The 144,179-nt window shown below is 39.5% G+C and overlaps 2 pseudogenes; both read left to right on the plus strand.

Moving 5' to 3' along the window:
* Positions 1 to 13,943: 13,943 nt before the first annotated feature.
* On the plus strand, positions 13,944 to 32,311 carry LOC139155348 (mucolipin-3-like; annotated as a pseudogene).
* A 38,872-nt stretch (positions 32,312 to 71,183) lies between these two features.
* Positions 71,184 to 109,493, plus strand: LOC139155351 (mucolipin-3-like; annotated as a pseudogene).
* The last annotated feature ends 34,686 nt before the right edge of the window (positions 109,494 to 144,179 follow it).

Consider the following 144,179-nt stretch of genomic DNA (forward strand, 5'->3'; position numbering starts at 1 on the left):
CTGGCTAGGGAATTCTGGGAATTGAAGTTTATTTACTTTGAAGTTGCCATGGTTAAGAAAGTCAGGAATTTGAAATATTAGTTTAATAATAATAATAATAATAATAATAATAATAATAATATATTAGATTTGTATGCCGCCCCTCTCCGAAGACTCGAGGTGGCTTACCTAATAAGCTACAGTGTTAGCTGATTTAGAATGCCATGATCCTTCCTTCCTTCCTTCCTTCCTTCCTTCCTTCCTTCCTTCCTTCCTTCCTTCCTTCCTTCCTTCCTTCCGCAAAGGAAGGACATATAGGCTCTACTTTAGGTAGCAAATAGGCTCTACTTTAGGTAGCAAAATGACTTAGGATGGTCCTGATCAAGGTGAACCAACTATTTTGTTTCAGCTTCTTATACACTGCTCAAAAATAAATAAATAAAGAGAACACTTAAATAACAGAATATAACTCCAAGTAAATCAAACTTCTGTGAGATCAAACTGTCCACTTAGGAAGCAACAGTGATTTACAATCAATTTCAAATGCTGTTGTGCAAATGGAATAGTTGTGCAAATGAAATATTCAATGAGAATATTTCATTCATTCAGATCTAGGATGTGTTATTTGAGCGTTCCCTTTATTTATTTATTTTTTGAGCAGTTTATATGCCCTAGGGCAGTGTTTCCCAACCTTGACAACTTGAAGACAGCTGGACTTCAACTCCCAGAATTCCTTCCTTCCTTCTGGGAGTTGAAGTCCAAATATCTTCAAGGTGCCAAGGTTGGGAAACACTGCCCTAAGGTCCCATTGACAAAAAGCCAACAATGCTGCAAAAATACTACCAGCGAGTCTCAGGGTTCATTCAGCTGTTTGACACTGTTTTACGCTTAGCCCTCCCCCTCTTGCAGAACGGAGCCAAAAGCATAGAGCGAACTACAGGTTCCAGCATGCTTTTGCCTTTAGCATGCCGATGAACGGTCGGTGTGTAAGAGCGAACTGTGCTTACTTGCTTTTGTTGGATCCTGAATCCATGTAAGATTCGGATCACTGGTTGTTAAGTGCGAAATGAATGTACCGATGTTGCTTTCCAGTAATCATTTCCCTCTGTTCTGTTGCCAGCCCTCGATATAGGATATAGGATAAAAAACTTTTAAAGTTTTTTGGTGTTTTTTTTTTAAAAAATTATAATTTATAATAAAAAGAATTATAAAAAAACTTTATAATAGGTTTTTTAATAATTATTTTTTGGGGGGTGAAATCTCTTCAGATACATGGCTGTCTTTTTCCTTTAAACCGATCTAATCACTTTAATAACTTAAATACACCTTGGCTCTATTTTGGCTTCACCTGCAGTGATACATTCAAAGATAGTACAGTACAGTAGATCTTTCTCAGTGCTAAAACAAGATTTCATTAGACTCACAAATTGCTATGCAACATAGTACAGCCACAAGAGATCACTGATAAATGATCAATCAAGATTGGCAAATTCTCTTTATAATTTCTTAACACTGCAACATGCAGCCTCTGTATAACATCAGTAAATTTTAGGATACTTTTCTTACCGCATTTAGTAGCCATACTTAAAATTCATAGCCCTTATTAACAAGATGATTTGTGATGCTAATGAAGCTGTTTTCTAAACTCTTTTGTAATGTTTGAGCTGTTATAAAAATTGCTTTTCTGTTCATTTAGCACTTCAAATAATCTAGGCTAAATTACACATTGTCAGAAATTGATGCTGGGAATTGAGAAATTAAAGTGCCAAGATACAAGAGTCCTTTTGGAGAATGCTGATTTATTTTATTGATTGATTGATCAAATTTATGTAGCCAGGAAGTAACTGGGCTGCCTATCATTAATTATCTATCATCTCTGAGAAGGAAATTTCAACAAGGTGTTTTCCACTAATCCCAATTTAGCCAGTTGATATATGCAACTGGGCTCCAAATTACATTCAGATTCAAATGTGTGGAAACAGTTTTTCAGAAATTCTAGTCATAAAATATTTATAATTCTATAGGTAAGAACTAGAATTCTCAATTGGATTTAGAAAAAAATGGAAAAACGACAGTTCACAATATATGGCTTTGATTCACAGGCCTTGCAATAACTATAGTTTTCAAGTGTAAGATTATGTTGAGTTATCTGCTATATAAAATAGACAATGCTATCATTTGAACACCCAGAAGCTATAGCAAATCTAACAGCGCCCCCAGTCTGCACAATTGATTGCACAACAGAGTGGAAGGAGATGGGCAACACATCCAGGGGTGGGCTATTGCCCGGACGGGGAGAGGAGGGACACAGTGGGGTAGTGAAAATGGAGCTCCACCCCAGAGCACCCAATTTGCACTGAAAGATGTTGAAAGAAAATGCAGGGTGTCCTGCAGAAGCAATGCCCATATTGTGGTAGTAAAAATTTTGGTAGCCCTTCACTGAACACATCTATCAATCAATCCTAATCCGAGCAGATGATATGCCCAGTTCTGGGTCAAGTTGTTGATGAGTTATTGGATTTATTTGAAGTGAATCTTTGTACAATTTTTAACTCTGCCAAGATTCAAGATTGAACGTTTATAAGCCCTTTGGCACAGATATTGGTTTGGTTTAATGTGATGATCCAAAGAAAATAATAGTAATTATAATATAATGTGTCTTTCATTATCATTCAATAACCATTGTGAAGTCTAGCTCCAAAGATCTGAAATAAAATAAAATTTATTGGAATTATATGGAACTTTATGTGCACGATGAGTCAAATATTCAATTCCTAAAATGCAATATGAGCAAGTTAAATAGTCCCAAAAGCCATCTATTTTGCCTGAAGAATTCCACTTTTATAATTTGTATTTTTATTTGAGTATGGGAATTATAATCCAGGACAGGACAGGAAAAAGTCAACTCTGTTGGTTGGCCTTATTTACCTTGCATTTCTCTGATCTACCTTTTTGGGATGTTTCATCCATAAAATAGCTCAGAGCCTCAATGGCTCATTGGACATTTCAGGAAGATGAAAGTCCTCAATATTTTTGAACAGGCTTCTACAATGGAGAATTCCCTTCATGTATGATGTGTCTTGGAGTTACAAGTCCAGTGCACATGGAGGTCACTAGATTGGGTACAGCTTCTCTAAAAAAAACCTAGGCTTTATATGACCTTAACTGTTTTATTAAATATGACACGGCGCCTATGCTTTGTTTTTATTGATTTATGTCATGTTCATTAGTTGCTTGAAAGTGTACTCCTTTGTTGTAGATTGTGTAAGTCTACCAACACTGAGCAATACAGCAGAAAACCCATAAATACCAGGGGCAAATTTCAGATGGGCACTAGTAAGGCTAGCCAAACAGGGTTAGCAGCATGTTTAATGATAAGTCACTTTAATCCAGTACAGTGATACCTTGTCTTACAAACTTAATTGGTTCCGGGATGAGGTTCTTAAGGTGAAAAGTTTGTAAGACGAAACAATGTTTCCCATAGGAATCAATGGAAAAGCGATTAATGCGTGCAAGCCCAAAATTCACCCCTTTTGCCAGCCGAAGCGCCTGTTTTTGCACTGCTGGGATTCCACTGAGGCTCCCCTCCATAGGAAACCCCACCTCCGGACCTCTGTGTTTTTGCAATGCTGCAATTTCACTGAGAATCCCCTCGCTGGGAAACCCCATCTCTGGACTTCCATTGCCAGTGAAGTGCCCGCTTTTGCGCTGCTGGGATTCCCCTGCTGGGATTCCTTGCAGCATCACAAAAACACGGAAGTCCTGAGGTGGGGTTTCCCATGGAGGGGAGCCTCAGGTGAATCCCAGCGGTGCAAAAATGGGTGCTTCGCTGGCAACGGAAGTCCAGAGGCGGGGCATCCCAGCGGTGGCGGTGGGTTTGTAAGGTGAAAATAGTTTGTAAGAAGAGGCAAAAAAATCTTAAACCCCGGGTTTGTATCTCGAAAAGTTTGTATGACGAGGCGTTTGTAAGATGAGGTATCACTGTACTCCACACTCAACGTGTAGTCCTCAATGGAACTGCATCTACATGGAGGGACATATACAGTGGGGTACCCCATGGATCTGTTTTAAGGCCAGTACTCTTCAACATATTCATCAATGATGTGGATAAGGGTATAGATTTCATTTTCATTTTCATTTCATTTTATTGGATTTATATGCCGCCCCTCTCCGAAAACTCGGGGCGGCTAACAACAGTCATAAACAATATACAGTAAAAAATCCAATACTAAAAACTAACTTAAGACCCCTTAATATATAAAACCAGCATACGTACTAACATACCATACATACAGTTGCATCAGCCTAGGGGGAGAAGAAGTCTTAATTCCCCCATGACTGGCGGCAGAGGTGGGTTTTGAGTAGCTTACGAAAGGCAAGGAGGGTAGGGGCAGTTCTAATCTCCGGGGGGAGTTGGTTCCAGAGGGCCGGGGCCGCCACAGAGAAGGCTCTTCTCCTGGGTCCCGCCAAGTGGCATTGTTTCGTTGACGGGACCCGGAGAAGACCCACTCTGTGGGACCTAACTGGCCGCTGGGATTCGTGCGGCAGAAGGCGGTTCCTGAGATAATCTGGTCCGGTGCCATGAAGGGCTTTATAGGTCATAACCAACACTTTGAATTGTGACCGGAAACTGATCGGCAACCAATGCAGACTGCGGAGTGTTGGTGTGACATGGGCACATTTGGGAAAGCCCATGATTGCTCTCGCAGCTGCATTCTGCACGATCTGAAGTTTCCGAACACTTTTCAAAGGTAGCCCCATGTAGAGAGCGTTACAGTAGTCTAACCTCGAGGTGATGAGGGCATGAGTGACTGTGAGCAGTGACTCCCGGTCCAAATAGGGTCGCAACTGATGCACCAGGCGAACCTGGGCAAACGCCCCCCTCGCCACAGCTGAAAGATGTTTCTCTAATGTGAGCTGTGGATCGAGGAGGACGCCCAAGTTGCGAACCCTCTCTGAGGGGGTCAATGTTTCTCCCCCCAGGGTGATGGACGGACAGATGGAATTGTCCTTGGGAGGCAAGACCCACAGCCACTCCGTCTTGTCTGGATTGAGTTTGAGTTTGTTGACACCCATCCAGGCCCCAACAGCCTCCAGGCACCGGCACATCACTTCCGCTGCTTCGCTGACTGAGATGAAGAACTCATCAAATTTTCGGACAACACCAAGCTAGCAGGAATAGCCAACACTCCAGAAGATAAGCTTAAGATATAGAAGGATCTTGATAGATTTGAATTTGGACATTATCTAACTCAGTGGTCCCCAATGTTTTTTCCACCAGGGACCAGTTTCACCAAGACAATTTTTCTATGGCCCGGTGGGGGTGGAAAGGGGTGTGGTTGGGGGCGGGATTAAGCATGGGGATGCTGGTCCTCCCCACCGCTCTTTCCCGCCATTGCCCTGTAGCCGGCAGAACCTGCCTCCCAAGCCCTCTTGCCCAGCGGGAGCTAAGCACTGGAGAGAGGGGGTCAGGTTGGCCCTCCTGCCTCCCCCCAGCCAAAAACACAAAAGCGCCCCGCCGCAGAAGCCAAAAGAGGCTTGAGGCTCTCGGTCCTTCCCGCCCCTCTGTCCCGTACATCGTCCTGTGGCCGGCAGAACCTGCCTCCCGAGGCCTCTCTCCCGGCGGGAGGCGAAGCGCTGGCGGGAGGGGGTGGCGGCATGAGGGCCGGTAGCTGCTGACTCCACGGACCGGTGCAACATGCCCCGCGGCCCGGTACTGGTCCGCGGCCCGGTGGTTGGGGACCCCTGATCTAACTAAATGAAATTCAAAGATGAAAAAAGTAAGGTTCTACATTTAGACAAGTAAAATAAAATGCACAGATATAGTATATGTGGTACCTTGTTCAACAGCAGTAACTGTGAGAGGGATCTTGGAGTCCTAGTGGACAATCACTTAAATATGAACCAGCAGAGCGCTACAGTGAGCAAAAAAACCAACATAGTTCTAGGCTGCATAAAGAGAGGGATAGAATCATGATCATACAAAATGTTAATACCACTTTATAATGCCTTGGTAAGGCCACACTTGGAATATTGCATTCAGTTTTGGTCGCCACAATTTTTAAAAAATGTTGAGACTCTAGAAAGAGTGCAAAAAAGAGCAACAAAATGATTAGGGGACTGGAGGCTAAAACATTCAAAGAATGGTTGCTGGAGCTGGGTATGTCTAGTCTGATGAAAAGGACTAGGGGTGACATGATAGCAGTGTTCCAATATCTCAGAGGCTGTCACAAAGGAGAGAGTCAAGCTATTCTCCAAAGCCCTGACAGTAGGACAAGAAGCAATGGGTGGAAACTAATCAAGGAGAGAAGCAACTTAGAACTAAGGAGAAATTTTCTGATACCTAAAACAATCAATGGAACAACCTGCCTCCAGATGTTGTAAATGTTCCAAAACAGGAAGTTTCAAATAAGAGATTTGTTAACTATTTGTCTGAAGCGGTGTAGGCTTTCCTGTCTAAGCAGGAGGTTGGACTAGAAGACCTCCAAGATCCCTTCCAGCTCTATTATTCTATTTTTTCTCTTCACAAATTCCATTTTATAACAAAACATATACGCCTTAAAATATACTGTATCAATAAGATATATATACATTTTCAATATTTCATAAACCAATATCTTATTTTGCACCTTTTTCAACTCTTATTCTTCAGTCTGACCCAACACTCCTCTCTCACAACCTTCATCCCCTTCCTACTTTCTTACTCCTTCCCTCCCCTTTCTCCTTCCCTCCATTCATCCTCTATTAACACTCTATATTTTCTACTTCTTTTCACTCCTCTAACTTCCCCTTCTACTTCCTCTTCCTCCCTCTAATACCGTTCCCTGAGTGTCTCCTATCCTCACCCAATTTATATTTGACAAACTGATATTATGTTCCTTATTTTCATACTAGCGGTGCCACTTCTCAAATTATTATTTTTGTTTCATTGCTATGTTTATAATTTCTACAACCTTGGCATATGTTACATGACTCTAATGTCACCTAATCCCCTAATTTTGTCTCCTGGGCCAACCACCAATTAATTCAATTTTTATTCTTAAAATATTGCTATAGCTTAATTTTTTTAACTATCATTTCTTGTGGAGCTCTATTATTCTATTTTATTCTTTTCTTTTCTTTTCTATTCTATTATTTGTTTGTTTTTGTCAAGTACATATTGGTAGTATACAAAGATATAACAATGTTTATATACATGATACTAATAAGAGAGGAAACAATAGTATAGGGGACAGAAAGCATGCTGGTGCACTTATGCACGCCTTTTACTGATATGTTATCAATCAAGTCAACAGTGGATAGTCTAAGGGTAAAGTTTTGGGGGTTAGATGATGATACTACAGAGTCAGGTAGTGAATTCCATACATTAACTACTCGGTTATGAAAATTATATTTCCTGCAGTCAAGTTTGGTGCAGTTTACTTTAAGTTTGTATCTGTTATGTGCTCATGTGTTGTTGTGTGTGAAGCTGAAGTAGTTGTTGACAGGAAGGACGTTGTAGTAGATGATTTTATGGGCTATACTTAGGTCGCGTTTTAGCTGACATCGATCTAAGCTTTCTAAACCTAGGATTGTAAATCTAGTTGCGTAGGGTATTCTGTTGTGAGTAGAGGAATGTAGGGCTCTTCTAGTAAAGTATTTCTGGACATTTTCTAGAGTGTTTATGTCCAAAATGTGATGCAGGTTCCAGATAGATGAGCTGTATTTAAGGATTGGTCTGACAAAAGTTTTGTATGCTCTGGCTAGTATGAGATTACCGGAGCAGAAGCTATGTAGGATTAGGTTAACAACTCTTGAAGCCTTTTTGGCGATGTCCTTGCAGTGGGCTTTGACACTTAGGCCATTTAATATTTATTTATTTTATTTATTTATTTTGTCCATTTCCTGAGTGGCTCCTATCCTCACTCAGTTTATATTTGACAGACTGATATTATGTTCCTTATTTTCATACTAGCCTTTCATACTAGCCTTGGAATATGAGTATTCCAAGGTCCTTAGCGAGTGAGGGTTTGTCTGCAAGGTCTTGTTTATTCAGCCTGTATTTGGTGATCTATTTGCCAATGTGTAGGACAGAGCATTTGTTGGTTGAGATTTGGTCCGGAGAGAGACAAAGGCAGCTGAGAATCGGGGCGAGGGAACTCAGATGCCGCCTTCTCTCCAAACAACCCGTCAGGCCTGCTGCGGTTTGCGCCCGGGCGGGGCGGCTGACTGGCCTCGGATTTCTCCTTGCCTTTGAGCGAGGAGGAGGAGGAGGAGGCGGCCGACGAGGCGGGCGGCAGAAGCCGGCCTCGGTCACGTGGTGCCGACGCAGAGGAGCAGCTTCTGTCGCCTGCAATTTTCCACCGGCTGCTCATCGCCCGGCTTTTTCTGGATATGCTCCCCAGACGCGGCTTTGTGGTAGCAGAGTCAGGCCGAAGTCGCCGACGTCTTGCGTCGCTTCGCCTTTGCCGCGCGGCTCAGGTGACTCTTCTGCCCGGCGGCGATGTAAGGAAAGCCCGACGCTCACTCCCTCGCTCGCTTCGAGGAACCAGCTTCACCTGCTAGGGCTGATGTAGGAGTTTTTTTAAAAAAGGCCCTCCCCTGCCCGGCTCTAGGAGTTCAAGGGGCGGCCTTTCTTTTGGGAAGGTGAGTCTGGGGTCGGCGGCCGCTTCTGTCCTTCCTTGGGATGGCGGGAGGAAGGGGCTTCCTGAGCACAGAGAGGCGAAAAAAATGGGGCTGCTTCGGATGGGATCCGCCTCTGAATTATGGAACTAGGCCATCGAGAGGGTCTGACCGTGTTTTTAAGGCAGACCCTTCCCGGCGACGAAGCTTGCTTTTTTGTGGTGGCCCCGATAATCTTTTGACGAAGGACCAATAAAGGACGAAGAGGTAAAATTCCAGGACTGAGAGCTGGGGCTGGAAGGAGGAAGAGAGCAACGTATTGAACTGAATTGAATTTTTCTAAGCCTTTCTGCTGAACTAAAAAACCTCTTCTCCCTCTTGATTGGGTGATTTTTTGAGTTTTTTAAAAATAATAAGAAGAATAATTTAATATTTATTTAATATCACGTTTGTTTATTTTTCTCAAAAGAGATGCTTTATTTGGGACAAACTCTTAAGTTTGCATCCTCCCACTTTTGCTGCTATGTGAAGGGAATGATTTTTCTAAAATTGCATGCTGATTGATTTGACTGACTGACTGACTTTTTATGGTTTGGATTTTTTTATTTTTATGTATTTATTTATTATTTAGATTTGTATGCCACCCTTCTCCACAGACTCGATTATAAATTATAATAAGATTATAATTTAAATTAACTGGATTTGGGACGTTATATATTGTTTCATTATGTGTTGTAAGCCACCCTGAGTCTTCGGGGAGGGGTGGCATAAAAGTCCAATTAATAAATAAGAAATAAATAATATGATGCCCAACTCCTGAAGGACTCTGGGCGTAAATGCATATGCCATCTAAACATCCTTTTTTCCTTCAGAAATTATACTTTCACTCCGATAGCAATATGTATAGAAGCTATCGACTGTTAAAAACTAATTTAATTCATCAGTGGAAGCCTATGTTGACTTAATGGAAATATTCATTATTCTAATTAAGGTTAAGTTCTTAGATAGATGGGCATTGCTTTCGATTCCTCCTTAGATAAATGAACATTTAAAAAAGTTTCTTCAATTGGAAGTCTTCTGGATTTGGGGAAGTCTTCTGGAGTCTGCAGAGAGGGGCGGCATACAAATTTAATAAATAATAATAATAAATATTAATAATAATAATCAAATCCCTTCCTTCCCATTCAAATAAATTATATGAAAGTTATATGAATGTGTTGCTGTCGTATGTTTTATTGTGGAGGTAATATTAAATCTATATGCCCTTTCTTTGTACAGTAGATCAGTGATTTTCAACCTTTTTTGAGCCGCAGCACATTTTTTACATTCATGAAACCCTAGGGCACATTGAGTGGGAGGAGGGTGGGGGCTAAAAAAAGTTTGGACAAAAAAATTATCTCTCTCTCTTCCTCCCTTTCACTCTATTTTTCTCCCTCTTTCTCTCTCTTCCTTCCTCCCCCTCTCTGTCCATCCCTCTTTCTTTCTCTCTCCCTTCCTCTCTTTTTTGCTCTTTCTATCTCTCCCTCCTTCCCTGCCTCTCTTTCTCTCTCTCTTGCTTTCTTTCTCTCTCTCTCTTGCTTTCTTTCTCTCTTGCTTTCTTTCTCTCTCTCTTTCTCTCTCTTGCTTTCTCTCTCTGTCTTGCTTTCTTTCTCTCTCTGTCTTGCTTTCTTTCTCTGTTTCTCTCTTGCTTTCTTTCTCTCTCTCTCTCTTTCTCTTGCTTTCTTTCTCTCTCTTGCTTTCTCTCTCTCTGTGTCTTGCTTTCTTTCTCTCTCTCTTGCTGAGCTTCGCGGCACACCTGACCATGTCTCGCGGCACACTAGTGTGCCACGGCACACTGGTTGAAAAACACTGCAGTAGATTTCTTTTTAGGTAAATGGTGTTAAGTTTCTTCAACTGGACAATTTAGAGAGTTCTTAAATTTAAAAAAACTCTGGATGATGCTAAAATATGTTCCTTCCATTCAGATTAAAATTGCTATGGAATTATTGTTGCCTTATGTTACATTATAGAGGTAATGTTAATTTTATATGTCCTTTCTTTGAAATCATTTTAATGAATGACACTATGTTATTGGTTATGCAGATGAATCATGGCTATTTATCATTCCCACAAACATGATGATGCTAAATAACTACAAAGAAAAAAAATCCACATCTTTCTGGAGGCTATTTTTTATTTGAAGGATAGTTGAATAATTTTCAAAATTGTGGAGAAAGTTAAAATACTGTACTTGCATATCTAAGTGAATGAACAAAAGCTTTCTAGAACTTTGTTTTTAACTTCAGCTGAGTGGTGCAAATTAATCATAGCCCCCTTTTCAAATTCATCTGGCTTTTTAATTTTAGCTTGGAACAGTTCAGTTTTTTGAAATGGATTTTAGTTATAGGGTATGATATAATAATCATCAGTGGCTAGTATTGAGACAGTGTCAGAAATTTAGATTCTGCTTCTATGAGACACTCGTATAGTAGTGTTGACAAACCATAGATGGCCAGCTAAATCTACCACTCTAATTTAATTTATAAACATACTCTGAACTTCCTAAACACAAATCTAATAAATACATGAAAAAATATACTAATTGTATTGAATTGAAAAATCTGGCCAACTAAATCAAAATTTCAACAAATCTTGTCTAGTTGAACAGTGGAGTAGGGCGTACTTGTATTTAGCACTTAGAAACACTTGGTCTGTGAAGGATCTCATGTGTAGACTAGCTGAAAAAAAATCCTAGAAGGCAATGGCAAGACCATTTCCATATTGTAGCCAGGGGTGGGCTACTGCCCGGACTGGGAGGGAGGGAGATGCAGTGGGGTAGCAAAAATGGAGCTCCATCCCAGAGCATCCAATTTGCACTGAAAGATGATGAAAGAAAATGCAGGGCGTCCTGCATAAACAACGCCCACAGTGTGGTAGTAAAAAGTTTGATAGCCCTTCACTGATTGTAGCCCTCCACCCCCGCAAAAAACCCCACTTTATGAATCTACCTATGTTGTCATCAGGAATAAAATTCAACTCAAGGATTTGATTACCGGTACATTATTGCCTTCCCGTTCTTTGAAGATTTTTCTGAATTCTGATTATTTTATTTATTTATTTATTTATTTTATTTTATTTATCATACAAATATGGTATTGTATTGTAGTATGTTTAACATAATATAAGTATAAAGTAGAGATAGAAAAGATAAAGAGACATTAGGACAGGAACGGTAGGCACTTATGCACTCTTAGAAAAGGGGAGAAGTCTATTGTAGATAATGTAAGGTTGAAGATTTTGGGATTGGGGGAAGAAACAACAGAGTCCGGTAGTGAATTCCAGGCCACTCTATTGCTGAAATTGTATTTTCTGCAGTCTAGTTTGGAGCGATTTACATTTAGTTTGTATCTATTGCATGCTCCTGCGTTGTTGTTGTTAAAGGTGAAGTAGTTGCCAACGGAGTACATTGTGATGTATGATTTTATGAGCAACAGTTAAATCAGTTCGGAGGCGGCGTATTCCTTTCAAATGATGATACCAAAAATGGACTGTATATTCACTAATTAACTCTATGCATACATTTACTTCCTCTGGCTCTGATTTGGCAATTGAAGTCAATAAAGAGAATGTTTAGCATTATATTTGATAAGTTGACTGCAACATTTATATAAAGAATTTGGTTTTGCATGGGTTTTATTGTATCTTGTGAGATTATGAGCATCTCTATTGGGTTGGCAGTATTACACGATCGATATGACATTAATAATCCTGTGGAATAGACAGTCACCTTGTACAAATATGATAGGTCCCACAAAATAATTTATATATGAAAATATTTTTGTACTGCTTTAAAATGAGCACATTATGTCCCATTTATATGCCAGTGTCAAATGAGATAACAATGAGTTTCCTCCCATTTATCTTAATATATCAACTGTGCGTTGGTGCTTTTTGAAAGAGAAAGAGATAGAAACATAGAAACATAGAAGTCTGACGGCAGAAAAAAACCTCATGGTCCATCTAGTCTGCCCTTATACTATTTTCTGTATTTTATCTTAGGATGGATATATGTTTATCCCAGGCATGTTTAAATTCAGTTACTGTGGATTTATCTACCACGTCTGCTGGAAGTTTGTTCCAAGGATCTACTACTCTTTCAGTAAAATGAGATGAATTGAGGAATCTGCCACATATAATATAGATCCTGGACCAGGGAAGAGGAGGGAAAGATAAGGGAAGTGAGCTACTGCTTTATAGATTAGCTTCTTTGTCCTTCGTATGCACAGGAATCTGTTCCCCAAATATTGCTTCTTTTGTTTTTCATAGCAATACCAGTAATGCAATTATATTTCTTGAGCATCATACAATTCTCAATAATAAATTCTTTGAATTTAGTTAACCTGGTTTTCTGGTATCTTCAGTATTGAAGATGTTGATAATATCTTGTCTTCATTCTCACAGTGGATCTACTTCCTATCTATTGTCTTTCTACCCAGACATGAATGGAAGAAAGCTCCATTTTTCAGATGAGAGACCTGCCTCTGAGCACACTTATTTTGGAATGGACCTACACCTGCTTTTAACATTGTTGTTGTCCTCTACCAACAATTTGTAATACATTAAGGCCAATGTTGCAAATACAGAACTAAAGAATTCACATGCCTTCTGTGGAACTAGAGGGTTATTAGAACTAGAAGGAAGTTTAAGCAGATTCTGTGACATTCGTACTCTTAAGAGCAAACAGAATATATTGTAATTTCTAGGGTTCCTAATACTAAAAAGCCCAGGAAGTTTATGGAACTCCCTCAATGTGCTAAAGTTTCTTAGCTCACAGCATTTCAAGGAATTGGATTTAAAAATTGGTTCTGTGACTTTTCTCTGAAAGTGTAATTTGTATGACGGTAAGACATAGAATGGAGTTCCATATAATACACATGTCTTAAAGAACCCACAGTTATTCATTATTGGACTTCTAGACCATTCAGAAGCCGTGATTCTCAGCCATTTTATGATGGCGCAGAAATCAAGCAAGAGCCAAGGATAAATGTGCACGTAAGAGAGGGGGAGGATGGGAGAAATGTGGAAGATTTTTTTGAGAAATAACTCTTGAAACAATATCCTGTAAAATCTTAACAGGAAAACTGATAAACAAAATAATGTGTTTATGGAAAAAAACCTCCTTATGTTTGGTTCCAAAAAATAGTGCTTTCTATGATAGGAACATGAGAACTGTGGGAGAACTCATTTTTCTTCACTGTTAATATCTTTTTCACTGCTGTGATTAGTTGATGAAATAACATCGATGAGCTATAAGTTGGCATGGAAGGTGCTGTAATACTTGTAGTTTGGAGTTGAAACTCTCATTGTTAAAGGAGACAATCACACCTTGACTTTTAGATATGCTCACAAATACATGCATAGCATTTTTGGTTAATCGTTACAATATTGCTAATGTTTTTTTCTGTTCCAGCAATGGAAAATCCTGAAGTGCTTGTAGGCAGCTGCAGTACTCAGGATGATGAACATTTATACAGTGTAAAACATCATCAATGTGCCAGCTTCTGGAAGATCAGTTAAGAAGAAAACTTAATTTTTTCTTTATGAATCCCTGTGAAAAATTCTGGGCCCGAGGAAGGAAACCGTGGAAGCTGGGCATACAAATTGTGAAAATAGCTATGGTCACTATCCAGGTGAGATACACAGCTGCAGTACAATTATTACTTACACATTTTTAGCTACTGCTATATAAATTCAAGAAATTATAACCAGTTGAGTGACAACCTCTGATTTACTGCTTCTTTAGAGACTTGTGTTTTTAGAACCATCTGTACGGTTGGTATTTGAAACTTTCAGACCTTAATACAGGCAGTCCTCGACTTATAACCATTTGTTTAGTAACTGTCTAAAGTTACAAGGGCTTGGTCATATGATTAGAATTTGGGCGCTTGACAGCCAGCATATACTAATGATGGTTGCAGCATCCTAGAAACATGTGACCTGCATTTGCAATCTTCCCAGTTGGCTTCCAACAAGCAAAGTCAATAGGGAAAGCTGGATTTATTTAGCAACCACATAATTCAATCAATTACTGCAGTGATTCATTTAAAAACCATGCGCCCCCCCCCCCACATATTTAAAAATAAAATCAGGTACAACTCATGTAATAATTGCCTTCCTTAGCAATAGAAATGTTGGTCATAATTGTGATTGTAAATCAAGGACCATCTGTAAGTATTGAAATGACCTGTGTTCTTACACACTGAATATTTTGGAAGAAAATATTTTTGTCAAGTATTTAGTATTGACAAATTTAATAATATTATATGTATCTTCATCATATGTTCTTCATCTGTGTTGCAAAAGAACTCTCATAAGTGTCAGCTAACATAGCTATCTCGTTTAGGAATTATAGAACTTTTAGTCCAAATATTTGATGGATGCTGGATTGGGGTAATGAACAGAATAGGCTATTAGTCAAGTGGAGACAATGAACAATATCAAGATTATAGTTGCAGTTTCATTTCATTATTATATATGTCACTCTTCAGCCTTCTACTAATTAAATGCTCATTGTTCACCAACTATAAGGAAATCTGTGTGTTCAGAATATAGTATGAAAATGTCCAATATGAACTATACTAATATTATATTATGTTTTTATTAGCAAAACAGATCCAAGATCAAAAAGAATAAAATAGTCATGATATTGAACTGGGCTAAATTATAAGTGTAACATAGTTACATAAATATAGGAGGAGTCTTTGACCACTGAATGAAAATAAAAGTTGTAAATCGGAGGGATGGTACCCAGCTCTTTTTTCCTATATGTTCAATTCCTGATTTATTTACCTTTCATACTCTCAGGGTAAAATGAAACTACCTAGAGAATGAGTAGGGAATGGTGGTAGAACTACTGTATTTTCCGGAATATACAGATAAGAGGTGCCTCTTTTCCTCCCTAAAAGAGGCTGAACATTTGGGTGTGACTTATACTTTGAATGTTACTTTTTCAAAGTTTTTTCCCCCAGCCCTAGCAAGGTGCTGACAATCTTCTCTGCTTCCTATGCCCTCCGAAGAAGGTTTTTTCCAGCCCTAAGTCTTTGCAGGCTTGCTTTCATTCCTACCCCCTCTGAAAAAGGCTTTTTCAGCCCTAACCAGAGGATAAAATAATGTGTTCGAGCTGAACTGACTAAGAACACTAACCAGATGCATACCTGATAGGTAGATTCCCCCCCTCTATTTTACTCCCCTGAAACTAAGGTGCGTCTTATACTCCAGTGTGTCTTATACTCTGAAAGATACGGTAGCTACGAATGCTCCATCAATTAAAAAAATTAATGTACTTGTGGTCAGAATGGACTTTTTGAGTATTTTAGCTGAAGAATTCCCTTTCTATTGATATTTTCAGCTTGTAGTTTTTGGTTTAAGCAATCAAATGGTGGTTACATTTAAAGAAGAAAACACGGTATCCTTTAAGCATCTATTCCTGAAAGGCTATATGGACAGCATGGATGACACCTATGCAGTGTACACGCAAACAGAGGTCTATGACCAGATCTCTTTCGCAATAAACCAGGTAATATTTATCTATCTATCCATCCATCCATCCATCCATCCATCCATCCATCCATCCATCCATCCATCTATCTATCGGCTGTATGTTCCAGCATAAGTCTGGAATGACTCAAGCAATTTTAAACAAACTTGGTACACATATGATTTACCCTCTGGAAACAAATACTGTGGGAGTAAGACACCCTAGTACCCCTTAGTGTGTGTGTGTGTTCCAGCATAACTCTGAAACATCTGGGCCATTAATGAGAGCGAGTGCAGCGTCCTAGAGTGGACATTGTCTATGATTCACTTCTGTCACAGCTTCCTCTAGAAAGCCAACCATGACATTTGCCCTCCACTGGGCCAATGGGAAAGCACTTGATATTCCCTTCTCTTGACAGAAGGTGGGCCAAAGTGCCATGATTGTAGAAAGGGTGGGAAAGAGGAGTGCGTTGGAGGGGGGAGGGACAGGGCAGGGGTGATGGGCATGGGGGTAGGGGGAAGAAAGGCCCCTCTCAATGACTCCCTGTTAGAGGCAGACGACGCCCCCTGGTGGATTTTGGGCAAAGTGCCAAGATTGTAGAAAGAGCGGAAAGAAGATCACATGGGAAGGGGAGGGCAGGGGTGATAGGCATGGGAGTAGGGGGCAAAAGACCCTTCTCAATGGCTCCCTGTCAGACAAATGCTTTGAGGTCTATAAATACCCGTGTAGCGCTGGGTTTTCAGCTAGTATTTTATAAAATATTGTACACTGAACCTAAACTAAGCTTGAAAAAGCGAAGTCATTATATGTAAACAGAAATGAATGGAAGGAAAATCATATTGGTTTCCTATACCCTAGAGCTTGCATTGGCTCTAATGAGGCAAGAGATGCAGACCTTTTAATTCCATAGTAACCTCATGAGATAAAGGTAACACAGGCAATTGGCCCATAAAAATGAGGTTTTCTATGACTGAATCCATTTCACCGAGTTTTATTTGAAGCTTAGTCTTTGTAATTCTATTCATGAGATCAATAAATCTGAAAAGCAGTATGTTCCATCACAGACATTCTCTTGCGTCTCCAATTAGTTCAGTTTTAATTATCAGGCAGCTCCATTAACTGGTTGTACCTTGTCGCTTAGTTCTTACAGCTGCGTGCTAATTTGGTTGGAAATCACGCCTACGAAAAGAAAGGATCAGAAGAGACGCCCATGGCAATATGTCAGTACTTCTACAAGAGAGGAATTATCAGCCCTGGAAATGACACTTTCGATATTGACCCAGAAATTGAAACTGTTGATATACTGAACTACTCAAATCAGATAGATTGTTTCTGTGTGTGAGAGAGAAGAATGAGAGTGGGGTGGGCAGAGGTCAGAAAGAAAGACAACTTGAGCAAAGTCATAGTGTTTAAAAGCAAACACATAGTAATTTCCAGTATCATTACAATATAATGGGTAGACACTTCAGATGTTTTATTTGTACGGGAAGAAATTCAACTACTGCAGATAGTCCTCACTTAGCAATTGCTTCATTCAGTAACAGTTCAGAGTTACGACAACAGTGAAAAGGTATATTTAAGACCAATCCCTGAACTTGCAGCTATTGCAACATCCATTGTCACCTTCTCAGCTTGTTTCCAACAAGCAGAATCATTGTGGAAAATGGCAGGAAGTCACAAAAGTCACATGCCATTTTGCTTAACAACCTGTCATGGGATGTTTCACTTTATGACTATCACTTAGTAACTGTGATTAGTAAGTGAGGACTACTTGTACATTAGAGTCTTGTTTAAGTCATGAAACCTGCAGTAGTGGTGCTTCATTTAATTCCTTGCCCCATTTCACTCAAATGATGTCAGCTTCAGTCAGACCTAGTATATTCCATATAGATGTACATTGTTTATATCTATGGAGATTCTCAGTCATCCAGGTTATGGTTGTCCTGAAGGTGCTTTTTCAAGAAGTAACTGGACTTTCTGGTTTTTCTTTGAAGATGTTTTGTTTCTCATCCAATAAGCTTCTTCAACTCTGAGCTGAAGAAGCTTCATGGATGAGAAACAGAACATCTTGAAAGAAAAACCAGAAAGTCCAGGTGCCTCTTGAAAAAGCACCTTTAGGGTGTACGTGGTTTAGTTTCCAAGTGGCCTGATACCCTGCTGATAAAAATGGCTGACTCATAGCCCAGTGTGTTGACTTTATTGTATCTGAAGCAGGTTCTTCATACTGGTAATTATTGAACAGGGTTAAGGGTGCATCTACTTGCAAGATACTGTAGTATAATCAAAATTGAAGCAATTGATGTCCCTCATCCACAAAAGTGTCTTGCCAACTCAACATTGCAAACATCACCAACACTAATTGGTGATTCAGGTTCAGGGTGAACTTTACTATTAGGAAAAGTGAGGCAGTGCCCTCAGACTGTAGACATGTGATAGAAAGCATTAGTAACCTGTTGGATGACATAAATGTTTGCTGTGTGGATTATTTTGCGCTCTTACTTTTGCCCTGAAGTATTGAAGAAAATGTCACCTTACAATGCACTTACAAATCCAGTTAGCTTACCTGCCTGAGCCATTCATGTTTATGTGCTTTAGGCAAATACCGAAATATATTGGCTGACTCTACTGGCCTCTGAAACTTTGTGAATAAATTTGAGTGGACAGTCTTAACTGTTCAACATGAATATTGATTACTGAACATATAGAATTATTGGTAGTGTCTGTTATGAGAATTCAGAAGCATTGTGACTTATTTTTGGAGTTTGGAAATAGTGACATAAATAATAATCTCTTAGCGAACTAATGTAGTAAACATATGTGCACAACATTTCCAAACAATACCAAAAGCTGAATTCTGTAAGGATATCTTAGCTTAAACCTCTTGGGTATGAAAGATATTAAAGGACTGTTGAAAGATTGAGGGTCTTTTCTTGATATATGTATGCAATTACATGAACCAATGTGTAACATATACAAATAATTACAGTACAAGAACTTTCTGAATTACTGTTTCTTCATTTTATTCAGATGGAAGTAATTCATAACTGCATTGAAACATCATTCTACAGTCATAAGTAGAAGGGCCTGTAACCATAGAAATTAGGGTATTAGGGTACTGATCTGTGGATCAAGTATAAAATTTCCTTTTTGGGTTTATTTTTAACAAGCAGATATTTTCAGGGATTCTTTATCAAATAAGAAGTTCAGTAAATATATGCATTAAATTAATGAAAAAACATAGCTGCTTTTTTCTTGCAAGTATGAAGAAAGATTTTACATCTCGTATTATTTAGATAAGACTACTAGTGACCAGATTGGATTTAATTTCCTTATTACTGATTTTCTGTCTTCCTCATCTTATTAAATATTGAGTATTTTCTATATGCCGTAAAGCATCTGTCTTCAAACAGAGTGTCTTTATGTGGAGCCAATACTACCTCTGGAAAATGGGACACTGAGGAAGACTCCTTTCAATTTCACTTTGGACTTCCAGAGGTGAGGAGAAATAAAAGTTGCTGGCATTCTTGAATATTTTTGGTAATGGTGAAATAAAGCTCCGGTCTCTGTTCTAGACTTGTAACTCTGACACTCACGTTCAAACTGAAGGCCATTAATCTCCAGACCATTCGACAACATGAACTCCCAGACTGCTATGATTTCACACTAACAGTAAGTACGGAGGTGGAGTCCTTGGAACTTTCTGAGCTTGGTTGTTTATGTACAGATAAACTAGGAAGCAAGTAAAAAAAATTGAACTGATGAAGACTTGTAATTAGTCATTTTCTGAAGGGCAGGTTTGGGATGGGAGAAATGGGCCTAGATTGTGTCAGCTTCTTCTTAAAGTGGACTATTGCAGTATATACATTAGCAACTTAGAAGTAGAGAATAAAGTGAAATGATAACGCTGAAGCTAATCAAGAGGCAGGCACCAATGATTTATTGCTACCAGAGATTTGCCTGCCCACAGCTGCAAATACCCATTTGGTAAATCAGCTATTCTGTGTGTGTGTGTGTGTGTGTGTGTGTGTGTGTGTGTGTGTCCTACAATTCACATTAATTCTCGCGGTAACTCACCTACTCTTCTTTTAGTTAAGTTCAAAACATAATTCTGTATAGTATTAGCTTTTTGACAATAATATTAACAATAATATTAATACTTTTATTATGCGTGTAACTATATTGTAATTGTACATTTTAAAATTTGTTTCTATTTATTTTTGGTTGACTGTGGCTGGTGGTCAACTTGAATACTCCTCAGATGGAAAAGTGCAATAAAACCCAAATAGTGATAAGAATAGAAATATTTCTGAAACAATATTAAAAAGATGAAGACATTGGGTCATGTTCTCTTGTTAAGTTTTGTTCGAGGATTATTCAGATATAGTCTTCCTTTATTCTATTTCTCCACCTTATTTTTAAACTGCTTAGATTTGGGGGAGAATGGTACACTGACAGAACTAAACTAACTCCAAGCATTTTCTGTTTTCTACAAAATATGCTTTTTATATGCCATCACTACTTCAAAGTTATACTTCAAGCTAACTATAAGACTTTATGGCTTTTTTGAGAAGAATAGTAGATAGATAAATAGATGGATGGATGGAAGGTAGGTAGATAGATAGATATAGATTTTGATTTTATTACCAAGCATTAGGTATAAACTATTCAGATTCTATCTGAACTAACGAGTGTTTAGAAATAAGAATAATAGCATCTTTTCTATCTCCACAATATCTACAGATACTCTTTGATAACAAAGCTCATAGTGGAAGAATTAAAATAAGCCTAGACAATGATATTGCCATCAAGGAATGTAAAGACTGGCATGTTTCTGGATCAAGTAAGCTTAAAAAACATACTTTTGTTATTACTTATTTAGTGCTTATTAGGTTTTATTGAAGGCCTAGTGATGCATGATGTTAAATATAGTATTTGCTATGATCTGTAGTAACTATATTTTTAAAAGTATGTTTGTCAACTGAGCACGCAATTTGAATATGTGTGTTACATCATTTCACCTATAGTCCTTAAAAAAGTCTCTTTCTATATGGTTAATATTTAGATTACTGGCAAAATTCAAAATTTTTCCCTACCAGTTTGGTGGGTGAGGTTTGGTGGGCGTGGCAAGGAAGGATACTGCAAAATCTTCATTCCCACCCCACTCTGGGGCCAGCCAGAGATGGTATTTGCCGGTTCTCCTTATTAGTCAAAATTTCCACTACTGGTTCTCCAGAATCTGTCAGAACCTGCTGAATTTCACTTCTGATTTACAGTATATTAGAAGGGAATTCCCCACAATGGGAAATTTGCCCCAAGTGCAAATAACTATATAACTTGAGGGAGGAGGGGTCCTCTTTAGACTACCAAAAGTGTGAAGCATTCATTCTTTTTGATGGCTTTGAATCCTTTAATTATCCACCTCTCCCTGTATTGAAAAATTAAGTAAGATGGAGGCCTCTTCTCCATTATTAGCACTCTCTCAAGGCAATTTCACGAAGAAAATTTCCCCTCAGAAACAAATGAGTATGTGTTCTATGAGTGTATCAGGTTGACTATTATGCATAGACAGGTAAATCAATCTTTTTTTCCCAGTACAGAAGAATACCCATTATATGATGATCTTTGATGGTTTTGTCATACTGACATGTCTTGCATCACTGATTCTCTGCACACGATCTGTAATTAAAGGAATTTATCTACAAAGGGTAAGCTTATGTTTGTCAGTATCTCTTAATAAATTTAATTGCAGGTTTTAAATAGCAATTTCTCTTTTCTTGCCCTCTCACGTATCCTAGGAATTTGTGACTTTTTCCAACATCACTATAAGAAAGAAGTATCTTTCTCTGATCTAGTGGAATTTGTCAATGGATGGTATATCATGATCATCGTTAGTGACCTTCTTACCATAGTTGGTTCTACATTAAAGATGGAGATACAAGCTAAGGTAAGTGACTTGAATGCTGATTAGATGGCCTGTGTTCCAGTTTTGGAAGTCCCAATTGAAATCTTATTGACCAACCTGAATTTTGTTATTTTTATAGTTCACTTGAGTCTTCAACTGGGGAAAATGGTCACATTGAGAAAACTGCTGCTCCAGAGAAGGCATTTTTCTAGCTGTATATTTTACCTATCCATGGTAATATCATTAGAAATTAGAAATGAGCAGTATCTGTGCATATCATCAAAAGTCTATTAATTTGCTGTGCAATGCATTTGTGCTCTTTGTCCACCAGGAAACAGCCCTGACATTTTTAGCCCATTTCTTTTTAATGGAATAAGGTTTACTCACCTCCCAACAACGGTCTCCTAATCTACGTAGCAGAACTTTATGTCTCCCATCTCAGTGTCAAAAGAAAAGAAAATATGGTATCCCCAAGAGTTAAAATGAATATAAAAGGTCCTTTTTTTATGGGCACCCCCCTAAAATTCCGTTAGTGTAATTTATTGAACATCATCTTAATCTTCATATAGAGTCTGACAAGCTATGACGTCTGCAGTATCCTGTTAGGAACTTCCACCATGCTTGTGTGGCTTGGAGTGATCCGCTACCTCAGCTTCTTTAAGAAATATAATGTAAGGATCTTCTGGAACACTCATGCTCTTGGTATTCTTTTCTGTTATTAACTGGCAATGCTGAATGTCTTTGGAAAGTCTAATGAGCATCTCTGGGTTTTTCTGGGGCCTTGTTTTTCAGCTGCTTATTTTAACTCTCCGTGCAGCATTGCCCGATGTCATTCGATTTTGCTCCTGTGCTATGATCTATCTGGGTTATTGTTTCTGTGGCTGGATTGTGCTGGGCCCATATCATGCTAAGGTACTGTGAGTTGGATGTTTGTCATCTAGTTTTGTATCTGAAGGGTCTTGCGCAAATGTTAACCAAATGAGCACGCTGCCAAGATATCTGAAAGGCCAGTTTATCACTTTAGTTATGTAACTATACATGATCACCAGAATATGGAGTTGTCACGTATAGGTATATATTCTGCATTATCTGAGGCACTGATGCACATTAATAAAATATTGTAATATCCAGAGATTTTCATGGGCTGGTATTGAGTAAAACATGTAACATTTATTTGCAGTTTACTGTATTTGACCAGTATTTTTTAAACAACTTGAGCAAAAAATGGAAATAATTTTCTTTTCTTTTGTCTGTTTGTTCCTGAATATTTGTTCTCTTCTAGTTCCATACCTTGAATATGGTTTCTGAATGTCTTTTCTCTTTGATAAATGGAGATGACATGTTTGCTACTTTTGCAAAAATGCAACAGAAAAGATACCTGGTGTGGCTGTTCAGCCGGATCTACCTCTACTCCTTCATTAGCCTCTTTATCTACATGGTCCTGAGTCTCTTCATTGCCTTAATTACAGACACGTATGAAACAGTGAAGGTACATAAACAACACTATAGGATGTTACGTTTAATTTTTGAAATGTGAATTTCCAAAAGTTCTGAAATAGTTTTCTGAATATCAAATGATTTTGTTCATTTCATTAGTCTCTTGTGCAAACAGAGATATTCTACACCTTTGCAAGAATTCAGCATAACATCATGACATCGTCATACAAATGACACAGAGCTCTGATAAGTTCATATTTACTGCAAGTAAGCAAAAAAGGGCCATTTGCATGATGACATCATGATGCAGTGTCATCATTTATTCAGTCTATGTCAAACTCACAGAGTCATGTTACCGTCATATAATGTATTGCGATGTTTCCCCCCTTTGCGGAACTGGGGTGGACTTGGCCTGCGCATAATGTATCCAAATCACAGGCCATCTGTTCGATTTATTCCATAGCTGAGTGATAAGTTTTTTGTATTTAATTTTTTTTTGTTAGCATGGTTTATCTGGTTCTAAAGAACTCAGCAAGTTCTTTAGAACAACCAAGACTGAAGTTTAAGGCTATAATCTATTGCTTAATTTTCCAACTCTAATCTGAACTACTATGCTTAATTTCCCTTGGGCAAGAGGACATGTACTATGATAACAGTTGTTTTTCCCTTCCCATTGCCTATAATATGAGGGAATCTCTTCAGAAGATAGTTTGGGTGCTCCAACTTCCTAATGTCCTCTGTAGGCCCTAAAGACAAAAAAAATATGAAAAGCCCTCAAGCACTCTTCTTGCAATACTGACATGAGAAGAACCTAGGAGCAAGACAATATTTTAAGTTAATGTTATGTTTATATTTAATTACAAGGATATTTAATTCAACACAATTCCTATGATTTTTGTTGGTTTTGATGCAAAGTTGTGTCTAATTCATCGTGACCCCATGGACAATATTCCTTCAGGCCTTCCTGTCCTCTACCATCCCCTGAAGTCCATTAAATCTCACGCTGTCTGCTTCAGTGACTCCATCCAGCCACCTCATTCTCTATCATCCCCTTATTCCTTTGCCCTCAATCTCTCCCAGCATTAGGTTCTTCTCCAGTGAGTCCTTCCTTCTCATTAGGTGGCTAAAGTATTTGAGTTTTATCTGCAGCATCTGGCCTTTTAAAGGGCAGTCAGGGTTGATATCTAGGACTGACCGATTTAATCCCCTTTCAGTCCAAGGGACTCGCAGAAGTCTTCTCCAGCACCATATTTCAAAGGCCTTGCTCCCTCTCTATTATTTTATTACTGCCTTAACAGCCGTCCGCAACCTTAGGTAGCTAACGTACGATTTGACAAAGCAGATTTGGCTCTGGTTAGCTTTCATATCGGAAGTTGAAAAAAATCTAGTGCTGTGGGAGGTTGAAAGCCCATCCTGGAAGATGGCAGAACCACATCACTTTCTTACCATTCCTGGGCAATAAAACTGAATGGATGTATCCATGTAAATCACAAGGGTCCAGAGAAGATGGCTTTGCTCTTTGATTTCAGAATTTTCCTCTTCTCTCATATGAAAAAGTATAATTTGGCAGCATCATTTGGAAGACATCTGAATATTTCCTCCAAGGCTACTAGAGTCTGCCTGGAATCCTGAGGCTCAAAGTTGTGTTCCCCTGTCATTTCTACCAGGGTTTCAAGACCAATAAAATGCAGATTACAAGTCCACCCTAATCTCCCAATCTCATGTGGAAACTTGGGGGAAGGTGGATGAGAAATAGGGTTCAAGAACCTCACTTTTCTACTCATTTAATGGCTTCTAACTCACCAAGAGAAACCTGACCTTTCCTATTTTTCCTCACCCCTCTTTAAAAATTGTGTTTTTCATAGCCATATAATATCCACTGGAGTTGTACTACATAACAACTTTTTTTTTTTTAGCATTACCAGCGTGAAGGCTTTCCAGAGACAGAACTTCATTCATTCATAGCCCAGTGCAAAGACCTGCCAAACTCTGGAAGATACAGATTAGAAGAGGAGAGTCCTATAAATATTTTCTGTTGTTGTAAAAGGTTGGTGACTAAAGGCCTGGGTGACAGATGCATCATCTGACAGTTTTGTTTCTTCAATATTTAATTAAGTTGACTGCTGTGAGAATAGAAAGCAGGTTAACAGAACATCAGTCTTGAATCTAGTGAAACTGTAGGCACTTTCTCATTAGCCTAGTGACCCTACACTGTTTTGAAAGCTGCTCTGGATTCCCATGATCCCCCAATGTCATAGATAGATAGATAGATAGATAGATAGATAGATAGATAGATAGATAGATGCTGTAGATACCAATTTTTCAGAATTGCAAATGGTTAAAAGTGAAAGCAATTACTGATTTATTTTAAACTTTCTGAGGTTTGAGGAATAAAGATACCAGTGAACCTTTAAAATAATGGTGCATAAAATAACTTTGGTGTCAGTTATACTTTTGTAAAGTGAGCAATTGTGATTATCCCCACTAATTCTTTGGGGGTTTTTTTTTTTATTTTTTGTTGGGGGTTTTTTTTTTCATCTTTTTTTTTTATACAACCAAATGTATTAAACAAATATTATGACATCAAAATGCTCGCTAGCAATTATCAGACTCTGCCTAAGTTCCTTGTATTTCAATATTTTTTTTCTATTTTAGACGTTTTATTAGTTTTTATCACAATTATACAAACTGAAAAAAAAATGGTAGGTAACTTTACATTGTTTCTCATTTTACAAACCCCTCATAATTATATAGGAAACATAAAATAAGTCATAAAAAGAAAGGAAAAAAGCATATATAAAAGTTTCCCCCCAAAACAGTTATATTAATCTCTTTCCCTCCCCTTCGCCCTACCCCCCCAACCTCCCCCCCCCTCGAACTTCCCAGAGTGAAATCAAATTATCAATTCCCTTAAAATCAAAGTCGTACGTACTTAAATTCTATATTATCTATTATCCTCCCTGACTCTACTACCTTCACACCCCAATCCATTTAGGCTCATTATACTAATAAAAATCCTAAACTATTCATATGCTATTTGAAATTTTTTAGAATGATATTTAATTTGAATATAATCAATCCATTTTTTCCAGTCCAATATGTATTTTTCATTCGAGTGATCTTTCATGTAGGCCGATATCTTCGCCATCTCTGCTAAGTTCATGACCTTTATTGTCCATTCTTGAATTGTGGGTAACTCTTCCTTCTTCCAATATTGGGCAATCAAGAGTCTCGCTGCTGTTATTAGATTCAATATCAATTTAATCTCTATACTTGTACAGTCTGTGGTAATACCTAATAAGAACAACTGTGGTGTAAACTTCAATTTTTTCTTAAGAACATTTTGCATAATCCACCATATTTTTATCCAAAATGCTTTTACTTTTACACATGTCCACCACACATGAAAGTAAGTAGCGTCCATACAATCACATCGCCAGCATTTAGGCTGTATATCAGGATACATACTAGCCAACTTCTTAGGATCCAAGTGCCATCTATAAAACAGTTTATAAAAGTTTTCTCTCAAATTTTGAGCTTGTGTGAATTTAACATTTCTTACCCATATTACTTCCCATGTATCTAATGTGATGGTTTCCTCAAAATTCTGTGACCATTTTATCATACAGTCCTTAATTAATTCTGTTTCGGAGTCTTTTTCTATAAGTATATTATATATTCTTTTTATGTGCTTTGGACCTTGGTCCTTAATTTGTTTTATTAATTGTCCTTCCTGTTGTTCCATACCAAGTCTTTGATCCTTTTGCCATCTATCCTTCAACTGAGCATATTGAAACCATGTTTGCACTAATCCTTCTTCTTTTAGATCATTCAAAGATTTTAATTGTAATACTCCATCAGTTAATTTCAATAATTCCTTATATGTTACAACATCATGCCTTTGTTCAAAACTAGTATTCTCTATTGCGTGTCTGGGCACCACCCATATAGGTACTTTATAATCCATTATCCCTTGATATTTTCTCCAGACACGCAACAGAGCATTCCTTAGTACATGGCTCTTGAAAGTCCTGTCCACCTTTTGATTATAAACCAAATAAGCATGCCAGCCATATAACAATTCATACCCTTCTATATTCAATATCATTTCATTAGTTAAGTTTACCCAGTCACTTATAGCTACCAAAACTGTTGCATCATAATACAATTTCAAATTAGGCAATTTTAGGCCACCTCTTTCTCTCGTATCCTGCATTATTTTCATTTTTACCCTTGGTTTTTTCCCTTGCCAAACATATTTATTAATTCCTCTCTGCCATTCCAACAATTTTGACTCATTTTTAAGTATTGGAATCATTTGATACAAAAACAAAAATTTGGGTAAAACATTCATTTTGATTACCGCTATCCTCCCCAACAATGATAATTGCAATTTTTTCCATTTATCCATCTCTATCTGTATCTTGGACCATAAAGTTTCGTAGTTATACTTATATAATTTTCCATTGTCTACTGAAATATAAACCCCCAGGTATTTTACTTTCTTCATGATCTCACACCCTGTTGCCTTTACCAAACCTTCTTTTTGATTCCCTGTCATATTTATTGTTATCATCTTGGTTTTCCCCACATTGACTTTAAAACCAGATACTTTTCCATACTCCTTGATAATTTCCATTAATACCTTAGTAGATTGTAGAGGCTGTGTTAATGTTACCACCACATCATCTGCAAATGCACGCACTCTATAATCATAGTGTTTAACTTTAACCCCCCTTATTTCCTCTACTTTACGTATTTTATTTAACAGCATTTCCAAAGTTAATATAAACAATAGCGGTGATAATGGGCAACCCTGCCTTGTACCTTTACCAATTTGAAAAGATTCTGTTAAATTCCCATTAATTATTATCCGTGCAGTTTGTTCTTTATATATTGCTTTAATAGACTGAGTAAAATATTCTCCCATTTGCATCTTTTGAAGTATCTTTTCCAAAAATTGCCAATTCAATCTATCGAACGCTTTCTCAGCATCTAAAAACATTAGCACCGCCGGAGTCTGAATATCTCTCCTAAGATACTCCAATATATTCACAATTTGTCTAACATTCTCTCTCATCTGTCTACCTTGTATAAAACCTGTTTGATCTTTATGTATTATCTGTTGCATAATTGGCATCAGTCTGTTAGCTAAAATTTTTGTAAAGATTTTATAATCTATATTAAGCAGTGATATAGGTCTATAATTCTTAGGCTGAGTGTGATCTTGATCTTCTTTTGGAATTAATGAAATAAAAGATGTTTTCCATGATGGAGGGATCCCATTTCCTTCTTGTATTTTATTAAATAATTCTTTAAGTGGTTCTACTATCTCATCCTGAAGGCTCTTATAATACACTGCTGTCAAACCATCCGTGCCTGGAGCCTTACCTATTTTTAACTGTTTAATTGCTAATAAAATCTCTTCTTTAGTTATATATAAGTTCAATTTATCTTTTTGTGCTTCGGGGATTTTAAGAATGCACTCCTTGTCTAAATATCTATCTATGTCAGTACCTTGTATTTTGTCTTTTGTGTACAAATCTTTATAAAAATCTATAAAAGCCTTTTTAATCAAATCCTGTTGAGATACCTCTTTACCTTTATATAATACCTTATCTATTGTTCTCATTTTTTGCTTTTTCCTTAACATATATGTTAACCATCTCCCAGGTTTATTTGCATTGCAAAAATTATTATGTTTTGCATATTGCAAATTAGTAGCTACTTGGTCTGAGACCAACATATTAAATTGTGATCTTAATAATGTAATTATTTCTCTAATTTTCTTATCCTCTGGGTTATATATCAGTTCTTGTTCTTTCTTTTTAATTTCTTTTTCCAATTCCTCTTTTTTTTTATTCTGTTTCCGTCTATAAACATTATTCTGGTTAATTAATACCCCCCTCATGAAAGCTTTACTTGCGTCCCAGACCATATCTATCGTTGTTTCCTTTTGCATATTTAAGATAAAAAATTCCTTCATCAGCTTTTTACATTCCGAAACATTCCCCTCATATCTAAATAAATTTTCATTTAATCGCCACGTTCTCCTAGGTTTCTCTCCCGTTTCCAACTCCATCCATACTGGGCTATGGTCTGACAGCGTTCTTGGACAAATCTTTATCTTCTTAACCCTAGAACAAAAATCATTTGTTATTAGTATAAAGTCAATTCTTGAGAATGAGTGATACCTATCCGAAAAAAAAGTAAAATCTTGTTCTTTATCATTCCTTTCTCTCCATAAATCTCTTAATTCTATATCATCCATCATATCAAAAAAAGATTTAGGGAGCTTAGCCTTATTTTGAATATTCTTAGAAGGGCCCTTCTTGTCTATTTTAACATCAATTACTCCATTCCAATCTCCCATCACTATATATGATTTACGATCCAAGTTTATTAATTTTTTATGTAATAACTCATAAAATTTTCCTTGCTGTTGGTTAGGTGCGTATATTCCAACTACCATAAAATTCCTTGTCTCTATTGTTAAGTCAATTATTATATATCTGCCCAGATTATCAGCTTCAATCACTTTAACTTTAAGATCAGGTCTTACATATACAACAATTCCATTCTTTTTTTCCGGAGCCGATGCAATATATGGTGTCCCTAGTTTTGCGTTCTGTAAAAACTTTTGGTCTTCAGATTTTATATGAGTCTCTTGCAAACATATTATATCATTTTTAAATTGTTTCAGATGGTGAAATACTTTTCTTCTTTTTTGCGGTGAATTCAAACCATTAACATTCCATGTCAAAAATTTAATTGCCATCTTTGGCACCCGAAAGCCTCTGGAGCACTGCCTCCAAGTCCGCTGGAGTCGTTTTATATCTGGCTCCTCCCACTGCTTTCGATCCATCCACCACTTGAGCATATGTCATCAGAGGTATCTTGGTCTCTTGCGCTCTACGCCTTACTGCTGCACGTGTTTGCCTCTGGTCTTGTAATTTTAGTTGTTTCTGGGTTTTACCCATAGCTATCCTCTCTTCTGGTGGTTGTATTGAGCCTTCTTGTATAGCCATCGCTCCTTCTTGTGCCTGCTCCTTCGTTGATGCTATTGCTTGTTCCTGACGTGCCTTTAGAATTTTTTCATAAAAGTCTCTTGCTTTCCCCACTGTATTAAGACGATGTCTTTCTCCCTTGTATGTGACTGTTAATCCATATGGGACATCCCATCTATATTGTACTTGCCGCATTTTTAGCTCAGTGACCAGAAAAGAATAGTCCTTCCTTGTTTTTAACATCTGGGGAGGGATTTCTTTTAATACAACAACTTCTTGCCCTAGGACTTGAAGTTTATTTTGAAATGAATGTTGTATAATTCTGTTTCTAATACCTCTTGTAACAAAATATATAACAACATCTCTTGGTAATTTCCTTTGTTTAGCAATCCATGAATTCACACGGTAAATTTTATCAATATTCCAAGCCCAGTCAACATCTTTTTCATCTAGAAATTTCTCCAGGGCGTCTGCAAAAATTTGTCTTAAATCTTCTCCTTCATTTTCTCTCAGACCTCTTATTCTGATAGCCCCTTCCATAGATCTATATTGCATCATTACACATTCAGCATCTGATTTTTCTATCTTCTCTTGTACCTCCTCCATTTTATTTTCCAGCTGTAAATTAACTTGTTCAATTTCTTGTATTTGTAACAGTATCCCTTGGAATGCTAACACAATATCCTCCCTCATCGCCTCATGTTGATGTTGTATTGTTTCTGTCACACCATCTACTTTTTCCTCCCATTTCTCCTCCATTTTCTGAATTTTTTCTTCTAACTCTTCAGATTGTTTTTTAAAACCCATTTGTATTGCCTGGTGCAACTCCTGTATAGTTGTGGCTGGTGGGTCTAGGAATGGTGCTTTGAGCTGTTGTTTAGAAGCCATATCCAAATCAAATTGACTGTCCTTTCTTCTTTATATTCTATCTTAAATACTTTGTCCCCACTCTTTCTTTCCTTCTCTTTTCCCCCTTTCCAGAAGACTAATTGTTAAGTTTACAAGGGAAGTCCATTTAATTTAAGCAGGGAAAGTTTTTGTGCCGGCTCGAATTTGCAATCACTAACAATCACTCTCGCTCAAACTTTCACTTTTCACTTTTCACTTTCATTTCTGCCTAGCACAGCGCCATTTTCACAGCAGGGAGCACAGCAGGGAGCACAGCAGGGAGCACAGCAGGGAGTTTCAATAGAGTAAAAAAAAAAAAAGACGATACTTGCTATTTTCTTTCCTTTTTCCTCGCAATTCACTCTGCCTGCAACGATATATTCTTCCAAAAGCTTTAGTTGTTACAATCTTGCAGGGATGGTCGTGTCGCTTCGGTCTGCTTTGCTTCAGCAGAAACACCTCGGAAGCGGAGCTTTCACCAGGCACAATAGGGAGCTTCCCTCTTACCTCCCCGGAAAATTCTCTGGGGGGTCGAAAGGGGCTCTACCCTTGCCCAGCTGCTCTCTTCACCCTCTTCTCACAGGGGGTGAAGTTTTCAAGCCGCTAGACAGCCGATTTTCGCTGTTCTAGCGACTACACTATCTCGAGGGTTGGCAGTCCCAGAGGAGGCTACCAGCAGCGACAGCGGTGCCACCGGAAGTCTCAATTCTTTGGGGTTTTTTAACAGTACGGTTTCTAACCTTGCACTTCTTATTCAGGGTGACTTATTTTTATTAAAATTATTTTCTTTAGATCAATAGATCTTGTTTGATTTATAAAATGGGACCATTTTGATTTCTTTATTATATTTTTGAGCAGCTGGATAACATCTCTGTACCTTTTTCCCTTCTTTAGGTCTTAATAAAAACATTGGCAAAAATTGCTGAAAGTAGTTGGAGATTCTGGAGCTGGACAACCATCACAGATTCAGTAAGAAATCATCAAAGAGGAAAGAAAGGAATGAAGGGAAAGAGAGACAAAAAAGAAAAAAAAGAAATAGAGGAAGAAAGAAAGAAAGAAAGAGGAGGGGGAAAAGGAAGAAAACAGAGAGAGAGAGAAGAGGAAGGAAGCACCACAAACTGTGGTTCTAGACATCGTTTCAGAAGACACCTTGAAACAACACAGCAATTTAGGGCTGGAAGACATCTAGGAGGTCATCTAGTCCAACCCCCTGCTGCAGCAGGAAAGCTTACACTGTCTGGATTATTTTGGTGCCTCTAACAGAGAGAACAATTGCCAGAAAGAAGAAGGAGTTTACTAGGACAAGGCTGCCATGCAGAGGAAGGCAGAGATAGTCCTTAACTTATGACCACAATTGAGCCCAATTGAGTGTTGTTAAGTGAGTTTCACCACATTTTATTCAATCCATGACATCTCCTGGCTCTAATAGTGATGTGCAAACTAGGGAAGTAAATCTGAAGGCATGTGGAATGTTTTAATGTACAGAAGTCAGAGTTAAATGTGTGGCAGAGCGTGAACTCTGGGTATGTTTTTTCCAAATGCAATAAGTGAGATTGAAAATGTATAGTTTCAGAAGAGGTGTGTGTGTGTGCGTGTACATGCACATACAGTACACATAGTAGATAATGTATATTTTTGTGTGCCTGTATGTAATATGTAAGTCTACATATGGCATATATACATAGGATTAAATAACATAGTTTGCATGCTCAGTAATAGTAAATAGATAGGGAAATTGTATCTCATTGAGGTGAGGAGAGGCCAGACACCCTAACCCTAACTAACCCTTGATGTTAGTGATGTCAAGTTGGCCACCCTGACTCAGTCACATGACCACCCAGCCACCCCACCCCAGTCACATGACCACAAAGCCGCTCCCACCCAGTTATATGACCGACAAGCAACTTCTACAAATTAAGCCACGCCCACAAAATTCTCATCCAAAATTCAAAGCTTCCAAGCACTGTGTGAACACATGAATAGCATGGTCTGAGTGATCAGGGTTTGTTCCTGTTCCTTTTAATACTAAAAGTAGATGAGACCATTAGGTGAGGTCATTTGGCAAATGTAGTATAGCATTATGTGGTCCCTTGTGGGCTCTTTTCTTTCAGCTTAACCTAGAATGAAAGGAACGGAAGGCTTTCTTTGCTGGTGCCCAAATACTAGCTGTCATGGCTGTAGAACCAGGAGCCAGCCCAGAATTCTGCTTTCTAGAAAAATGACTTGGGAGGAAGGCTTCTCCTGGCATGGAGATGATGTGCTCCATTTCAGGAGGGGTGAGCAGAGCCTGGCTTCTTCCCTTTCAGACAAAGTGGCAAGGGGCTTGTGCTCCTCTCCAGCATCTTTGCTCAGCCGGGGAAATTACTGCGTAGGAAAGCAAGCAAAGCTTCCTATCCTTGGCACGGTGTGGCTTGATGGTTTGGTAGTGCTGCAGCCTGCTTTGGACGGCCTATGCAAGGCCAGATCCATTTTGGTGGTCCATCCCAGGTACCTTACGGATACAATGGATTTCTGGTGACAGCCTGGTTTACCAGTGATCTTGTTCTCTTGGCACAATTGCTTCTGAACATTAAATGTGTGTGGGTGGCTCCTTGGTTTGTTTGTAATAATAATAATAATAATAATAATAATAATTATTATTATTATTATTATTATTTAGTAGATTTGTATGCCACCCCTCTCTGAAGACTTGTAAATTTACCTTGTTATTCAAAGTAAATAAATCTGATATGTTTCTGTGGTGTGTGTGTGTGTGTGTGTGTGTGTGTGTGCAAGTATCAGGCAATGGCCAGCTGCCAAATAAATGGCTTTTTGAGAATCAAAACCAAACAAACACACCAGTTCATAATGAGATTTCAAGCTTTATTAAGTACCTGTAGGAGGCAAATTAAATGGAGGAAATATCAAGTCCAAAGATCATTTTTTAGCTGCTGGGAACTCCAGTTCAAGCAACGGAGATATTCTGAGGCCCTGGATAAGCCGTGGTCTGGTCTTGCCATGACCCTGGAATTTGGCTGCCAAACTTTAATTAAAAAGTTGAAATTGGACTTCAACTGCAAAGCTCAGAGCTGAAAGGGCAATTTCATGGCCTTTCAATTGAAATCCAATTGAAATCCAATTTCAACTTTTTAATTAAAGTTTGGCACCCAAATTCCAGGGTCATGGCTTATAACTGTGAGATGGCCATGGAAGTCTGAGAACTCTCCTCATAAGGCAGCACTTCCCTTCCACAAAGGCTGTACTGTTATGCTAGCAATGTTGCAGTCAGGGAAGCAATCCTGATTTTGGTTCATTCCTTTTCACTTTCAAAATGTCCAGCTTTCAATTTGGCTTTTCAATGCCAGATACACATGTTTCTCTATATCAATTTATACATACAGCTGATTTGATTCCAAGCAAACAAAACGATCAACAGTGAAGATCCATTGAAAATAGTCCAAAAGAGTGCAGCGCCTGCCATAACTTAGCTGACATTGGACAAATCTTCTCCAGTAAGATTTTATATTCCTTGTTTTTTTCCCCCCTGGGAAATGTGAGGTGGGTTGAAGTCACCAAGGAAGATAGGTAAAGTAACTTTGGAAGTACATTCATCTTAATTACTGAGATCCCTAACAGAGATATTTGTAATTTAGACCAGTGGTCCCCAACGTTTTTTCCACCAGGGACCAGTTTCAGCAAGACAATTTTTCTATGGCCCGGTGGGGGCGGAAAGGGGTGTGGTTGGGGGCGGGATTAAGCATGGGGGTGCTGGACCTCCCTGCCCCTCTTTCCCACCATCGCCCTGTTGCCGGCAGAACCTGCCTCCCAAGCCCTCTTGCCCAGCGGGAGCTAAGCGCTGGAGGGGGGGTCAGGCTGGCCCTTCTGCCTCCCCCCAGCCAAAAACGCAAAAGCGCCCCGCGGCAGAAGCCAAAAGAGGCTTGAGCCTCTCGGTCCTTCCCGCCCCTCTGTCCCGTCCATCGTCCTGTGGCCGGCAGAACCTGCCTCCCGAGGCCTCTTGCCTGGCGGGAGGCGAAGTGCTGGAGAGAGGGGGCAGCGGCAGGAGGGCCGGCAGCTGCTGACTCCACGGACCGGTGCAACATGCCCCGCGGCCCGGTACTGGTCCGCGGCCCGGTGGTTGGGGACCCCTGATTTAGACCATTTCATTGAATCTTTCTGGATATCCTTTAAAAATTTTGGGTAGTTGTCTTTTTTTATCAAAGTACATTTGGCTGTAAGCCAAATCTCCAGATACTTAACTTTTTAAACTGATTTAAATTTCTATTCTTTCCTCTAATTCCTCTATATGTTTCTTGGACAAGTTTTTAGTTAACATCTTTGTTTTATCCTTGTTGATTTTGAGCCTCGCTACTTTTCCAAATTTTTCCATTTCCCTTAATAATTCCAATCCTGAATTTAATGGTATAATATAGACTAGGTCGTCGGCAAAGGCTTGTGTCTTATAATGTTGATCCTTAATTTTCAAACCTCTAATATCTAGATTTGTTGTCACAAAGTTCAATAAGATTTCAATGTACAAAATATATAGTAGTGGAGAGATTGGACAACCTTGTCTAACTCCTTTTTCAATATTAATTATGTCTTATCTCCATTTATTATTATATTAGCTGTTTGGCCTGAATATATAGTTTCCATCAAATTATTAAATTTATCTCCAAAATGCATCATTTTAATTAATGTCATTAGAAAATTTCGGTTTACATTATCGAAGGTTTTTTGCACATCAATAAAAAGTAATGCCAATTGATTGTCTGATCTTATCTGTACAAATTTCCGCCATCAATACTCTTCCCTCAACATCTTTATCAATTATGCTAGGATTTAAATATTCTTTGACATATATCACAATACCTTTTTTGCTTACCCGTGCCAAGGCACAGAACATTTTCCCTAATTTTGAACATTCCAAGTCTTTGTTTCTTGCCTACAAATACCGTATATACTCGAGTATAAGCCGACCCGAGTATAAGCCGAGGCACCAGTTTTGCCACAAAAAACCTGGGAAAACTTATTGACCCGAGTATAAGCCGAGGTTAGAAAATGCAGTGGCTACTGGTAACTTATAAAAATGGAAACCAATAAAATTACATTAATTGAAACATCAGAAGATTACATGTTTTAGAATATTTATTTTAAAGAAAACCAGTAAACTAGCTCTGTAAATTTAAAACAGGATTCCTTCTCATCATCTCATCATTAATTGGATTTACATTATTGTTCTGTTTTTATATATGCTGTGAGCCACCCTGAGTCCTTGGAGAGGGGCGGCATACAGATCCAGTTAATTAAATAGATAAATGAATGAATGAATGAATGAATGAATAAATAAATAAATAAATAAATCTGTATATCCAAACAGAGCTTCAGCATTAGCTGCTGTGAGGTTATCAGCATAGAAAACCAGATAGGTAGGTAGGTAGGTAGATGATAGATAGACAGACAGACAGACAGACAGACAGACAGACAGACAGACAGACAGACAGACAGACAGACTAGTGAGACAAGCAAAACTTGCACAACACAGACAGCTCTTGTGGTTTTGTATCCTAAATATGCAAGTCCTATTAAGAATCAAACTCATTTTTAAAATATGTAAAATGCTTCCCCTCATACTTGTTAATTGAAACTTGCTCTCAAACCCACTTTATAAAAGGCAACTTTTAAAGATCCACAAACACACTTTAGGAATTCCTGTCTAGCTCTTGCCTTATAATTTCCTATCCAAGCAAGGACATCAACTACCACAAAATACCATTTTTTAAACAGTTTAAATCCTTACAAAGGAGGGGGGGAAGAATCTTACAGCAGGGGGCCTTTTTAATCCAACTAAGGGCAATGCAGGGAGGGGGCATGCACACACACACACACACACACACACGCACGACCTCACCAGCTTCCCATTGCTTTCCCCCCCTCCCGTTTGGAGCAAATGGCTGCCTCCTTTGCTTGAGCCAGGGAGAGGAGACACCAGCCCCACCCCTCCCACAGCTCCTACGGCGTGCGAGAGGGGAAAAAAGCTGGTGCCTCCTCGCTCTTGCTCAAGCAATGGCGCCCTCTTGTGGTGACTTTGTCAATGACCCGAGTATAAGCCGAGGTTGTGTTTTTCAGCCAATTTTTGGGGCTGAAAAACTCAGCTTATACTCGAGTATATACGGTAATACTTGAATTTAGTTTACCCAATTCTAAGAAAACACATTTTCTCTTAATTAAAGAATTCAATCCATTGACATTAACAGACAACATTTTTGTTTCACCTCCTGTAGCCTGCCTATTGGTTATTTGATTTAATGATGGTTTTAGACCTTGTTTCCACTGGAGCTGTGGCCCTGGCTCCTTCACTTTCCTGTCTTACAGGTTTTCCAGGTTCCATAACCTCCCCCTCCCCTGTTCTCAATCCTATTGCTACTTCTTCCAAGTTACGGCTTCCACTTTCTTCTCTATTGAAATCTTCATTTTCCATCAGAATAATCTCATGGAGCTCTTGTGCCTTGTCTATAGAATCGATTTTGTATTTTTTCTCCTTCCAAGTAATGAACATTCCCTCCGGGACTAACTATCTGAAAGGGATATTATTTCTGTTCAATTGTGTTGACAAGAATTGGAACCTGCGCCTCTTCTCTCTTACTCTGAGGGGAATTTGTTTCAGGATCAGAATCTCTTTTCCTTTATATCTCAGTGATTCTACTCTGACAGTATTTAAGATTTCATCTCGTAGCTTTCTTTTTAAGAGTCTGACATGGATCTCTCTTGGGTATTTGAAGCTTCTCGCATAACTTATTCATTCATTCATTCATTCATTTATTAGATTTGTATGTCGCCCCTTTCCGTAGACTCGGGGCGGCTTATACTAATTCTATAAATTTTGTCAATCTCCTTACTCATTTCCTCTTTTGATTTGTCAAGTACAAGACCTAAAATTTCAGCAATCAGGTCAGGGAGGTTCTCGTCTCTAAATTCATCTATGTTTTGTATTCGTAAAAAGAAAGGTGATTTTTCGAGTTTGAGATGAAGAATGGCCTCTTCTAAGTTATGGTTGACAACTACCAATCTGTCTTCAGTTCTTTCCGTTTTCCTTTCAATATCTGCTGTTTTCTTCTTCACCGCTTCTATCTCTTGTTGGTTTCTTGTTAAAGGAGTTTTCATTACTCCAATCTTCTCGTCCATTCTTCCCATGTTGTGCTTCAGTTGACTAATTTCTTCTCTCACTCCGTCATTGCTTTTTGTAATATTGTCTTGCATTTTTAGTATAGTTTCTTGTAGTGTATTTAGAGTAACTTCAAGTTTTTGAGGTGATATTTTCTCTTCTGTTAACGTACTTTCAAGAAATCTTTGTCTTGTCTGAGTCGTCAGTAAGAGAGTTTGGTTTTTTGTTCCTTTGTTTTGGGTAAATGTTCTAGAAGCCATTTTCTTTTAGTAATTTAATTTAATAATTAGAAGTTTAAATTATAGTCTTTAAATTACTATAAATATACACACCATTTCTAGTGCTTTAGTCTTTTTATCATTCAATATATCCGAATGTTACGAGGAAGAAGGGGAAATGATCAAACACAATTTAATTAGTTTAGGAGTTTGAGTTTTAAGCAAGTCATGGAGGAAGGATAGAGATTCTATTTAAGTAAGACAAATTCTACCTTTCAAAAAGTAAATCTGTTCTATCTTTTCTTTTTTGGGGGGGGAGTGGTGGTGGTAGAACCGGATAGAGTTATGCACAGGGTTTCATCTAAGTCCACCAATAAATATAATTTCAGAATTTTAATCCAGTAAGAGAAAAAAGAACTGACCAGACCAAATCTTCAGTTGAAATCCTAAGTCACCAGTCAATGTCCTATGGCCTAAATCCAAAAATCCAAGGTCTAAGATCCAAAATTCAAAGTCCAAATTCAAAAATCACAGTCCTCCACGGGATCTCTGAGTGAAACAAGAAACTCCACAGCTCTACACAATTACTACTAGTCAAATTTTAGGGCGAGGTCTTGTTTTCAGGGAAACATGGTAGGTTCTCCAGGTAGTGGGAGGCTTTCTAAGGATTCTTGAAGTCATTCTGATATATTCACAGATTCTTCAGGACATTGCTCCTTGGGGTTTTTTGATGATATTTCAAGCCATCTCTTTTTTCGGCTTCTTTGAAACTCTGACTTGGACTTTTGAAGATGTTGAATGCCTATAATTGATGCTTCAAGCCATCCCCGCACATCTAAATCACATGTTTCTGGCCCTTCTTTTTGGACATTACTTAGTGATATGCCTAACCAACCTTTCACATCCTCGGCACATTCCTTCGGCAGGTTGGTTAGGCATTCATTAAGCCATTGGGGCAGGGTGTACCCTGACAGCTTACACGAATCCTCTCTTCTTTTTTTTTGAAGCCAGTTCAGCATATTTAAAATGGATTCCTTAAGGTTTTTTGTTTTAAGTTCATCCACTTAAATTTTCAGCCATTTTTTATTGAGCTGATGTGGCTTTCTTTTTTCTTCAGTTTTTCCATTCCTTAATGGGCAAGAGCCTTTCCTCTGTAGTTCCTCTCTGAAAAAAAACAGAAGGTTAGCTATGAACTGGACCAACAACAAAGTATTCTTAGTTAAAAATAATGGGAACTGCTTTGATGTCAGGAAATTCTCATTCCTAAAGTATATATCTATAGTTGGGCAGTGGGAGTTGAATGAGGCTATCTACAAGATTTATAGATGTAAAATTATAATGAGCTATAATTCTTTTTTTTTCTAAAATAAGGAGAATGTGAGATTTTTCTGAATTTTCTAAGTTAAGGAGAACCTAATACAAAATTCTGGACCAGGAAGTTTATGGTGGCTATCTAAAAATTTCTCACCTCCATTTCAATTCATAATAGTCTCGGCAGAGCTCCTCATTTGTATCCATTTTATCCATTTTTTGGAACGTGATTTTCTCCATTTTCATTTCTTCTTTTTCTCTTGTTAATTTTTCCATTACTGACGTTTTCCTGTAAAATATAAGGACCAGAGAGATATTAGCCCTCTTGCAATGTAGAGGCGGGAGGAGTGGAGGAGCCCGTATCTAGGGTGGCACAAATTCAAAAATCACAGTCCTCCACAGGATCTCTGAGTGAAACAGGAAACTCCACAGCTCTACACAATTACTGCTAGTCAAATTTTAGGGCGAGGTCTTGTTTTCAGGGAAACATGGTAGGTTCTCCAGGTAGTGGGAGGCTTTCTAAGGATTCTTGAAGTCATTCTGATATATTCACAGATTCTTCAGGACATTGCTCCTTGGGGTTTTTTGATGATATTTCAAGCCATCTCTTTTTTCGGCTTCTTTGAAACTCTGACTTGGACTTTTGTAGAGGTTGAATGCCTATAATTGATGCTTCAAGCCATTCCCGCACATCTAAATCACATGTTTCTGGCCCTTCTTCTTGGACATTACTTAGTGATATGCCTAACCAACCTTTCACATCCTCGGCGCATTCCTTCGGCAGGTTGGTTAGGCATTCATTAAGCCATTGGGGCAGGGTGTACCCTGGCAGCTTACACGAATCCTCTCTTCTTCTTTTTTTCAAGCCAGTTCAGCATATTTGAAATGGATTTCTTAAGGTTTTTTGTTTTAAGTTCATCCACTTAAATTTTCAGCCATTTTTTATTGAGCTGATGTGGCTTTCTTTTTTCTTCAGTTTTTTCATTCCTTAATGGGCAAGAGCCTTTCCTCTGTAGTTCCTCTCTGAAAAAAAGCAGAAGGTTAGCTATGAACTGGACCAACAACAAAGTATTCTTAGTTAAAAATAATGGGAACTGCTTTGATGTCCGGAAATTCTCATTCCTAAAGTATATATCTATAGTTGGGCAGTGGGAGTTGAATGAGGCTATCTACTAGATTTATAGATGTAAAATTATAATGAGCTATAATTCCTTTTTTTTTCTAAAATAAGGAGAATGTGAGATTTTTCTGAATTTTCTCAGTTAAGGAGAACCTAATACAAAATTCTGGACCAGGAAGTTTATGGTGGCTATCTAAAAATTTCTCACCTCCATTTCAATTCATAATAGTCTCGGCAGAGCTCCTCATTTTTATCAATTTTATCAATTTTTTGGAATGTGATTTTTTCCATTTCAATTTTCATTTGTTCTTTTTCAATTGTAATTTTTTCCATTACTGCCATTTTCCTGTAAAATATAAGGACCAGAGAGATATTAGCCCTCTTGCAATATAGAGGCGGCAGGAGTGGAGGAGCCCATATTTAGGGTGGCACAGGGCCGGAATATCCCGGTTTTGCTAGAGAGAGGCAGATATGATGGGAGACATGGGGTAGGCTGCTCTCGGGGAACAAGAGCTCGCTGCTTGAAAGCGATCCCTTGTTCCGGCCCCATGAGCTTAGCCCGGGGTACTGGCGACAAGCGAATCTCAGACCCTAGACTCAGGCGGTTGATACTCAGTGCCAGGTCGGTTGTAAATAAAGCTCCCCTCATCCAGGATTTTTCTTTCTTTCTTTCTTTCTTTCCTTTCTTTCTCTCCCTCTTTCTCTCTCCCTCTTTCTTTCTGTCTTCCTTCCTTCTTACCATTCTTTCTCTCTCTCTCCTTCCTTCCTTCCTTCTCCCCTCTGCTCCCTCCCTTCCTCCTTTCGTCTCCTCTTTCCCTCCCGTCTTTTCCCTTCTTTTGAAGTTTGCTCTTTGCTTGCTTTTTCTGTCAAACCTTTGCAAGGATATCTGTCTCAGGCTTCTGGAAATAACCTGCAATTCACGTGAGAATTCACCGTTTCAGTGAGTCTTTGAGGCAAGGGCGCCCCACCCTCTCCTGCAGGAGTTTTTTTTTAAAAAAGAGTCCGGGGACTATTCCACAAAGTGAAAATAAGACTCGGAGAAGTTTGTTTGTTGACTTGAGGTCAAAGCTTGAGAATGTAGAAAGGTGCCGCTTGGAGAATCAAGAGGAGTGCCACTATGAACGGGAAATTTGGAGTGCCTGGAATCGGTTACCAGACACTTTTAGCACAAAATTATGGTTTTTTTCTCAAGGTGACACACCACCCGAGTTATGCTCGGTTTTTTGGCGAATTTTGACACAATAAGCTCAAAAGGTTGCCCATCACTGGTCTACAAGCCTCGACGCAAACGGAAACACTTCCTCAAGTTTTCTTCAAGCTCCTGATAAATTTCAGTTTTTTCTTTGCAAAGTTTCTTATTTTCTTTAAAAAGTTCATTATTTTTATTTGTAATTCTTCTTTTTCATTCTGTAGTTTTGAAATTTCCATTGTGTTCCTGCAAATAATGAAGACCAGAGAGAAATTAGCCCCCAGGGTTTTTTTTAACTTGAATTATCAACCTTTTTATTCAATTTTTATTAAATACACATTAAAAATACCTTATGAAATTATGAATGTCATACAGACAGGGTGAACTTAATAGGATTGTGCAAAGATGAACTATGTGAAGACTTACGAGCCTTTCCTCTGTAGTTTCTGGTGGCTATCTAAAAATTTCTCACCTCCACTGCAATTTGTAATGTTCTCGGCAGAGCTCCTCATTTTTATCAATATTTTCAATTTTTTGGAATGTGGTTTTTTCCATTTCAATTTTCATTTGTTCTTTTTCTATGGTAATTTTTTCTATTACTGCCATTTTCCTGCAAAATATAAGGACCAGAGAGATATTAGCCCTCTTGCAATATAGAGGCGGGAGGAGTGGAGGAGCCCATATCTAGGGTAGCACAGGGCCGGAATATCCCGGTTTTGCTGGGGAGAGGCAGATATGTTGGGAGACATGGGGTAGGCTGCTCTCGGGGAACAAGAGCTCGCTGCTTGAAAGCAATCCCTTGTTCCGGCCCCATGAGTTTAGCTCGGGGTACTGGCGACAAGCAAATCTCGAACCATAGGCTCAGGCTGTTGATATTCAATGCCAGGTCAGTTGTAAATAAAGCTCCCCTCATCCAGGATTTGCTCCTAGATGAGGAGGCTGACCTGACATGTGTTACTGAGATCTGGCTGGGCCCAGAAGGAGGAGTCCATCTCTCTGAAATGTGCCCAGTTGGGCTGCAGGTGTGGCACCAGCCACGACCCCAGGGAAGGTGGGATGAGTGGCTATTATAGCGAAAAAGACCTTCAGCCTACGCAGGCTCGCTGGCCTGAGATTACGGGTTGTGAGTCCCTCTTTGTGAAGTTGAACCTAGGGGTTCAGGTGGGCTTGTTGCTCATGTACCTGCCTCCCAGCTGCGTGTCAACAGCCCTGCCTGTGCTACTCGAGGAGGTAGCTGGGCTGGCAGTGGAGTTCCCCAAGCTTATTGTCTTGGTGGACATTAACCTGTTGCTCGGAGAATCCTCTGGATTGGTGCAGGAGTTTATGGCCACCATGGCAACCATGGACCTGACCGAAGTAATTTAGGGTGCAACTCATTAGGGGGGCATGCTCCTGACATGGTATTCCCCACAGAGCAGTTGAGCAATGATCTGAAATTAAGGGTCTTAAATATTTTGCCTTTGTCATTTCTGCTACGGCTTGATTTCAAGGCTTCAATCCTCCTCTGCAGGGAGATGGAACTGATTAGGTGATTCCTTCCCAGGCGCCTGATGGACCCAGAGGGCTTTCAGAGGATACTTTCATCTGCTGGTCCATTACTCTGGGGGGGAAGAAACCATCATCTTTCAGCTGTGGCAACGGGCATGTTTGCCTGGTGCACCAGTTGCGGCCTTACTTGGACCATGAGTCTCTACTCACAGTCGCTCATGCCTTTATCACCTTGAGATTCAACTACTGCAATGCTCTCTACATGGGGCTAACTTTGAAGAGTGTTTGGAAAATTAAAATTGTGCAAAATGCAGCCGTGCAAACGGTCATGGGCATTCCTAGACATGCCCCTCTTTCTCCAACACTACGTGGATTGCATTGGTTGCTGATTGGTTTCTGGACACAATTAGTGTTGGTAATGACCTATAAAGCCAAACATGGCATCGGTACTTGGCGGTACTTGTGGGACCGCCTTCTGCCGCATCAATCCCAGCAATTGGTGAGGTCCCACAGAGTTGGCCTTCTCCAGGTCCCATCAACTAGACAATGTCGTTTGGTGGTGCGTAGGTGAAGACCTTTTATGTGGGGGCTTCTGAATCAGCTCCCCCTGGAGATTCGCTCTGCCCCCCCTTCATTTATGCCACCAGGCTTGGGGCAGTTAGATCTCAGTCCCCCTGGCCGACCAAATGTTTGTATGGCTGTTGTTTGAATGGGTATGACTGATTTTTAATATAATTGAGGGTTTTAGATTGTCTCTATAGTTTTAACTTAATTGGATTTGCTATTGTATTTGTATTGTATATGTTTTTATATGTTGTAAGCCACCCCGAGTCCTTAGAGAGGGGCGGCATATAAATCCAATAAATAAAATAAATAAAATAAAAATAAACATTTCTCACCTATGCAGTTCTTCTTTCAACTCATTAATTTCTTGGAGGAGCTCTACTTTCTTGATGGCATCTTTTTTAATTTTTGTGCTGAGACTTTCATTTTCTTTTATAATTTTTTGAATCTCGTCTTCTTTCTCTGAAGTAATTTTCCTGTAAAATATCAAGAGCAGAGTGAAGTTAGCCCCCTTAGGTTTTTTTACTCAAATTGTAAAACTTGTTTAAAATTAAAACTAATTGAAATATTGAAGAAACGATGAGAAAGTCAGGGTTGCTATCTAAAATTTTCTCACCTCAACTTTTCTTCAAAGTCTTCACAAATTTCATTTTTTTTCTTGGCAAAGTTTCTTATTTTCCTTAAGAAGTTCATTAATTTTTATTTCTAATTCATTTTTTTCAGTCAGCAGTTTAGAAATGTCCTTTGTCTTCCTGCAAATAATGAAGACCAGAAAGAAATTAGCCCCCAGGGTTTTTTTTAACTTGAATTATCAACCTTTTTATTCAATTTTTATTAAATACACATTAAAAATACCTTATGAAATTATGCATGTCATACAGACAGGGTGAACTTAAGAGGATTGTGCAAAGATTTGATGAACTATGTGAAGACTTACATATATCTCTGCTCCCTCACTCTCTTCAAATCAGCATCAGATCTTTGCGCTTTTGTCTGAACAATCTAGAGAAGCCAAAATAGATCATAAGTCAGGAATATATTTCCGTAGCAGCCCACTTGCTACCCCTCACTACCCAATTAGTCACACTGGGCTTTCCCCCCTCTTTTTATGATATGAACTATGTCTCAGTCATGCACACTCAACAGGTTCCTTATGTACTAGATTGCTTACCTGATGGGAACGCACCTTTATGCTGGGCTAGAAAAAAAAGTAGTCTTAGTTAATTTCTTTAGGAAATGTAAAACACAGTGGTTCAAAACAATTATGAATCATCTAAATTTTATTTCACTGCTATTGGTATTGTATGTGGCCAAGGAAAGTAGCTAATGTAGCAAAGAAGGAACCGACCAAGAATTAGCATCAGCTCTGATAATTGCCATTCTTTTACAGAAATTACAAATAAACTAGTCTGCATAGATGTGTGTATGGATTTCATATATGCAATAGAAATATAAAGCGAACATATATACTACATAAAATATGCTGCACATGCATTATTAACCATGACCAATTGTGAAAAAATCATTTATTTTCATTTTTCTCATAGTAATATTCTAAGGTGAGCTGCAAGTATACATTATATACCTCAGCATGTCTTTGTGCCAGAAGACGATGTCTCGAACTTTCTCCTTCCGGAGACAAAATACCCTATTTTAAAAAAGCAAATTGACAGTGATTAAAGACACTAATTTTTCTATCAACAATTCTAAATGACTTGGGTTGATGTTAAACATTGTTTCCTCTTCAAATCTGGGGTACCAACTATATCTCTGCCATCTAATCTTTGACACATGCCTGGAAATTCACACTACTGAAAAAAATAACATTTTACTATTCTTCCAAAACTGAAGAAACTTCTTGGATTACGGTCTAAAAATTTTCAAAAAAAACCAAGCAAAGAAAAAGGAAAGTCCAGTTTCTTCTCGGTTGGATGAGTTCCTGCTGTTTTCCTAACAAGATTTTTCAGAAGTGGTTTGGTGTTGCCTCCTTTCTAGGGGAAGAAAAGGTGACTGGGTCAGGGTCACCCACTTGGCTTTGTGCCTAAAGTGGGGCAAGGAATGCCGGTCTCTGGGTGCGCAGGGTGACGCCTTAACCACGATACCAAACTGGCTTTCTTGGGTTGCTAATGCAAGCTAACAATGTATTTCAAAGGTCAAAACAAAAACCTAAACGGTCAACTGAGGATAAACAGAAATCACAATTCATATTCTATCTGTCTGTCTATCTGTGTTTCTCCAACTACCTACTGTTCTTTCTATCTATATGTCTGTCTGACTGAATATCTGTATCTATCTATCCCTACCTAGCTACCTAACTATCTGCCTAAAATTTCTATATGTTCCATCACACATTTACTGTGACACCGTATGAACAAATGTTTTCTCTTACCCCCTGGCCAACCAAATGTTTGTATGGCTGTTGTTTGAATGGGTATGACTGATTTTTAATATAATTGAGGGCTTTAGATTGTCTCTATAGTTTTAACTTAATTGGATTTGCTATTGTATTTGTATTGTATATGTTTTTATATGTTGTAAGCCACCCCGAGTCCTTAGAGAGGGGCGGCATATAAATCCAATAAATAAAATAAATAAAATAAAAATAAACATTTCTCACCTATACAGTTCTTCTTTCAATTCATTATTTTCGTGGAGGAGCTCTACTTTCTCGATGGCATATTTTTAAATTTTTGAGCTGAGACTTTCATTTTGTTTTATAATTTTTTCAATCTCCTCTTATTTCTCTGAACTAATTTTCCTGTAAAATATCAAGAGCAGAGTGAAGTTAGCCCCCTTAGGGTTTTTTATTCAAATTGTAAAACTTGTTTAAAATTAAAACTAATTGAAATATTGAAGAAACGACGAGAAAGTCAGGGTTGAGTCCCGTTTTCCAAAGAGAGAAAGAAAGGCAAATGGAGAGGAAGGAGGACAGAGAGTCCCATTTTCAAGAGAGGAGGAAAAAGATAAAGAGAGAAGGCAAATGGAGAGGAAGGAGGATGGATGGATGGATGGATGGATGGATAGATAGGAATTCTTTCCCCTCTCAGCGAGGGAGCTGCAGGAGAGGCGGGGTGGGCATTCTCACTGCAGAGACCGGCGAAGGTGATTTTCAATGTCGGGTGCGCCCGCGAAGGTTTTTTTTACTTTGAATGTTCCGGGCGGACTGGCAGGGGGATGAGGAGTGCGCGCGCCCGCCCACGCGCCCGACATTGAAAATTACCTTCGCCGGTCTCCGCTGTGAGAAGAACGGAGAGAGAACGAGAGAGAGTGAGAGCGACAGGGCAAAATAAAGAGAAAGTGAGAAAGAGAGAGAGAGAGAAAGGGGGGAGAGAAAGAGATAGCAAGAGAGAGAACAAGAGAGAGAAAGTGAGAGAAAGAAAACAAGAGAGAAAGAGTGAGAGAGGGAGAAAGCAAGAGAGAGAGAGAGAGAAAGAAAACAAGAGAGAGAAAGTGAGAAAAAAAGAGAGCAAGAGGGGGAGAGAAAGAGAGAGAGAGAGATGAGAGAGGAAGGAAGAGAGTGAGAGAGAGGAAGAAAGAAAGCAAGAGAGAGACAGACAGAGAAAGCAAGCACGTAAATAATAACAGAGAAAAAAACCCCCAGCCCTCACCTGTTTTTATTAATAGTTATGTTTTTGGTTTTGCTGGTTGTTTTAGTTTTAATAGTAATGGATTTTGGGTTTTTTTAATTATTAATTTCTTTTAATAAAAAAGAAGGGATTTTTTTCTTATTTATTTCTTGTTTGTTTGTTTGTTTGTTTATTTATTTCTATTGCGCCCAGTCCCAAGGGGACTGCCGTTCAGACACTATACTTTTCCGCCCACACCGAAAAAAAATTAGAGGGAACATTGATCACAAGAATGTTATTTTATTCTATCAGGCAAGGTGGATAAGTTCTGTGTCCCATCAGTTTTGGTTTCCACGCAGGGCTTACAGATAGGATTTAGGAAGTGTGCTTTCTGTCTCAAGATTCCTGCTTTATAAACAACCTTCCTATGAAGATTCAAACACCCTTGATCGTTTTTGGTCTCCAGTTATGGGGCTGTGGAAGCCTGCTTGTATTTGTTATGTGGATAAGGATTTTTTTTTTTAACGTGGCCCTATATACAGTAATAGCCATTTAATACTATTTAAATGTCAGGGTCAGAAATGACAGGTCTGTTGAGATGGTTGTTTTGTTCCTTAGTAAATGAATGGCCAGATTAATGGGGAATAAGAGTAAACAATAATTGTAGCACCATCGTGTGAAGATGGTCTACATCACATGGCAGACCTTAAACCTTCTCTATCAGTCGGACCAGATGGTCTATGTGCATACTTCCTAAAAAAGCTCTCTTCTGCCATAGCTGAACCACTAAGCATAATTTTTGAAAAATCCTTCAGAACCAGCACACTTCCTAAACTATGGTTGAAAGCAATGGCCATCCCCATCTTCAAAAAAGGAGACCCCTCTCTTGTAGATAACTACAGACCAATTTCACTATGCTGCATCCCATGCAAAGTTATGGAATCAATGATAAACAAATCAATTACTCTCCATTTAGAAACTAACAATTTTCTCTCTAACAAACAATTTGGTTTCAGAAAAAAACTATCCTGCAACCTGCAGCTCCTCCACTGCAAAAATATATGGACAACTCATCTAGATCAAGGGAAATCTACAGATGCAAATTATATTGACTTCTGCAAAGCCTTTGATTCAGTGGTCCACGACAAACTACTCCTAAAACTCAAATCCTATGGCATCTCAGGATCCCTCCACAGATGGATTACAGCATTCCTGTCAAACAGACAACAAGTGGTCAAAATAGGAAGCACCATATCCACCCCTGTCCCAGTTAAAAGCGGTGTTCCCCAAGGTAGTGTACTGGGACCAACGCTCTTCATTCTCTACATCAATGACCTTTGCGATTACATCACAAGCAACTGTGTCCTCTTCGCCGATGATGTAAAACTCTTCAACACCACCGATAACACAACTACTCTCCAAAAAGACCTTGACGCTGTTTCTGAGTGGTCTAACACATGGCAACTCCAAATCTCAACTAGCAAATGCTCTGTCCTACACATTGGGAAGAAGAATCTAAACTCCAAATACGAACTTAATAATCAAATTATCACAGATAATCCCCACTCGGTTAAAGACCTTGGTATACTAATAACAAAAGATTTAAGTGCCAAAGCCCACTGCAACAATATAGCCAAGAAGGCTTCAAGAGTTGTAAACCTAATCCTACGTAGCTTCTGCTCTAGCAATCTCACACTGCATACTAGAGCTTACAAAACTTTTGCCAGACCCATCCTCAAATACAGCTCATCTGTTTGGAACCCATATCACATCTCAGACATTAACACCCTTGAAAATGTTCAAAGATACTTCACCAGAAGAGCCCTTCACTCCTCCACTCGAAATAGAATACCCTACGAGACTAGACTTTCAATCCTGGGCCTAGAAAGTTTAGAACTAAGACGCCTTAAACAAGATCTAAGTATTGCCCACAAGATCATATGCTGCAACGTCCTGCCTGTCGGCGACTACTTCAGCTTCAACCACAACAACACAAGAGCACACAACAGATCTAAACTTAATATTAACCGCTCCAAACTTGACTGTAAAAAGTATGACTTCAGTAACCGAGTTGTCGAAGCGTGGAACTCATTACCGGACTCCATAGTGTCATCCCCAAACCCCCAACACTTTACCCTTAGATTATCTACGGTTGACCTATCCAGATTCCTAAGAGATCAGTAAGGGGCGAGTACAAGTGCACTAGAGTGCCTTCCGTCCCCTGTCCTATTACTCTCCTATATCTCCTATATCTCTTCTTCTATTCTTTCATTGATATATTCTATTCCTATATATATAGGTATATGTATGTGCATGTATGTATGTATGTGTGTATATGTATATCTACAAGAGAGGGGTCGAATCCCAGTAAAGGAAAGGGTGTGGCTAGCTGATGAGGCCATAACAAGGCCGAAATGGGACCATCCTAGTCTCCCTTAATTTTAAAATTCCAGCTAAAAAAACATTTAACATATATATGTATGTTTATATATATATATATGTATATGTATGTATGTGTATGTTTGTATGTATGTATGTGTATGTGTATGTATGTATATATATATATATATATATATATATATATATATATATATATATATATATATATATGACGGTCTTGGTATATTCGGGTTTCTTCCCGTGTAGGATTTGGAAATTTCTGGCGACGTTTCGATGAGGTCCCACTCATCATCTTCAGGCTGGTGTTTCTGTCCTTGTTCTCAGGCGAAGAGAACAAGGACAGAAACACCAGCCTGAAGATGATTAGTGGGACCTCATCGAAACGTCGCCAGAAATTTCCAAATCCTACACGGGAAGAAACCCGAATATACCAAGACCGTCATACCTGTACCCGTGAAAATCTACGAAAACATATATATATATATATATTCTATTCCTATATTCTATGTATTCTATATATTCTATTCCTATATATTCTATTCCTATATCTTCTTTTCTATTATTTCTTAGATATATTTTACTATGAGTATCTCCTCTATAACCTTCATCATGTATTTTACTATGTGTATATTGATATATACTCAATAAAACCCTCATTGTGTATTGGACTAAATGAATAAATAAAGAAAGAAAGAAAGAATGAATGAATAAAGAAATAAATAAATAAATAAATAAATAGGACAGAAACAAGTTTTCTTTCCAAAGTTTCCCAGGAATGAGATTAGCTTACTTTGAGGTTAGCATTAGCATTCATTTAATTAAAAGACCTTAGGTTTGCTCGGATGTCATTCCTGAAACTGCATATTACAGGACAGACATCCCATCAAAGTAAGTACTAAATTTGATGTAACAGCAGATTTCAGAAAATGGGAGAAACGCACAAGAATGCTCAATGCTCCTAAATAGAAAATAAAAAACCGGATATTGTAGAAACAAGGATTATTGTTTTGATAATAAGGAACTGAAATAACCCACAGATTGGAAAATATGATTGCTTCTATCAAGTCATCCAAACACTTGAGTCACATGGACAACACTGTAGTTTCAGAGATTAATCACCGAGCTATTTTTAGAAAGCAATTTGCAAAACCATGAAGAAAGTTCCTACTTATTCCTACGGGATTGCTCTCACATAGTTAAAATGAATTATTTTCAGAATAACTTAAGTTACACGTAAAAACTTTTACATGAGTCAAGTTAGATAACAAGTTAGAATAAACTTACTAAGTAGCAGATGATTATGGTCTATAATAAAATTTAGTGAATGAAATGAAACAAGAGGAAAATAGGATTTACTCTATGTATTTATAATATTCTTACCATTATAATCTTTTTCTGACTAGATCCTAAACTAGATCCTGAGCCTTTTAGAAATTTCTTAATCAAGTATTGACCAGGTCCTACCTTGCCTACTTCCTAGCTCAAACAATGTTGCAGTGCAGGTGGGGTTGGTACTTACCGCCATTACTGGTATGATGCGTGCGCAGGTCTGCGTCGCCAGTGTGCACGATCGCATGCCCCAGCGAGATTTTGCTTCTGCATATGGAAGGAAGCAAAATCTCATGAAAGGGCATGTGCACACATGCTGGCAACACAGAGCTGCAAGCGCAGCTCCTTTTTTCGCTACCGGTACGCAGTGTGGCCCGTACTGGCTAGCAACCTAAAAAAACAAGTATTGTGGTGCCACAATTAATTGTTATATTCCTCCGCCTCAACTACAGACCAGAGAAAACTTAGCACATGTGCATTAAGAAGGGATTCCTCCTCTTCTTCCTCATCTCTGCTGTGAGGTGCTGGAGGTTCAGAAATCCTGGCTGAACCTCTGCCACTGGCACCGAATCCTTACCAGCCTCCTCACTATCCAACTTGTGTGCCAGCATCACCTCATTGGCATCATCTCGGATGGGATCCGCTACCAGCTGTACAAGCTGCTGGGTGTGTGTGTGTCTCAACATATATCTACTTTTCTGCATTGGAACTTTTTGCTTACGTATTTAACAAAAATAGGTGTACTCCTATCACAAAGCACACCATAGACTGCACCTGGAGTCTCTAAGATATATGATCATGTACATGTGATTTTCAAACATCTGCTACTTTCTCCACAGATATAATGCTCTGCATTTGTGTGCAACTTGTGGTCTCAAAGTAAACCCAGCAATCCTGAAGTCACCATCATGTGCAACAATGTTGGAAGAACGCTCACATCTGAATATTACCTCTGGCTGAAGACCTGCTCTATATTACAGTACTGTGAGGCAGACAGATAGAAAATGAAAAAGAATCGTAAGAGCCCTGTTTGATCAGACTAAAAGCACTTTTATCCCAGGATCATGTTTCCATTATGGCCAGTCAGAAGCCTCTCAATGTATTGTGTAAACAGCACACAGAAGCAACAGGTTCCATCTGCTGATATTCTCCATCAATCCATATTTGCAATCCATACCCATATTTGAAATCCCATTTCTTCTAATCCTGGAGGTTTTATGTGGTCATTACAAAAATAAGTCATTAGTTGATTTCCCTCCTGTATGACTATATTTATCTCTCTTTTGATTGCCTTCTACTCTTATTTATTCAGGATAAAGTTGCCTTTCAAAGTTGCTTTTTCCAAAGATGGTCACATTGAAGCACAAAATAAATTGGCAAAAATCGGCGATTTTTGGCGATTTTCAACCTTTCTTTGCTTCTGCGCATGTGCGGAAGCAAAGAAATAGCTGAAATCTCTCACATGTGAATGTCCTCACCTGAGATTTCGGCAATTTTCACTGATTTCTTTGCTTCTGCGCATGCAGAGAAGCAAATTCTTGCACGGGAGTGTGTGCACCCACATCAGCATCCGGGATTGATACGGTAGGGAAAGAAGGTAAGTGCGGCCCTTCACTGGTCTAATGTCCAGCAGTGGGTTGCTCCCGGTTCAGCCTGGTTGTCTGAACTGGTAGCAGTGGCAGTGGGAGACTCCGCCCACCCACCCAGGATTGTGCACGTACGTGATCATGTGAACTGGTAACAAAACAATTTAGAATCCACCACTGCTAATGTCAACAAAAAACCCCAAAGGTATAAGTACAGACTAGGTGAAACCTGGCTCAAAAACAGGAACTGTGAGAGGGAAAATTGTGCATGGAGCCACAGGTGCACCCGTGTTTCGGCATGCGTGAAAGCAAAAAACCCTCACCAAAACATAGGCACACCTGCGGCCCATGCACAATTTTGCTACCTCCAAAGGTAGAAGAACATACGAGCCGCGGCGGTGAGCGCAATTTAGCATTCTGGCTCATAGCCCACCACTGGACCTAGAGGACATTCCTTTTCTGCCATAGCATCCACCTTGTGGACATTCTTCCTCCATATATCAGGATGGCCCCACACCCTGTTGGCCTTTCATAAAGCCACGAAGGCCTGGTTCTGGGCTCAGGGAACCAGCTTCTTTGTTGTACTAATAATTTGGGTTGGATGTTTTTCAACTGCTTTGTATTTTAATTTTTGCAATGTTTTTATTTTAATTTTGTTCACCATTAAGAGTGATTTGTTGAGCTACACTACTATACAAACTCAATAAATACATGATCATTAAGCTCATGGCTTCTGGTTAATTTCCACATCAGCTAGAAGCCAACATTTTATGTTTTAGAACAACAAAAATATAATTCCACTTTTCCAATCACCTTTTATTTGGCCCAAAGGCAGCTATCTCCATGTCCAGTCAACGAAGCAGCGGAAGTGATGTGCCGGTGTCTGGAGGCTGTTGGGGCCTGGATGGGTGTCAACAGACTCAAACTCAACCCGGATAAGACGGAATGGCTGCGGGTTTTGCCTCCCAAGGACAATTCCATCTGTCCGTCCATTACCCTGGGGGAGGAATTATTGACCCCCTCGGAGAGGGTCCGCAACTTGGGCGTCCTCCTCGATCCACAGCTCACTTTAGAGAAACATCTTTCAGCTGTGGCGAGGGTGGCGTTTGCCCAGGTTCGCCTGGTGCACCAGTTGCGCCCCTATCTGGAACGGGACTCATTGCTCACAGTCACTCATGCCCTCATCACCTCGAGGTTCGACTACTGTAATGCTCTCTACATGGGGCTACCTTTGAAAACTGTTCGGAAACTTCAGATTGTGTAGAATGCAGCTGCGAGAGCAGTCATGGGCTTACCTAGGTATGCCCATGTTTCACCATCACTCTGCAGTCTGCATTGGCTGCCGATCAATTTCCGGTCACAATTCAGAGTGTTGGTTATGACCTTTAAAGCCCTTCATGGCACTGGACCAGAATATCTCCGAGATATTCCGAGGCCCGCCTCCTGCCGCACGAATCCCAGCGACCGATTAGGTTCCACAGAGTGGGCCTTCTCCGGGTCCCGTCAACTAAACAATGTCGGTTGGCGGGCCCCAGGGAAAGAGCCTTCTCTGTGGCAGCCCCGACTCTCTGGAACCAACTCCCCCCAGTGATTAGAACTGCCCCTACTCTCCCTGCCTTCCGTAAACTCCTTAAAACCCACCTTTGCCGTCAGGCATGGGGAAACTAAAACACCTCCCCCAGGCATGTACAATTTATGCATGGTATGTTTGTGTGTGTGTGTGTTAGTATATTGGGACTCTTTTTAAACTTTTTAAATATTTAAATTTATTTGGATTTGTTACGAATTGTTGTGTCTTGTTGTGAGCCGCCCTGAGTCTGCGGAGAGGGGCGGCATACAAATCTAAATAATAAATAATAAATAAAATAAAAATAAATAATAAATATCTTTTTGGTTTTCTTTGTAAAGTGGTATGGACTGATTTGTGCACTCAACTTCCCTCATTCCAGTGTTGAAAAATGACTGACAGATGGTTGTTGTGCTAGAAAACTGACAGTTATCTTAGGCCAGAAAGAGGGGGGAGAAATAGAGTAAGAGCACATTCTTGTAATTAGCTAATGGGGTAAAATATTTAACCTTACACAACTGAACCAGCATGTTGCTAAGTATGCAAGGATGGGGATAGTTAATTAGTTAACAGCAAAGACATGAATGTTGTTTGTTCCAGGAAGGAAGAATGATAAATTAGCACTGAGATTGAACTGCTTTAATGTCCCATGTAGACATTATACTCATTAAAGATTAAAGATTGCAATTTGTTTTGGGGCAAAAAAACCCCCTGAATCATCAAAAGACACAGGTGTAAAATAAATCCCGTCTTAACCCTAAAAGCCAGTTACAACAGCATCAGAATTAAAAAAAAAAAAAAGATGTTTCAGCCTTTAGGGTTCCCTGTTTGTTCCACTGGATAGATGCCACCTGCTCTTGGGCCAAATCTAAAAAGGGTCTAGTGTTAAGTTCTTTTAATTATTGCTTTTTGTTACATTTACATTTTTAAAAAACTTTTTTACTTTGTTTCTAAATGCTGGCAATTTTGTAAGTGGGTTCACTTTAACTGTTGTGTAGAGGTTACTAGGGCGTTCAGTAAATGCCAACACTTAAGTACAGTGGTACCTCTATTTAAGAACGCCTCTACTTAAGAACTTTTCTAGATAAGAACCGGATGTTCAAGATCTTTTTGCCTCTTCTTAAGAACCATTTTCTACTTAAGAATCCGAGCCCGGAAAGGTTTCCCAGGGAATTTGAGAGCGGCACGAAGGCCTGGCCAGTTTCCTGCCATTCCCCCTTTAATCCTGCCATCTCGGGCTTTTCTGGACTGCCAGAGGAGCCTTTCAGTGGCGCTTAAGGAGGCTTTGGCAGTCCAGAGTGAACGAAGCATTTTCCTTTCTCTGGGCGCTTGGAGAGGGAATAAACCTCTGCCAGCGCCCAGAGAAAAGAAATGCTCCCTTCACTCTGGGCAGTGACTGTCCTCCTCCTCTTCTTCCTCCTCCTCCTCCCACCCAAATTCTGAGCTTTTATTTCTTTCCTAATGGGTTTGCACGCATTATTTGCTTTTACATTGATTCCTATGGGAAAAATTGTTCTACTTACAAACTTTTCCACTTAAGAACCTGGTCACGGAACAAATTAAGTTCTTAAATAGAGGTACCACTGTATTATTTTTTTAAGGGAAAACTAAGAATATCTATGGATCAGGCGCAGGTTCCACTTACCTTCGCTACCAGTGCGCATCGTGATGTTGCATGAATGCAGGTGCCACACTCGTACACGCAATTTCACTTCCGGACATGCTCAGAAGGTGGTTTCAAGCCGAAACACAGCTGTGGACCCACTCAGCTGTGCTTCGGATGAAGAAATATAGGTGGGTAATAATGTGCGGGCAGGAGGGGTGGCTTTTTCCACAGTAGAGGAGAAGAAGCCATGCAAACAACAACCAAAAAAATCACTGAAAATTCCAAAAAAAGAGAGATGGTGGAAAGCACAGACCGGCAAAGACAGAATCTGATCTATGACGCCTAAATTACATTACCAGCAGGTTGCTAACGGTTTGGGTGATCTGGTCCGAACCGGGAAGAACCCACCCAGGCGGAACGGGGGGAATGCCATTCCATTGACGGAAATGGAGCGTGTAGGCTCACTTCATTGCTGTTGGATGTGCATGCGCTGTGCATGCGCAATGGCGCGATTGCGGTAAAAATTAATGGGTTTTTTGCTTCCACACATGCAGAAGGAGATTTCTCGCTGCCATGCCTAGAGCAGCAGCTGGGGCCAGCAGCAAAAGCGTCCTGCCCCAGCTCCGGCCATGTGGCCTGCTCTTTGATCTCCCGGGCCACAGGAGAGATGCCTGCAGTGTGGGAGAGCACAGAATAGGCCGTGCGGCCAGAATTGGGGCCACCCACCCTGCTCCCTGTGCCATAGCCCCTGCAGGAGGTGATCCAGGTAAGCGGGGCGAGGGGCCTGGCGAGGGGAGTGAGGGCAAGGGGCATGGCGGAGGGAGCGAGGGTGAGTGGCGCAGCGAGCGAGAGTGAGCAATGCAGCAGGGGAGTGAGGGCAAGTGGTTCAGCAAGGGGAGCATGCATGGAAGCAAAAAATCCCGGAAATCATGCACACGTCTTTGCACAATATTTAGCTTCTGCACATGCACAGAAGCCAAACTGTGCGCCGGGCACGGGTGCATGCCGGGTGCGCTTGCAGTGGTGCGCTCCCAGCGTGTTCCGATAGGACTGTGGTTGGTAGCCTGCCCCGAACCTATAGATGCTACTCTAGTGTCCTATCTTAAAATTACTGTTCCTTCTTATTATATGTAGCTTTCAATATGCTATAAAATGCTGCAGAATTTGCCCAATTCCTCATATTTCTTCCCTCACCTGTGTCTCCAGATATTTCCTCATGAAGATGAAAGTATAATCTACAAATTGCACAAATCCTTTCCATCTTGGAGGTAATAAGCAATCAGAAGGAAATGACTTTTAATACAATCAATTGCATTCGATTAAGGAAAATATAAAGTCATCTTTGAGTCACATTTGACTCCTGATGATTCCAGGAAAATGTCTATATAATGGTCTCATCAGTAATAGAGAAGTGATATGTTCCTGTCTTCTCCAAGATATTTCCCCACCTCCTAGAAAAAACATATAGCCCTGCGATTTTCCAGTGGGCTACCATCCAAATGCGCACCAGGCCCCAAGTCAGCTAAATATTGCCACTTGATTGTCAGTTTATTCAACTCCGTCAGAGCAAGATAATACCTGGGTTCACACATCACACTAAATCAGTGGTTTTCAATATTTGCAACATTAAGCTTGATGGTCTTCAGTTCCCAGAGTATACTGGCTAGGAAATTCTGGGAATTGAAGTTTATTTACTTTGAAGTTGCCATGGTTAAGAAACACTTTTAAGTCAGGAATTTGAAATATTAGTTTAATAATAATAATAATAATAATAATAATAATAATAATAATAATTTATTAGATTTGTATGCCACCCCTCTCCGAAGACTCGAGGTGGCTTACCTAATAAGCTACAGTGTTAGCTGGTTTAGAATGCCATGATCCTTCCTTCCTTCCTTCCTTCCTTCCTTCCTTCCTTCCTTCCTTCCTTCCTTCCTTCCTTCCTTCCTTCCTTCCTTCCTTCCTTCCGCAAAGGAAGGACATATAGGCTCTACTTTAGGTAGCAAATAGGCTCTACTTTAGGTAGCAAAATTACTTAGGATGGTCCTGATCAAGGTGAACCAACTCTTTCCTTTCAGTTTCTTATACACTGCTCAAAAAATAAATAAATAAAGCGAACACTTAAATAACAGAATATAACTCCAAGTAAATCAAACTTCTGTGAGATCAAACTGTCCACTTAGGAAGCAACAGTGATTTACAATCAATTTCAAATGCTGTTGTGCAAATGGAATAGTTGTGCAAATGAAATATTCAATGAGAATATTTCATTCATTCAGATCTAGGATGTGTTATTTGAGCGTTCCCTTTATTTATTTATTTTTTGAGCAGTTTATATGCCCTAGGGCAGTGTTTCCCAACCTTGACAACTTGAAGACAGCTGGACTTCAACTCCCAGAATTCATTCCTTCCTTCTGGGAGTTGAAGTCCAAATATCTTCCAGGTGCCAAGGTTGGGAAACACTGCCCTAGGGTCCCATTGACAAAAAGCCAGCAATGCTGCAAAAATACTACCAGCGAGTCTCAGGGTTCATTCAGCTGTTTGACACTGTTTTACGCTTAGCCCTGCCCCTCTTGCAGAATGGAGCCAAAAGCATAGAGCGAACTACAGGTTCCAGTATGCTTTTGCCTTTAGCATGCCGATGAACGGTCGGTGTGTAAGAGCGAACTATGCTTATTTGCTTTTGTTGGATCCTGAATCCATGTAACATTCGGATCACTGGTTGTTAAGTGCGAAATGAATGTACCGATGTTGCTTTTCAGTAATCATTTCCCTCTGTTCTGTTGCCAGCCCTCGATATAGGATATAGGATAGAAAACTTTTAAAGTTTTTTGGTGTGTTTTTTTAAAAAATTATAATTTATAATAAAAAAACTTTATAATAGGTTTTTTAATAATTATTTTTTGGGGGGTGAAATCTCTTCAGATACATGGCTGTCTTTTTCCTTTAAACCGATCTAATCACTTTAATAACTTAAATACACTTTGGCTCTATTTTGGCTTCCCCTGTAGTGTTATAGTCAAAGATAGTACAGTACAGTAGATCTTTCTCAGTGCTAAAACAAGATTTCATTAGACTCACAAATTGCTATGCCACATAGTACAGCTACAAGAGATCACTGATAAATGATCAATCAAGATTGGCAAATTCTCTTTATAATTTCTTAACACTGCAACATGTAGCCTCTGTATAACATCAGTAAATTTTAGGATACTTTTCTTACCGCATTTAGTAGCCATACTTAAAATTCATAGCCCTTATTAACAAGATGATTTGTGATGCTAATGAAGCTGTTTTCTAAACTCTTTTGTAATGTTTGAGCTGTTATAAAAATTGCTTTTCTGTTCATTTAGCACTTCAAATAATCTAGGCTAAATTACACATTGTCAGAAATTGATGCTGGGAATTGAGAAATTAAAGTGCCAAGATACAAGAGTCCTTTTGGAGAATGCTGATTTATTTTATTGATTGATTGATCAAATTTATGTAGCCAGGAAGTAACTGGGCTGCCTATCATTAATTATCTATCATCTCTGAGAAGGAAATTTCAACAAGGTGTTTTCCACTAATCCCAATTTAGCCAGTTTAGTAATTGATATATGCAACTGGGCTCCAAATTACATTCAGATTCAAATGTGTGGAAACAGTTTTTCAGAAATTCTAGTCATAAAATATTTATAATTGTATTGGTAAGAACTAGAATTCTCAATTGGATTTAGAAAAAAATGGAAAAACGACAGTTCACAATATATGGCTTTGATTCACAGGCCTTGTAATAACTATAGTTTTCAAGTGTAAGATTATGTTGAGTTATCTGCTATATAAAATAGACAATGCTATCATTTGAACACCCAGAAGCTATAGCAAATCTAACAGTGCCCCCAGTCTGCACAATTGATTGCACAACAGAGTGGAAGGAGATGGGCAACACATCCAGGGGTGGGCTATTGCCCGGACGGGGAGAGGACGGACACAGTGGGGTAGTGAAAATGGAGCTCCACCCCAGAGCACCCAATTTGCACTGAAAGATGTTGAAAGAAAATGCAGGGTGTTCTGCAGAAGCCATGCCCATATTGTGGTAGTAAAAAATTTGGTAGCCCTTCACTAAACACATCTATCAATCAATCCTAATCCGAGCAGATGATATGCCCAGTTCTGGGTCAAGTTGTTGATGAGTTATTGGATTTATTTGAAGTGAATCTTTGTACAATTTTTAACTCTGCCAAGATTCAAGATTGAACGTTTATAAGCTCTTTGGCACAGATATTGGTTTGGTTTAATGTGATAATCCAAAGAAAATAATTGTAATTATAATATAATGTGTCTTTCATTATCATTCAATAACCATTGTGAAGTCTAGTTCTAAAGATCTGAAATAAAATAAAATTTCTTGGAATTATATGGAACTTTGTGTGCACGATGAGTCAAATATTCAATTCCTAAAATGCAATATGAGCAAGTTAAATAGTCCCCAAAGCCATCTATTTTGCCTGAAGAATTCCACTTTTATAATTTGTATTTTCATTTGAGTATGGGAATTATAATCCAGGACAGGACAGGAAAAAGTCAACTCTGTTGGTTGGCCTTATTTACCTTGCATTTCTCTGATCTGCCTTTTTGGGATGTTTCATCCATAAAATAGCTCAGAGCCTCAATGGCTCATTGGACATTTCAGGAAGATGAAAGTCCTCAATATTTTTGAACAGGCTTCTACAATGGAGAATTCCCTTCATGTATGATGTGTCTTGGAGTTACAAGTCCAGTGCACATGGAGGCCACCAGATTGGGTACAGCTTCTCTAAAAAAAACCTAGGCTTTATATGACCTTAACTGTTTTATTAAATATGACATGGCGCCTATGCTTTGTTTTTATTGATTTATGTCATGTTCATTAGTTGCTTGAAAGTGTACTCCTTTGTTGTAGATTGTGTAAGTCTACCAACACTGAGCAATACAGCAGAAAACCCATAAATACCAGGGGCAAATTTCAGATGGGCACTAGTAAGGCTAGCCAAACAGGGTTAGCAGCATGTTTAATGACAAGTCACTTTAATCTAGTAGAGTGATACCTTGTCTTACAAACTTAATTGGTTCCGGGATGAGGTTGTTAAGGTGAAAAGTTTGTAAGACGAAACAATGTTTCCCATAGGAATCAATGGAAAAGCGATTAATGCGTGCAAGCCCAAAATTCACCCCTTTTGCCAGCCGAAGCGCCTGTTTTTGCACTGCTGGGATTCCACTGAGGCTCCCCTCCATAGGAAACCCCACCTCCGGACCTCTGTGTTTTTGCAATGCTGCAATTTCACTGAGAATCCCCTCGCTGGGAAACCCCACCTCTGGACTTCCATTGCCAGTGAAGTGCCCGCTTTTGCGCTGCTGGGATTCCCCTGCTGGGATTCCTTGCAGCATCACAAAAACACGGAAGTCCTGAGGTGGGGTTTCCCATGGAGGGGAGCCTCAGGTGAATCCCAGCAGCGCAAAAATGGGTGCTTCTCTGGCAACGGAAGTCCAGAGGCGGGGCATCCCAGCGGTGGCGGTGGGTTTGTAAGGTGAAAATAGTTTGTAAGAAGAGGCAAAAAAATCTTAAACCCCGGGTTTGTATCTCGAAAAGTTTGTATGACGAGGCGTTTCTAAGATGAGGTATCACTGTACTCCACACTCAACGTGTAGTCCTCAATGGAACTGCATCTACATGGAGGGACATATACAGTGGGGTACCCCATGGATCTGTTTTAAGGCCAGTACTCTTCAACATATTCATCAATGATGTGGATAAGGGTATAGATGAAGAACTCATCAAATTTTCGGACAACACCAAGCTAGCAGGAATAGCCAACACTCCAGAAGATAAGCTTAAGATATAGAAGGATCTTGATAGATTTGAATTTGGACATTATCTAACTCAGTGGTCCCCAATGTTTTTTCCACCAGGGACCAGTTTCACCAAGACAATTTTTCTATGGCCCGGTGGGGGTGGAAAGGGGTGTGGTTGGGGGCGGGATTAAGCATGGGGGGTGCTGTTCTCCCCACCGCTCTTTCCCGCCATTGCCCTGTGGCCGGCAGAACCTGCCTCCCAAGCCCTCTTGCCCAGCGGGAGCTAAGCACTGGAGAGAGGGGGTCAGGTTGGCCCTCCTGCCTCCCCCCAGCCAAAAACGCAAAAGCGCCCTGCCGCAGAAGCCAAAAGAGGCTTGAGCCTCTCGGTCCTTCCCGCCCCTCTGTCCCGTACATCGTCCTGTGGCCGGCAGAACCTGCCTCCCGAGGCCTCTCTCCCGGCGGGAGGCGAAGCGCTGGCGGGAGGGGGTGGCGGCATGAGGGCCGGTAGCTGCTGACTCCACGGACCGGTGCAACATGCCCCGCGGCCCGGTACTGGTCCACGGCCCGGTGGTTGGGGACCCCTGATCTAACTAAATGAAATTCAAAGATGAAAAAAGTAAGGTTCTACATTTAGACAAGTAAAATAAAATGCACAGATATAGTATATGTGGTACCTTGTTCAACAGCAGTAACTGTGAGAGGGATCTTGGAGTCCTAGTGGACAATCACTTAAATATGAAACAGCAGAGCGCTACAGTGAGCAAAAAACCCAACATAGTTCTAGGCTGCATAAAGAGAGGGATAGAATCAAGATCATACAAAATGTTAATACCACTTTATAATGCCTTGGCAAGGCCACACTTGGAATATTGCATTCAGTTTTGGTCGCCACAATTTTTTAAAAATGTTGAGACTCTAGAAAGAGTGCAAAAAAGAGCAACAAAATGATTAGGGGACTGGAGGCTAAAACATACAAAGAATGGTTGCTGGAGCTGGGTATGTCTAGTCTGATGAAAAGGACTAGGGGTGACATGATAGCAGTGTTCCAATATCTCAGAGGCTGTCACAAAGGAGAGAGTCAAGCTATTCTCCAAAGCCCTGACAGTAGGACAAGAAGCAATGGGTGGAAACTAATCAAGGAGAGAAGCAACTTAGAACTAAGGAGAAATTTTCTGATACCTAAAACAATCAATGGAACAACCTGCCTCCAGATGTTGTAAATGCTCCAACACTGGAAGTTTCAAATAAGCGATTTGTTAACTATTTGTCTGAAGCGGTGTAGGCTTTCCTGTCTAAGCAGGAAGTTGGACTAGAAGACGTCCAAGATCCCTTCCAGCTCTATTATTCTATTTTTTCTCTTCACAAATTCCATTTTATAACAAAACATATACGCCTTAAAATATACTGTATCAATAAGATATATATACATTTTCAATATTTCATAAACCAATATCTTATTTTGCACCTTTTTCAACTCTTATTCTTCAGTCTGACCCAACACTCCTCTCTCACAACCTTCATCCCCTTCCTACTTTCTTACTCCTTCCCTCCCCTTTCTCCTTCCCTCCATTCATCCTCTATTAACACTCTATATTTTCTACTTCTTTTCACTCCTCTAACTTCCCCTTCTACTTCCTCTTCCTCCCTCTAATACCGTTCCCTGTCTCCTATCCTCACTCAATTTATATTTGACAAACTGATATTATGTTCCTTATTTTCATACTTGCGGTGCCACTTCTCAAATTATTATTTTTGTTTCATTGCTATGTTTATAATTTCTACAACCTTGGCATATGTTACATGACTCTAATGTCACCTAATCCCCTAATTTTGTCTCCTGGGCCAACCACCAATTAATTCAATTTTTATTCTTAAAATATTGCTATAGCTTAATTTTTTTAACTATCATTTCTTGTGGAGCTCTATTATTCTATTTTATTCTTTTCTTTTCTATTCTATTCTATTATTTGTTTGTTTTTGTCAAGTACATATTGGTAGTATACAAAGATATAACAATGTTTATATACATGATACTAATAAGAGAGGAAACAATAGTATAGGGGACAGAAAGCATGCTGGTGCACTTATGCACGCCTTTTACTGATATGTTAGCAATCAAGTCAACAGTGGATAGTCTAAGGGTAAAGTTTTGGGGGTTAGATGATGATACTACAGAGTCAGGTAGTGAATTCCATACATTAACTACTCGGTTATGAAAATTATATTTCCTGCAGTCAAGTTTGGTGCAGTTTACTTTAAGTTTGTATCTGTTATGTGCTCATGTGTTGTTGTGTGTGAAGCTGAAGTAGTTGTTGACAGGAAGGACGTTGTAGTAGATGATTTTATGGGCTATACTTAGGTCGCGTTTTAGCTGACATCGATCTAAGCTTTCTAAACCTAGGATTGTAAATCTAGTTGCGTAGGGGATTCTGTTGTGAGTAGAGGAATGTAGGGCTCTTCTAGTAAAGTATTTCTGGACATTTTCTAGAGTGTTTATGTCCAAAATGTGATGCAGGTTCCAGATAGATGAGCTGTATTTAAGGATTGGTCTGACAAAAGTTTTGTATGCTCTGGCTAGTATGAGATTACCGGAGCAGAAGCTATGTAGGATTAGGTTAACAACTCTTGAAGCCTTTTTGCCGATGTCCTTGCAGTGGGCTTTGACACTTAGGCCATTTAATATTTATTTATTTTATTTATTTATTTTGTCCATTTCCTGAGTGGCTCCTATCCTCACTCAGTTTATATTTGACAGACTGATATTATGTTCCTTATTTTCATACTAGCCTTTCATACTAGCCTTGGAATATGAGTATTCCAAGGTCCTTAGCGAGTGAGGGTTGTCTGCAAGGTCTTGTTTATTCAGCCTGTATTTGGTGATCTATTTGCCAATGTGTAGGACAGAGCATTTGTTGGTTGAGATTTGGTCTGGAGAGAGACAAAGGCAGCTGAGAATCGGGGCGAGGGAACTCAGATGCCGCCTTCTCTCCAAACAACCCGTCAGGCCTGCTGCGGTTTGTGCCCGGGCGGGGCGGCTGACTGGCCTCGGATTTCTCCTTGCCTTTGAGCGAGGAGGAGGAGGAGGAGGCGACCGACGAGGCGGGTGGCAGAAGCCGGCCTCGGTCACGTGGTGCCGGCGCAGAGGAGCAGCTTCTGCCGCCTGCAATTTTCCACCGGCTGCTCATCGCCCGGCTTTTTCTGTGGATGCTCCCCAGACGCGTCTTTGTGGTAGCAGAGTCAGGCCGAAGTCGCCGATGTTTTGCATCGCTTCGCCTTTGCCGCGCGGCTCAGGTGACTCTTCTGCCCGGCGGCGATGTAAGGCAAGCCCGGCGCTCACTCCCTCGCTCGCTTCGAGGAACCAGCTTCACCTGCTAGGGCTGATGTAGGAGTTTTTTAAAAAAAGGCCCTCCCCTGCCCGGCTCTAGGAGTTCAAGGGGCGGCCTTTCTTTTGGGAAGGTGAGTCTGGGGTCGGCGGCCGCTTCTGTCCATCCTTGGGATGGCGGGAGGAAGGGGCTTCATGAGCACAGAGAGAGGCGAAAAAAATGGGGCTGCTTCGGATGGGATCCGCCTCTGAATTATGGAACTAGGCCATCGAGAGGGTCTGACTGTGTTTTTAAGGCAGACCCTTACCGGCGACGAAGCTTGCTTTTTTGTGGTGGCCCCGATAATCTTTCGACGAAGGACCAATAAAGGACGAAGCGGTAAAATTCCAGGACTGATAGCTGTTACTGGAAGGAGGAAGAGAGCAACGTATTGAACTGAATTGAATTTTTCTAAGCCTTTCTGCTGAACTAAAAAACCTCTTCTCCCTCTTGATTGGGTGATTTTTTTGAGTATTTTTAAAATAATAATAAGAATAATTTAATATTTATTTAATATCACGTTTGTTCATTTTTCTCAAAAGGGATGCTTTATTTGGGACAAACTCTTAAGTTTGCATCCTCCCACTTTTGCTGCTATGTGAAGGGAATGATTTTTCTAAAATTGCATGCTGATTGATTGATTTGACTGACTGACTGACTGACTTTTTATGGTTTGGGGTTTATTTATTTATTTATTTATTATTTAGATTTCTATGCCGCCCCTCTCCACAGACTCGATTATATATAATAATAAGATTATAATTTAAATTAACTGGATTTGGGACGTTATATATTGTTTCATTATGTGTTGTAAGCCACCCTGAGTCTTCGGGGAGGGGTGGCATAAAAGTCCAATTAATAAATAAGAAATAAATAATATGATGCCCAACTCCTGAAGGACTCTGGGCGTAAATGCATATGCCATCTAAACATGAAGGTGGCATCCTTTTTTCCTTCAGAAATTATACTTTCACTCCAATAGCAATGTGTATAGAAGTGATCGACTGTTAAAAACTAATTTAATTCATCAGTGGAAGCCTATGTTGACTTAATGGAAATATTCATTATTCTAATTAAGGTTAAGTTCTTAGATAGATGGGCATTGCTTTCGATTCCTCCTTAGATAAATGAACATTTAAAAAAGTTTCTTCAATTGGAAGTCTTCTGGATTTGGGGAAGTCTTCTGGAGTCTGCAGAGAGGGGCGGCATACAAATTTAATAAATAATAATAATAAATATTAATAATAATAATCAAATCCCTTCCTTCCCATTCAAATAAATTATATGAAGGTTATATGAATGTGTTGCTGTCGTATGTTTTATTGTGGAGGTAATATTAAATCTATATGCCCTTTCTTTGTACAGTAGATTTCTTTTTAGGTAAATGGTGTTAAGTTTCTTCAACTGGACAACTTAGAGAGTTCTTAAATTAAAAAAAACTCTGGATGATGCTAAAATATGTTCCTTCCATTCAGATTAAAATTGCTATGGAATTATTGTTGCCTTATGTTACATTATAGAGGTAATGTTAATTTTATATGTCCTTTCTTTGAAATCATTTTAATGAATGACACTATGTTATTGGTTATGCAGATGAATCATGGCTATTTATCATTCCCACAAACATGATGATGCTAAATAACTACAAAGAAAAAAAAATCCACATCTTTCTGGAGGCTATTTTTTATTTGAAGGATAGTTGAATAATTTTCAAAATTGTGGAAAAAGTTAAAATACTGTACTTGCATATCTAAGTGAATGAACAAAAGCTTTCTAGAACTTTGTTTTTAACTTCAGCTGAGTGGTGCAAGTTAATCATAGCCCCTTTTTCAAATTCATCTGGCTTTTTAATTTTAGCTTGGAACACTTCAGTTTTTTGAAATGGATTTTAGTTATAGGGTATGATATAATAATCATCAGTGGCTAGTATTGAGACAGTGTCAGAAATTTAGATTCTGCTTCTATGAGACACTCGTATAGTAGTGTTGGCAAACCATAGATGGCCAGCTAAATCTACCACTCTAATTTAATTTATAAAGCTACTCTGAACTTCCTAAACACAAATCTAATAAATACATGAAAAATATACTAATTGTATTGAATTGAAAAATCTGGCCAACTAAATCAAAATTTCAACAAATCTTGTCTAGTTGAACAGTGGAGTAGGGCGTACTTGTATTTAGCACTTAGAAACACTTGGCCTGTGAAGGATCTCATGTGTAGACTAGCTGGAAAAAAATCCTAGAAGGCAATGGCAAGACCATTTCCATATTGTAGCCAGGGGTCGGCTACTGCCCGGACTCGGAGGGTGGGAGATGCAGTGGGGTAGCAAAAATGGAGCTCCATCCCAGAGCATCCAATTTGCACTGAAAGATGAAAGAAAATGCAGGGCGTCCTGCATAAACAACGCCCACAGTGTGGTAGTAAAAAGTTTGATAGCCCTTCACTGATTGTAGCCCTCCACCCCCGCAAAAAACCCCACTTTATGAATCTACCTATGTTGTCATCAGGAATAAAATTCAACTCAAGGATTTCATTACCGGTACATTATTGCCTTCCCGTTCTTTGAAGATTTTTCTGAATTCTGATTATTTTATTTATTTATTTATTTATTTTATTTTATTTATCATACAAATATAGTACAGTGGAACCCCGACATAAGAGCTGCTCGAGATAAGAGCTACTCGAGATAAGAGCTGGGAGAGGAGAGACATTTTTGTTCGTCTCCCGAGCTCAAATCCGCGATACGAGCCGAGAAGAGCCGGGCTGGCTTACTTTCCTTCCTTCCCGCGCTGATGCAGAGCCACTCGAACAAAGCGTCGCGTGTGACGCTTTGTTCGAGTGGCTCTGCATCAGCGAGGAAAGGAAGGAAAGTAAGCCAGCCCGGCTCTTCTCAGCTCGTATCCCGGCACTTGGTGAGTGGAGAGGCGGTCGCCTCCCCTGCCGCCCCACTCTGGGGATCCTTGGCTTCTGCTGGGGGTGGGGGGATCCCAACGCTGTTTTGAATTTCACATTCCAAGTGGGCTAGCAGGGAGATAGGGAGCGTGCGCAACCGCCCGTGCGCCCCCGACATTGAATATCACCTTCGCCAGCCTCCGCTGAGAGAACACTGCCACGTCTCTCATGCAACCCCCTTGCTGAGAGCCCAGGACGTGGAAGTTCGCCTTTAGCGTTTGGCTTCAGGAGTTAGCTCGCAAACGGCGCGGCTGTTTTAAAAGGTCGCTGCCGGCCTGGGGGGCTTTCCAGAATCCCCCCAACCCCCAACCCCTTCCTTCCCACCCTCCGTCCATTCATTCACCCATTCCTCTCTTGATCGCTTAAAGCCGGTCCCTGGTGCAAAAAGGGTTGGGGACCTCTGTCCTACAGGATTGGGTGACAGAGAAGTTGAACATATGTAAATTTAAAAGTTTAAGAAAGTTTACAAGTTAAGTGAAAGAAACTTCATTATTCATTTATATGTACATGTACATTTCTTCATTAAAAACATGTCTTTCTGCATAATTTAGACTAACTTTGTGAGTTTTTTGAGGGCTGGAACCAATTAAAATTATTTACATTAATTCCTATGGGGAAAAGTCGTTCGAGATAAGAGCTGCTCGACTTAAGAGCCCAGGTCCGGAACGAATTAAACTCGTATCTCGAGGTACCACTGTATTGTATTGTAGTATGTTTAACATAATATAAGTATAAAGTAGAGATAGAAAAGATAAACAGACATTAGGACAGGAACGGTAGGCACTTATGCACTCTTAGAAAAGGGGAGAAGTCTATTGTAGATAATGTAAGGTTGAAGATTTTGGGATTGGGGGAAGAAACAACAGAGTGAATTCCAGGCCACTCTATTGCTGAAATTGCATTTTCTGCAGTCTAGTTTGGAGCGATTTACATTTAGTTTGTATCTATTGCATGCTCTTGCGTTGTTGTTGTTAAAGGTGAAGTAGTTGCCAACGGAGTACATTGTGATGTATGATTTTATGAGCAACAGTTAAATCAGTTCGGAGGCGGCGTATTACTTTCAAATGATGATACCAAAAATGGACTGTATATTCACTAATTAACTCTATGCATACATTTACTTCCTCTGGCTCTGATTTGGCAATTGAAGTCAATAAAGAGAATGTTTAGCATTATATTTGATAAGTTGACTGCAACATTTATATAAATAATTTGGTTTTGCATGGGTTTTACTGTATCTTGTGAGATTATGAGCATCTCTATTGGGTTGGCAGTATTACAGGATCGATATGACATTAATAATCCTGTGGAATAGACAGTCACCTTGTACAAATATGATAGATCCCACAAAATAATTTATATATGAAAATATTTTTGTACTGCTTTAAAATGAGCACAACATTATGTCCCATTTAAATGCCAGTGTCAAATGAGATAACAATGATTTTCCTCCCATTTATCTTAATATATCAACTGTGCGTTGGTGCTTTTTGAAAGAGAAAGAGATGAATTGAGGAATCTGCCACATATAATATAGATCCTGGACCAGGGAACAGGAGGGAAAGATAAGGGAAGTGAGCTACTGCTTTATAGATTAGCTTCTTTGTCCTTCATATGCACAGGAATCTGTTCCCCAAATATTGCTTCTTTTGTTTTTCATAGCAATACCAGTAATGCAATTATATTTCTTGGGCATCATACAACTCTCAATAATAAATTCTTTGAATTTAGTTAACCTGGTTTTCTGGTATCTTCAGTATTGAAGATGTTGATAATATCTTGTCTTCATTCTCACAGTGGATCTACTTCCTATCTATTGTCTTTCTACCCAGACATGAATGGAAGAAAGCTCCATTTTTCAGATGAGAGACCTGCCTCTGAGCACACTTATTTTGGAATGGACCTACACCTGCTTTTAACATTGTTGTTGTCCTCTACCAACAATTTGTAATACATTAAGGCCAGTGTTGCAAATACAGAACTAAAGAATTCACATGCCTTCTGTGGAACTAGAGGGTTATTAGAACTAGAAGGAAGTTTAAGCAGATTCTGTGACATTTGTACTCTTAAGAGCAAACAGAATATATTGTAATTTCTAGGGTTCCTAATACTAAAAAGCCCAGGAAGTTTATGGAACTCCCTCAATGTGCTAAAGTTTCTTAGCTCACAGCATTTCAAGGAATTGGATTTAAAAATTGGTTCTGTGACTTTTCTCTGAAAGTGTAATTTGTATGACGGTAAGACATAGAATGGAGTTCCATATAATACACATGTCTTAAAGAACCCACAGTTATTCATTATTGGACTTCTAGACCATTCAGAAGCCGTGATTCTCAGCCATTTTATGATGGCGCAGAAATCAAGCAAGAGCCAAGGATAAATGCACGTAAGAGAGGGGGAGGATGGGAGAAATGTGGAAGATTTTTTTGAGAAATAACTCTTGAAACAATATCCTGTAAAATCTTAACAGGAAAACTGATAAACAAAATAATGTGTTTATGGAAAAAAACCTCCTTATGTTTGGTTCCAAAAAATAGTGCTTTCTATGATAGGAACATGAGAACTGTGGGAGAACTCATTTTTCTTCACTGTTAATATCTTTTTCACTGCTGTGATTAGTTGATGAAATAACATCGATGAGCTATAAGTTGGCATGGAAGGTGCTGTAATACTTGTAGTTTGGAGTTGAAACTCTCATTGTTAAAGGAGACAATCACACCTTGACTTTTAGATATGCTCACAAATACATGCATAGCATTTTTGGTTAATCGTTACAATATTGCTAATGTTTTTTTCTGTTCCAGCAATGGAAAATCCTGAAGTGCTTGTAGGCAGCTGCAGTACTCAGGATGATGAACATTTATACAGTGTAAAACATCATCAATGTGCCAGCTTCTGGAAGATCAGTTAAGAAGAAAACTTAATTTTTTCTTTATGAATCCCTGTGAAAAATTCTGGGCCCGAGGAAGGAAACCGTGGAAGCTGGGCATACAAATTATGAAAATAGCTATGGTCACTATCCAGGTGAGATACACAGCTGCAGTACAATTATTACTTACACATTTTTAGCTACTGCTATATAAATTCAAGAAATTATAACCAGTTGAGTGACAACCTCTGATTTACTGCTTCTTTAGAGACTTGTGTTTTTAGAACCATCTGTACGGTTGGTATTTGAAACTTTCAGACCTTAATACAGGCAGTCCTCGACTTATAACCATTTGTTTAGTAACTGTCTAAAGTTACAAGGGCTTGGTCATATGATTAGAATTTGGGCGCTTGACAGCCAGCATATACTAATGATGGTTGCAGCATCCTAGAAACATGTGACCTGCATTTGCAATCTTCCCAGTTGGCTTCCAACAAGCAAAGTCAATAGGGAAAGCTGGATTTATTTAGCAACCACATAATTCAATCAATTACTGCAGTGATTCATTTAAAAACCATGCGCCCCCCCCCCCACATATTTAAAAATAAAATCAGGTACAACTCATGTAATAATTGCCTTGCTTAGCAATAGAAATGTTGGTCATAATTGTGATTGTAAATCAAGGACCATCTGTAAGTATTGAAATGACCTGTGTTCTTACACACTGAATATTTTGGAAGAAAATATTTTTGTCAAGTATTTAGTATTGACAAATTTAATAATATTATATGTATCTTCATCATATGTTCTTCATCTGTGTTGCAAAAGAACTCTCATAAGTGTCAGCTAACATAGCTATCTCGTTTAGGAATTATAGAACTTTTAGTCCAAATATTTGATGGATGCTGGATTGGGGTAATGAACAGAATAGGCTATTAGTCAAGTGGAGACAATGAACAATATCAAGATTATAGTTGCAGTTTCATTTCATTATTATATATGTCACTCTTCAGCCTTCTACTAATTAAATGCTCATTGTTCACCAACTATAAGGAAATCTGTGTGTACAGAATATAGTATGAAAATGTCCAATATGAACTATACTAATATTATATTATGTTTTTATTAGCAAAACAGATCCAAGATCAAAAAGAATAAAATAGTCATGATATTGAACTGGGCTAAATTATAAGTGTAACATAGTTACATAAATATAGGAGGAGTCTTTGACCACTGAATGAAAATAAAAGTTGTAAATCGGAGGGATGGTACCCAGCTCTTTTTTCCTATATGTTCAATTCCTGATTTATTTACCTTTCACACTCTCAGGGTAAAATGAAACTACCAAGAGAATGAGTAGGGAATGGTGGTAGAACTACTGTATTTTTCGGAATACTGTATACAGATAAGAGGCACCCTTTTCCTCCCTAAAAGAGGCTGAACATTTGGGTGTGACTTATACTTTGGATGTTACTTTTTCAAAGTTTTTTTCCCCAGCCCTAGCAAGGTGCTGACAATCTTCTCTGCTTCCTATGCCCTCCGAAGAAGGTTTTTTCCAGCCCTAAGTCTTTGCAGGCTTGCTTTCATTCCTACCCCCTCTGAAAAAGGCTTTTTCAGCCCTAACCAGCGGATAAAATAATGTGTTCGAGCTGAACTGACTAAGAACACTAACCAGATGCATACCTGATAGGTAGATTCCCCCCCTCTATTTTACTCCCCCGAAACTAAGGTGCGTCTTATACTCCAGTGTGTAGCTACGAATGCTCCATCAATTAAAAAATTTAATGTACTTGTGGTCAGAATGGACTTTTTGAGTATTTTAGCTGAAGAATTCCCTTTCTATTGATATTTTCAGCTTGTAGTTTTTGGTTTAAGCAATCAAATGGTGGTTACATTTAAAGAAGAAAACACGGTATCCTTTAAGCATCTATTCCTGAAAGGCTATGTGGACAGCATGGATGACACCTATGCAGTGTACACGCAAACAGAGGTCTATGACCAGATCTCTTTTGCAATAAACCAGGTAATAGTTATTTATCTATCTATCTATCTATCTATCTATCTATCTATCTATCTATCTATCTATCTATCTATCTATCTATCTATCTATCTATCGGCTGTATGTTCCAGCATAAGTCTGGAATGACTCAAGCAATTTTAAACAAGCTTGGTACACAGATGATTTACCCTCTGGAAACAAATACTGTGGGAGTAAGACACCCTAGTACCCCTTAGTGTGTGTGTGTGTTCCAGCATAACTCTGAAACATCTGGGCCATTAATGAGAGCGAGTGCAGCGTCCTAGAGTGGACATTGTCTATGATTCACTTCTGTCACAGCTTCCTCTAGAAAGCCAGCCATGACATTTGCCCTCCACTGGGCCAATGGGAAAGCACTTGATATTCCCTTCTCTTGACAGAAGGTGGGCCAAAGTGCCATGATTGTAGAAAGGGTGGGAAAGAGGAGTGCGTTGGAGGGGGGAGGGACAGGGCAGGGGTGATGGGCATGGGAGTAGGGGGAAGAAAGGCCCCTCTCAATGACTCCTTGTTAGAGGCAGATGACGCCCCCTGGTGGATTTGGGGCAAAGTGCCAAGATTGTAGAAAGAGCGGAAAGAAGATCACATGGGAAGGGGAGGGCAGGGGTGATAGGCATGGGAGTAGGGGGCAAAAGACCCTTCTCAATGGCTCCCTGTCAGACAAATGCTTTGAGGTCTATAAATACCCGTGTAGCGCTGGGTTTTCAGCTAGTATTTTATAAAATATTGTACACTGAACCTAAACTAAGCTTGAAAAAGCCAAGTCAGTATATGTAAACAGATATGAATGGAAGGAAAATCACATTGGTTTCCTATACCATAGAGCTTGCATTGGCTCTAATGAGGCAAGAGATGCAGACCTTTTAATTCCATAGTAACCTCATCAGATAAAGGTAACACAGGCAATTGGCCCATAAAAATGAGGTTTTCTATGACTGAATCCATTTCACCGAGTTTTAGTTGAAGCTTAGTCTTTGTAATTCTATTCATGAGATCAATAAATCTGAAAAGCAGTATGTTCCATCGCAGACATTCTCTTGCGTCTCCAATTAGTTCAGTTTTAATTATCGGGCAGCTCCATTAACTGGTTGTACCTTGTCGCTTAGTTCTTACAGCTGCGTGCTAATTCGGTTGGAAATCACGCCTACGAAAAGAAAGGATCAGAAAAGACGCCCATGGCCATATGTCAGTACTTCTACAAGAGAGGAATTATCAGCCCTGGAAATGACACTTTCGATATTGACCCAGAAATTGAAACTGGTGATATACTGAACTACTCAAATCAGATAGATTGTTTCTGTGTGAGAGAGAAGAATGAGAGTGGGGTGGGCGGAGGTCAGAAAGAAAGACAACTTGAGCAAAGTCATAGTGTTTAAAAGCAAACACATAGTAATTTCCAGTATCATTACAATATAATGGGTAGACACTTCAGATGTTTTATTTGTACAGGAAGAAATTCAACTACTGCAGATAGTCCTCACTTAGCAATTGCTTCATTCAGTAACAGTTCAGAGTTACGACAACAGTGAAAAGGTATATTTAAGACCAATCCCTGAACTTGCAGCTATTGCAACATCCATTGTCACCTTCTCAGCTTGTTTCCAACAAGCAGAATCATTGTGGAAAATGGCAGGAAGTCACAAAAGTCACATGCCATTTTGCTTAACAACCTGAGGTGATTTGGTTAATGACTGCAGTGGAACTGTCATGGGATGTTTCACTTTATGACTATATCACTTAGTAACTGTGATTAGTAAGTGAGGACTACTTGTACATTAGAGTCTTGTTTAAGTCACGAAAACTGCAGTAGTGGTGCTTCATTTAATTCCTTGCCCCATTTCACTCAAATGATGTCAGCTTCCGTCAGACCTAATATATTCCATATACAGTAGATGTACATTGTTTATATCTATGGAGATTCTCAGTCATCCAGGTTATGGTTGTCCTGAAGGTGCTTTTTCAAGAAGTAACTGGACTTTCTGGTTTTTCTTTGAAGATGTTTTGCTTCTCATCCAATAAGCTTCTTCAACTCTGAGCTGAAGAAGCTTCATGGATGAGAAACAGAACATCTTGAAAGAAAAACCAGAAAGTCCAGGTGCCTCTTGAAAAAGCACCTTTAGGGTGTACGTGGTTTAGTTTCCAAGTGGCCTGATACCCTGCTGATAAAAATGGCTGACTCATAGCCCAGTGTGTTGACTTTATTGTATCTGAAGCAGGTTCTTCATACTGGTAATTATTGAACAGGGTTAAGGGTGCATCTACTTGCAAGATACTGTAGTATAATCAAAATTGAAGCAATTGATGTCCCTCATCCACAAAAGTGTCTTGCCAACTCAACATTGCAAACATCACCAACACTAATTGGTGATTCAGGTTCATGGTGAACTTTACTATTAGGAAAAGTGAGGCAGTGCCCTCAGACTGTAGACATGTGATAGAAAGCATTAGTAACCTGTTGGATGACATAAATGTTTGCTGTGGGGATTATTTTGCGCTCTTACTTTTGCCCTGAAGTATTGAAGAAAATGTCACCTTACAATGCACTTACAAATCCAGTTAGCTTACCTGCCTGAGCCATTCATGTTTATGTACTTTAGGCAAATACCGAAATATATTGGCTGACTCTACTGGCCTCTGAAACTTTGTGAATAAATTTGAGTGGACAGTCTTAACTGTTCAACATGAACATTGATTACTGAACATATAGAATTATTGGTAGTGTCTGTTATGAGAATTCAGAAGCATTGTGACTTATTTTTGGAGTTTGGAAATAGTGACATAAATAATAATCTCTTAGCGAACTAATATAGTAAACATATGTGCACAACATTTCCAAACAATACCAAAAGCTGAATTCTGTAAGGATATCTTAGCTTAAACCTCTTGGGTATGAAAGATATTAAAGGACTGTTGAAAGATTGAAGGTCTTTTCTTGATATATGTATGCAATTACATGAACCAATGTGTAACATATACAAATAATTACACTACAAGAACTTTCTGAATTACTGTTTCTTCATTTTATTCAGATGGAAGTAATTCATAACTGCATTGAAACATCATTCTACAGTCATAAGTAGAAGGGCCTGTAACCATAGAAATTAGGGTATTAGGGTACTGATCTGTGGATCAAGTATAAAATTTCCTTTTTGGGTTTATTTTTAACAAGCAGATATTTTCAGGGATTCTTTATCAAATAAGAATTCCCATAAGGCAGAAGTTCAGTAAATATATGCATTAAATTAATGAAAAAACATAGCTGCTTTTTTCTTGCAAGTATGAAGAAAGATTTTACATCTCGTATTATTTAGATAAGACTAATAGTGACCAGATTGGATTTAATTTCCTTATTACTGATTGTCTGACTTCCTCATCTTATTAAATATTGAGTATTTTCTATATGCCGTAAAGCATCTGTCTTCCCACAGAGTGTCTTTATGTGGAGCCAATACTACCTCTGGAAAATGGGACACTGAGGAAGACTCCTTTCAATTTTACTTTGGACTTCCAGAGGTGAGGAGAAATAAAAGTTGCTGGCATTCTTGAATATTTTTGGTAATGGTGAAATAAAGCTCCGGTCTCTGTTCTAGACTTGTAACTCTGGCACTCACGTTCAAACTGAAGGCCATTAATCTCCAGACCGTTCGACAACATGAACTCCCAGACTGCTATGATTTCACACTAACAGTAAGTACAGAGGTGGAGTCCTTGGAACTTTCTGAGCTTGGTTGTTTATGTACAGATAAACTAGGAAGCAAGTAAAAAAAATTGAACTGATGAAGACTTGTAATTAGTCATTTTCTGAAGGGCAGGTTTGGGATGGGAGAAATGGGCCTAGATTGTGTTAGCTTTTTCTTAAAGTGGACTACAGTAGTCCCTCACCTATCGCTGGTGTTACGTTCCGGACCTGGCCGTGATAGGTGAAATCCGCGATGGGGAATTTATCGACTGATAGTACTTATTTAAGTATTGATATGGTAATTGTTTGGTAAGTTTTCATTGTTTTAAGTGTTTATAAACCCTTCCCACACAGTATTTATTTTAGATACAGTATTTAAATACAGTATTTACAATTTTAGATATATATTTTTTTAAAAAAACCTGCCGATCGAGTTTGGTTGGCTGTTTAAATCTGCCGATCGCCTTCCTCAGAAACCCGCGATGAAGTGAAGCCACAATAGGTGAAGGCCGGTATAGCGAGGGACTACTGTATTGCAGTATATACATTAGCAACTTAGAAGTAGAGAATAAAGTGAAATGATAACGCTGAAGCTAATCAAGAGGCAGGCACCAATGATTTATTGGTATCAGAGATTTGCCTGCCCACAACTGCAAATACCCATTTGTTAAAACAGCTATTCTTTGTGTGTGTGTGTGTGTGTGTGTGTGTCCTACAATTCACATTAATTCTCGCGGTAACTCACCTACTCTTCTTTTAGTTAAGTTCAAAACATAATTCTGTATAGTATTAGCTTTTTGACAATAATATTAACAATAATATTAATACTTTTATTATGCGTGTAACTATATTGTAATTGTACATTTTAAAATTTGTTTCTATTTATTTTTGGTTGACTGTGGCTGGCGATCAACTTGAATACTCCTCAGATGGAAAAGTGCAATAAAACCCAAATAGTGATAAGAATAGCAATATTTCTGAAACAACATTAAAAAGATGAAGACATTGGGTCATGTTCTCTTGTTAAGTTTTGTTCGAGGATTATTCAGATATAGTCTTCCTTTATTCTATTTCTCCACCTTATTTTTAAACTGCTTAGATTTGGGGGAGAATGGTACACTGACAGAACTAAACTAACTCCAAGCATTTTCTGTTTTCTACAAAATATGCTTTTTATATGCCATCACTGCTTCAAAGTTATACTTCAAGCTAACTATAAGACTTTATGGCTTTTTTGAGAAGAATAGTAGATAGATAAATAGATGGATGGATGGAAGGTAGGTAGATAGATAGATATAGATTTTTATTTTATTACCAAGCATTAGGTATAAACTATTCAGATTCTATCTGAACTAACGAGTGTTTAGAAATAAGAATAATAGCATCTTTTGTATCTCCACAATATCTACAGATACTCTTTGATAACAAAACTCATAGTGGAAGAATTAAAATAAGCCTAGACAATGATATTGCCATCAAGGAATGTAAAGACTGGCATGTTTCTGGATCAAGTAAGCTTAAAAAACATACTTTTGTTATTACTTATTTAGTGCTTATTAGGTTTTATTGAAGGCCTAGTGATGCATGAAGTTAAATATAGTATTTGCTATGATCTGTAGTAACTATATTTTTAAAAGTATGTTTGTCAACTGAGCACGCAATTTGAATATGTGTGTTACATCATTTCACCTATAGTCCTTAAAAAAGTCTCTTTCTATATGGTTAATATTTACATTACTGGCGAAATTCAAAATTTTTCCCTACCAGTTTGGTGGGTGAGGTTTGGTGGGCGTGGCAAGGAAGGATACTGCAAAATCTTCATTCCCACCCCATTCTGGGGCCAGCCAGAGATGGTATTTGGCGGTTCTCCTAACTAGTCAAAATTTCTGCTACTGGTTCTCCAGAATCTGTCAGAACCTGCTGAATTTCACTTCTGATTTACAGTATATTAGAAGGGAATTCCCCACAATGGGAAATTTGCCCCAAGTGCAAATAACTATATAACTTGAGGGAGGAGGGGTCCTCTTTAGACTACCAAAAGTGTGAAGCATTCTCCAATTAGTTCAGTTTTAATTATCGGGCAGCTCCATTAACTGGTTGTACCTTGTCGCTTAGTTCTTACAGCTGCGTGCTAATTCGGTTGGAAATCACGCCTACGAAAAGAAAGGATCAGAAAAGACGCCCATGGCCATATGTCAGTGCTTCTACAAGAGAGGAATTATCAGCCCTGGAAATGACACTTTTCATATTGACCCAGAAATTGAAACTGGTGATATACTGAACTACTCAAATCAGATAGATTGTTTCTGTGTGTGTGAGAGAAGAATGAGAGTGGGGTGGGCGGAGGTCAGAAAGAAAGACAACTTGAGCAAAGTCATAGTGTTTAAAAGCAAACACATAGTAATTTCCAGTATCATTACAATATAATGGGTAGACACTTCAGATGTTTTATTTGTACAGGAAGAAATTCAACTACTGCAGATAGTCCTCACTTAGCAATTTCTTCATTCAGTAACAGTTCAGAGTTACGACAACAGTGAAAAGGTATATTTAAGACCAATCCCTGAACTTGCAGCTATTGCAACATCCATTGTCACCTTCTCAGCTTGTTTCCAACAAGCAGAATCATTGTGGAAAATGGCAGGAAGTCACAAAAGTCACATGCCATTTTGCTTAACAACCTGAGGTGATTTGGTTAATGACTGCAGTGGAACTGTCATGGGATGTTTCACTTTATGACTATATCACTTAGTAACTGTGATTAGTAAGTGAGGACTACTTGTACATTAGAGTCTTGTTTAAGTCATGAAAACTGCAGTAGTGGTGCTTCATTTAATTCCTTGCCCCATTTCACTCAAATAATGTCAGCTTCCGTCAGACCTAATATATTCCATATACAGTAGATGTACATTGTTTATATCTATGGAGATTCTCAGTCATCCAGGTTATGGTTGTCCTGAAGGTGCTTTTTCAAGAAGTAACTGGACTTTCTGGTTTTTCTTTGAAGATGTTTTGCTTCTCATCCAATAAGCTTCTTCAACTCTGAGCTGAAGAAGCTTCATGGATGAGAAACAGAACATCTTGAAAGAAAAACCAGAAAGTCCAGGTGCCTCTTGAAAAAGCACCTTTAGGGTGTACGTGGTTTAGTTTCCAAGTGGCCTGATACCCTGCTGATAAAAATGGCTGACTCATAGCCCAGTGTGTTGACTTTATTGTATCTGAAGCAGGTTGTTCATACTGGTAATTATTGAACAGAGTTAAGGGTGCATCTACTTGGAAGATACTATAGTATAATCAAAATTGAAGCAATTGATGTCCCTCATCCACAAAAGTGTCTTGCCAACTCAACATTGCAAACATCACCAACACTAATTGGTGATTCAGGTTCATGGTGAACTTTACTATTAGGAAAAGTGAGGCAGTGCCCTCAGACTGTAGACATGTGATAGAAAGCATTAGTAACCTGTTGGATGACATAAATGTTTGCTGTGTGGATTATTTTGCGCTCTTACTTTTGCCCTGAAGTATTGAAGAAAATGTCACCTTACAATGCACTTACAAATCCAGTTAGCTTACCTGCCTGAGCCATTCATGTTTATGTGCTTTAGGCAAATACCGAAATATATTGGCTGACTCTACTGGCCTCTGAAACTTTGTGAATAAATTTGAGTGGACAGTCTTAACTGTTCAACATGAACATTGATTACTGAACATATAGAATTATTGGTAGTGTCTGTTATGAGAATTCAGAAGCATTGTGACTTATTTTTGAAGTTTGGAAATAGTGACATAAATAATAATCTCTTAGCGAACTAATATAGTAAACATATGTGCACAACATTTCCAAACAATACCAAAAGCTGAATTCTGTAAGGATATCTTAGCTTAAACCTCTTGGGTATGAAAGATATTAAAGGACTGTTGAAAAATTGAGGGTCTTTTCTTGATATATGTATGCAATTACATGAACCAATGTGTAACATATACAAATAATTACACTACAAGAACTTTCTGAATTACTGTTTCTTCATTTTATTCAGATGGAAGTAATTCATAACTGCATTGAAACATCATTCTACAGTCATAAGTAGAAGGGCCTGTAACCATAGAAATTAGGGTATTAGGGTACTGATCTGTGGATCAAGTATAAAATTTCCTTTTTGGGTTTATTTTTAACAAGCAGATATTTTCAGGGATTCTTTATCAAATAAGAATTCCCATAAGGCAGAAGTTCAGTAAATATATGCATTAAATTAATGAAAAAACAGCTGCTTTTTTCTTGCAAGTATGAAGAAAGATTTTACATCTCGCATTATTTAGATAAGACTACTAGTGACCAGATTGGATTTAATTTCCTTATTACTGATTGTCTGACTTCCTCATCTTATTAAATATTGAGTATTTTCTATATGCCGTAAAGCATCTGTCTTCCCACAGAGTGTCTTTATGTGGAGCCAATACTACCTCTGGAAAATGGGACACTGAGGAAGACTCCTTTCAATTTTACTTTGGACTTCCAGAGGTGAGGAGAAATAAAAGTTGCTGGCATTCTTGAATATTTTTGGTAATGGTGAAATAAAGCTCCGGTCTCTGTTCTAGACTTGTAACTCTGGCACTCACGTTCAAACTGAAGGCCATTAATCTCCAGACCGTTCGACAACATGAACTCCCAGACTGCTATGATTTCACACTAACAGTAAGTACAGAGGTGGAGTCCTTGGAACTTTCTGAGCTTGGTTGTTTATGTACAGATAAACTAGGAAGCAAGTAAAAAAAATTGAACTGATGAAGACTTGTAATTAGTCATTTTCTGAAGGGCAGGTTTGGGATGGGAGAAATGGGCCTAGATTGTGTTAGCTTTTTCTTAAAGTGGACTACAGTAGTCCCTCACCTATCGCTGGTGTTACGTTCCAGACCTGGCCGTGATAGGTGAAATCCGTGATGGGGAATTTATCGACTGATAGTACTTATTTAAGTATTGATATGGTAATTGTTTGGTAAGTTTTCATTGTTTTAAGTGTTTATAAACCCTTCCCACACAGTATTTATTTTAGATACAGTATTTAAATACAGTATTTACAATTTTAGATATATATATTTTTTAAAAAACCTGCCGATCGAGTTTGGTTGGCTGTTTAAATCTGCCGATCGCCTTCCTCAGAAACCCGCGATGAAGTGAAGCCACAATAGGTGAAGGCCGGTATAGCGAGGGACTACTGTATTGCAGTATATACATTAGCAACTTAGAAGTAGAGAATAAAGTGAAATGATAACGCTGAAGCTAATCAAGAGGCAGGCACCAATGATTTATTGGTATCAGAGATTTGCCTGCCCACAACTGCAAATACCCATTTGGTAAATCAGCTATTCTTTGTGTGTGTGTGTGTGTGTGTGTGTGTGTGTGTGTGTGTCCTACAATTCACATTAATTCTCGCGGTAACTCACCTACTCTTCTTTTAGTTAAGTTCAAAACATAATTCTGTATAGTATTAGCTTTTTGACAATAATATTAACAATAATATTAATACTTTTATTATGCGTGTAACTATATTGTAATTGTACATTTTAAAATTTGTTTCTATTTATTTTTGGTTGACTGTGGCTGGCGATCAACTTGAATACTCCTCAGATGGAAAAGTGCAATAAAACCCAAATAGTGATAAGAATAGCAATATTTCTGAAACAACATTAAAAAGATGAAGACATTGGGTCATGTTCTCTTGTTAAGTTTTGTTCGAGGATTATTCAGATATAGTCTTCCTTTATTCTATTTCTCCACCTTATTTTTAAACTGCTTAAATTTGGGGGAGAATGGTACACTGACAGAACTAAACTAACTCCAAGCATTTTCTGTTTTCTACAAAATATGCTTTTTATATGCCATCACTGCTTCAAAGTTATACTTCAAGCTAACTATAAGACTTTATGGCTTTTTTGAGAAGAATAGTAGATAGATAAATAGATGGATGGATGGAAGGTAGGTAGATAGATAGATATAGATTTTTATTTTATTACCAAGCATTAGGTATAAACTATTCAGATTCTATCTGAACTAACGAGTGTTTAGAAATAAGAATAATAGCATCTTTTGTATCTCCACAATATCTACAGATACTCTTTGATAACAAAACTCATAGTGGAAGAATTAAAATAAGCCTAGACAATGATATTGCCATCAAGGAATGTAAAGACTGGCATGTTTCTGGATCAAGTAAGCTTAAAAAACATACTTTTGTTATTACTTATTTAGTGCTTATTAGGTTTTATTGAAGGCCTAGTGATGCATGAAGTTAAATATAGTATTTGCTATGATCTGTAGTAACTATATTTTTAAAAGTATGTTTGTCAACTGAGCACGCAATTTGAATATGTGTGTTACATCATTTCACCTATAGTCCTTAAAAAAGTCTCTTTCTATATGGTTAATATTTACATTACTGGCGAAATTCAAAATTTTTCCCTACCAGTTTGGTGGGTGAGGTTTGGTGGGCGTGGCAAGGAAGGATACTGCAAAATCTTCATTCCCACCCCATTCTGGGGCCAGCCAGAGATGGTATTTGGCGGTTCTCCTAACTAGTCAAAATTTCTGCTACTGGTTCTCCAGAATCTGTCAGAACCTGCTGAATTTCACTTCTGATTTACAGTATATTAGAAGGGAATTCCCCACAATGGGAAATTTGCCCCAAGTGCAAATAACTATATAACTTGAGGGAGGAGGGGTCCTCTTTAGACTACCAAAAGTGTGAAGCATTCTCCAATTAGTTCAGTTTTAATTATCGGGCAGCTCCATTAACTGGTTGTACCTTGTCGCTTAGTTCTTACAGCTGCGTGCTAATTCGGTTGGAAATCACGCCTACGAAAAGAAAGGATCAGAAAAGACGCCCATGGCCATATGTCAGTACTTCTACAAGAGAGGAATTATCAGCCCTGGAAATGACACTTTCGATATTGACCCAGAAATTGAAACTGGTGATATACTGAACTACTCAAATCAGATAGATTGTTTCTGTGTGAGAGAGAAGAATGAGAGTGGGGTGGGCGGAGGTCAGAAAGAAAGACAACTTGAGCAAAGTCATAGTGTTTAAAAGCAAACACATAGTAATTTCCAGTATCATTACAATATAATGGGTAGACACTTCAGATGTTTTATTTGTACAGGAAGAAATTCAACTACTGCAGATAGTCCTCACTTAGCAATTGCTTCATTCAGTAACAGTTCAGAGTTACGACAACAGTGAAAAGGTATATTTAAGACCAATCCCTGAACTTGCAGCTATTGCAACATCCATTGTCACCTTCTCAGCTTGTTTCCAACAAGCAGAATCATTGTGGAAAATGGCAGGAAGTCACAAAAGTCACATGCCATTTTGCTTAACAACCTGAGGTGATTTGGTTAATGACTGCAGTGGAACTGTCATGGGATGTTTCACTTTATGACTATATCACTTAGTAACTGTGATTAGTAAGTGAGGACTACTTGTACATTAGAGTCTTGTTTAAGTCACGAAAACTGCAGTAGTGGTGCTTCATTTAATTCCTTGCCCCATTTCACTCAAATGATGTCAGCTTCCGTCAGACCTAATATATTCCATATACAGTAGATGTACATTGTTTATATCTATGGAGATTCTCAGTCATCCAGGTTATGGTTGTCCTGAAGGTGCTTTTTCAAGAAGTAACTGGACTTTCTGGTTTTTCTTTGAAGATGTTTTGCTTCTCATCCAATAAGCTTCTTCAACTCTGAGCTGAAGAAGCTTCATGGATGAGAAACAGAACATCTTGAAAGAAAAACCAGAAAGTCCAGGTGCCTCTTGAAAAAGCACCTTTAGGGTGTACGTGGTTTAGTTTCCAAGTGGCCTGATACCCTGCTGATAAAAATGGCTGACTCATAGCCCAGTGTGTTGACTTTATTGTATCTGAAGCAGGTTCTTCATACTGGTAATTATTGAACAGGGTTAAGGGTGCATCTACTTGCAAGATACTGTAGTATAATCAAAATTGAAGCAATTGATGTCCCTCATCCACAAAAGTGTCTTGCCAACTCAACATTGCAAACATCACCAACACTAATTGGTGATTCAGGTTCATGGTGAACTTTACTATTAGGAAAAGTGAGGCAGTGCCCTCAGACTGTAGACATGTGATAGAAAGCATTAGTAACCTGTTGGATGACATAAATGTTTGCTGTGGGGATTATTTTGCGCTCTTACTTTTGCCCTGAAGTATTGAAGAAAATGTCACCTTACAATGCACTTACAAATCCAGTTAGCTTACCTGCCTGAGCCATTCATGTTTATGTACTTTAGGCAAATACCGAAATATATTGGCTGACTCTACTGGCCTCTGAAACTTTGTGAATAAATTTGAGTGGACAGTCTTAACTGTTCAACATGAACATTGATTACTGAACATATAGAATTATTGGTAGTGTCTGTTATGAGAATTCAGAAGCATTGTGACTTATTTTTGGAGTTTGGAAATAGTGACATAAATAATAATCTCTTAGCGAACTAATATAGTAAACATATGTGCACAACATTTCCAAACAATACCAAAAGCTGAATTCTGTAAGGATATCTTAGCTTAAACCTCTTGGGTATGAAAGATATTAAAGGACTGTTGAAAGATTGAAGGTCTTTTCTTGATATATGTATGCAATTACATGAACCAATGTGTAACATATACAAATAATTACACTACAAGAACTTTCTGAATTACTGTTTCTTCATTTTATTCAGATGGAAGTAATTCATAACTGCATTGAAACATCATTCTACAGTCATAAGTAGAAGGGCCTGTAACCATAGAAATTAGGGTATTAGGGTACTGATCTGTGGATCAAGTATAAAATTTCCTTTTTGGGTTTATTTTTAACAAGCAGATATTTTCAGGGATTCTTTATCAAATAAGAATTCCCATAAGGCAGAAGTTCAGTAAATATATGCATTAAATTAATGAAAAAACATAGCTGCTTTTTTCTTGCAAGTATGAAGAAAGATTTTACATCTCGTATTATTTAGATAAGACTAATAGTGACCAGATTGGATTTAATTTCCTTATTACTGATTGTCTGACTTCCTCATCTTATTAAATATTGAGTATTTTCTATATGCCGTAAAGCATCTGTCTTCCCACAGAGTGTCTTTATGTGGAGCCAATACTACCTCTGGAAAATGGGACACTGAGGAAGACTCCTTTCAATTTTACTTTGGACTTCCAGAGGTGAGGAGAAATAAAAGTTGCTGGCATTCTTGAATATTTTTGGTAATGGTGAAATAAAGCTCCGGTCTCTGTTCTAGACTTGTAACTCTGGCACTCACGTTCAAACTGAAGGCCATTAATCTCCAGACCGTTCGACAACATGAACTCCCAGACTGCTATGATTTCACACTAACAGTAAGTACAGAGGTGGAGTCCTTGGAACTTTCTGAGCTTGGTTGTTTATGTACAGATAAACTAGGAAGCAAGTAAAAAAAATTGAACTGATGAAGACTTGTAATTAGTCATTTTCTGAAGGGCAGGTTTGGGATGGGAGAAATGGGCCTAGATTGTGTTAGCTTTTTCTTAAAGTGGACTACAGTAGTCCCTCACCTATCGCTGGTGTTACGTTCCGGACCTGGCCGTGATAGGTGAAATCCGCGATGGGGAATTTATCGACTGATAGTACTTATTTAAGTATTGATATGGTAATTGTTTGGTAAGTTTTCATTGTTTTAAGTGTTTATAAACCCTTCCCACACAGTATTTATTTTAGATACAGTATTTAAATACAGTATTTACAATTTTAGATATATATTTTTTTAAAAAAACCTGCCGATCGAGTTTGGTTGGCTGTTTAAATCTGCCGATCGCCTTCCTCAGAAACCCGCGATGAAGTGAAGCCACAATAGGTGAAGGCCGGTATAGCGAGGGACTACTGTATTGCAGTATATACATTAGCAACTTAGAAGTAGAGAATAAAGTGAAATGATAACGCTGAAGCTAATCAAGAGGCAGGCACCAATGATTTATTGGTATCAGAGATTTGCCTGCCCACAACTGCAAATACCCATTTGTTAAAACAGCTATTCTTTGTGTGTGTGTGTGTGTGTGTGTGTGTCCTACAATTCACATTAATTCTCGCGGTAACTCACCTACTCTTCTTTTAGTTAAGTTCAAAACATAATTCTGTATAGTATTAGCTTTTTGACAATAATATTAACAATAATATTAATACTTTTATTATGCGTGTAACTATATTGTAATTGTACATTTTAAAATTTGTTTCTATTTATTTTTGGTTGACTGTGGCTGGCGATCAACTTGAATACTCCTCAGATGGAAAAGTGCAATAAAACCCAAATAGTGATAAGAATAGCAATATTTCTGAAACAACATTAAAAAGATGAAGACATTGGGTCATGTTCTCTTGTTAAGTTTTGTTCGAGGATTATTCAGATATAGTCTTCCTTTATTCTATTTCTCCACCTTATTTTTAAACTGCTTAGATTTGGGGGAGAATGGTACACTGACAGAACTAAACTAACTCCAAGCATTTTCTGTTTTCTACAAAATATGCTTTTTATATGCCATCACTGCTTCAAAGTTATACTTCAAGCTAACTATAAGACTTTATGGCTTTTTTGAGAAGAATAGTAGATAGATAAATAGATGGATGGATGGAAGGTAGGTAGATAGATAGATATAGATTTTTATTTTATTACCAAGCATTAGGTATAAACTATTCAGATTCTATCTGAACTAACGAGTGTTTAGAAATAAGAATAATAGCATCTTTTGTATCTCCACAATATCTACAGATACTCTTTGATAACAAAACTCATAGTGGAAGAATTAAAATAAGCCTAGACAATGATATTGCCATCAAGGAATGTAAAGACTGGCATGTTTCTGGATCAAGTAAGCTTAAAAAACATACTTTTGTTATTACTTATTTAGTGCTTATTAGGTTTTATTGAAGGCCTAGTGATGCATGAAGTTAAATATAGTATTTGCTATGATCTGTAGTAACTATATTTTTAAAAGTATGTTTGTCAACTGAGCACGCAATTTGAATATGTGTGTTACATCATTTCACCTATAGTCCTTAAAAAAGTCTCTTTCTATATGGTTAATATTTACATTACTGGCGAAATTCAAAATTTTTCCCTACCAGTTTGGTGGGTGAGGTTTGGTGGGCGTGGCAAGGAAGGATACTGCAAAATCTTCATTCCCACCCCATTCTGGGGCCAGCCAGAGATGGTATTTGGCGGTTCTCCTAACTAGTCAAAATTTCTGCTACTGGTTCTCCAGAATCTGTCAGAACCTGCTGAATTTCACTTCTGATTTACAGTATATTAGAAGGGAATTCCCCACAATGGGAAATTTGCCCCAAGTGCAAATAACTATATAACTTGAGGGAGGAGGGGTCCTCTTTAGACTACCAAAAGTGTGAAGCATTCTCCAATTAGTTCAGTTTTAATTATCGGGCAGCTCCATTAACTGGTTGTACCTTGTCGCTTAGTTCTTACAGCTGCGTGCTAATTCGGTTGGAAATCACGCCTACGAAAAGAAAGGATCAGAAAAGACGCCCATGGCCATATGTCAGTGCTTCTACAAGAGAGGAATTATCAGCCCTGGAAATGACACTTTTCATATTGACCCAGAAATTGAAACTGGTGATATACTGAACTACTCAAATCAGATAGATTGTTTCTGTGTGTGTGAGAGAAGAATGAGAGTGGGGTGGGCGGAGGTCAGAAAGAAAGACAACTTGAGCAAAGTCATAGTGTTTAAAAGCAAACACATAGTAATTTCCAGTATCATTACAATATAATGGGTAGACACTTCAGATGTTTTATTTGTACAGGAAGAAATTCAACTACTGCAGATAGTCCTCACTTAGCAATTTCTTCATTCAGTAACAGTTCAGAGTTACGACAACAGTGAAAAGGTATATTTAAGACCAATCCCTGAACTTGCAGCTATTGCAACATCCATTGTCACCTTCTCAGCTTGTTTCCAACAAGCAGAATCATTGTGGAAAATGGCAGGAAGTCACAAAAGTCACATGCCATTTTGCTTAACAACCTGAGGTGATTTGGTTAATGACTGCAGTGGAACTGTCATGGGATGTTTCACTTTATGACTATATCACTTAGTAACTGTGATTAGTAAGTGAGGACTACTTGTACATTAGAGTCTTGTTTAAGTCATGAAAACTGCAGTAGTGGTGCTTCATTTAATTCCTTGCCCCATTTCACTCAAATAATGTCAGCTTCCGTCAGACCTAATATATTCCATATACAGTAGATGTACATTGTTTATATCTATGGAGATTCTCAGTCATCCAGGTTATGGTTGTCCTGAAGGTGCTTTTTCAAGAAGTAACTGGACTTTCTGGTTTTTCTTTGAAGATGTTTTGCTTCTCATCCAATAAGCTTCTTCAACTCTGAGCTGAAGAAGCTTCATGGATGAGAAACAGAACATCTTGAAAGAAAAACCAGAAAGTCCAGGTGCCTCTTGAAAAAGCACCTTTAGGGTGTACGTGGTTTAGTTTCCAAGTGGCCTGATACCCTGCTGATAAAAATGGCTGACTCATAGCCCAGTGTGTTGACTTTATTGTATCTGAAGCAGGTTGTTCATACTGGTAATTATTGAACAGAGTTAAGGGTGCATCTACTTGGAAGATACTATAGTATAATCAAAATTGAAGCAATTGATGTCCCTCATCCACAAAAGTGTCTTGCCAACTCAACATTGCAAACATCACCAACACTAATTGGTGATTCAGGTTCATGGTGAACTTTACTATTAGGAAAAGTGAGGCAGTGCCCTCAGACTGTAGACATGTGATAGAAAGCATTAGTAACCTGTTGGATGACATAAATGTTTGCTGTGTGGATTATTTTGCGCTCTTACTTTTGCCCTGAAGTATTGAAGAAAATGTCACCTTACAATGCACTTACAAATCCAGTTAGCTTACCTGCCTGAGCCATTCATGTTTATGTGCTTTAGGCAAATACCGAAATATATTGGCTGACTCTACTGGCCTCTGAAACTTTGTGAATAAATTTGAGTGGACAGTCTTAACTGTTCAACATGAACATTGATTACTGAACATATAGAATTATTGGTAGTGTCTGTTATGAGAATTCAGAAGCATTGTGACTTATTTTTGAAGTTTGGAAATAGTGACATAAATAATAATCTCTTAGCGAACTAATATAGTAAACATATGTGCACAACATTTCCAAACAATACCAAAAGCTGAATTCTGTAAGGATATCTTAGCTTAAACCTCTTGGGTATGAAAGATATTAAAGGACTGTTGAAAAATTGAGGGTCTTTTCTTGATATATGTATGCAATTACATGAACCAATGTGTAACATATACAAATAATTACACTACAAGAACTTTCTGAATTACTGTTTCTTCATTTTATTCAGATGGAAGTAATTCATAACTGCATTGAAACATCATTCTACAGTCATAAGTAGAAGGGCCTGTAACCATAGAAATTAGGGTATTAGGGTACTGATCTGTGGATCAAGTATAAAATTTCCTTTTTGGGTTTATTTTTAACAAGCAGATATTTTCAGGGATTCTTTATCAAATAAGAATTCCCATAAGGCAGAAGTTCAGTAAATATATGCATTAAATTAATGAAAAAACAGCTGCTTTTTTCTTGCAAGTATGAAGAAAGATTTTACATCTCGCATTATTTAGATAAGACTACTAGTGACCAGATTGGATTTAATTTCCTTATTACTGATTGTCTGACTTCCTCATCTTATTAAATATTGAGTATTTTCTATATGCCGTAAAGCATCTGTCTTCCCACAGAGTGTCTTTATGTGGAGCCAATACTACCTCTGGAAAATGGGACACTGAGGAAGACTCCTTTCAATTTTACTTTGGACTTCCAGAGGTGAGGAGAAATAAAAGTTGCTGGCATTCTTGAATATTTTTGGTAATGGTGAAATAAAGCTCCGGTCTCTGTTCTAGACTTGTAACTCTGGCACTCACGTTCAAACTGAAGGCCATTAATCTCCAGACCGTTCGACAACATGAACTCCCAGACTGCTATGATTTCACACTAACAGTAAGTACAGAGGTGGAGTCCTTGGAACTTTCTGAGCTTGGTTGTTTATGTACAGATAAACTAGGAAGCAAGTAAAAAAAATTGAACTGATGAAGACTTGTAATTAGTCATTTTCTGAAGGGCAGGTTTGGGATGGGAGAAATGGGCCTAGATTGTGTTAGCTTTTTCTTAAAGTGGACTACAGTAGTCCCTCACCTATCGCTGGTGTTACGTTCCAGACCTGGCCGTGATAGGTGAAATCCGTGATGGGGAATTTATCGACTGATAGTACTTATTTAAGTATTGATATGGTAATTGTTTGGTAAGTTTTCATTGTTTTAAGTGTTTATAAACCCTTCCCACACAGTATTTATTTTAGATACAGTATTTAAATACAGTATTTACAATTTTAGATATATATATTTTTTAAAAAACCTGCCGATCGAGTTTGGTTGGCTGTTTAAATCTGCCGATCGCCTTCCTCAGAAACCCGCGATGAAGTGAAGCCACAATAGGTGAAGGCCGGTATAGCGAGGGACTACTGTATTGCAGTATATACATTAGCAACTTAGAAGTAGAGAATAAAGTGAAATGATAACGCTGAAGCTAATCAAGAGGCAGGCACCAATGATTTATTGGTATCAGAGATTTGCCTGCCCACAACTGCAAATACCCATTTGGTAAATCAGCTATTCTTTGTGTGTGTGTGTGTGTGTGTGTGTGTGTGTGTGTCCTACAATTCACATTAATTCTCGCGGTAACTCACCTACTCTTCTTTTAGTTAAGTTCAAAACATAATTCTGTATAGTATTAGCTTTTTGACAATAATATTAACAATAATATTAATACTTTTATTATGCGTGTAACTATATTGTAATTGTACATTTTAAAATTTGTTTCTATTTATTTTTGGTTGACTGTGGCTGGCGATCAACTTGAATACTCCTCAGATGGAAAAGTGCAATAAAACCCAAATAGTGATAAGAATAGCAATATTTCTGAAACAACATTAAAAAGATGAAGACATTGGGTCATGTTCTCTTGTTAAGTTTTGTTCGAGGATTATTCAGATATAGTCTTCCTTTATTCTATTTCTCCACCTTATTTTTAAACTGCTTAAATTTGGGGGAGAATGGTACACTGACAGAACTAAACTAACTCCAAGCATTTTCTGTTTTCTACAAAATATGCTTTTTATATGCCATCACTGCTTCAAAGTTATACTTCAAGCTAACTATAAGACTTTATGGCTTTTTTGAGAAGAATAGTAGATAGATAAATAGATGGATGGATGGAAGGTAGGTAGATAGATAGATATAGATTTTTATTTTATTACCAAGCATTAGGTATAAACTATTCAGATTCTATCTGAACTAACGAGTGTTTAGAAATAAGAATAATAGCATCTTTTGTATCTCCACAATATCTACAGATACTCTTTGATAACAAAACTCATAGTGGAAGAATTAAAATAAGCCTAGACAATGATATTGCCATCAAGGAATGTAAAGACTGGCATGTTTCTGGATCAAGTAAGCTTAAAAAACATACTTTTGTTATTACTTATTTAGTGCTTATTAGGTTTTATTGAAGGCCTAGTGATGCATGAAGTTAAATATAGTATTTGCTATGATCTGTAGTAACTATATTTTTAAAAGTATGTTTGTCAACTGAGCACGCAATTTGAATATGTGTGTTACATCATTTCACCTATAGTCCTTAAAAAAGTCTCTTTCTATATGGTTAATATTTACATTACTGGCGAAATTCAAAATTTTTCCCTACCAGTTTGGTGGGTGAGGTTTGGTGGGCGTGGCAAGGAAGGATACTGCAAAATCTTCATTCCCACCCCATTCTGGGGCCAGCCAGAGATGGTATTTGGCGGTTCTCCTAACTAGTCAAAATTTCTGCTACTGGTTCTCCAGAATCTGTCAGAACCTGCTGAATTTCACTTCTGATTTACAGTATATTAGAAGGGAATTCCCCACAATGGGAAATTTGCCCCAAGTGCAAATAACTATATAACTTGAGGGAGGAGGGGTCCTCTTTAGACTACCAAAAGTGTGAAGCATTCTCCAATTAGTTCAGTTTTAATTATCGGGCAGCTCCATTAACTGGTTGTACCTTGTCGCTTAGTTCTTACAGCTGCGTGCTAATTCGGTTGGAAATCACGCCTACGAAAAGAAAGGATCAGAAAAGACGCCCATGGCCATATGTCAGTGCTTCTACAAGAGAGGAATTATCAGCCCTGGAAATGACACTTTTCATATTGACCCAGAAATTGAAACTGGTGATATACTGAACTACTCAAATCAGATAGATTGTTTCTGTGTGTGTGAGAGAAGAATGAGAGTGGGGTGGGCGGAGGTCAGAAAGAAAGACAACTTGAGCAAAGTCATAGTGTTTAAAAGCAAACACATAGTAATTTCCAGTATCATTACAATATAATGGGTAGACACTTCAGATGTTTTATTTGTACAGGAAGAAATTCAACTACTGCAGATAGTCCTCACTTAGCAATTTCTTCATTCAGTAACAGTTCAGAGTTACGACAACAGTGAAAAGGTATATTTAAGACCAATCCCTGAACTTGCAGCTATTGCAACATCCATTGTCACCTTCTCAGCTTGTTTCCAACAAGCAGAATCATTGTGGAAAATGGCAGGAAGTCACAAAAGTCACATGCCATTTTGCTTAACAACCTGAGGTGATTTGGTTAATGACTGCAGTGGAACTGTCATGGGATGTTTCACTTTATGACTATATCACTTAGTAACTGTGATTAGTAAGTGAGGACTACTTGTACATTAGAGTCTTGTTTAAGTCATGAAAACTGCAGTAGTGGTGCTTCATTTAATTCCTTGCCCCATTTCACTCAAATAATGTCAGCTTCCGTCAGACCTAATATATTCCATATACAGTAGATGTACATTGTTTATATCTATGGAGATTCTCAGTCATCCAGGTTATGGTTGTCCTGAAGGTGCTTTTTCAAGAAGTAACTGGACTTTCTGGTTTTTCTTTGAAGATGTTTTGCTTCTCATCCAATAAGCTTCTTCAACTCTGAGCTGAAGAAGCTTCATGGATGAGAAACAGAACATCTTGAAAGAAAAACCAGAAAGTCCAGGTGCCTCTTGAAAAAGCACCTTTAGGGTGTACGTGGTTTAGTTTCCAAGTGGCCTGATACCCTGCTGATAAAAATGGCTGACTCATAGCCCAGTGTGTTGACTTTATTGTATCTGAAGCAGGTTGTTCATACTGGTAATTATTGAACAGAGTTAAGGGTGCATCTACTTGGAAGATACTATAGTATAATCAAAATTGAAGCAATTGATGTCCCTCATCCACAAAAGTGTCTTGCCAACTCAACATTGCAAACATCACCAACACTAATTGGTGATTCAGGTTCATGGTGAACTTTACTATTAGGAAAAGTGAGGCAGTGCCCTCAGACTGTAGACATGTGATAGAAAGCATTAGTAACCTGTTGGATGACATAAATGTTTGCTGTGTGGATTATTTTGCGCTCTTACTTTTGCCCTGAAGTATTGAAGAAAATGTCACCTTACAATGCACTTACAAATCCAGTTAGCTTACCTGCCTGAGCCATTCATGTTTATGTGCTTTAGGCAAATACCGAAATATATTGGCTGACTCTACTGGCCTCTGAAACTTTGTGAATAAATTTGAGTGGACAGTCTTAACTGTTCAACATGAACATTGATTACTGAACATATAGAATTATTGGTAGTGTCTGTTATGAGAATTCAGAAGCATTGTGACTTATTTTTGAAGTTTGGAAATAGTGACATAAATAATAATCTCTTAGCGAACTAATATAGTAAACATATGTGCACAACATTTCCAAACAATACCAAAAGCTGAATTCTGTAAGGATATCTTAGCTTAAACCTCTTGGGTATGAAAGATATTAAAGGACTGTTGAAAAATTGAGGGTCTTTTCTTGATATATGTATGCAATTACATGAACCAATGTGTAACATATACAAATAATTACACTACAAGAACTTTCTGAATTACTGTTTCTTCATTTTATTCAGATGGAAGTAATTCATAACTGCATTGAAACATCATTCTACAGTCATAAGTAGAAGGGCCTGTAACCATAGAAATTAGGGTATTAGGGTACTGATCTGTGGATCAAGTATAAAATTTCCTTTTTGGGTTTATTTTTAACAAGCAGATATTTTCAGGGATTCTTTATCAAATAAGAATTCCCATAAGGCAGAAGTTCAGTAAATATATGCATTAAATTAATGAAAAAACAGCTGCTTTTTTCTTGCAAGTATGAAGAAAGATTTTACATCTCGCATTATTTAGATAAGACTACTAGTGACCAGATTGGATTTAATTTCCTTATTACTGATTGTCTGACTTCCTCATCTTATTAAATATTGAGTATTTTCTATATGCCGTAAAGCATCTGTCTTCCCACAGAGTGTCTTTATGTGGAGCCAATACTACCTCTGGAAAATGGGACACTGAGGAAGACTCCTTTCAATTTTACTTTGGACTTCCAGAGGTGAGGAGAAATAAAAGTTGCTGGCATTCTTGAATATTTTTGGTAATGGTGAAATAAAGCTCCGGTCTCTGTTCTAGACTTGTAACTCTGGCACTCACGTTCAAACTGAAGGCCATTAATCTCCAGACCGTTCGACAACATGAACTCCCAGACTGCTATGATTTCACACTAACAGTAAGTACAGAGGTGGAGTCCTTGGAACTTTCTGAGCTTGGTTGTTTATGTACAGATAAACTAGGAAGCAAGTAAAAAAAATTGAACTGATGAAGACTTGTAATTAGTCATTTTCTGAAGGGCAGGTTTGGGATGGGAGAAATGGGCCTAGATTGTGTTAGCTTTTTCTTAAAGTGGACTACAGTAGTCCCTCACCTATCGCTGGTGTTACGTTCCAGACCTGGCCGTGATAGGTGAAATCCGTGATGGGGAATTTATCGACTGATAGTACTTATTTAAGTATTGATATGGTAATTGTTTGGTAAGTTTTCATTGTTTTAAGTGTTTATAAACCCTTCCCACACAGTATTTATTTTAGATACAGTATTTAAATACAGTATTTACAATTTTAGATATATATTTTTTTTAAAAAACCTGCCGATCGAGTTTGGTTGGCTGTTTAAATCTGCCGATCGCCTTCCTCAGAAACCCGCGATGAAGTGAAGCCACAATAGGTGAAGGCCGGTATAGCGAGGGACTACTGTATTGCAGTATATACATTAGCAACTTAGAAGTAGAGAATAAAGTGAAATGATAACGCTGAAGCTAATCAAGAGGCAGGCACCAATGATTTATTGGTATCAGAGATTTGCCTGCCCACAACTGCAAATACCCATTTGGTAAATCAGCTATTCTTTGTGTGTGTGTGTGTGTGTGTGTGTGTGTGTGTGTGTGTCCTACAATTCACATTAATTCTCGCGGTAACTCACCTACTCTTCTTTTAGTTAAGTTCAAAACATAATTCTGTATAGTATTAGCTTTTTGACAATAATATTAACAATAATATTAATACTTTTATTATGCGTGTAACTATATTGTAATTGTACATTTTAAAATTTGTTTCTATTTATTTTTGGTTGACTGTGGCTGGCGATCAACTTGAATACTCCTCAGATGGAAAAGTGCAATAAAACCCAAATAGTGATAAGAATAGCAATATTTCTGAAACAACATTAAAAAGATGAAGACATTGGGTCATGTTCTCTTGTTAAGTTTTGTTCGAGGATTATTCAGATATAGTCTTCCTTTATTCTATTTCTCCACCTTATTTTTAAACTGCTTAAATTTGGGGGAGAATGGTACACTGACAGAACTAAACTAACTCCAAGCATTTTCTGTTTTCTACAAAATATGCTTTTTATATGCCATCACTGCTTCAAAGTTATACTTCAAGCTAACTGAAATGAATGAGACTCAGACAAGAAGTACAAGATGGTTCCGTTTATTCAGCTCTTTAACAAGTGACTCCAGCAAGGAACGCATCTGAGCTGTCAGTGTCAAAACAGCCCTATTTATACTTTAAGGCTCGCGCCTAAAAGAAACGGCCGTGCGTCTCAGCCAATCAGACGCGGCCAAGGTTTATTCATAGCTTAGACAGTATTTACAAGGCTTTTTTTCTTTTTACAGAGTTTTACATTAGTTATACAGACTTAACACCCCTCCCTCATTAGTTGAGACAACTGTCAATCAGTGAGCCAAGTGACGTAGTCCTCCAATCGATTGGGCCGGTGTGATATGCGCTCAGACCTGCGCAGATCATTACCGGCTGGTATGTCTATGGTGGAGGTTGGCTCGCAGTTGTCTCCAGTCCGCGGCTGGGCCCGAGTTGGGGCTCTGGCCAGCGGAGGCAAGTATGCTGGTGGCGTGCCGTGCCCAGAAGAGGAGGAAGGTTCGGCGTCGCTGGAGGATGCATCTGGCCGTGGTAAGTCTCTTTGTAATTCCAAAAGTTCTAGTTGCGAGTTAATGTCTGCTTGGGGGGAAGAATTTCCGTTAGAGGCTGGCTGTCCATTAGTTGTTATGCGCCCCCTTAAATGATCGATGTGCCGCCTCCATGTGCGACCATCTTCCAATAGAACCACATAAGATTTTGGGGCTGTTTGTTGCATTATCTTTCCTTTCAGCCAACTCAACCCCCCGTCAAAGTTCTTAGCAAAAACAAGTTGCCCTAGATACATATTTCTTTCAGGTGCTATACATGTTTCATCATTTACATTTTTTGTACAATAACGAGGGTGCAGCCTGTCCAGGGGGTTTCTTATTTTTCGACCCATTAGAATCTCTGCTGGGCTTTTGTTTGTAATGGAATTTGGGGTGATATGCTGCATTAGTAGAAATTGATCCAATTTGTGTTGAATTTCCCCTGGGCCTGCCCTGCGCAAGGCCTCTTTGGCCACACGTACGTAACGTTCAGCAAGGCCATTAACCCATGGCGAGTAAGGGGATGTGAGTGCGTGTCTGACCCCTAAGTTGCTTAAGAAGCACTCGAATTGTCTGGCAGTCAATTGTGGCCCGTTATCTGAAACTAGGATGTCTGGGCACCCGTGTGTGGCAAACAAATGATATAATGCCTTAATGGTGGCGCATGTAGTAATGTTTTGCATAGCAATAATTTCCACCCATCTGGAGAAGGCATCAACCACAATTAAAAAGTTTTGAGTTCCAATAGGCCCTGCGAAATCAATGTGAATGCGTGACCATGGCCCAGTGGGTCTTTCCCATTCTAGAGGTGTTGTCTTTGGGGGATTGGGTCGTGACTCCTGGCAAGGGTCACAGTTTGCTACCCATTGTTCAATGTCCTTGTCTAGACCTGGCCACCACAAGTAACCTCTGGCTAGCCCCTTCATTCTAACGATGCCTGGGTGGCCTGCATGCAGCATGCTTAGTACCTTTTGTTTTAAGGTATTGGGGATAACCACCCTGTCGCCCCATAACACGCATCCCTTCAAGTAGGATAGTTCTAACCTTTTTGCTTTGAAATCAGACAGGCCAGTTTCCTCAAAATCTCCCAACCATCCTTTTTGAATACAATTGATTACTTTTAACAACAGTGAATCCTTCTTAGTGTGCTCAGCCACCTCTTTGGCAGTGGTCAGGCAGTTTTCCTCAAGGTCAATTAGTAAAACATCCTCTGTGGGGGTTGGATCTGAGACTAATTCGGGCATGGGGCATCTACTTAGGCCGTCAGCATGGTTTATTGATTTTCCCCCCTTATGAGTTAGTTGGTATTGATATCCTGACAGGAATAGAGCCCATCTTATTAATCTGGGTGACATGAAGGGAGGAGTTGGCTTATTGGCAGCTAGGAGACCAAGCAGGGGTTTGTGATCTGTTACAAGTTCAAAACTCCTCCCACACAGGTAATAATGGAATTTCTTAACGCTTGAGACTAGGGCCAATGCCTCTTTGTCTAATTGGCTGTAATTTCTTTCTGCCGTGGACAAAGTTTTAGAAAAGAATGCGATAGGGGCCTCTGTATCGTTTGGCATTATGTGAGCTAATACCCCGCCAACCCCATACGCCGAAGCATCGCATGTGAGCCTTATGGGCAAAGTTGAGCTGTATTGAACCACTACAGATTTTGAGGTCAATAACTGTTTTATTTTAAGAAAAGCTTCGCGCTCCATTGTGCCCCAGGTCCAGGGAACTCCCTTCTGCAGCAGTCGGTGTAGTGGTTCTGCTGCCGTTGCCTTCTGTTTAAGGAAGACAGAATAAAAATTAAGAAGGCCCAGGAATGCTTGGAGTTCAGTCTTATTATTAGGCTCTGGTGCTTTGGTTATGGCCTCTAATTTATCTGGTGTGGGGTGTATTCCCTCACTGTCTATTCTATAGCCCAAGAATTCTATGCTGTCAGCTCCCCACACACATTTGTCTGGTTTTACTTTTAACCCCTTAGCTTGAAGTCTAGCCAACACTTCCCTGATGCGCATGTTTAATTCTGCTTGGTTTTTTCCTGATATAAATATATCGTCAAAGTATGGGGAGGTCCCTTTTATACCTGTTAATAATCGTTCCATGAAACTTTGGAAGATGCCTGGGGCGATACTGACCCCGAATTGCAGGCGGGTGCACCTGAAGGCACCCCTGTGGGTCACTATGGTCTGGGCCAGGGATGTGGCCTCATCGACCGGCAGCTGTTGGTATGCCTGCGCGAGGTCGATTTTCGAAAAGACTCTCCCTTCCCCCAGGGAATGTAGTAACTGCTGGACTACTGGGATTGGGTATGGGTGGTGTTGGAGGGCTTTATTGATAGTGGCTTTGTAGTCTGCACAGACCCTTAAGGAACCGTCAGGTTTAACTGGGGTGACTATGGGGGTTTCCCATGTCCCTTGGTCTACAGGGACTAAGATGCCCTGGGCAATTAGTTTGTCTAATTGGATGTCTAGTTTAGGCAAAAGCGGAAGGGGTACCCTGCGAGGCTTAAGTCTGACCGGGGGTACCTTGGGATCTAGAGAGAAAGAGATAGGGGCCCCATTGTAGGTGCCCAAAGTAGGGCTGAAGACCTCAGGAAATTCTTGGATAAAGTCAGGAACATTACAATCAGCATTTACATGACAAAGACCCAGTATTTCAATACCCAAAGGAGACATCCATGTTAAACCCAGGAGGGAGTGTTTGGCTCCCTCAACCACGATCAGAGGAAGAGAATATTCACAATTTTTAAATTTTACAGGCACATCTACTTTTCCCAACACAGGTATAACATTTCCTTGAAAATCCCTTATTATTAAAGTTGAGTTGACAAAGTCAGTTTTAAGAAAATTTGGCATATACATTTTGAATTTGTCCCAAGGCATAATAGAATGCTTAGAGCCTGTGTCTAATTCTAGGTTACAGGGTTTGTTATTTAAAAGTAGAGAGATGATAATCTTGTTCCCTCCTTTAGCAGTTGCGCAATTTACGTAAGTTTGTGCTTTACCTCGTGTGTAGTCACGGTTAGCGGTGGAGTCGTTTCTGCGATTGAAACCTCTAGAAAATTTGTGGTCTCGCGGTTGTTGTGCCTGGTTGTTTAAACGATGTTGGCGGGGTGTAGAGAAGGACTCCTCTGGAAGGGGCGCTCTGCATGCCTCGGCGATGTGCCCGCGTCGATTGCAGCGGCGGCAAATGGCGTCTCTGAAGGGGCAACGCTGTCGTGAGTGATTCCCTCGGCAACCGGTGCATGGGTTGGAGGGACGTTGGTATCTGGGTTGTCTGGCTTGTTCGGACGGTAGCAGGAGACAGGTGTCGTCGTCCGTGGCAGCTGGGCTGAGGTCGTCTGTGGCTTCGGCGCGGGAGACAGCTACGGAGATTTTGGAGACGGTCTCCTTCTTTTCGTGTTCTCTTAGTTCTTTGGCGGCCGCGTCAGCTACTTCTGCTGTTTGGGCCAGCTTGATGACCGACTGAAGTGTTGGGTCGTCCTCTGTTAGGATTTTGTTGCGGACCGTCGCGTTCTTCATCCCAAAAATTAGAGCGTCTGTGAGGCGAGCTTCTGGGCTGTCAAAGCGGCACTTTGACAGAACCGTGCGAAGTCTCGTGGCGAATTGGTTGATTGTTTCTGACTCACGTTGGGTCATTCTGGAGAATTGATGTCTGTAGACTACGGCAGGCTTCGTTGGTTTGAAATGGTTTGCCAGTCTTGCTTGGAGGTCGTCCCACGGAACGGCTTTAGCTGGAAGCGGGTCGGTGAGCGTTTGGACGAGGTCAAAAATCTCGGTCCCGCAATAATTCAAGAATATCGCTCGCTTCCTTTTGTCTTCGGCTTCTCCCATTCCTGCTGCGTCTAGGAAGATTTCAAATTTCGCCATGTAGGCGTCCCAAGACGACTTCTCGGGGTCGAAGTAGTCGGGAGCCCGGCCGATCTGGATCTGATTCATGCTTGACTCGTGGATTCTTCGTTCTCTCGTCGCCAGTGAAATGAATGAGACTCAGACAAGAAGTACAAGATGGTTCCGTTTATTCAGCTCTTTAACAAGTGACTCCAGCAAGGAACGCATCTGAGCTGTCAGTGTCAAAACAGCCCTATTTATACTTTAAGGCTCGCGCCTAAAAGAAACGGCCGTGCGTCTCAGCCAATCAGACGCGGCCAAGGTTTATTCATAGCTTAGACAGTATTTACAAGGCTTTTTTCTTTTTACAGAGTTTTACATTAGTTATACAGACTTAACACTAACTATAAGACTTTATGGCTTTTTTGAGAAGAATAGTAGATAGATAAATAGATGGATGGATGGAAGGTAGGTAGATAGATAGATATAGATTTTTATTTTATTACCAAGCATTAGGTATAAACTATTCAGATTCTATCTGAACTAACGAGTGTTTAGAAATAAGAATAATAGCATCTTTTGTATCTCCACAATATCTACAGATACTCTTTGATAACAAAACTCATAGTGGAAGAATTAAAATAAGCCTAGACAATGATATTGCCATCAAGGAATGTAAAGACTGGCATGTTTCTGGATCAAGTAAGCTTAAAAAACATACTTTTGTTATTACTTATTTAGTGCTTATTAGGTTTTATTGAAGGCCTAGTGATGCATGAAGTTAAATATAGTATTTGCTATGATCTGTAGTAACTATATTTTTAAAAGTATGTTTGTCAACTGAGCACGCAATTTGAATATGTGTGTTACATCATTTCACCTATAGTCCTTAAAAAAGTCTCTTTCTATATGGTTAATATTTACATTACTGGCGAAATTCAAAATTTTTCCCTACCAGTTTGGTGGGTGAGGTTTGGTGGGCGTGGCAAGGAAGGATACTGCAAAATCTTCATTCCCACCCCACTCTGGGGCCAGCCAGAGATGGTATTTGCCGGTTCTCCTAATTAGTCAAAATTTCTGCTACTGGTTCTCCAGAATCTGTCAGAACCTGCTGAATTTCACTTCTGATTTACAGTATATTAGAAGGGAATTCCCCACAATGGGAAATTTGCCCCAAGTGCAAATAACTATATAACTTGAGGGAGGAGGGGTCCTCTTTAGACTACCAAAAGTGTGAAGCATTCATTCTTTTTGATGGCTTTGAATCCTTTAATTATCCACCTCTCCCTGTATTGAAAAATTAAGTAAGATGGAGGCCTCTTCTCCATTATTAGCACTCTCTCAAGGCAATTTCACGAAGAAAATTTCCCCTCAGAAACAAATGAGTATGTGTTCTATGAGTGTATCAGGTTAACTATTATGCATAGACAAGTAAATCAAACTTTTTTTCCCAGTACAGAAGAATACCCATTATATGATGATCTTTGATGGTTTTGTCATACTGACATGTCTTGCATCACTGATTCTCTGCACACGATCTGTAATTAAAGGAATTTATCTACAAAGGGTAAGCTTATGTTTGTCAGTATCTCTTAATAAATTTAATTGCAGCCTTTCAACAGCAATTTCTCTTTTCTTGCCCTCTCACGTATCCTAGGAATTTGTGACTTTTTCCAACATCACTATAAGAAAGAAGTATCTTTCTCTGATCTAGTGGAATTTGTCAATGGATGGTATATCATGATCATCGTTAGTGACCTTCTTACCATAGTTGGTTCTACATTAAAGATGGAGATACAAGCTAAGGTAAGTGACTTGAATGCTGATTGGATGGTCTGTGTTCCAGTTTTGGAAGTCCCAATTGAAATCTTATTGACCAACCTGAATTTTGTTATTTTTATAGTTCACTTGAGTCTTCAACTGGGGAAAATGGTCACATTGAGAAAACTGCTGCTCCAGAGAAGGCATTTTTCTAGCTGTATATTTTACCTATCCATGGTAATATCATTAGAAATTACAAATGAGCAGTATCTGTGCATATCATCAAAAGTCTATTAATTTGCTGTGCAATGCATTTGTGCTCTTTGTCCACCAGGAAACAGCCCTGACATTTTTAGCCCATTTCTTTTTAATGGAATAAGGTTTACTCACCTCCCAAGAATGGTCTCCTAATCTACGTAGCAGAACTTTATGTCTCCCATCTCAGTGTCAAAAGAAAAGAAAATATGGTATCCCCAAGAGTTAAAATGAATATACAGTGGTACCTCGAGATACGAGTTTAATTCGTTCTGGACCTGGGCTCTTACGTCGAGCAGCTCTTATCTCGAACGACTTTTCCCCATAGGAATTAATGTAAATAATTTTAATTGGTTCCAGCCCTCAAAAAACTCACAAAGTTAGTCTAAATTATGCAGAAAGACATGTTTTTAATGAAGAAATGTACATGTACATATAAATGAATAATGAAGTTTCTTTCACTTAACTTGTAAACTTTCTTAAACTTTTAAATTTACATATGTTCAACTTCTCTGCCACCCAATCCTGTAGGACAGAGGTCCCCAACCCTTTTTGCACCAGGGACCGGCTTTAAGCGATCAAGAGAGGAATGGGTGAATGAATGGACGGAGGGTGGGAAGGAAGGAAGGAAAGAGGGAAGGGACAGGAACAGAGGAAGGAAGCAAGGAAACTTATGAAAGGGGAGAGTAAGAGAGGAATGAGTGAAGGGAGGGAGGGAGGGAAGAAGTTGGGAAGGAGAAAGAAAAGAAGAAATAGAGGAAGGGAAGGTAAAAGAGAGAAAGAAAAAGAGCAAGAAAGAAAGCAAGAAAGCAAGCAAGCAAGAAAGAAAGAAAGAAAGAAAGAAAGAAAGAAAGAAAGAAAGGGGGAAGGGACAGGAACAGAGGAAGGAAGCAAGGAAACTTATGAAATGGGAGAGTAAGAGAGGAATGAGTGAAGGGAGGGAGGGAGGGAAGAAGGTGGGAAGGAGAAAGAAAAGAAGAAATAGAGGAAGGGAAGGTAAAAAAGAAAGAAAAAGAGCAAGAAAGAAAGAAAGAAAGAAAGAAAGAAAGAAAGAAAGAAAGGGGGAAGGGACAGGAACAGAGGAAGGAAGCAAGGAAACTTATGAAAGGGGAGAGTAAGAGAGGAATGATTGAAGGGAGGGAGGGAGGGAAGAAGATGGGAAGGAGAAAGAAAAGAAATAGAGGAAGGGAAGGTAAAAGAGAGAAAGAAAAAGAGCAAGAAAGAAAGCAAGAAAGAAAGCAAGCAAGAAAGAAAGGCAACTTCAAAGAAAGGCTCACTGAGCATCTCTCACTCTCTCTCTCTTTCTATCTCTCTCTTTCTCTCTCTCCCCCCTCTCTCTTTCTCTTTCTCTCCCCCTCCTGGGCTCCCGGATCGCTTGCTTCTCAGGCCAGCAAGCCGGCTGCCCGGAAAAGCATCGCGCCTTTTCAATGCCCTTCCCTGTGCTTCGGAAGCCGCCGAACGCCGTCAGAGGGGCGCATCAGCGGCTTCCGAAGCACAGGGAAGGGCTTAAGCCGCCGCCTTTTCCCTTCCCCGTGGGAGCAAACATGCTTTGCACCTTCCTAACTCCCTCCCCCCCAGCCAAACCCCCAAAGCATGTTTGCTGCCACACGATTTAGCCAGGACAGGAGCGAAGTAACGTGGAGGATTGGGGAGCTGAAACCAGGCGGTTTCAGCTTTCCAATCCTTCACGTTACTTCGCCGCTAAATCGTGTGGGAGCAAACATGCTTTGGGGGTTTGGCTGGGGGGGAGAAGTAGCACCTTCCTAACTCCCTCCCCCCCAGCCAAACCCCCAAAGCATGTTTGCTGCCACACGATTTAGCCAGGACAGGAGCGAAGTAACGTGGAGGATTGGGGAGCTGATTGCAACTCCCCTCCCGTGGCTGCTGTTGAGGCGCTGCCTCCTCCCGCCCCCGCTCGGCAATCGGCCCGGCGGCATTGCTGGCGTTCCAGGCGAGCCGCCCGGCATAAGCAGCGATTTCGTGCCTCGGGCCGGGCAGACAAGAGGTCTGGCGCTCCCACGTGGAAGGGAAAAGGCGGCGGCTTAAGCGGGGCGTGGGAGGAGGCAGCGCCGCACCGGACCCCTCAGACTGCTCCACCCGGGATGGGGATCCTCCGGAGGGGCGCACGGGAAGGGCTTAATCCGCCGCCTTTTCCCTTCCCCGTGGGAGCGCCAGACCTCTTGTCTGCCCGGCCCGAGGCACGAAACCGCTGCTTATGCCGGGCGGATCGTCTGGAACGCCAGCAATGCCGCCCGGCCGATTGCCGAGCGGGGGCGGGAGGAGGCAGCGCCGCACCGGACCTCTCAGGCCGCTCCGCCCGGGTCGAGCCCCATCCCGGGCGGAGCGGCCTGAGGGGTCCGGTGCGGCGCTGCCTCCTCCCGCGCCCCGCCCCCGCTCGGCAATCGTGGCGCTCCCACGGGGAAGGGAAAAGGCGGCAGATTAAGCCCTTCCCTGTGCTTCGGAAGCCGCCGAACGCGGGGCGCGTCAGCGGCGGGAACCGGACCTGGCCGCCGCCCCCCCCCAGCAGAAGCCAAGCCCCCCCCAGCCGAGCCTGGTGGCAAGCTCGCCCCCAACCCCCGAGATCGAGCGCACGAAGAGGCATCTCTTGCCTTCTGCCGCTGGCCGCCCGCTCTCTTTCGCCCAGCGCTGCTTTGGAAGGCGCGACGGGAAGAAGGAAAGCGGCACGGCGGGCGGCCAGCGGCAGAAGGCGAGAGGTGGCTCTTCGATGTGCGCGAACCCCCCCACCCCCAGCAGAAGCCAAGCCCCCCCCAGCCGAGCCTGGTGGCAAGCTCGCCCCCAACCCCCGAGATCGAGCGCACGAAGAGGCATCTCTCGCCTTCTGCCGCTGGCCGCCCGCTCTCTTTCGCCCAGCGCTGCTTTGGAAGGCACGACGGGAAGAAGGAAAGCGGCACGGCGGACGGCCAGCAGCAGAAGGCGAGAGGTGCCTCTTCGATGTGCGCGGACCCCCCCACCCCCAGCAGAAGCCAAGGAGCCCCAGAATGTGAGCTTGGGAGTCGAGCAAAAATGTCTCTCCCCTCCCAGCTCGTATCTCGGAATCCTCGTAAGTAGAGCAGCTCGTATGTCGAGGTTCTACTGTAAAAGGTCCTTTTTTTATGGGCACCCCCCTAAAATTCCGTTAGTGTAATTTATTGATCATCATCTTAATCTTCATATAGAGTCTGACAAGCTATGACGTCTGCAGTATCCTTTTAGGAACTTCCACCATGCTTGTGTGGTTTGGAGTGATCCGCTACCTCAGCTTCTTTAAGAAATATAATGTAAAGATCTTCTGGAACACTCATGCTCTTGGTATTCTTTTCTGTTATTACCTGGCAATGCTGAATGTCTTTGGAAAGTCTAATGAGCATCTCTGGGTTTTTCTTGGGCCTTGTTTTTCAGCTGCTTATTTTGACTCTCCGTGCAGCATTGCCCGATGTCATTCGATTTTGCTCCTGTGCGGCTATGATCTATCTGGGTTATTGTTTCTGTGGCTGGATTGTGCTGGGCCCATATCATGCTAAGGTACTGTGAGTTGGATGTTTGTCATCTAGTTTTGTATCTGAAGGGTCTTGCGCAAATGTTAACAAAATGAGCACGCTGCCAAGATATCTGAAAGGGCCAATTTATCACTTTAGTTATGTAACTATACATGATCACCAGAATATGGAGTTGTCACGTATAGGTATATATTCTGCATTATCTGAGGCATTGATGCACATTAATAAAATATTGTAATATCCAGAGATTTTCATGGGCTGGTATTGAGTAAAACATGTAACATTTATTTGCAGTTTACTGTATTTGACCAGTATTTTTTAAACAACTTGAGCAAAAAAGGAAATAATTTTGTTTTGTCTGTTTGTTCCTGAATATTTGTTCTCTTCTAGTTCCATACCTTGAATATGGTTTCTGAATGTCTTTTCTCTTTGATAAATGGAGATGACATGTTTGCTACTTTTGCAAAAATGCAACATAAAAGCTACCTGGTGTGGCTGTTCAGCCGGATCTACCTCTACTCCTTCATTAGCCTCTTTATCTACATGGTCCTGAGCCTCTTCATTGCCTTAATTACAGACACGTATGAAACAGTGAAGGTACATAAACAACACTGTAGGATGTTACATTTAATTTTTGAAATGTGAATTTCCAAAAGTTCTGAAATAATTTTCTGAATATCAAATGATATTCAGCATAACATAATGACATCGTCATACAAATGACACAGAGCTCTGATAAGTTCATATTTACTGCAAGTAAGCAAAAAAGGGCCATTTGCATGATGACATCATGATGCAGTGTCATCATTTATTCAGTCTATGTCAAACTCACAGAGTCATGTTACCGTCATATAATGTATTGCGATGTTTCCCCCCTTTGCGGAACTGGGGTGGGCTTGGCCTGCGCATAATGCATCCAAATCACAGGCCATCTGTTCGATTTATTCCATAGCTGAGTGATAAGTTTTTTGTGTTTAATTTTTTTTTGTTAGCATGGTTTATCTGGTTCTGAAGAACTGAGCAAGTTCTTTAGAACAACCAAGACTGAAGTTTAAGGCTATAACCTATTGCTTAATTTCCCAACTCTACTTTAATCTGAACTACTATGCTTAATTTCCCTTGGGCAAGAGGACATGTACTATGATAACAGTTGTTTTTCCCTTCCCATTGCCTATAATATGAGGGAATCTCTTCAGAAGATAGTTTGGGTGCTCCAACTTCCTAATGTCCTCTGTAGGCCCTAAAGACAAGATTTTAAGTTAATGTTATGTTTATATTGAATTACAAGGATATTTAATTCAACATAATTCCTATGATTTTTGTTGTTTTTGATGCAAAGTTGTGTCTAATTCATCGTGACCCCATGGACAATATTCCTTCAGGCCTTCCTGTCCTCTACCATCCCCTGAAGTCCATTAAATCTCACGCTGACTGCTTCAGTGACTCCATCCAGCCACCTCATTCTCTATCATCCCCTTATTCCTTTGCCCTCAATCTCTCCCAGCATCAGGTTCTTCTCCAGTGAGTCCTTCCTTCTCATTAGGTGGCTAAAGTATTTGAGTTTTATCTGCAGCATCTGGCCTTTTAAAGGGCAGTCAGGGTTGATATCTAGGACTGACCGATTTAATCGCCTTGCAGTCCAAGGGACTCGCAGAAGTCTTCTCCAGTGCCATATTTCAAAGGCCTTGCTCCCTCTCTATTATTTTATTACTGCCTGAGCAGCCGTCCGCATCTTCAGGTAGCTAACGTACGATTTGACAAAGCAGATTTGGCTCTGGTTAGCTTTCATATCGGAAGTTGAAAAAAATCTAGTGCTGTGGGAGGTTGAAAACCCATCCTGGAAGATGGCAGAACCACATCACTTTCTTACCATTCCTGGGCAATAAAACTGAATGGATGTATCCATGTAAATCACAAGGGTCCAGAGAAGATGGCTTTGCTCTTTGATTTCAGAATTTTCCTCTTCTCTCATATGAAAAAGTATAATTTGGCAGCATCATTTGGAAGACATCTGAATATTTCCTCCAAGGCTACTAGAGTCTGCCTGGAATCATGAGGCTCAAAGTTGTGTTCCCCTGTCATTTCTACCAGGGTTTAAAGACCGATAAAATGCAGATTACAAGTCCACCCTAATCTCCCAATCTCATGTGGAAACTTGGGGGAAGGTGGATGAGAAATAGGGTGCAAGAACCTCACTTTTCTACTTATTTAATGGCTTCTAACTCACCAGGAGAAACCTGACCTTTCCTATTTTTCCTCACCCCTCTTTAAAAATTGTGTTTTTCATAGCCATATAATATCCACTGGAGTTGTACTACATAACAACTTTTTTTTTTTAGCATTACCAGTGTGAAGGCTTTCCAGAGACAGAACTTCATTCATTCATAGCCCAGTGCAAAGACCTGCCAAACTCTGGAAGATACAGATTAGAAGAGGAGAGTCCTATAAATATTTTCTGTTGTTGTAAAAGGTTGGTGACTAAAGGCCTGGGTGACAGATGCATCATCTGACAGTTTTGTTTCTTCAATATTTAATTAAGTTGACTGCTGTGAGAATAGAAAGCAGGTTAACAGAACATCAGTCTTGAATCTAGTGAAACTGTAGGCACTTCCTCATAAGCGTAGTGACCCTATACTGGTTTGAAAGCTGCTCTGGATTCCCATGATCCCCCAATGTCATAGATCAGAGGTCTTCAAACTTAGCTGGTTGGAGAATTCTGGGAGTTGAAGTCCACAAGTCTTAAAGTTGCCAAGTTTGAGGACCTCTGGTCATAGATAGATAGATAGATAGATAGATAGATAGATAGATAGATAGATAGATAGATAGATGATAGATAGATAGATAGATATCCATTTTTCAGAGTTGCAAATGGTTAAAAGTGAAAGCAATTACTGATTTATTTTAAATTTTCTGAGGGTTGAGGAATAAAGATATCAGTGAACCTTTTAAATAATGGTGCATAAGATAACTTTGTTATTAGTTATACTTTTCTAAAGTGAGCAATTGTGACGGTTTCTAATCTTGCACTTCTTATTCAGGGTGACTTATTTTTATTAAAATTATTTTCTTTAGATCAATAGATCTTGTTTGATTTATAAAAATGGGACCATTTTGATTTCTTCCTCTTTATTATATATTTTGTGCAGCTGGATAACATCTCTGTACCTTTTCTCCTTTTTTATGTCTTAATAAAAACATTGGCAAAAATTGCTGAAAGTAGTTGGAGATTCTGGAGCTGGACAATCATCACAGATTCAGTAAGAAATCATCAAAGAGGAAATTCAAACATGAGAGGCACAAAATTGTCATAAATGTTTTTGAAATATGTGCTGGTAATTATGTTAATTCTGAGTCCTAATTACCATATAATGCACATCTTAAACTTTTTATGAAGAACAGTGGAAAACTGAAATTATATTGTGATGTACTATCATTACTCTTGCTATGTTATGTAACAGGCACAATGTATGAATAACTCTCTACGTGAATTACTGTATTTTTCGGAGCATAACATGTACCTTAGTTTTTGGAGAGGAAAATAAGGAGGGGAAATCTGCCTTTCAGGTATTCATCTGGCTAGCGTCCTTAATCTGGTCGGTTTTACACATTATTTTATCCCCTGGTTAGGGCTTAAAAAAACCTTATTCGGAAAGAGTAACAATGAAAGAACCTGCAAGCTGGTCAGAGCTCAGAACATTACTAGTGCCTTGTTAGTGCTGGAAAGAAACTTATTTGGAGCAAGTAGAGCAATGAAAAAAAGCCTGCAAAGACTTAGGGCTGGAAAAAATATTATTCGGAGAAAGTAACAATGAAAAAGCCAGCAAGGTAAGACCTGGGAAGATCATTAGCACCTTGTTAGGGCTGGAAAAAAAGCTTCAGAAAAAGGTACATTCGGAGTATAAGATGAACCCAAATTTTCAGCCTCCTTTGGGGTAGAAAAAGATGCATATTATACTCCAAAAATACAGTAATCATACAATAATTTCTGTTTTTTATAGGTATCTAAATAACCTTAAAATAAAAGAGAGCAGATGGTTTCAGTTCTTTTCTCTGTGATTTGAGACAGATCACTAAAGGACTTTTGAGTCCCAATTGTTTATTGTATGTCAAATCTGTTGAATTTGTTAATCTGTTAGTTCTTCAGCCAAAATAAAGATGGTTGGCTTCGTTATTTATTCTAATTTTATGTAAAACCTCCTTTTTTGGAACTTAAAAACAGTCTCTTATCCATCTCTTTCATGTCTAAGGCAAGACTAAAATTCACAGGCTCCTGAGTTCTAGCCTGGTGCCTTAACCACTATTAATGCCCTGGGTACTTTGTACCAGAAAAACATTCTTAACTTAATATATTACTATTTTAAGAAATGCCCAGACATGTTTTAAATGTTAGCTAATAGCATTTCTTAAATGAATCTTGCCATTTCCTGTCCTAAAGTTGTATGGAGGATCACTGTGTAATAAAACCTGACGAATCTTGGATACAACTGAAGAGATTCAGATGACATTTACATGTGGAAAGTACTACCTATAATGACAACATAGTGTAGATACATAGATAGATGATCGCTACAATAGGGCTTCCACAGATAAAACCTGCCAGATGGTAATCCGATGGGACGAGATGGCATGGGATGCATTTAAAAACTGGGGGAAATGAAACAAGCCGGCTAATCCCCTTTTCCATCCATTGTGAAGCAGCTTTCCAAGTTTGAGAAGATAAGGGCTAGGACTTGTCTGACAGATTCTGGAGCTTTTGAACCACACAGCATCAAAATGTCTTTTGTAATGGGACAGTCTATTCTGGCTGGTTGGCTGGCTTCTTCCTTCCTTTTGCTCTGCTCTTCCATTTTGCCTCATAAGGACATCCTGTGTTTCAAGAATCATATTTAGGCTGCAAATATCGAGACGGCTATTTGGTAGTACAAAAAGCTTGGGTTTTCTGTAACTCTTGTGATGCCTTGTGGTGATCTGGATTTTTGCAGCTAATATATCCATGCAGTCAAATTTGTTGAAGGCACAGCAAGAGAGAGATTTGTGATCTTCAGGGCAGTTGCTTGTTCTGTCTTCACTATGTGTATGGACACTTCTGACTTCTTCACATCCACTACTGTCACTGTCCAAATTCCACGAACCAGTTTTAAAATCACAATAGTTCTCAATCTAATTACCAAAATCTCTTAAATCAGCAAAGAGCAGTCTTTTTTACAGGGAGCAAAATCATTCCCACCCTTACTTTGTTTAAGATTAGGTAAGCTGGTCTGTAATCATCCACATGGCAGGACAAAATACAGTAATCTTTTCACATTTCTCTGCTATCATCTAGTAGTCAATCTAGATTTCTGCAGTCAGATATGGCTCAGTTCTCTTTGCTGCTTGTTTTGTTGCAGACGTAAAGGCAAAATAATCCTTACCTAAATATTAAATAAAAATACTAAAGTTTCGCTATAATATTGTTTTTTTTTATTATTGTTGTGAGCCGCCCTGAGTCTTCGGAGAGGGGCGGCATACAAATCTAATAAATAATAATAATAATAATAATAATAATAATAATAATAATTATTATTATTATTATTATTATTATTATTATTATTATCAAAACTTCAACCACTTTTCCTTAATGTTCTGATCATTCAATAAACTTTTTTTTTGATAGACCCACAAAATAGCAAGATACTAAAAGGTCTCTTTGCTGCCATCTAGTGACCACTCTCTGGAATCAATTGACCCCTGTGATCCGCACTGTTCCCACCTTCCTGGCTTTCCTGAAGGCTGTGAAAACTTGGCTTTGCCTGCAGGCCTGTGGCCGATGAGTTATACCATCTAGCTCCGGCTAAAAGGATGAATGATTTATTTTCTTGGGGTTTTAAATTGTTATTATATTGTTTTAAATTGCTGTACACTTCCCAGAGTCCCGAAGGAGTTGGGCGGCTTATAAATTAAATTAAATTAAATTAAATTAAATTAAATTAAATTACATTAAATTACATTAAATTACATTAAATTACATTAAATTAAACTTTTTACAGTCCAAATATGGTAGATCTAGTCTTGGGGGAGGGGTAGAGAAATGTTTTCCTGCCAGTAATACTGGGAGATAAAATATCCTGAGCTGAGAATCCCCTGAGTAGCCTCACTCACCACCGCACTAAAGACATTCCTCTTTGATTCAACAGATTGAAACAGCCTTGTTCTGGGGATCAGCAAGAGGGGAAGAAATTGGAACGGTTGGGAATGTTTTTAATAAGTTTTGTGGTTTTATTAGTTGTGTTTCAGCTAAGTGTGTGTATTGCCTACTGCCTGTCCTTGTTAGTTGTATATGGCTTGCTGTCATTCCCCTTGTTAAAAGGGCATTATAAATAAATAAATAAATAAATAAATAAATTATTATTATTATTATTATTATTATTATTATTATTATTATTATTCTGTGAAAGGACAGTGGAACAGGTGTGTGCACATCGCAATTGTGCATCAGTTTAGTGCAAAAGAGATCCCCAAGATTTACAATCACGATCACGCCCAGCATTTCCCGAACTGCTGTCTTCCAGATGTTTATTTATTTATTTGTCTAAACATACAAGATAGCAGGTATTGGTATAAATATAAACAAAAGCAAAGTAAGTACAGGTAAATTTGGACAATAGGACAGTAAAACAAGGATGGTAGGCACGATGGTGTGCTTATGCACGTCCCCTTATAGACCTCTAAGGAATGCGGTGAGGTCGACTGTAGACAGTCTAAGGCAGTGATGGCGAACCTCTGACATGGGTGTCACAAGTGGCATGCGGAGCCATATTTGCTGGCATGTGAGCTCCAACATGCAGGTGTATGCTGGCCAGCTGATTTTTGGCTCACATAGAGGCTTTGGGAGGGTGTTTTTGGCTTCCAGAGAGCCTCCTGGGGAATGGGGAGGCATTTTTACCCTTCCCCGGTTCCAGGGAAGCCTTTGGAGCCTGGGGAGTGAAACAAGAGCTTATTGGGCCCACCAGAAGTTGTGAAACAGGCCATTTCCGGCCTCCAGAGGGAAAGGTGTTTTTCCCTCCCTCAGACATCATCATCATCATCATCATCATCATCATCATTATTATTATTATTATTATTATTATTATTATTTAGATTTGTATGCCGTCTCTCCGGAGACTCAGAGTGTCTCCTCACAAGAATTCACCGCATTTTGCTTTCTGTGCATGTACAGAAGCAAAAACATGCTGGGGACATGCACACATAACACATACACAAGACAACCAAAGCTGCATACGCAGCACACCAGTAGCAGCGGACGGTAATAGCAATTTAAGTTTAAGTTTATTGGATTTATATGCCGCCCCTCTCTGAGGACTCGGAGCAGTTTACAACATATAAAAAAGACAATATACAGTATAACAAAATCCAAATAATTCAAATTCAGTTACAACTAAAAAAACTAAATTTGCCCCTGATTTTGTTTTGAACCTCTCAACAAATCAGGAGGAAATTTAGGCGAGGCGATATACATGACCGCTCGCTTGAGGGAAATCGCTCTTTTTCTGAACAAGCATGAAAGATAGATAGACTGTCACTATATTGTTTAAATATTAAGAGAGAACTTAACCGCTGTTGTTACAGGCCGCAAACACATACTAAGAAAGAACTGACTTGGGCGAGGATTAGGGTTATGTTCTCTCGGTTTGTGTTGTTCTGTACTTCAAGACATGTATAGTCAAAATAAGCAAACGTACGATAAATTATGTACAGTAATGCCTTTTTTTAAGGCTGATTGTAAAGATGGTTTATTGGTGGACAGGACCACATGGATTTGAGGTCCTGGGCAACATATGGAGGAGAGAGATTGAGGTATTTATACCCTCTCTTGGGCCTTGCCCTTAAGCTTCCTGTTTCTGTGCAAGAAATGTATTCTGTTGGCTTGTCAGACTCCCAGGTTATGCAGCAGTCATAGTTAACTTTGTAAGTTATCTGAGTCTCAGGCATGGTTGAAGCTTGCTAATGAAATGAAGGGGCTTGTCCTATTGCGGCTGAATGATTTTGCCCTCGTTTAGATCTTTCGTGAGGGCTAGTCGCATCACTGAGGCTGAAGATCTTTTGTCTTGTAGATAGGCTGGTCCAGTCCTGCTGGGGCTATTAAGAAAGGTGGGGGCTGTTTTCCAAGAGCATGTTTCTCCTTTAGGGAAATATAATATTCTACCTTTTAAATATTTCTCCAAATATTTCATTCTTCTAAGACAGGGTTGTGTGCTAGCTTTCCATAGGATCACTAAACAAACTGTAACAAGTTGAGGATTACCTGTAACAATGTTCACCTATTTCCAGTGATGGGCTCCTACGGGTATGGTCAGGTACTCAGTACCGGTAGCAAAATTTTGATTTTTTTTCTTTTCTTTTTTCCCTTCTGGGCTCTGGGTATGTTTTTCCTGTCGCAATAAATGAGGTTGAATGGGTATAATTTTAGAAGAGCTGTGTGTGCGTGTGTGTACATACACTTTATGTAGTAGATAATCGGGGGTGGGCTACTGCCCAGACGGGGGGTGGGAGGCAGTGGGGTAGCAAAAATGGAACTCCACCCCCAGAATACCCAATTTGCACTGAAAGATGTTGAAACAAAATGCATAAGCCACGACCACAGTGTGGTAGTAAAAAATTTGGTAGCCCATCACTGCATCTATCTCCTTCCCACTGAAGTACTAGCTAGGAAGAGAAACTTTGGGATTCCTGCAGATGTGGAAGAAGGACATAACTATGCTCGGCAGTTAGATTTATTAGTTATTAAAATTCTACTGTACAATTTGTGATTTTGTGTGTGTGTGTGTGTGAGAGAGAGAGAGAGAGAGAAAGAAATAGACAGACAAAGACAGAGAAGGGGAGGGGAACATTAGAGTTAGCCTAACCTCCAACAGCTATACTAGACCAGAAGTTTCCAACCTTGGCAACTTTAAGACTTGCGGACTTCAACTCCCAGAGTTGAAATTGACTGAGGAGTTCTAGGAGTTTAAGTCCACAAGTCTTAAAAGTTGCCAAGGTTGGAGACCCTGTACTCAGGGATGGGTTGCCACTGCGCATCAATAGCAGCCCCAGGACCGGCTGAAAGTCATGACAATTCCTGTGCGCAACGTCCAGGGGGACTCCAGTCTTAAAGTTGCTAAGTTTAAAGAGCCCTCCTTTAAGGCTTCTTTTCCACTTGATCCAGTGATTTTGGGAAAAATTGGGTGCTCAGAATGGAATCTTGTCTTTAAGATATCTTCCCAGCATGCCAAGCAAGTATGGGGGTGCCCCGGTCTTCCCCATGGACAATCAGTGGCCTGGATGATTTCTCTGTAGGAAAGACACTGCTGGCAATGCTGCTAGGAGCTCTCTGGTGGAAACCAGGAGTGAGAGGTTGAGGGATCCCTCGTGAAAGTGAATGGGATTCAGAGATACCAAGTTTGAGTTCGGCTCTGCCCCGACTTCTGATGGCCTATCAGCTGGAAGGTGAGGTGGCTGTGTCAATCTAGTCAAAGGCACATCCTGGATGGATCTTGTGGCACTCAGTAGTTTGAAGGCAGATTCTTACCAAAAGGCCCCCAAAAGGTCCATTTCTGCCTTGTTCCATTGGGCGGATTCTCTCCAACCCCTGAGCTAAAACAGAATTCATCTCGTTCGGGACCCCAATTTAGACCTGCAAGAGGGCCGCTTTCTTGGTCTTAAAGAGCCAGCCAGGTGGGGCTAGATCTCACGCAGTTGGGACATCCCTTCTCCACCAGAGACCCTGGAAGAAAAGTTAGTCCTACCCCAAAATAATGGCAATTAATCCTGTGCACAGAGCAGATGGGCGGCCCCCCAAAAATGTGCTGGCGATTATGCTGGGCATTTTCAGATCAGGGTAAATCTGGAAAAATTTCCCCTTTTTTTCAAAGGAAAGTCAAATTAACTTTAACTATAGCAAGGAATGTGTTTGGCAGGATGCCAGTTACCTTATGTAGGAAGAAGGACAACTGCATCCCATCTGATCCCACCCCTCAAAACAACATTTCATCGAAGGTTTTTCTAAAAAGATCAGTAGGATCCATTTAAAAGGTGACAGGATTTCATCCCACAATTGAAATTTTCCTACTTTCCTGCATGGGGAAAAGAGCTCAAGCAGGTCAAAGGAATTCCTGATTGTGGGAACGCGGGAACTAGTGTCTTGGAATGTGCGTGCGAAAAGCATAGACCTTGAGCATGACACGTATGATGACCCAGTTTCTCTAGCAACATTCTCCTTCCCAGCACTCTTGTCTTGCCTTCTTTGCTGCTAGCCTAAGAAAAGTGCAAACGTTATATATCACGAGGTGGGCTGATGGGACCTTTCTCTCGCTCTCGCTTTCTTTTTCTCATGAATCAGCACTTTGAAATGTAGCCCAGGTTGTGTGATTTTTATTGGTTATATTTTGTACGCTTAATACGTTATGAATTTGAATTGGTGTAACAGACCCATGTGAAATGTAGCATCGTAGAAGCCTGCATTTCTGTGTCTGCTTTCAATAAAAGGGTCATCCTGAATTGAATCTAGGTTGTCTCGCCAAAGAGAAAAAGTTGTTTTCAAGTTTCTTGTCCGAGGTTTTTTCTCTCAATTGGATTTATTTATTTTATTTTATTTATTTATTTATTTTGTGACTAACGCGCAGTCAGTTGCCAGCTGCGAGCCTCCGTAACCCCATACCTGATCTTAAGAAAGAACTTTCCTCTGCGCAAATCCAAAGAGATTTCTTGGGGCAACTTTTCAGCACCATAAAATAGTGCACTCTGTCAGAGGTGGGAACCTCCCCCCCATTCCAATCATTCTGTTTGGGCTTTGTGGGAAATTCTAGACAAGCATCAAGACCAACAACCAGAGGTAAGGAATCAAATATTTTGGTCTATAACATCACCACTTCAGAGAGTTGTGCTAGCAGAAGGGGTCCTGGGAACATAACAGCCACCTCTACCATCATTGACATCAATGACTAAACTCAGGAAAAAACCCTGGAAATTCAGGTGCTGGACTGGAGGGTTTTGTAGCAGTTCCTGCCCATCCTATTCCTAGTGATGCAGAGATGAATTTGAGAATGTGGAGTGGAGATCTGTTTCCTGAGCCAGGAAGATGACAAGGAGTTGAAAGTGAAAAATATTCAAACAGGTTTTAATAGTTTATCATTTATTATTTTTAAAAATGCCTCCATACTAGTCTTTTCTAAGAACACCACAAAAAGGTCTCTCCCTCTGGGTAATCATTCCTTTGCTTTGGCCTGATAATTTCTGTTCTTCCAGCTTGTTCATAGCTGGCAAAATGGCAATGCCAGAAAGTGAGACTTCAGTCCTTACTGTGTGTTGTCCTCCAACTTCTTTTTTCTTTGCTCCCAAGGGAAAAGCCCACAACTGAGGTGATCATGCCAAGTAGGAGGGAATCTGCATAGTCCCTCCCAACAGCCACATTGTTGAGGGGAAATCTCTCTGGAGGATCTAACTCAGGTCACATCAGGGTTGGATTGCCTGAACGATGTGAGGTCCTAGAAGTTCCCAACTGCCTCCATCTTCTGTTACACTCAAACTGTTTCAATCAAAGAGATTTATTCCCCGTTCCCTTCCTAGTCAGCTGAATGCAAATTCCTCATTCATTGGGATCGGCTTGATTTTGTTCTTGGGCAGCAGATCACACCATAGTAATCCCTTCTTTTTATTTAGGAGACTAATGTGGACACCCATCTTATGCCCAACATTCCTGGGCGGGTCAGTGCTTAAGAATAAAATATAAAAGCCAACAAAATGATAGTAATCACAAACCGTGCAGCGTATCATACCAACAAAACCATTCTCCCTCCACACCTTCTGAACTCTAGTCTCAACTTACCCCATACGTTAGAGGAAGAACCAACTGTTTGACGAGTCCATTTCACCCAATAAGGGGATGAAGGGGGGATGCTGAATGTCATAGAAAATCCTCTTACCACTTGGCAGGGGCAGCTATGGTCTCACTTAGAACCCGCCCCTGCTTGGGTCCCCTCAACTTTTCAGTCCCAACTTTTCAGCCCTTCTCCTGTTTTGCAGCCATGCACCATTTTCTGTCCTTGCCTCCTTCCTGTTTTTATTTGGTTTTCCCTCTCACTTTGAAAGCAAAAGGAAGTGAGGGAGGAAAGTGGGGAAGAAGGCACCGTTCCCCGTAAGCTGCACGCGTGAGCATGCGCACGCCCCAAAATACCCCCGCCCACCCTTTTCCACGGGTGCACGCTCCCCATCCCCCTGCCAGCCTGCCGGGGGGGCGGGGACGGAGAGGCGCCAACAGTAGAAGGAAAGGGAGCTGCGGCCTCCCCTGCCTCCCCATCGTGCCTCCCATCCCCGCGTGCCCCTGGCCTCTTGGCGCTGCCCCCGCTCGCCCGATCCGCCCCCTCTCCTCCTCTTCCAAGAAAAGCGCGGAGGCTGCCTGCTTGAGCCTCATGACGCCGCTTCGCCCTGCCTGTCTCCGTTGTGTTTTCGGGGGGGAGTGGCGGGAAAGCCTTGTGCCGGCCAGGAAGGTCAGCTTTCCAGGAAAGCAGCGTTCCTTTTAAACACGCTGCTTTCCTGCACCTCTTTCCTGGGGGGGAAGTGGCCTCCTCCCCCCCTGCCCAGGAAAGAGTTGCAGGAAAGCAGCGCATTTGAAAAGCGCGCTGCTTTGCCGGAAAGCCGGCTTTTATATTCTTACTCTTTTCCCTTAATATCTTCTCTAAATTTGTTTCTTGTTTGAGGAATATTTCTTTATTTTCCCTTTTACTTAAATACGTACTTATTGAGTTAACTTGTAACCAATTTTGTTGTCCAAGGCATCTCTCTATTTCATTTCTATTGATCCTTCCATCCTTTTCATATAACTGTTCAATTCTCTGTATACCTTTTTCCTTTAATTTCCATACTATCTTTGTGAGGTTACTTTCTTTCTTTATATTTATCACATGCAGCGTCGCTAATTTAGAATTTGTCATTTTTAATTTGCCTTGCCATTTCATCCAACTTTCTATAATCGCTTTAGTTGGATCTATTAATCTATTTAGTTCGATCTTGTTCCATTTCCTAAATAATAATTCTTGATTCTTAATGTCATTAATTCCTTTCTCTAATTCTACTCATGGTTTCTCTTCTAATAATTGTAATTCCATTAATCTATCTATTTGATATGCATCCCTGTAATACTCCAAACTTGGATTTCCCCAACCTCCCTCGCCTTCCGTGGCTATCAGCCATTTTTTTTTAATTCTTGGTCTTTTATTACCTTCTATCCAAGCATTTAATTTAGTATCCCATTCTTTTAATTTCCTTATTCGGAAGGTTCCATGCATTACCTTTAAAATGTATAACATTTTTGAGATAATCATCATTTTTAATGCTCTTACTCTAGCCAATCTTCTCAAATTTTTATTTCCCAAATTATTAATTTGTTTCTGAATTTTTTTCCATATTAAATTATAATTAAATTCCACCATATTTTCTGGGTTCTTTAATAATCAAACTCCTAAATATTTCATTTTCTTATTCCCCCGTTTTAAACCGGATACCTTCCGTATTTCAATTTGTTCTTTAGGCCCGGTATTTAAACAAATAATTTCTGATTTTTCCATATTTATTTTTAACCCTGATTGGTTTTAAATTCCTGAAGTATTATAATCATTCTCTTAATCATATCTACTGGTGTCTCTGTAATTATTATAGCATCATCTGCAAATAGATTTAATTTTAATTCCATATTCCCTATTTGATATCCCTTCCATTGTTTGTCTTTTCTAATTTTATTAGCTAATGTTTCAATTGCCATCACGAAAAGCATCAGGGATAGGGGGCATCCTTGCTTGGTTCCATTATTTATTTCTATCTTCTCCGTTCTATTTCCATTCACTCTAACATAGGCTATATTTTCCTTATATATTTCTTTTATTACTTGACAAAACGTTTCCCCATATTCAGGCTATTACATAATTGAAATAAATAGTCATGATTTATTTTGTCAAAAGCTTTATAAACATCTAACTTTAATAGTCCCATTTTCCTTTTAGTTCTAGTAGCATGGTGCAGCACATTCACTATATTTCTAATAGGTTCATATATTTTTCTTTCTTTTATAAATCCATACTGATGCTTTCCAATTATTCTTGGTAGTATATTTTCCAATCTGTTTGCTAAAATTTTCATCAAAATTTTATAATCTTGATTTAGTAGACTAATTGGGTGGTAGGAACCGGGTTCTTTTAAATCTCGATCTGGTTTAGGAATTGTTACAATTTTGGAGTTCTTCCATGTTTGTGGAACATCTAATGTTGTGAGGACATTATTATACAATCTTTCCAAATGCGGTAGCAAAATTTCTATATACGTTTTATAATATTCTCCTGTAAATCCATCAGGGCCTGGTGTTTTATCAGGTTTTAACCCTTTTAACCACTTTAATTATTTCATCCCTTGCTATGTTTGCATTTAACATTTGTCTTTCTTCATTCAACCTTTCTTTAACCTCTATATCTTGTAGCATAACATGTTCTTTTTCATACAATTTTGCATAAAATTCTCTCATTACACTTTCTAACTCTCTATTACTATATTTCATTACTCCATTTTTGTCTCTTAGACCATTTATTATTAATTTTTCCTTTCCTTCTTGTCCTTGGAACAAACTTCCAGCAGACGTGGTAGATAAATCCACAGTAACTGAATTTAAACATGCCTGGGATAAACATATATCCATCCTAAGATAAAATACAGAAAATAGTATAAGGGCAGACTAGATGGACCATGAGGTCTTTTTCTGCCGTCAGACTTCTATGTTTCTATGTTTCTATGTTTCTTTTTTTGAGGTAATTCACCATTTGTTTTCCTGATTCCCCCCCCCCCCATATTTCTATTCTCTGTTTTACCGCCATCCTCATATTATTCCATTGTTGTTCCTCTATATCTTTTAATTGTCTTTGTAAGTTTTAACAAATCATTCCATTCTTTATTTCTTGTTATTCTTAAATCTTCTCTTATTAATTCTATTTCCCTTATTCTTTTTTCCCTTTCCATTCCCCAACTTTTTTTAATATAAGACTCCATACTGATTAAATTACCCCTAATAACTGCTTTCTTCGTGTCCCAGATAACTGATTGCCTCATTTCACCATTTTCATTTATATTATAAAATTCCTGAATATCTCTCTGAAATTTTTCCCTATTTTTTTCACTTACTGAAACAATTGTGTTATATCTCAAAATTCTTTGTCTACTAATGGAGTCTATTTTTATAACTGCTGTTATGGGTGCATGGTCAGATATCCAATTACTCTTAATTTCTGCTTTTTTGATTTGAATATTTCCTGTTTTATTCATAAATATATAGTCAATACAACTAAACTTATTATGTCTTACAGAATAATATGTTCCTCTATTTAAATTATCAGCATGTAGGTCTGTCATATTTAACCTATTTAAATTTAGTTGTTTCTTTTCTTTGTTGCTAGCCATTATTTCTACATTGAAATCCCCAGCATATATCACCATCCCTTCTGAAAATAAATCCAATTTACGTTTTGCATTCATAATAAATTGGTTAGCATTTACATTTGGAGCATATATTACCGCAAGTGTTATTGTAATTTGGTTTATTTTTCCTTTTACAAATAATAATCTTCCTTCTTTGTCCCCTTTTGTTTGTATCACCTGAAATGGGTTCCTTTGATTTATTAATATAGCTACCCCCCTACTGTTTATTTTTCCTCTAGATTCGAAAATACCTTTCCATTCATTACTGTCAATCAGTTTATCCGTTCTTTTCCGTCCCTTATGGGTTTCAGTAAGAAATAAAAAATTGACATGATTTTCTTTCGCTAATTTCAATAGTCTGTGCCTTTTTAGAGGCGATGCAAGACCGTTTATATTTAATGCCATAATTGTTCGATCACTCATAGTATTTCCATTTAACGTTTTTCCCTCCTGTAACCCAGAGTTCTATTAAATTCTTCATTTTTATAAAAGAATCTTCCCACCCAGGTGCCTCCCCCCGAATTTCTCTCATAATGAGAGAAAAGCGGGGGGGGGGGGGAAATCGGCTGTTTTGATCAGGCACCACTGGGGGCACGATTCCACCAAAACTGTTGCTCTCCCCCTAACACCCTTTCTTTAAAAAAGGAAATAAAACCCCACACTCCCCTCCCCAAGTCTCCCTTAATTTGATTAAAATTAAAACAAATATTAAATTAAATCAGGACCAAACCTTAACCTTTTTCTTAATATATAAAACAATCAAAACAAAAATATTTTACAAACATTTCATTTCTTTTTTTGCCTCGTAACTCTTGCCTCCATTTTGGAAGAATCTGGTGCTTCTTTCTCTTTCTCCAAAAGAGCTTGCCTTTTCAATTAGAACTCCTTAATGGGGAATGTTGATTGCAGAAGTTCAAAAAGATTTTTAACCCCCTCTCCTCCTCTTGCACCCTCCTCTTCAATCGCCTCTGTTGCTTTTTCCGCCTGTTGCTTTAAATCCGGATTCAAACCAAGTTTTGCCAGCATTTCCTTCCCTTGCTCCAACGACTTTGTTCGGTACATTTTCCCCTCTCGAAAGACCATTATAATTGCCGGATATTGCCAGCTGAAATGAATGTTTCCCTTAAACAAAGCTTCTGCTATCGGACGCATCTGGCTCCTAGCTTCCAGGTTCCAAAGTTTTAGCTTTTTACTTAGTCCAGTTTATTTGAGACTCCAAGAGGTTCAATGGGGTTTAAAATCCAAAGTTTATTTTTTTCATTTGAGGAGCATTCAGAGTTCAGCGGAGCGTCTACACCAGTGATGGCGAACCTATGACACGCGTGTCAGCACTGACACGCGTAGCCATTTTCAGTGACATGCGGCCACTAAGGAAGTCAGGTGTCCATTTTTCCAGAGGAAGAAATATCGTCGCTTCGTGTTCTCTTTCATTGAGTGAGCCGATTCTTTCCATTGCAATGAAACCTGTTCCTTCCAAAGAGCCCCTTCCGGGAACGGAGCTGGGCTGAAGGGTTCTTTTTACTCGTCTCCGAGGGAGCAATACTGCGGTTTGTCCAGCAGATGGCATTACAATCACATTCATCGCTCGCGCAGAAAATGGGTCTTCTAAGAACGAAGTCGCCGCCTTTTGTCTTACTGCCTCTCGGGGATCATTAAGTCTCCACCATCAGACATTACGTGGAACGCGCGGCTTCCCAATGTTTGGGGGTGGGTAGGTGAAAGAGGGCCGTCAGATGCTGCACAAAACGCGGGACTTCTTGAGATCCAGGTCAACCTCGACCGGATTTTAAATCTTCGAACCAACTGCGGTTCAGAAATTTCAAACAATAAGAGGAACGATGGAGGGATTTGGGGCACCCGCGTGTGAGGGGGGGACGTTCCCATAGCTCTTCCATTCACTCTTCCGGATGAAGCTCCCCCTCCCTCTGTTCGATTTTCTATGCCAGGAATTGGGCAACGGAGGCAACTGGCGGAGCGGCCTTTGCTTTCTTCCCGCAGCTTCAGCTGGGCACAGGCTGGAGAGGGCCTTGCTCCTTGGGCTATTCCCGCTTCTCGCCGAAAAGAGAGAGGCTGGGCTGCCCTTCGACGTGCGCCCCCCCCCTTTTCAAAGCCCATGGGATCTTTCTTTCTTTCTTCTTTTTTCTTTCTTTCTTTCATTCTCTCTTTTTCTCTTTCTTTCTCTCTCTCTCTCCTTCCTTCTCTCTCTGTCTCTTTCTTTCTGTCTTCCTACCATCTTTTTTTCTTTCCTTTGTTTCTCTCTCTTTCTCTCTCTCCCACTTTGTTTCTTTCTATCTTCCTTCCTTCGTACCTTTTTTTCTCTCTCTCTCTCCTTCCTTCCTTCTTTTTCTTTCTTTCCTTCCTTACTTCTTTTTCTCTCTCTTTCATTCTCTCTTCCATCCTTCCCTCCTTCATTTTTACCATCTCTCTCTCTTTTTCTTTCTATCTAACTTCTTACCATCTTTCTTTCTTTCCTTTCTTTCTCTCCCTCTTTCTCTCCCTCTTTCTTTCTGTCTTCCTTCCTTCTTACCATTCTTTCTCTCTCTCTCCTTCCTTCCTTCCTTCCTTCTCCCCTCTGCTCCCTCCCTTCCTCCTTTCGTCTCCTCCTTCCCTCCCGTCTTTTCCGTTCTTTTGAAGTTTGCTCTTTGCTTGCTTTTTCTGTCAAACCTTTGCAAGGATATCTGTCTCAGGCTTGTGGAAATAACCTGCAATTCACATGAGAATTCGCCGTTTCAGTGAGTCCTGCAGGAGTTTTTTTTAAAAAAAGAGTCCGGGGACTATTCCACAAAGTGAAAGTAAGACTCGGCGAAGCTTGTTTGTTGACTTGAGGTCAAAGCTTGAGAATGTAGAAAGGTGCCGCTTGGAGAATCAAGAGGAGTGCCACTATGAACGGGAAATTTGGAGTGCCTGGAATCGGTTACCAGACACTTTTAGCACAAAATTATGTTTTTTTTCTCAAGGTGACACACCACCCGAGTTATGCTCGGTTTTTTGGCGAATTTTGACACAATAAGCTCAAAAGGTTGCCCATCACTGGTCTATAAGCCTCGACGCAAACGGAAACACCTCATCAAGTTTTCTTCAAGCTCCTTATAACTTTCAGTTTTTTCTTTCCAAAGTTTCTTATTTTCCAGAAGAAGTTCATTAATTTTTATTTGTAATTCTTCTTTTTCGTTCTGGAGTTTCGAAATTTCCATTGTATTCCTGCAAATAATGAAGACCAGAGAGAAATTAGCCCCCAGGGTTTTTTTAAACTTGAATTATCAACCTTTTTATTCAATTTTTATTAAATACACATTAAAAATACCTTATGAAATTATGAATGTCATACAGACAGGGTGAACTTAATAGGATTGTGCAAAGATTTGATGAACTATGTGAAGACTTACGAGCCTTTCCTCTGTAGTTTCTGGTGGCTATCTAAAAATTTCTCACCTCCACTGCAACTTGTAATGTTCTCGGCAGAGCTCCTCATTTTTATCAATATTTTCAATTTTTTGGAATGTGGTTTTTTCCATTTCTATTTTCATTTCTTCTTTTTCTCTGGTAATTTTTTCTATCACTGCTATTTTCCTGCAAAATATAAGGACCAGAGAGATATTAGCCCTCTTGCAATATAGAGGTGGGAGGAGTGGAGGAGACCATATCTAGGGTAGCACAGGGACGGAATATCCCGGTTTTGCTGGGGAGAGGCAGATATGTTGGGAGACATGGGGTAGGCTGCTCTCGGGGAACAAGAGCTCGCTGCTTGAAAGCAATCCCTTGTTCCGGCCCCATGAGCTTAGCTCGGGGTACTGGCGACAAGCGAATCTCGAACCATAGGCTCAGGCTGTTGATATTCAATGCTGACCTGACATGTGCTACTGAGATCTGGCTGGGCCCAGAAGGAGGAGTCCATCTCTCTGAAATGTGCCCAGCTGGGTTGCAGGTGTGGCACCAGCAACGACCCCAGGGAAGGTGGGATGAGTGGCTATTATAGCGAAAAAGACCTTCAGCCTACGCAGGCTCGCTGCTCCTGAGATTACGGGTTGTGAGTCCCTCTTTGTGAAGTTGAACCTAGGGGTTCAGGTGGGCTTGTTGCTCATGTACCTGCCTCCCAGCTGCGTGTCAACAGCCCTGCCTGTGCTACTCGAGGAGGTAGCTGGGCTGGCAGTGGAGTTCCCCAAGCTTATTGTCTTGGTGGACATTAACCTGTTGCTCGGAGAATCCTCTGGATTGGTGCAGGGGTTTATGGCCACCATGGCAACCATGGACCTGACCGAAGTAATTTAGGGTGTAACTCATGAGGGGGGCATGCTCCTGACATGGTATTCCCCACAGAGCAGTTGAGCAATGATCTGAAATTAAGGGTCTTAAATATGTTGCCTTTGTCATGGTCAGATCATTTTCTGCTACGGCTTGATTTCAATTCTTCAATCCTCCTCTGCAGGGAGATGGAACTGATTAGGGGATTCCTTCCCAGGCACCTGATGGACCCAGAAAGCTTTCAGAGGATATTTCCATTTGCTAGTCCATTACTCTAGGGGGGAAAGAAGATCATCTTTCAGCTGTGGCAAGTGGCACGTTTGCCTGTTGCACCAGTTGCGGCCTTATTTGGACCGGGAGTCTCTACTCACAGTCGCTCATGCCTTTATCACCTTGAGATTCAACTACTGCAATGCTCTCTACATGGGGCTACCTTTGAAGAAAGAGTGTTTGGAAAATTAAAATTGTGCAAAATGTGGCCGTGCAAATGGTCATGGGCATTCCTAGACATGCCCCTCTTTCTCCAACATTACGTGGATTGCATTGTTTGCTGATTGGTTTCTGGACACAATTAGTGTTGGTAATGACCTATAAAGCCAAACATGGCATCGGTACTTGGCGGTACTTGTGGGACCGCCTTCTGCTGCATCAAACCCAGCAATTGGTGAGGTCCCACAGAGTTGCCCTTCTCCAGGTCCCATCAACTAGACAATGTCGTTTGGTGGTGCGTAGGTGAAGAGCCTTTTATGTGGGGGCTTCTGAATCAGCTCCCCCTGGAGATTCGCTCTGCCCACCCCTTCATTTATGCCACCAGGCTTGGGGCAGTTAGATCTCAGTCCCCCTGGCCGACCAAATGTTTGTATGGCTGTTGTTTGAATGGGTATGACTGATTTTTAATATAATTGAGGGTTTTAGATTGTCTCTATAGTTTTAATTTAATTGGATTTGCTATTGTATTTGTATTGTATATGTTTTTATATGTTGTAAGCCACCCCGAGTCCTTAGAGAGGGGCGGCATATAAATCCAATTAATAAAATAAATAAAATAAAAATAAACATTTCTCACCTATGCAGTTCTTCTTTCAACTCATTAATTTCTTGGAGGAGCTCTACTTTCTTAATGGCATCTTTTTTAATTTTTGTGCTTAGGCTTTCATTTTCTTTTATAATTTTTTGAATCTCGTCTTCTTTCTCTGAAATAATTTTCCTGTAAAATATCAAGAGCAGAGTGAAGTTAGCCCCCTTAGGTTTTTTTACTCAAATTGTAAAACTTGTTTAAAATTAAAACTAATTGAAATATTGAAGAAACGATGAGAAAGTCAGGGTTGATATCTAAAATTAGCCCCCAGGGTTTTTTAAACTTGAATTATCAACCTTTTTATTCAATTTTTATTAAATACACATTAAAAATACCTTATGAAATTATGAATGTCATACAGACAGGGTGAAATTAATAGGATTGTGCAAAGATTTGATGAACTATGTGAAGACTTACATATATCTCTGCTCCATCACTCTCTTCAAATCAGCATCTGATCTTTGCGCTTTTTTCTGAACAATCTAGAGAAGCCAAAATAGATCATAAGTCAGGAATATATTTCCGTAGCAGCCCACTTGCTACCCCTCACTACCCAATTAGTCACACTGGGCTTTCCCCCCTCTTTTTATGATATGAATTATGTCTCAGTCATGCACACTCAACAGGTTCCTTATGTACTAGATTGCTTGCCTAAAGTGGGGCAAGGAATGCCGGTCTCTGGGTGCGCAGGGTGACGCCTTAACCACGATACCAAACTGGCTTTCTTGGGTTGCTAATGCAAGCTAACAATGTATTTCAAAGGTCAAAACAAAAACCTAAACGGTCAACTGAGGATAAACAGAAATCACAATTCATATTCTATCTGTCTGTCTATCTGTGTTTCTCCAACTACCTACTGTTCTTTCTATCTATATGTCTGTCTGATTGACTATCTGTATCTATCTATCTATCTATCTATTCTATCTATCTATCTATCCTATCTATCTATCCCTACCTAGCTACCTAACTACCTGCCTAAAGTTTCTATATGTTCCATCACACATTTACTGTGACAGCGTATGAACAAATGTTTTCTCTTACCTCCTTTTGGAGATGTTTCATCTTTTCTCTTGATTTTGTCAACAAATTGTTTTCCATCGCAAAATCAGTAATGGAAACTAGAAGACAAAGTAATAGGTGAGAATTCAGAACAGCCTTGACATTTTTATTTCCAAAATTGGAATCTAAACTTGAGAGACAGTGTCCAGAATAGCACATAATTTTAAAATTATATTTGCCCTCTAATTCCTCTACTCTGATCCTTTAGGTAAGGTGACCAGATGTCCCACTTTTGGGCAGGACAGTCCTAATTTTTAACAATTTGTCCCACATCCCGCAGCATTTTTTAAAAGTCCTGATTATTATTTTTTTACTTCCAACTTGACATCGCATCATGGCAGGGCAGCCTCCAGTGAACTCCAGGGCTGTTCTCTGCTTTTGAGCTTTTTTGGTTGCAGCTTCGAGAGCCTCCACAACTTAAAGAAGAACTTCCTGTGTATCTGTGGCGTTAAGGTGATCCCCCAGAGAGCGAGAAATACCCTCAGGACCACAGCTGATGCAGCTGCCTGACACTTAAAAGGGAAGCAAGAAATAACGGCCAAAATAAGCCAAATAAGGGACTAAATCGGATGGGGATTGCGGATTTGTGGAAAGGTTCGGAGTGAGAGGTGGTAATAGTAGAATGACTTGGAGAGAGGAGCCCTTGATGCTGTCTGGTTGGATTGATTTGATTGTACAGTATTTGATTTGATCAGGAGTTCCAAGGGGCAACGCAGCAGTCATTGCATTTCATCAGGAACAGTGAGGACTTGAAAGATGGGTGAGGAGAAAGAGTTGAAGTGGTGGACGGGTGATTGGAGATTGGAAATCAGAGCTCGGAGATAGGAGACCAGCCACAGACTCCCTCCTCCTAATACCAGATTTAGACCTACTTGGGAATAATTCCGGATGAGGTGTTGGAATAGCAAAGGGCAAGGTGGTGTTTTTGAATGTACAGTATATGAAGTTTTGTGCAAGTTGAAAGAACAGAAGACTTAGAGGTGACTAGGCAAACCGGAAGGCCCACGCTGAAAATAAAGGGAGTATCACCAGCTCAGCGGGTTTATTAATTTGGATATAAACGGATTAGAACTATAAGCAATTTGATGACCAATGAGAAACATTGTTGAATTAATTTAGGATTGGGTCAGACTGATACATTAATTAGAAGACAATTGGGTTCTTAACTAACTTAATAACATTAAGAGTTCAAAACTGATCTTATTTAATAATCAATGTAAAACTGTCTAGGTATATCCTAATTCCTATTTCTCTCTTTCCTCTTCTGATATTCATTTACAATTGATTCCATATTAAATATAGAATTAATATAAATACTGATCAAACCTGATTAATCAAAATTACTTAACTATTTATTGGCTACTTTATTTAACATTGCTTTGTAAATGAACTGTCATTGATTGATTTGCTTTATTACCTACTATAGTGATAGATTGCTTGCTTGTTATTATTATTAATTATTAGATCTTTAATTTTTAATTACATTAACTATTCAATATTTGAGAGGCAGAGATATTAATAGACAAACCTGACACATAGCAACTCTTTTTTGAAATAGTTTAAATAAATATAATAGAAGTATATGGTTAATTGGAGTTATATTCTGGAAATATTTAAAATATTTAATTTAAAACTGGCTTTTTGCCAGTTTTGTATTGGAATGTAGTAAGATGTCGATGTCTTCAGCGACTACATTCCAATCCATGGTAAGGATGCAGCAATCAATCAATCAAAGTTGTGAAAAGATGACAGAAAACATGGAAGATATGAGGGGTAATATTAAAAGAGTAGAGGATAGAGTAGTCAAAATGGATGGGAAAATAGAGTCTATTCAACAAACATTATCAAAGAATGAGCCAAAAATAAAAGAAATAGAAGAGAAGAGTGAAAAGGTGGAGGCAAAAATGCAAGAAACAGAAACTAACAGGATGACAACTATTAAAAATATGGAAGAAGTTTTACTTAGCACGGAACTTGAAAAACCTGCTCTCTTTCTGAGGTTCCAGAACATACAGGAAAATAAAGAAGAAAATCTTGTAGAAATAAAGGCTGAAATAGTAGCGAGCATTATATGGCATTAAATATGGCAAATAATAAAATAATACTATGCATAACTTTTTAATGTATTATATTTGTAAATTGTACTTAAAATTAAAATATATATATTGCAATACTATTTTCGTGTTCTATGAAACTTTTTGTTGCTCCATATAGACCAAATTTTTAATCAAGAAACACCCCCGGTCAATGGTGTCCTGCTTTACCAATGTTAAAATCTGGCTACCTTTTCTTTAGGACAAGTGTTGAACACAAGTAAGATAAAAAGATAAGCAAATAAATAATATTTCTGTCCTAAAAGATCTAGACGAATAGACACAATAATGAAAAATGTGACTGGTAAATTAAAATCTAAACCATAACAACATGGGCCCCTAAAGACCATACTAAAATAAGTGTTCTATGGATTTTATAAAGACAGAGCTGTAGCCAAATGCAGCTGCCTCAAGACTGCCTTGTAAACTCTGGAGATGATGCAGGAAAAGACCATCTCCCATCGGCCTAATAGTTCAGTCTCAAGAGCAGCGGAGTTTCTGCGTATCTCCTGCAGACTTCAGTGTCTGCTGAAACACATTTTCTATTTATATGTGGCTTGCCTTACCTAAAGGCAATACTTGGTAACTAAGTGAAATAAAACATTAACAGATTGTAAAAGGAAACATCAACAGTAACATGGTTTAAAAAATGTGAATCCTTCTGTGTAGGGGATGTAACCATGGACCTGCTGAACTATCATGGATCTATCATAGTACTTGGCTGTGAATGTTCCCCATGAAGAGCCTTTCAATTCAAAGAATATTTTTCTCTTTCATAGCAGAACAGACACGAAATATTCAAAACAATTTCTAGAGGTAATGTTTTTGATTTAGTGTGTGGGAAAAGTTCTCACTTTGTTCCCAAATGCCAATCTGCCAAAGTAGGCCAACAAGCTGCTTTCTCACAGTACTCTTTTTGTGAGGTTGCATGAGATCACAACTGCCTTAACAAAATTTGTAATAGTGATGAGAGCTTCATATGAATCACAAGCTCAACTATTTATATATGCAGCTTTTTTTTCTCCAAAGTTTGATCAGAATGCAGGTCAACAAATAGCAGATGTCTTTTTGGTATTCTATATTTAGTCTATAATTTATCTGCCTTTAAAATGGGGATTGGCAACAGGATTAGCAACAGAATTTTATAGACATTCACCAAGAAGTCTGCCTCTCAGTTTCGATGTAAAAACTAAATACTGAATGCAAACGTGTCATCAAGGCTTGGTGCAAGATGGGAAATGACATCTCAGTGCTTTCTCTAAAAGTGGGACCCACTGGGTCATTCTTCCAAAACTGTGTCCTTACCAGGATCCTCAGGTCTTTCACGCCTTAGCACTTCAGCACATACACGCTTGAGTTTCTCGATTTTCCTTTTCATTTGTTCTTTTTCTATTGTAAAATTTTCCAATACTACCGTTTTCCTGTAACATAATAAGGACCAGAGAGATATTAGCCCTCTTGCAATATAGAGGCGGGAGGAGTGGAGGAGCCCATATCTAGGGTGGCACAGGGCCGGAATATCCCGGTTTTGCTGGGGAAAGGCAGATATGTTGGGAGACATGGGGTAGGCGGCTCTCGGGGAACAAGAGCTCGCTGCTTGAAAGCAATCCCTTGTTCTGGCCCCATGAGCTTAGCTCGGGGTACTGGCGACAAGCAAATCTCGGACCCTAGGCTCAGGCTGTTGATATTCAATGCCAGGTCAGTTGTAAATAAAGCTCCCCTCATCCAGGATTTACTCCTAGATGAGGAGGCTGACCTGACATGTGTTACTGAGATCTGGCTGGGCCCAGAAGGAGGAGTCCCTCTCTCTGAAATGTGCCCAGCTGGATTGCAGGTGTGGTACCAGCCACGACTCCATGGAAGGTGGGGGGATGAGTGGCTATTATAGTGAAAAAGACCTTCAGCCTACGCAGGCTCGCTGCTCCTGAGATTACGGATTGTGAGTCCCTCTTTGTGAAGTTGGACCTAGGGGTTCAGTTGGGCTTGTTGCTCATGTACCTGCCTCCCAGCTGCATGTCAACAGCCCTGCCTGCGCTACTCAAGGAGGTAGCTGGGCTGGCAGTGGAGTTCCCCAAGCTTATTGTCTTGGTGGACATTAACCTGTTGCTCGGAGAATCCTCTGGATTGGTGCAGGAGTTGGACCTGACTGAAGTAATTTAGGGTGCAACTCATGGGGGGGGCATGCTCCTGACATGGTATTCCCCACAGAGCAGTTGAGCAATGATCTGAAATTAAGGGTCTTAAATATGTTGCCTTTGTCATGGTCAGATCATTTTCTGGTACGGCTTGATTTCAAGGCTTCAATCCTCCTTATTTGGCCTTATTTGGACCGGGAGTCTCTACTCACAGTCGCTCATGCCTTTATCACCTTGAGATTCAACTACTGCAATGCTCTCTACATCGGGCTACCTTTGAAGAGTGTTTGGAAAATTAAAATTGTGCAAAATGTGGCTGTGCAAATGGTCATGGGCATTCCTAGACATGCCCCTCTTTCTCCAACCACTACATGGATTGCATTGGTTGCTGATTGGTTTCTGGACACAATTCAAAGTGTTGGTAATGACCTATAAAGCCATACATGGCATCGGTACTTGGCGGTACTTGTGGGATCGCCTTCTGCCGCATCAATCCCAGCAATTGGTGAGGTCCCACAGAGTTGCCCTTCTCCAGGTCCCATCAACTAGACAATGTCGTTTGGTGGTGCGTAGGTGAAGAGACTTTTCTGTGGGGGTTCTGAATCAGCTCCCCCTGGAGATTCGCTCTGCCCCCCCCACTTCATTTATGCCACCAGGCTTGGGGCAATTAGATCTCAGTCCCCCTGGCCGACCAAATGTTTGTATGGCTGTTGTTTGAATGGGTATGACTGATTTTTAATATAATTGGGGTTTTTAGATTATCTCTATAGTTTTAATTTAATTGGATTTGCTATTGTATTTGTATTGTATTTGTTTTTATATGTTGTAAGCCACCCCGAGTCCTTAGAGAGGGGCGGCATATAAATCCAATTAATAAAATAAATAAAATAAAAATAAAAATTTCTCACCTATGCAGTTCTTCTTTTAAATCATTGTTTTCATGGAGGAGGTCTAATTTCTCCATGGCATCTTTTTTAATTTTTGTGCTTAGACTTTCATTTTCTTTTATAATTTTTTGAATCTCGTCTTCTTTCTCTGAAGTAATTTTCCTGTAAAATATCAAGAGCAGAGTGACGTTAGCCCCCTTAGTTTGTTTTTACTCAAATTGTAAAACTTGTTTAAAATTAAAACTAATTGAAATATTGAAGAAACGACGAGAAAGTCAGGGTTGCTATCTAAAATTTTCTCACCTCCTCAACTTTTCTTCAAAATCTTCCGAAATTTCATTTTTTTCTTTGCAAAGTTTCTTATTTTCCTCAAAAAGTTCATTATTTTTTATTTCTAATTCTTGTTTTTCAGTTAACAGTTTCGAAATTTTAATTCTCATGCTGCAAATAATGAAGACCAGAGAGAAATTAGCCCCCAGGGTTTTTTTTAACTTGAATTATCAACATTTTTATTCAATTTTTATTAAATACACATTAAAAATACCTTATGAAATTATGAATGTCATACAGACAGGGTGAACTTAATAGGATTGTGCAAAGATTTGATGAACTATGTGAAGACTTACATATAACTCTGCTCCCTCACTCTCTTCAAATCAGCATCTGAACTTTGCGCTTTTGTCTGAACAATCTAGAGAAGCCAAAATAGATCATAAGTCAGGAATATATTTCCGTAGCAGCCCACTTGCTACCCCTCACTACCCAATCAGTCACACTGGGCTTTCCCCCCTCTTTTTATGATATGAACTATGTCTCGGTCATGCACACTCAACAGGTTCCTTATGTACTAAATTGCTTACCTGATGGGAACGCACCTTTATGCTGGGCTAGAAAAAAAAGTAGTCTTAGTTAATTTCTTTAGGAAATGTAAAACACAATGGTTCAAAACAATTATGAATCATCTAAATTTTATTTCACTGCTATTGGTATTGTATGTGGCCAAAGAAGCTAGCTAATGTAGCAACGAAGGAACCGACCAAGAATTAGCATCAGCTCTGATAATTGCCATTCTTTTACAGAAATTACAAATAAACTAGTCTGTATAGATGTGTGTATGGATTTCATATATGCAATAGAAATATAAAGCGAATATATATACTACATAAAATATGCTGCACATGCATTATTAACCATTACCAATTGTGAAAAAATCATTTATTTTCATTTTTCTCATAATTATATTCTAAGGTGAGCTGCAAGTATACATTATATACCTCAGCATGTCTTTGTGCCAGAAGAGGAAGTCTCGAACTTTCTTCATCCGGAGACAAAATACCCTATTTTTAAAAAGCAAATTGACAGTGATTAAAGACACTAATTTTTCGATCAACAATTCTAAATGATATTAAACATTGTTTCCTCTTCAAATCTGGGGTACCAACTATATCTCTGCCATCTAATCTTTGACACATGCCTGGAAATTCACACTACTGAAAAAAATAACATTTTACTATTCCTCCAAAACTGAAGAAACTTCTTGGATTATGGTATAAAAATTTTCAAAAAAACCCCAAGCAAAGAAAAAGGAAAGTCCAGTTTCTTCTCGGTTGCATGAGTTCCTGCTGTTTTCCTAACAAGATTTTTCAGAAGTGGTTTGATGTTGCCTCCTTTCTAGGGGAAGAAAAGGTGACTGGGTCAGGGTCACGCACTTGGCTTTGTGCCTAAAGTGGGGCAAGGAATGTCGGTCTCTGCGTGCGCAGGGTGACGCCTTAACCACGATACCAAACTGGCTTTCTTGGGTTGCTAATGCAAGCTAACAATGTATTTCAAAGGTCAAAACAAAAACCTAAACGGTCAACTGAGGATAAACAGAAATCACAATTCATATTCTATCTGTCTGTCTATCTGTGTTTCTCCAACTACCTACTGTTCTTTCTATCTATATGTCTGTCTGATTGACTATCTGTATCTATCTATCTATCTATCTATCTATCTATCTATCTATCTATTCTATCTATCTATCTATCCTATCTATCTATCCCTACCTAGCTACCTAACTACCTGCCTAAAGTTTCTATATGTTCCATCACACATTTACTGTGACAGCGTATGAACAAATGTTTTCTCTTACCTCCTTTTGGAGATGTTTCATCTTTTCTCTTGATTTTGTCAACAAATTGTTTTCCATCGCAAAATCAGTAATGGAAACTAGAAGACAAAGTAATAGGTGAGAATTCAGAACAGCCTTGACATTTTTATTTCCAAAATTGGAATTTAAACTTGAGAGACAGTGTCCAGAATAACACATAATTTTAAAATTATATTTGCCCTCTAATTCCTCTACTCTGATCCTTTAGGTAAGGTGACCAGATGTCCCACTTTTGGGCAGGACAGTCCCAATTTTTAACAATTTGTCCCACATCCCGCAGCATTTTTTAAAAGTCCTGATTATTATTTTTTTACTTCCAACTTGACATCGCATCATGGCAGGGCAGCCTCCAGTGAACTCCAGGGCTGTTCTCTGCTTTTGAGCTTTTTTGGTTGCAGCTTGGAGAGCCTCCACAACTTAAAGAGGAGCTTCCTGTGTATCTGTGGCGTTAAGGTGATCCCCCAGAGAGCGAGAAATACCCTCAGGACCACAGCTGATGCAGCTACCTGACACTTAAAAGGGAAGCAAGAAATAACAGCCAAAATAAGCCAAATAAGGGACTAAAACGGATGGGGATTGCAGATTTGTGGGAAGGTTCGGAGTGAGAGGTGGTAATAGTAGAATGACTTGGAGAGAGGAGCCCTTGATGCTGTCTGGTTGGATTGATTTGATTGTATTTGATTTGATCGGGAGTTCCAAGGGGCAACGCAGCAGTCATTGCATTTCATCAGGAACAGTGAGGACTTGAAAGATGGGTGAGGAGAAAGAGTTGAAGTGGCGGACGGGTGATTGGAGATCGGAAATCAGAGCACGGAGATAGGAGACCAGCCACAGACTCCCTCCTCCTAATACCAGATTTAGACCTACTTGGGAATCATTCCGTACGAGCTGTTTGAATAGCAAAGGACAAGATGGTGTTTTTGAATGTATATGAAGTTTTGTGCAAGTTGAAAGAACAGAAGACTTAGAGGTGACTAGGCAAACTGGAAGCCCCACGCTGAAAATAAAGGGAGTATCACCAGCTCAGCGGGTTTATTAATTTGGATATAAACGGATTAGAACTATAAGCAACTTGACGACCAATAAGGAACATTGTTGAATTAATTTAGGATTGGGTCAGACTGATACATTAATTAGAAGACAATTGGGTTCTTAACTAACTTAATAACATTAAGAGTTCAAAACTGATCTTATTTAATAATCAATGTAAAACTGTCTATGTATATCCTAATTCCTATTTCTCTCTTTCCTCTTCTGAAATTCATTTACAATTGATTCCATATTAAATATAGAATTAATATTAATACTGATCAAACCTGATTAATCAAAATTACTTAACTATTTATTGGCTACTTTATTTAACATTGCTTTGTAAATGAACTGTCATTGATTGATTTACTTTATTACCTACTATAGTGATAGATTGCTTGCTTGTTATTATTATTAATTATTAGATCTTTAACTTTTAATTACATTAACTATTCAATATTTGAGAGGCAGAGATATTAATAGACAAACCTGACACATAGCAACTCTTTTTTGAAATAGTTTAAATAAATATAATAGAAGTATATGGTTAATTGGAGTTATATTCTGGAAATATTTAAAATATTTAAAATATTTAATTTAAAACTGGCTTTTTGCCAGTTTTGTATTGGAATGTAGTAAAATGTTGATGTCTTCAGCGACTACATTCCAATCCATGGTAAGGATGCAGCAATCAATCAATCAAAATTATGAAAAGATGACAGAAAACATGGAAGATATGAGGGGTAATATTAAAAGAGTAGAGGATAGAGTAGTCAAAATGGATGGGAAAATAGAGTCTATTCAATAAACATTATCAAAGAATGAGCCAAAAATAAAAGAAATAGAAGAGAAGAGTGAAAAGGTGGAGGCAAAAATGCAAGAAACAGAAACTAACAGGATGACAACTATTAAAAATATGGAAGAAGTTTTACTTAGTACGGAACTTGAAAAACCTGCTCTCTTTCTGAGGTTCCAGAACATACAGGAAAATAAAGAAGAAAATCTTGTAGAAATAATGGCTGAAATAGTAGCGAGCATTATATGGCATTAAATATGGCAAATAATAAAATAATACTATGCATAACTTTTTAATGTATTATATTTGTAAATTGTACTTAAAATTAAAATATATATATTGCAATACTATTTTCGTGTTCTATGAAACTTTTTGTTGCTCCATATAGACCAAATTTTTAATCAAGAAACACCCCCAGTCAATGGTGTCCTGCTTTACCAATGTTAAAATCTGGCTACCTTTTCTTTAGGACAAGTGTTGAACATAAGTAACATAAAAAGATAAGCAAATAAATAATATTTCTGTCCTAAAAGATCTAGACGAATAGACACAATAATGAAAAATGTGACCGGTAAATTAAAATTTAAACCATAACAACATGGGCCCCTAAAGACCATACTAAAATAAGTGTTCTATGGATTTTATAAAGACAGAGCTGTAGCCAAATGCAGCTGCCTCAAGATTGCCTTGTAAACTCTGGAGATGATGCAGGAAAAGACCATCTCCCATCGGCCTAATAGTTCAGTCTCAAGAGCAGCGGAGTTTCTCCGTATCTCCTGCAGATTTCAGTGTCTGCTGAAACGCATTTTCTATTTATATGTGGCTTGCCTTACCTAAGGGCAATACTTGGTAACTAAGTGAAATAAAACATTAACAGATTGTAAAAGGAAACATCAACAGTAACATTGTTTTAAAAATGTGAATCCTTCTGTGTAAGGGATGTAACCATGGACCTGCTGAACTATCATGGATCTATCATAGTACTTGGCTGTGAATGTTCCCCATGAAGAGCCTTTCAATTCAAAGAATATTTTTCTCTTTCATAGCAGAACAGACACGAAATATTCAAAACAATTTCTAGAGGTAATGTTTTTGATTTAGTGTGTGAGAAAAGTTCTCACTTTGTTCCCAAATGCCAATCTGCCAAAGTAGGCCAACAAGCTGCTTTCTCACAGTACCCTTTTTGTGAGGTTGCGTGACATCACAACTGCCTTAACAAAATTTGCAATAGTGATGAGAGCTTCATATGAATCACAAGCTCAACTATTTATATATGCAGCTTTTTTTCTCCAAAGTTTGATCAGAATGCAGGTCAACAAATAGCAGATGTCTTTTTGGTATTCTATATTTAGTCTATAATTTATCTGACTTTAAAATGGGGATTGGCAACAGGATTAGCAACAGAATTTTATAGACATTCACCAAGAAGTCTGCCTCTCAGTTTCGATGTAAAAACTAAATGCTGAATGCAAACGTGTCATCAAGGCTTGGTGCAAGATGGGAAATGACATCTCAGTGCTTTCTCTAAAAGTGGGACCCACTGGGTCATTCTTCCAAAACTGTGTCCTTACCAGGATCCTCAGGTCTTTCACGCCTTAGCACTTCAGCAATTCCACACTTCAGATCCTCAGCACGTCCACCCCTCCACCCCTCCACCCCTCCACCCCTCCACCCCTCCGCCCCTCCACCCCTCCGCCCCTCCGCCCCTCCACCCCTCCGCCCCTCCGCCCCTCCGCCCCCCCGCCCCCCCGCCCCTCCGCCCCTCCGCCCCTCCACCCCTCCGCCCCTCCGCCCCTCCACCCCTCCGCCCCTCCGCCCCTCCGCCCCCCCGCCCCCCCGCCCCTCCGCCCCTCCGCCCCTCCGCCCCTCCGCCCCTCCGCCCCTCCGCCCCTCCGCCCCTCCGCCCCTCCACTCCTCCACTCCTCCACTCCTCCATTCCTCCATTCCTCCACTCCTCCACTCCTCCCCTACTCTACTCCTCCACTCCTCAACTCCTCCACTCCTCCACTCCACTCCTCCACTCCTCCACTCCTCCACTCCTCCACTCCTCCACTCCTCAACTCCTCCACTCCTCCACTCCTCCACTCCTCCACTCAACTCAAATCCTCAACTCTCAACTCCTCAACTCCTCAACTCCTCCACTCCTCCACTCCTCCACTCCTCAACTCAACACCTCAGCACAAGGATTGGGATCTTGGATATATATATGTATGTAGCAGTCAATTATCACAATGAGTGTTTCATGACTTATCCTATTAAGGCAAACCTTTGTCCTAGAATCGCCATGGCTCCTCATATACATGATAACCTCATCTGCTTTTTGGCTGAGAGTCCCACCTCTGAAATGGTTTCAACAGTTTTGATTCTGATGGGGGATCTGAATTTAGCCTATTTCTAAAATACCAGCTCAATTAATTTTTAAAATTAATTTTATCCCCCGTTTACAATCAAAACTATCCTTCCTTCTTTCCTCTTTCATTTCCTCCTCTCCCTACTTTCCTCCTCTTCTCCTCTCCTTTTCTCCAGTTTTCGGTGCCACAGGTTCTGTCATCTTATTTTTTGCTTCTGTGCATGCACGTAAGCTGGTTTTTTTAGCACTGTGCATGCGTGTGTGAAGCGCCCGCACAGCAAGGAGTGAACTAGCAGCAAAAAAACTCAGAATCCGCCCCCTGGATTGCAGGATGCTGTAACTCTCATAATTGTGCGCCAAGCACCCAATTGTAATTTCATTGCAAGAACACTGCAATGACTGCTACCTTGAGGACCAGTCATAAATCCTCTTATTCATTATAACCCTAAACTGTTAATAAATAAATGGTCATTAAATGAGGACTGCATTTAGAGGCAAAGGTTTGGCTACTGAGTGCGATGAGAACAGTATAGGATGGAAATAAGCATGATAATAAATGGAAAGGCTAGTAAATTTTTCTTTGGGGGGGTAATTTTTTTAAAATTTTCCTTCTCTAATCATGTGTATAGAAAAAAAGATACCATTAATTTTAAGTTACATTATAGTATATCATTTTTGCAATTTCGGTATACATAGATTAACCAATGCCACCTCCTTACCATTTGACAGCTGAACAAAAAATAATTATTCCAATTACTTATATGATAAGAAAGAAAGAAAACTGTTAGCCAATATACATTTTAGCCTGTTACTATTCTTAATCACATCAAATTAATTAGATCATAATGTTTCAATTTTCTCAAAATCTCCTCCATATCAATTTTCATGTATACTTTAAACCTTCTTCCATAGCAAAGTTTTCAACATTGAGGGAATAACGTCATATCCCCCTGAATGCTTAATAACAAATGTTTCTCATGTTAAAAGTGTTTGATTGGCAACATGAATGGATGTGTATTTTTGAATGCAAATCATGCCATGTTGTTGGCTGAGGAGAAAATAAGTATGCATAATTATAATAATAATATAATATTATAATAATAGTTCCTTTACAAACATCTGTGTTTGAATTTCTCTTTTTGGACTTAATTGGGGGCTCGCAACGAGAAGCCCGGCAGAAGACATAATAATATGCTTTTGTCCAAGTTGAAGTGAGAGTTGGGGCTGGTTAGGTCTCACAGAGTTTGCCTTCTTCAGGTCCCGTCAGCTAGGCAATGCCGCCTGGCAGGGCCTATTAGACGAGCCTTCTCTGGCATCCCTGGCTCTCTGGAATCAACTCCTTCCAGGAATTCGTACTGCCCCCACCCTCCTGGCCTTCCGCAGGCTTTAAAACCTCACCTTTACCAGCAGGCTTGGGGCCGTTGAGTGTGATGCCTAGCTCCGGCCAACGGATTGGAATCTACAAGGGATGAGTGTGGATTCTTGTTTTAATGTACAGTATTGGGCTTTAGATCTGATTTTTAAATTTAGATTTCTTATGCATTGTATTTTTGTACCTATTTTGTTGTGAGCCACCCTGAGTCTGCAGAGAAGGGCAAAAATAAATAAGTAAGTAGGCCAGTCAGAGACATAGAAGTAAGTTGAAGTCATTGAGAATTGGGTACATCAAAAAACTATAGTAAAACATGAAGAACAAAAGTGAAGACTTCTTGTAGTGTGAATGGATTTTGAATATGAAAGTAAATGACCAATATGAAACTGTAATGAGGTAACATGACATCAGTCCCTCAGGACAGAACAGGAAACTAGCCCCAGCCCTAGAGCCCCTGCCCAGCCCTAGCCCTAGCCCTAGCCCTAGCCTAGCCTAGCCTAGCCTCAGATGGCCAACGCACACACACGCACTGGAGCTGACATAGGGCAATGTCTTGTGTACCCTCTGATATGGTTCTACGTGCCACCACACGTTTAAAAAGCGTCCGCTTTCCCGGGCAGCCGGCTTTGCTGGCTGGAGAAGTGAGTGATCTGGGACTGCGTGGCTTTGCGCCACTTCAAACGTTTCTGCGCAGAGGGTTTTTAATGGCTGCGCGGACGCGCACCCGCGCAGCTTATAGGTAACAGTGCCTGCCAACTTGGTAAAAAGAGATTAAAATCGTCTGTTTAGTTTCTAGAAAAAGAGTGAAATGAGATGGAGGTGATGTCATGAGAATGTATCCCTCAAACAAGAATGTTTTGCTGCAGCTGACGGAACATGAGAGTGAATTCTGTGTCAGAAATGTATATTTTGCAACCAGCCTGTTTTTCAAATGTCAACCTCGTGTCCCCACCCACAAAATGTGGTTACATTCGAATAAGCAGGTAGCCATGGCCTGCCCTACTTCCCCAACATGAAGTCAGTGTGGGATGTGATGGGCATGTGGACATAATCAGGGCCAGATTGCGATTATCAAAGCTACCGGAGTGCTGCACACGCAGCTTTGGTTCTCTTGCATGCGGTGTGCATGTCTCAGCGTGTTTTTCCCCCTGCAAAATACTGTATCCAGATGGTTCAGTTCCAAGTGGGGAGAAAGACACTGGAAACATGGAGGCTGATTGTAAAGATGGTTTATTGGTGAACAGGACCACATGGGTTTGAGGTCCTGGGCAACATATGGAGGAGAGAGATTGAGGTATTTATACCCTCTCTTGGGCCTTGCCCTTAAGCTTCCTGCTCCTGTGCAATAAATGTATTCTGTTGGTTTGTCAGACTCCCAGGTTATTTATTTATTTATTTATTTATTATTTAGATTTGTATGCCGCCCCTCTCCGAAGACTCGGGGCGGCTCACAACAAAATAGAACAAATCATAAATAATCAAAGAACTTTAAAATTTATACAAGATTTAAAAGAACCCCATAAACTAACAGACGCACACACAAACATACCATGCATAAATTAAACATGCCCGGGGGAGATGTTTCAGTTCCCCCATGCCTGACGGCAGAGGTGGGTTTTAAGAAGTTTACGGAAGGCAGGGAGAGTAGGGGCAGTTCTAATCTCTGGGGGGAGTTGGTTCCATAGAGTCGGTGCCGCCACAGAGAAGGCTCTTCCCCTGGGGCCCGCCAACCGACATTGTTTAGTTGACGGGACCCAGAGAAGGCCCACTCTGTGGGACCTAATTGGTCACTGGGATTCGTGCGACAGTAGGCGGTCTCGGAGATATTCTGGTCCAGTGCCATGGAGGGCTTTAAAGATCATAACCAACACTTTGAATTGTGACCGGAAATTGATCGGCAGCCAATGCAGACTGCGGAGTGATGGTGAAACATGGGCATACCTAGGTAAGCCCATGACTGCTCTCGCAGCTGCATTCTGCACGATCTGAAGTTTCCGAACACTTTTCAAAGGTAGCCCCATGTAGAGAGCATTACAGTAGTCGAACCTCGAGGTGATGAGGGCATGAGTGACTGTGAGTAATGAGTCCCGGTCCAGATAGGGCTGCAACTGGTGCACCAGGCGAACCTGGGCAAACGCCCCCCCTCGCCACAGCTGAGAGATGGTTTTCTAATGTGAGCTGTGGATCGAGGAGGACGCCCAAGTTGCGGACCCTCTCTGAGGGGGTCAATAATTCCCCCCCCCCAGGGTGATGGACGGACAGATGGGATTGTCCTTGGGAGGCAGAAACCACAGCCACTCCATCTTATCCGGGTTGAGTTTGAGTCTGTTGACACCCATCCAGGCCCCGACAGCCTCCAGGCACCGGCACATCACTTCCACTGCTTCGTTGACTGGGCATGGGGTGGAGATGTAAAGCTGGGTATCATCGGCATATTGATGATACCTCACCCCATATCCTTGGATGATCTCACCCAGCGGTTTCATGTAGATGTTAAATAGCAAGGGGGAGAGGACCGACCCCTGAGGCACCCCACAA

Source organism: Erythrolamprus reginae, unplaced genomic scaffold, assembly GCF_031021105.1.
Source record: "Erythrolamprus reginae isolate rEryReg1 unplaced genomic scaffold, rEryReg1.hap1 H_12, whole genome shotgun sequence".
In the NCBI taxonomy this organism is placed as follows: Eukaryota; Metazoa; Chordata; class Lepidosauria; order Squamata; family Dipsadidae; genus Erythrolamprus; species Erythrolamprus reginae.